This window comes from Histomonas meleagridis (genome assembly GCF_020186115.1).
Source record: "Histomonas meleagridis strain 2922-C6/04-10x chromosome Unknown contig_37, whole genome shotgun sequence".
Taxonomy (NCBI): Eukaryota; Parabasalia; order Tritrichomonadida; family Dientamoebidae; genus Histomonas; species Histomonas meleagridis.
In genome coordinates, this window is record NW_027150880.1 from 74,287 (window position 1) to 210,468 (window position 136,182).

The window sequence follows — 136,182 nt, forward strand, 5'->3', positions numbered from 1 at the left end:
GTTCTGGGATTCCTGAAACCATATCTAATAGCGAGGTACCACCTTCCCAATCTCTTCCAAAACCTTTTCGACCTGTAAAGGATAAAATTGGTTTTGGAAGATAAGAAGATGTATCTAATTCAATAATAGAATTTACACATTTTTCAGCAATTTTGATAAAATCAACATCTCCTGAAAGTTGATAAATTGCAAGTAAGGCTGCAATACCTCTCTCAAATAGGTCTTTTCGGTTGATTGGATTTTTAAACGTTGAGCATTTAAAATTCTTTTTTAAAAAGTCTTTTGCAAATAAGTAATTATGTGATAAATTTAACATAAACATTGGTTCTAGAGATTCAACAATTGACAAGTGAAATCCATAGTTCCTTGAACAGCTATTTGAAAGTGGACGAAATTCATCAAAATCTAAACATTCTGATACATAAGAATTAAACGCTACATTAGCTGCATTTTGAATTTTATCAGCATATGTTTCTTTGTTGACAAAAATTGTTTCTTTTTTTGATTTTTCAGAATCTGAAAAAGAATCCAATGGTAATGGATTTGGTAAGTGAGCAAGTAAAAAAAATTGTGTTAATGTTAGAAAAAATAATATGGTAAATCCCAGTAAATATGATCCTGGTAAAACAAACCTTTGGACAGGGCTGTTTGTCTTCATTTAGCCCTTGACGATCGCTATCGACTTTTTCATAAAAAAACGATATTATTTAATTCAATTTACTCAACACGAACATTTTCTTTTTTTTTCTATATTTAAATTTAATTTAACTGGATCCTGGTTATTTTCACCTTTTTCATAATTCTGTCGGATTGCTTGAATGATATCTTTTGAAACTTCAACAAATAATTTTTCTACAGATTCAAATCGTGTTGCAGTAGTTGAGAAAAATCTAATTTTTTTGTCTTTCGCCCAAGATTCTGCATCATCAATTGAAACTTTAGCTTCCAAATCATTTTTATTTCCGACAAGATATATAAGACACCCTCCATTTATATTTTCGCGAAGGGAAGTATACCATTGATCTAATCCATTAAAACTTTCTGGTTCGTTAAAATCAAAAACAAGAACTGCAGCAGATGCTCCTCTTGAATACATTGGAATTAAGCTTCTATATCTTTCTTGACCAGCTGTGTCCCACAAATGTAGACAAAGAACATATCCATCAATGTTTATGTCTTTTGTTGTATAATATGAACCAATTGTAGGTATGGAATCCTGACCAAAAACATGGCTTACGTATTGTGTGATAATACTTGTTTTGCCTACTTGAGAATCCCCAAGTAAAACAACTTTGGCTTCAGTGGGGATTCTACCAAGCGTGTTATTCGCCATTGAAGCAATTTCCAATAACGGTTTTTTATAAACCATTGAAAAAAGAACTTTTTGTGTTAGAAAAATTTTTCAACGAGAAGCAAAATTAAAAACTTATTGGATTCTATCACAACAATATCTTTTATCAAATATACAACAAGCACGCCAATAACATTTCCCAAAACAATCATGTTCTCCTCAAGATCATTATTTTCATAATGAACTTATTTCTTCTAAATTTCCCTAAAGTTATTTGCATTACCGAAAATGAACATATTCATAATGTTTTATCATTGTAAAAAAATAGTTGTGCTTTTAGCATTAAAAATATGTGCATTTTCAATGGTTTTCTCTGAGTTTTTTCTTTTTTTATATTGAGTTCAATCGAAAAACTTTAAATTTAAAACTTCTTCATTTTCAATGTTAATCATCTTTATTTTTAGTCTCCTCCTACACAAAAGTCAAGCACCAAAGGTAGAGTTACTTGATAAAGAAGAAGTTATAGTTACAAATATCATTCCAGAAGGAATTAAGACGCCTGAAGGATTTGCACATGGATTTATTGGTGCTATTTGCATTAGTTCTATATTTGGAATTGTTGCACTGATAATAGGGCTGGTTTCCACATGTTTCTGTGTGAAACCTCTTGTGCTAACTCACAAGAGAATTGAAGAATTTGATCAGGATGATTTTGATGAGATGTCTGAATAAAATGCCATAATTAAAAATTTAAAATTGCTTCTTTTTAAAATGAACTAATTCTTGTGTACAAAATAAAAAGAATTTTTTTTTACATAAGAATTAAACAAATTATAATGTTTCTGCCCTAAGAAATTAAGTATTCTATTGATAAATTTAAATGGAATATTTTTTATAATGTTAATATGAAGCAGCTTTTAATTTCATATTGCTTAACAATAATTGGAATAAAAAATATCTATTATTGTTCAAACAATATCTTCACGTTCATGAAACTAATACCAACAATTTATATTATGAAAATTAATATTAATTAAAATCATATCAACACCTTCATACTAATTACTTTCAATATTTCACAAGTGGAAACACTTTATTTTACAAGATCTTTTCATGAATAAAAGTTCTACATTGCTGCTTGCTCAACAATTATCAACGCTTTGATTCATCAAACATTTTGTTTCCGTTTTCTACAATTTGTAACTATTTACAAAATACAAAAAAGTATAAATAATCCTTTAATAATTATTATCAAAGAGAAACAACAACAATAACAACACAATGCGCATTTACACATTAGATTCGCTCTTTTCCGTAGTTTCTTCTTCTTCGCAACCTTTGACTGACAAATCATCGCCATCTTCGACATTAACATTTTCAAAATCATTCAACACAAATGATTTCGATGTTAATTTCCCACTGTCAGAAATTATGAACAAAGAATTTAATTTCTTTATGTAACTTATCGAAATTGGCTTATGCCGAGAAATTGATCCCAAATTCTTTAAGTTCAAGTAAAAAACTTCGCACCAAAAAGTAAACCCCTTTGCATCAATAAAGGCCATGTAATCGAATCCTTTCGTTGATGACCAACACGTCCAAATAATAATTTTATCTTTTATTTTACATCTTCGTATTAAGATTCCGTTGATAGTATAAACACTTATATGGTAATTTGATAAGTTATTTATGGTCAAACATACGATGAAACCCCAAGAAGGAGTAATGATAACTTTAAGTGGCTTCATTTCATTTAGACTTATAACTCGAATTGTTTTACCATTTGCTAATGATGTTAATACTAGAGAAGAATCATTTGTACAACAAATATGAATTTTAAATTTTTCAGAAATATAACTATCGATAATTTCTGTTAATGTTTTAAATTTCAACATAGGTTCCATTGTTATAGGTGATATTATATACGTATTAAAATCTTTACATGAATAAGAATACCAATGTTTCGAAACCGAAGTCGATAGGATTATTTGGTCGGCGGCTACCACTTTTTGTATGGAAAGCGTTGGAATATTCAAAATGAATATACTTTTTGAATTGCAAATAACGATTTTATTTTTTGTAAACGACTGAATCATAACGTTCTCCTCCTGTAATATTTCGTTATTTAAAAGTTGATTTTTTGTGATTGTATGAGAGAAATCGGACAAATTTATCATTACTATATTAAACACTCCATTTTTTTCTATTATATAAATTCTAATTTTATTTTTAATGAAATCTATTCTTGAGAAAACTATTGAGAAAATGTTCTCTAACATGATTTGAGGCATTTGGAATAAATTTTCATTATTTTTAGTGAACAAATTCTTTTGCGGATGTTTCACAGTGAAAATCTTTGAGGGAACTTCACCGAACGTATCCAAATAATATGACACTTCAAGGAAATTTGAGTTTGAGAAATTATTTTCCCAAATGTTCTCATATAACATATAAAAATAGACATTTAACGCTTCGATATTATTTTGGTTTATACCCCAAATCAAATCTATCCATTCATTTAAATGATTTGAAACGTAATCACATTCCAAAGCCTTTCTATTTAAGTAAATGAATTCTATTGGTGAATTATGACACCAATTTGGTAATTTTATATTGAATTTCGGGTTTATAAATATTTCCGGCATATAAAAAAACTCGGGAATTAATTCACTATTTTCATTTAATGCTAATTCCCAAGCGTTTTCTAATGAGTTAAAATGTTTATTATTTTCTTCTTTTAAATCTAAGTTATACTCGTAATGTAAAGTAGTGAATGGCTCGAATCTAAATAAATAATTTAATACCATTGAAGGTGATATAGGTCCTGAAGAATATAAATAAAAGTCTTTATCATGAGATTTTTGTTGTAATAATTCGATGATTTGTTCATTTAATGAACCAATTGGAATACTTAATGATCGGAAGATACTTATATTGTTTAAATCTAATTTATCACTTTGATAATCTTGTAATATCCATGGGAATATTGGATATTTATGAATGTCATTAAATGTACGTCCACTAAATAAATTTAATTGCATTAAATATTTGAAATTCGAAATTTTTTGGTTACGCCATTTATCAACTAATGATAATTCTTTAATGTTTTGTGAATATGATAAATATAATTTAATGTTTGGCATTAAGTTATAAATGTTTTGTGCAATAATTTTAGGATCAATTTGTAAGAAATTAATGAAATATGTTTTTCCATTATATGTAAAGATTTCTATTGCTGTATACATGTGTGTACTTGAACGAATAAATATTTTTGTGATTTGTTGAATTGGAATTATTTTCGTTTTCGAATTTTTAGATGTTAATTCAATGAATTTCTTATGTAATACAAATTCATATTTAATACGTTTCGTTACTGTTATTAATTCGATTTCGAAAACATTATTTAAATATTCTTCATTATTACTTGTATTAGAGAATCTACGTAATAATAAATGTGTTTTATTATTAATATTTATTTTAGACTTAAAGTTTCGTTTCATTATATATGGACAATAATTAGAACAATATGTTATATCTCTTTGATATTTGTTATTATTATTGTTTAATGATAATGAATATGATAATTGTTCCCAATTCGATTGATATTTAATGTTTTTGGTATAAATTTCATTGATAATTTTCGTTTTGATTTCTTCAGTATTAATTTCATTGTCTTGTTTACTATTAGTAAACTTCGGCATAATTTCATTTAATAATAAATTCATATAAACACAAATATCATTTTTAATTGTATTTGGAATATCTTTCTTTATTAATAAAATACAATCATTAATACAATTCAAGTCATTAATAGTAAATATATTTATATCTCTTGTTCGTTTATATATTATATGTTCAATTGTAATTAAATAATTTTGTGTAAATTTGAAATTTCCTAAAATCGAATATACTGAAGAAGGATCAAATATCGCAAAATAATATAAATATATAAATGAAAACTTTTTAGGTATACAATCAGGATTTTCTTGTAATAATGTTATACAAAAACTTACAATCGAATAATCTTTCCATTGTAACTTTTTAGATAATTTTATTCCGAATTTTAATTCTTTTGGTTGATAAATGTTCGGATCTTTTAATGTTGTATATAAACGAATTGGTTCAAAACTATTTATATGTTTTTCATTTTTATTTTTATTATTATCGAATAATTTATTCTTTTCCGTTATCGGTCTAAAGAAGATGAAATAAAACGCATGAATTAAATAAATCGAAATTTTTTCTTTATTTAAATCATCCGAATTCTTTAAACTTATAAAAACTTGTAATAAAAAAGAAGCCTTTAATTTATATGATTTAACATTTGCACCATTTTCATTTAATGCATTACATATTATATCAATTATATCGAATATTTCATACCATTTATCACCTGATTGTTTTATAATGAATTTAATCATTTTCGAACTTGCATTAATATTTGCATAAAAACAAAATATTAATGGCCATAAATACCATAACTTAATATTATTAAATGAATGATTTGAGTTTAATAAGAAATTAACAAAATAATTTTGAATTTCAACATTTTTCTTATTCATTACATACCAACATGAAATAGATATTAATATAGGCATATCTGGTAATAGAACAGTAATAATATGTTTAAAGTTTTTCGTTTTTATTATCATTGATGATAATGATAATAATATTATATCAACATGAGTAGAGATTAAATCGGATGAAAATATTCCATGTTTACTATAATTAAAGATGATTTCGATTACATAATGTACAAAGTTTTTCGATGTACTTGTCGAAAAGATTACATGTAAAAATGAAACATCATTTAATGACTTTAATACATCTGGAATTTCACATATAATTGATTTCATGATAATTGATAAATTATTTTTTAATTCTTTATCATGTGATTCAAAAATAGTTGTAAATAATAAATTATAATCATTAATCGAAAAACTTATTTTTGCAATTTTGATCATTATATCATTTAAATAACTTAAACATTCTTCTAAATTTAAATCATTCACTTTCTTACGTACAAAATTATTATCATTTTCATTATTTAAATAATATATTTCAATATAATTTAAAAATTGTTCAAAGTTTCGAACTTGAATAAAATCAGGTGAAAAAGAAGGAAACAAAATTAAGTTCCAATGTTTTAATATATTTAAATGATCTTCTTTCTTACATATTATCCATAAATCTAAATTAGCTAAAATCACATCAAACATTTGAAGTTTTAAATCAATGTTTGTTAATACTTTAAATAATGAATAAAATTGTAAATATAAATCATAAGTTATAAATTCATTTGAATATTTATATAAAATTCCAACAATTGAATAAAAATGTTTTGATGAATAAAAATTCTTTTGAATTTCATCCGAATAAATTAATGTTTTTAATAAAATAGATAATGAAAATGTTATTGAATTCTTCCAACATTTATTATCCTCAAATTTAATCTCATTCATATTAAACAAAGGAATTATTAAATCTAAATTCCATAAATAGTTTAAACAATATGAAAATGATTTATGTGATAAATACGTTTTCAATTTTGTAGAATTTAAAAAAAATAAATAATCATTTCGTGTTTCATTATCTAAAAATAATGGGTTCTTAAACATAATTTCTTGATCTGTAATAATATTATTTTCATCATATGAAAATATTTTACCGAATTCTGCATATGAATTTTTATTAATATTTTGCATCTTAAATTCGATATAAAGATTTTGGATATTATTAAATTGTGTTATATGATTTAATGAACATTGAATTAAATCTTTTTTCGATATAATAAAATCATTATGAAAGATAAATGTTAATAAATACCATCTTTCATTTATTAAATTAATTTTAGTATCATAAAGTTTATCATTAGTTTTTATATAAATCGTTTTATCTTGATTAATAATGAAATCAATTAATACTTTGTTATTATTAATATTTAAGTTAAATAATTGTAAATTATCATTAAATGAATGTAATATCATCCAAAATGAAATAGTTAAATTATGAATCTCATTTTCGATTTTATTCTTTGGCTCTAAAAGATAATTAAAACTACCAACTCGTAAACTTAATGTTCTTATAGCATATTCTTCATATATAATATTATATAAAGTCTCAGAAAAAAGTTCTTCGAATTTACAAAAATATTTTTTATTATTATTTTCAATTGGTAATAACAAAGAAATGAAATTTTTTACTACTATAGGAGATGATATAAAATAAGAAATTTGTTGAATAAATTCTAAAATTGTTTTTATTGTTAATATATTTATGTCATCGTTTAGTTTAAATTCTTGTAATAATTTTATTAAATATAAATCAAAATCTAAATTATGACAAATCATAAAATTATTTTCATTTTTCTCACAAATATTTTTTAAAATATCGAAAAATGTTATGAAATAATTCGTATTAATAAATAACTCAACTAAAATATTTAATAATTTCGGATGTATAATTTGATCATTTGAAAATGTTAATGATATTAATTCATCAAATAAAATTTGTGGATAATTTTTATTGGGAAATATTTTATTTATAATTTTTGTGAAGTTTTTCATTTCATCAGTATTAAACTTAATAATCATTGAAGTAACTTTTAAACATTGTATCCATTCGATTAATAAATTTTGTAATGATTTCGTTAATTGTATTATTTCAGTATTTAATATTGATATAAATAAAATATGAAATTCTTTAATTAATTCATCAGATGAAATAGTTTTCGGATAAATTTCAATAATTAAACTCAAGATTTTAGTACATAAATCATAATAAAAGTCATTAAAATTAGTTTTAATTCGTCTTTGAATTGACATTAATAAGTTTAATAATGACAACAAAATATTATCAATTGATTTCTCATTATTTTCTTTAAAATAATTTATAATATGTTGAAAAATAAACGACTGAACATTTTTCTCAAAGATATATGAAAAAAACAAATGTAAAAATGTTAAATTATTATATAAACTTGAATTAAACTTTGGATTTAATAAAAGTGTATCGATAAATGATAATTGTGCAATTCGAACTATTTCGATTTCTTTTTTATATAGTTCACCATCTTTCGAATGATGAACTATAGTATAGTAAAAAAAATGTCCCGAATTTGTGCAATTAAATTAGTGTTAACAAAGAATAATGCTGGAACCAAATTAATCGAATTAATTAATCGATATAATGTCTCAGCAAATAATAATGGCGTTAAATATATCGATTGAATGATTTTCGTTAATGAATTTTCATCATTAAACGTCGAAAGTATTACAATTTCTCGTAATGAATTCATTGTATCGAAGTTATGTAAATTCTCCATGAATATGGTGATCTTTGGATTAAAGATCCTTGATCTAGTTAATAACATGATTGTATTAGGAACAATTGACTTAAATTTTAAACAAAATGTGACAAAGACTGTATAATATATTGGAAATTTTCGTGGATCATCACAATGTTCTAAATTTATAAACATCTCATTAAGAAAAATCGATGCAAAATATTCATGAGTTTCTAATATTTTCGCTAATAAAGAAATTGTGGTTTCAATCGAAATTTGTGGTTTTGTCACTTTTGCCGATATGTCCGGGAACCGTTTAGGTGTAAAGTTGTCATTAAACGAGTCATAAAATTGATGTATGTCAGACATGTCAAAATTAGTTTGAGTCAATTTAACGGCTTCAATATCAGGAATATCAGGCCATGTATATGATTCATCGAGTTTTTGTTGGCCTGTTAAATCTATTACACCTTTAGCAAGTTGAGATAATAATGAAATAAATGGTTGACATTCAGGTGTAACAAATTTTATGATTTTAAAAAGACACATTAATGAATCTTTATTAAAACTAAGGATAAATGGCTTAAGAATAGTAATGAATTCACTCGAAATAGAGTTAGAAAATAAATCTGGAAAACATTGTGCAAGTTCAATTATGAAATGTAAAATAGTGTCAAATACAGGTGATTTTGAGTTACAATCTTTTGGAGTTACTCGCTTAAATATGGGTATGATTAAATCAAAACAATTTTCTTTTCGAACATCTCTGATGAAATTAATTAAAATTTCTATAAATTCTGTTGTAATAGGGAAGTCTTCATCGTCACGAAAAAGATCTAACATAATTAAAAAAGCATTTGTAGCTTGAGATTTTGGAAATTTAACTGAGACTTGATATAATATATTGAAAATTTTGAGTGAATGTCCAAGGTTCTTCATGTTTTCATTGATACAAATCCATGAAAGAAATGAAAATAAAGCAAAATATTGTGAAATAATATCATCAAATTGAATTTCATCAAGAAGCTTTGGGAAAAATGGAAAATTATAAGAAGACAAATAAAGTATATTCCCAATAGATCTCGTTTCATTAGCTGTATTAAAACTTTTGAATTTTTGAAAATTAAATTTACAATATTGTTCAGTTAGAATTTCATAGATTTCTTTATTTGTGTCTGAAACAAAATCTTGAAGCGCAGTTAAATCAATGTTATTGAGTTCTTGAAGTATGGCTTCAATAGAAGAAAAAATTTTCATTTTGTTTGATCTATATGCGGTTATTTGACACTTTTACTATCAAAATCAATCTTGAATCACTTTGATTTGTCCAAAATGTTAAAATTTTAACATTAAAAGAATTAGAACCTAAGTAATTTTCTTGTAAAAGAAAAAATCAAATAATAATCAGTTGTATGTTTATTCTGATATTATTTAATATGTCATTTAGATCATCTTTAAATTGTTATTATTTTATTATACTTAACTTTAATATTTTCCATATATTATTTTAAATCTTTAAAATGTTATAATAAATATCAAATAAATTAAATAAATATTTTTAGCATTAATATCAATTCCTTCTTGTTCAAGAAGTAATTTAACAATTTCTGTATAACCTTTTTCAGATGCAAACATGAGTGCTGTTTTAAATAATTTAAATAATTTCCAAATATTATTTTGAAATAGAAAATTATCAATATAAATATTATCTTTAGCATTAATATCTATTCCTTCTTGTTTAAGAAGTAATTTAACTATTTCTGTGCGACCATTTAAAGATGCAATCACAAGTGCTGTTCTAAATATTTTATATCATTTTCAAATATTATTTTGGGATATAAAATTATTGAATTAAATTTTAAGTTAAACAATTAAATATCTTTAAGATTAACATCAATTCCTTCTTTTTCAAGAAGTAATTTAACGATATCTGTTTTACCATTTTGAGATGCAATTATGAGTGCTGCTTTAATTAATTTAAATATTTTCCACATATTATTTTTAAATATAAAATATTCAAAATAAAATATATCTTTATGATTAACATCAATTCCCTCTTTTCCAAGAAGTAATTTAACAATTTCTGGATAATTATAATCGGATGCATAAATAAGTGCTGTATCAAATTCTTTAAATAATTTCCAAATATTATTTTGAAATCCAGAATTATTCAAATAAATTTTAAACAAAACAAATAAATATCTTTAGCATTAATATCAATTCCTTTTTGTTTAAGAAGTAATTTAACTATTTCTGTGTGACCTTCTGAAGATGCTAAAATAAGTGCTGTATAAAATATATTAAATAATTTTCAAATATTATTTTGAAATCCAGAATTATTCAAATAAATTTTAAACAAAACAAATAAATATCTTTAGCATTAAAATCAATTCCTTCTTGTTTAAGAAGTAATTTAACTATATCAACATTACCTTTTGAAGATGCCCATATAAGTGCTGTTTGAAATCTTTTAAATAATTTTCAAATATTATTTTGAAATATCAAATTATTTTTAAAAAATTCATTTTTTGTATTAATATCAATTCCTTCTTGCTCAAGAAGTAATTTAACTATTTCTGTATAACCTCCTTCAGATGCAAACATAAGTAATGTTTGAAGAAATTTAAATAAATTCCAAATATTATTTTGAAATATAAAATTATTAAAATAAATTTTAAATTAAGTAGGTAAATATCTTTTGAATTAATATCAATTCCTTCTTTTTCAAGAAGTAATTTAAATATTTCTATATGCTCATTTTCAGATGCTTTAATAAGTGCTGTTCTAAATATTTTTTATAATTTCCAACAATTATATTGAAATATTAAATTATTAAAATAATTTATATCTTTAGCATTAATATCAATTCCTTCTTGTTCAAGAAGTAACTTAACAGTTTCTATATAACCATTTCCAGATGCTATCATAAGTGCTGTCCATAATATTTTAAATAATTTCCAAATATTATTTTAAATCTTTAAAATGTTATAATAAATATCAAATAAAACAAATAAATATCTTTAGCATTAATATCAATTCCTTCATGTTCAAGAAGTAATTTAACTATATCAGTATAACCTTTTTCAGATGCTAAAATAAGTGCTGTCCAAAATATTTTAAGTTATCTCCAAATATTATATTGAAACATTAAATTATTAAAATAAATCCAAAATAGAACAAATAAATATTTTTAGTATTAATATCAATTTTTCCATCTTTTAAAATAAATTCAACAAGTTCTTCATTTCCTTGTTCTAAAGAAAAGAATAAATGTTTTTTTTGAAGTTGATTTCCTTTCAAAAATTGTTGGATGAGAAATATATTTCCATTTATAGCTAATTCATATATAATGGAATCATTAATCCTCAATCCTTTTTCTTGTAAGTAAAATAAAATTTGGTAGTTATGATATTTGACACATTTCCTTCCCAACTTTTCAAATTTTTCAATTTCTATAATTTTATTTTCATAAAGATATTTAAAGATATCATTACGATGGAATTCAATTGCTGCTTCATATGCACCTTCAAATGATGAATAATTTTGTTCACATAAATGAATGATTTCTAGATTTCCATTTGCAACTGCATATTTACCTGTGTTATCTAATTTTGCACCATTCATAAGTAAATATTTAAAACATTTGATTGATCCAAAAAATGCTGCATAATCAATCAATGTAGCATTGTTTTGATTAATAAATGAATATCTTTCATAAAGTGATGGTTCAATTTTTTGATTAAAATCAAAATATGGTTGTGATGATATAACTTGAAGTTTTTCTACTTCATCATTTCGAATTATTTTTGCTATTTCATTCGGATTATGTCCTTCTTTAATTAATTTCTTATGAAGTTCCCAATTGTTTTCTGAAAGTTCTTCAAAATTATCAAAGAATTCATCACCAAATAAACAATTGAAAGTGATACGTCCAGCAATTTTCATAGAAACTTTTTTCTTATATTTTTCAACTTTTCGGATTGAAGTATGATGCGCAAAAAATAATGAATTTTCAATTTTTAACAAAAAAGGACTTACTAAATTTTGCTCAAGCATTTTTTCAAGAAGATAACATGATTCTTGGCTATTGAACCATATAAGAAATCGTATAAATATATCAGTAATTTTAAATACATTTTTATGAATTTTTCCTTCTTCATCTTCTAGTAATTGTATAATATTAAGATAAAATTTAAAGTCCTCCTTGTTTGAAACAAAACGTGCATAAAGAAAATGACAAATAATTAGATTTGATGAGTACATTAAATTTTTATCAAGTATTGAAATTATTTTATGAATATATGATTCAATGTTGTTGGTTGTTGATCCCATAGTTTGATCATTTGCATAAGGTATTTCAAATATAATCTGTTCAAGAGGTAAAATAATTGTATCCATTTTGATAAAATGAGCTGACGGCATATTTGAAAGGAAAACGATTAAAGGGGTCCACCCTGTTTTGAATATGTAAAACATTCAAATGAACAACTTTTACAATTATTTTACAATTAGATTCTAATTGTAGATTTAACTTTTAGTTTTGTACAAAATGTAAAACAATGTCATAAAACCCACCATAACTTTTTATTCTAGTTACTTTTATAATAACACGTTTCCTTACTAATTATCTATTAAATGAGCATGCACAATTAAAAATATTTTAGATAATCGTGATATAATTTAATTTTTTTTAATGGGAAACGACCGTTTAGAGAACGGGAACCGTTTATTATTCTGCTGTTTTATATAAAAAGTGGAATGCTGAAACAAAGGAATTATTCTTATTTCAAGAAGAAAATTAAATCATCTCTTTGGTTGATTATTTATTTCAGCATGGTTTCATTGATTTTTTCTTTATATAGAACCTCACCATTTCCAAATATTTTCATAGAAAAATCGAAATTCTCACGTAAAAAATTTTATAAAGATGTACTCAAGTGTATGAATCAGCCTCCTGATGCTCGTTACATAACAGATGCAAAGTCAAGAAATGAGCAATATCAGATAATTGAAGAATATATCAAAAACAATTATCCCAATGTCAGTGGTACTTGCTATGCATACTATTGCGGTAAGCAACTCGAAGAACTATGGTATGACGAATTTCATAATAAGCCCATTGAAGATTTTGGTATTTTTGTACCCATATTTGTCAAGTACGTCAATCTTTACTTTGGCCTCCCCGATCAATATGGCTCGTTTGTTAATGGATTGTTCAAAATTTTAAATCCAAATTTTTTATACATCACGGTCAGTAGTTATTCCGATGGAATCGAGACTGTTAATAACCTCAAAGTACCAGAAAATGTATTTATAGTGTCTGGCGGTGGCTTAGGCCATGTTCCATTTCATATTTTTTTAAAAGAACAACCAGCACTTAATGTTTCCAAAGAGCCGAAGTACACCACAGTCTTTATGGGCGACAAAGGACGTCATGATGTCCGTAAAAAGATGATAGACATCTGTAAACAAAAGCTCGGAGAAAAGTTTTACACCGGATTTAATGATCGGTGGGTCAAAACATATCAAGACACGAAAGTTATATTAACTCCGCGAGGCTATGGACGAAACTCATTTCGTTTTACCGAAGTGTTACAGATGAGAATGATACCAATTAACATTTATAGCGATATTCCTTGGGTTCCATATTATGATTCGATAAATTGGAGCGAAATCGCTTTCATCATAAAAATAGAACAGCTGAATCAGACATTGGATAAAATAGAAAAAATGAGTTACGAAGAATTGGAAAAAATGAGAAGAAAAATCTTGTTGCTAAGAGATACACATTTCACAGTAAAAGGCGCATTAGGTCAATTGGCTAATTTCATGAAATATGGTTTCGAGGGAACTGATTTAAGATGTGGAACTAGAAAATATAAAAGAACATAACATTATGTTATAAATATAACCAATAATTTTGTTGTTTATATCTTCAAAGTCAAATTAAGTTAATAAATTTTATATTTCAAAAGAATATTTGAAAATTATTTATATCATTTTGTAAAGGAAATATGTTAGCATCTATATATGGTCATAATGATTGGTTCGGAACGAGCTGTTCGAAAATTTAACCCTTTACCAAATTTGTAATGTTGAGTGCAAGATTGCAAATCAAGTGACATAAATAACTTTTTCATTCTATGTTTGGCTATTGAATGCGTATACAAATTTTTGAATGAGATGATTTTAAAAAATAAGAATTTTTTGGTTGCTTTATTTTTTTCGTTAATGCAAAATTGAATGGTAGAAATTGTGTAATACACAAAACAATGTTTTTTCTGTGGCGACCGTTTGGGGTACAATTTTTTCTTTGAAATATCTTTTGAGCAAATTTACCTAATGGGTTAAACAGCATACAACAGAAGTTAAGTGATTTAACACAGAAATTAAATCATCGACAACATTACGTTATCAATTTTTTCTTAACGTTAACATTGCTACAAACACCAAGCACAGAAAATTATGATATGGAATAGTTTCTGACCAGAAGTTGCTGGAGCATTAAAAGGACAATCAAAAATATGTGAAGTAGCTAGTGAATGGATAAAAACGATTACGAGTGATTTCATAAAACGAGGTTAATTATTAACACCATTTTCACTACATATATCATTTGGAATAACATCTAATTCAAGAAATTTTGTAAGTGATACAATTGATGCTATTGAATGTATAATTAACAAATTTGCAGAAAATAATACCCTGAAGACCTCGGCCATTTTTGTATAATGTGCTTCAAGGCTACTGATTCTAATCCTACACGTATTTCGTAGTGCAAAAATAGATTTCCGATGACAGAAATTTGTTGAATCTTCAACTTGGTATATGGTAATACATTAAATTAACTCTAATAAAAAGACAAATTGCCAAATTAAAGGCGAAGGCCATACATAAATGTATATCAATGCTGCATAGAAAGTTACTAAATGTTTCGCACTCAACGAAGAGAAGCTTTTACATGAAGACAATAAGAACTTAAGGCGTTAAAATAATAAAACAGATGAAACGCAAGGTTTTGCTAATATTTATATCGAATTAGATGATCTAAGTGAAAATGTACAATTAATAAGGAAATAACCTCAGAATCTAGAGGAAGGAGGACTCGAATTCGATAAAAGGGCTATCACAAGGGAAATTGATTATCTATCTGATCAGATAGATTAAACATAAGTTTGTGAAATTAATTTCCCCAAAAATAAACAAGTGGAAAATTTGCAATAAAAAATAAAAATAAAAGTTTTTAAACTATAGCTCGCCTTAAGGCTCACAAAAAAATATTTGGGCTTAAAGAAAAGTGACATTTTGGGGTGCCCTAGAGAAGTGATCACTTTTAATGTTATTTTTTGCCAAAATATAAAAATATCTCACGAAACCCTTGTTTTATTTGAACCAAATTATAAGAATCTCATTAATTTCATCTATAGGTCTTTTATATCTATATATTATCTTGTTCATCAAATTTTGTTACAATATGAACCTTGAAAACATGATTTTGTCCCCAAATGAAAACTTTATTTCTCTTATTATTTGAGATATTTATATTTTGTCTATAAAAATTTTATTTTTAGAAAAAATTTGATTATTCTATCAGATAAATTTTTGAAATATTTTTTGATGTGGAGATATAAAGAATATTCAAACTAAAAATTGTGTGTAATCTTTAAACAAATTTAAAAAACCTATGTAAATAAAGCCAAGCCATTCTGATGGTTATAACATAACATGTGTGCCGCTTTCTGATTGGTGTATTTTTTATCGTTGTTGGCAAAATTTTATTCAATTGGCATAAATTAATTAATCGAAAGGTAACACAATTCAAGAATTTAATGAATTTGCAAATAATACTTCAAGTATTATGAAAAAACAATCTCGTTATACACATATGACTGAAAAATACATTTGATAGGAATATTTAATGTTTTAATGTAAATTTTGAAATTATTATCTTTAATTTAGGAAAGCACTTGAGCTTGCAGAAGCTTATGGTAACACCAATGTTATTAATATACTTCTTGAAGGAACAAATATTAATGGTAAAGATATTACTTTATTTCAATCAAAATTTGATTTAGTTATTTGATAAATATTCAAAATATTTGGAATTTTTTTAATATATTTGTACCATTACTTATATGGGCATGCATGGAAAATAAAGTCAAAGTGTTTAAAGCTCTTCTTGAACAAAAAAGAATAGATGTTAATATTAGAAATGTTTTATTATCTATACCAATGTTTGTATAAGTAATTGAATTTTTTATTATTAATCCCAAAGATATTTATTTGTACTATTTAATTTTTATTTCAATAATTTTGTATTTTAAAACAATATTTGGAAATTATTTAGAATATTTAATACAGTACTTATGTATGCATCTGGAAATAATAAAATAAATATAGTTAAATTACTTCTTGAACACGAAGGAATTGATATTAATGCTAAAAATATTTATTTGTTTTATTCGAAATTCATATTAATAATTTTATATTTTAAAATAATATTTGGAAATTATGTAAATTATTTAAAACAGCACTTATGTGTGCATCTGAAAAAGGTTATACAGAAACAGTTAAATTACTTCTTAAACAAGAAGGAATTGATATTAATGCTAAAGATATTTATTTGTTTTATTTAAAATTTATTTTAATAATTTTATATTTCAAAATAATATTCGAAAATGATATAAAATATTTAGAACAGCACTTATTGAAGCATCTTATAATGGTCATACAGAAACAGTTAAATTACTTCTTGAACAAGAAGGAATTGATATTAATGATAAAGATATTTATTTGTTTTGTTTAAAATTTATTTGAATAATTCTGGATTTCAAAATAATATTTGGAAATTATTTAAATCATTTAAAACAGCACTTATGGCAGCATCTAGATGTGGTTACATAGAAATAGTTAAATTACTTCTTGAACAAGAAGGAATTGATATTAATTTTACATCTATTCATTTGTTTTATTTAAAATTTATTTTAATAATTTGATATTTCAAAATAATATATGGAAATTATTTATATTATTTGATTCAGCACTCGCCAATTTGTATTGGGAAGACGCCATGAAAATTTTTAAATTGATTGCTGAGCGCGCAGAAAAAAGGAACACACAAACGGGAATTAAGCGATACAACGAACAGTAACAGGAATAAACGACACATCAACATTTTTATGTATATATCTTAGCATTTAATAAATTACTTCTTTGGAGCAGGTTCTGATGCTGAATCTTCTTCCTTCTTTTTTTTAGATAGGTTTATCAGCTTCGAGTTACGATTCCTTTTGGAAGCTCATGGAATTTACTTGGTTTGATGCTGATGTTTGTATGCTCTGATCGTGCCGGGAAGACTTCACTGTGCTTTAATTGCTTCTGGTGTATTCTTCTTCTGCGCGGAGTACTGCGATTTCATCCATTCATCGCAAAGCCAAGAAGACTTTGGCAACGTGTCTTTGGAAGTGTTGCATTAACTTGTGCTGGCTTGTTAAATGGATGAACTTCATAGCTCCAGATGATGCATTAGATATTTGCTTTTATGATTGTGTAACTTTCTTGTTCGCATAGAGTTCATCAAGATATTGGAAGCAGACTCTCTTCAAATGATAAGATGACCCATTTTACAGGCTGGTGCAAGTTGATAAATTGATAGATCTTGAACACTTTATAATTTCATTTAAGATCTTCATTATTCTCTTTCTATCCTATCCTAATATTAAATAATCACATATTTCGATGAATTTAATGTTTTACCATAAATAATCGCAATTGTTGCATCTGATCCTTTTTAAATTTTTACAATATTTCGTTGGGTCAAATTTCTAGATAGTATGTAAATTACATACAATTTTAAAATAAATTTGGCTATATTAATTTTTTTCTATGCAATCATTGTTGGTTGGTTTCTGTTTTGTTTAATATATATTATTTTTCCCTTGAAGTATGTTCAAATATACATTTCTAGATGCAATAATAAATTCTGGATCAAACATTTAAGATAGCTTCCGAATGTTATTTTGTATTTATTTTTGTCTTTATATTCTAAAGTTTTAACTTCGTTTAGAAAATCCAGATATCAAAATCTTTAATTCTTATAACAAAAGATGAGTACATCATTTCACTAATCATCAAATATAATGTTAATGAGTAATTTTCAAAATCGATTTTGTACTTTATAAAATTTAATGCAAGAGATATATTTTCTTTTTTCAAACCGAAAATTATTTGATTAAGTGATATTAAAGTTTCCAATTCACTGTGAATATTTTGATTTGATTTTATTATTTTAGAAGACATGTTTTGGAAAATACGATCGAACACCATCTCTGTTTGGTTAGAGATAACAATAAAAGTGTAATTTTTGGATAAAATTTATTTGTTTTTGACTTTCCTATGATAAACTTAGCAATTCAAATTGGTTAATATAATGATTAAAATTTCATTCGAAATAAAGGAATAAAAATTTATAAAAAGAATCGACAAACATTTTGTCAAGCCTTTTTCATGATGAATATCTAACAATACTTCATAAAATTTATGACAAATATATTTAATATATTGTGAAGTGCTTCTGACTTGACACTAAAGTTATGTTATCAACTAAATAAAAACAATTATTGTTTTTCTCATTAGAACATTTATAGGCAAATAGTGATTTTTTTTTATGTACAGTAGAATATATGCATATTAAATGGAATACTATTTTATTAACAAAATATATGGTTGTAGATTTTTAAATTCATTTTAATTAAGATTACAATCATTTCATATATAAATGTCATTATTACTTTCTAAGTTAAGCTTATATCCAAAAAGATATTTACGCACAGTTTACTTTTTTAGCCTTAACATATAAATAACATTTTATTGTTTAATAAAAAAAGAAAATACCTTTGGTTGTCTCTGTGATTAATTTCATTGAAATTATTAATTGATTTTATGAATATCATAAAATTATCCAATGAATTATTTGTAAAGTGTGGTTTAAAATGAATGAAAAGAGATCTCTTTCGGAGATAAAAACTGTACAATTTCAAGCAGTTTGAAATTTTTTGGGTATTCATTTTTTCTTTGATTATTCGGTCATTTCACTTTGAGGGCGATGTCAAACAGCGGGAATCTCCAAGAACAAGAAGCCCTTCAACAGTGGGGTGACATTGATGAAAAACCAGTAACTGGGAGTGTTCCTCGAGCTGTTCCTTTAATAAATTTAATTTCTTATCCAAAAGAAGATGAGTACAATTATAAAGTTGCAATCGGAACAGGCCTTTCATCAACGCTATCTATCATGCAAATTTATCAGCTAGATTATTTAATTGAAATTATCGATAAACACATATCTTACATTTATCCGTTAAGATCTACAACTCGTGGCTTAGAGGAAGCCTTAAAAAAGACAAATCCTCCTCAAACCAAAATTAATCCAATTGCAACATCAATGTTAAAAAAGTTAATGAATAATTTTAAAACAATCAAACAACATTGTGATGAAACAATTAGTCAAATTTCAGCAGTATTCCATCAACAAGATTTTTGGTTCAATGGTTATTATAGTGATGTTTTTCTTGATAAATTATTTTATCTTATTTACCGACTAATTTCTCTTGGTAAGCTTTGCCCAACGAGATCAGCTCTTTCTGATGATATTTCAACTCTTCATAAACTTATAAAGCCCGTTGATAATAGTTTAGTTCCAATGGAAACTCGTATGTGGATGAACACGCCAAATGCCATCAAAATGTCACTTCTAGACCAGCTTAGTAATCTTCCTTATTCACTTGTTCTTCATATCTTCAACATATTTATCAGACGAATAACAGAATTACTTAATGAAGAACGTTTTATATATCCAAACATGGAAACAGCGGCCATTATTTCACTTCTTTTTATCATAGACTTTTTCACGAAGATGCAACAAAAAGAAAAATCAGATGCATCTGCCAAAAAGAAAGTCCTTAGAGAAATTCCAAAGACTGTCATACCTCTAATTACTAAGGAGCGTGCTAAGCATCCGGCTCTTGTCTTAGTTTTTGAATTTGGAGTAGATTTTGATCAATTTATTACTGTTGCAACAGACATTACGCAAAAACTTGGTGGTAAGCCACGCTTAAACGTCAACCTATTTTCAACCCTTAATGAGCTTAGCGAATGCTTTACAAGTGTTTCGCAAGTGATTTCGAGAATAACCGCCAACGATACGCCAAGTAAAGAAACCGTCGACCGAATCATAACACTTTTACCAAAGGCATTTCGTTTAATCGGGAACTCTATCCATCTTTTAACCGAATTTGTTATTGATAAACATGACCATGCGCCGCCTGCTCCAACTACAACAGAATCTGAAGAAGAAGGAAATACTAATAACAAAATGCCAATGAGTAAGTACGAATTAGCAATGAGATATGGCTTAAGTGATGACGAACGTGAGAATATAATGCAAATCTTAGCTTTATGTCGTGCATTTCGTGAAATGCTAACAAGTGATTTACCACGATTAAACTCAATTATATCCAATTACATCCAAGAAGAGATCCAAATCTTTGTTAAAAACGAACTCGAATCAGCATTAATCAAGCTCAAGACGAAAATGAAAGATAATACATTAAGTAATGAACTTGAGAAACTTCGAGCCACAATGGGCTATTTCAAAAGCGACGACGAGATGGTACTTAAGATACGTAATAAAGAGACACCACCGTTAGTTACCTATGAAGCACATTCGCCACCACATATATCATTATTACAATTATTACGTAGCCAATTACAAATGATCATTAATCCAGAAAGTTCTATAATGTCGAAAGGCATTTTTTTCTCATCATTAGACAAAGCCACAATTGAGAGCTTTACGAAATTTGTCAAGCAGTCAGAATTTTATTATGATTTATTACAATTAGAGAAAACATTAAATATTGTTAGTGATCAATCCTCATTATTCTTTAAGGAATTCTTCTTAGATATGTATCGAAAGTCATCGGAAATGAAAAGTCATGCCAAAAGTGAAACAGCAGTACATTTTCCTATTACTACATCATTACCATATGTATTAATTGATTATGCGATTACACATCCAGAGAAACAAGAATTAATTGGATCATTATATTATCCATTAAGTATTTATGATGATGCCGCAAGCAAAGCATTACGTTATTTAGATTCACGTTATTTATTTGAAGAAATTCGTGCAGAAAGTGAAATTTGTTTATTAACTATATCCAAAATGATTGTTGACTTTGTCTTTGAGAAATTAAAGAATTTCTTTAATCAACAATTCATTGATCAATATAATAATCAATTATTAAAGAATGGATTTGATAAGATCATCAACACGAATAATAATGATTCATTACGAATTATTCGAATCTTACAACAAAATCAACTTTTCTTATTAGGTAATCATATTGATATTAAGTCTATATATGTATCACGACTTAATGAAATGTTCTTTAATAACATATCGAATAATTTAAAGATTATTACTAATTATGGTATCTTAGGGTTAATGATATTTTCTAAATCGAATTCGATATTAGAAGAAATGCATAAAACATTTGTTAATTATGGATTGCAACTTACACCATTTAATGATATCATTAAGACATGTTTAGCCATTACTAAGCCTGATAGTTTCCGTAGTAAAATTCTCGAATATATAATAACACATATGATACGTAAGTTAATACCACAATTCTTCTTACATTCAAACCCTCATAGATTAGTTCCACCATTAACAGGTGAATCAACAATAAGTAAATTCTTAAAGTCACATAAAATATCAATACCTTCAACACTTAAACAAACAGCATCATTTGTAACTGTTGAACATTTCCGTGAATTATTTAAATATATTGATGACGCTTCAATAGTTATTATCATTCAAGAGATTAAGAATTATATTCGTGAATTATTTAAAGAATTTGTTTCTATTTATAGTGAAACGCATGGAAAAATACGTCGAATTTCAAACGTATCAATTGCAACAAGTTGTCATAAGGCATATGATATGTTCGAAGGCGCATATCGATCATTTATGTATGAGAAACAAATCGATGAATTGTTTGGTGTAATGCGTTCAATAGGTAACGCTATAGCTATATCGGAAATGTTTGATTACGCATTTTGTTTAAGGCGTTCATCATCACAACAAATATCAAGTTATATATATCAAATTAACCCGGGTAACATTGAAGAGCCTTTAAATGATTCATTTTTCTCGACTTTCGATATAAATTTTAGTGAATATAAGAAATATTTTAATGGTATTAATGTAATACCAAACAAATCTGAAATTGCGCCCCCTTTCATGCAAGAAATTATATCAGAAATAGCAAAAATTTGTACTGATAAATGGGAATTATTCGATGAAACTTCGGGAAATTTATTCGATTTCCAGTCGTATCGAGGATTCGCTTCTGTTTGGAGTGTTTTGGAATATGTTTTCATACTAAAAGAAGTGTATAGTAAAGAAAGTAATAACGAAAATGAAGAAGAAAATATTAAGAAAGTAAACAGAGGCGCATTCGCACAGTTCGGAGAAGGCGTTTTGATTTGCGCTGCTGCAATTCTTTGCGTAACAAAACAACAGAACTTGGCAAAGATGTTGTCAATAGGTGGAAGAATTTCACAAATGAGAAAGACTGACTTGGCAATACTGGAGGAGGACGTGATGCCGAAGTTTTTGGCAGTAGAACAATTGGTGGAAGAGGCAATGAGCTACTCGACCTCGTCAATAGCACCAACAGTTGAAGCGATTTATGGAAGAAAATAATAAAAATGAAATTATCGAACAAATTAATTCGTTATAAATTTTGTGACTATTTAACTCGTAAAGAGTTCACAAGATGTGTCGTGCGATCTAATCAGCATTTCGATATGTTATGAAATTTATTACACATTTCGATATGTTATGTGATATAATTATAATTTTGATATGTGGTGTGATCTAATCCACATTTCGTTATGTCATAAGGTCGAATCCGCATTGCGATATCTGAAAAAATATTTTTTCATAATGTATAATCGATTACAATTTGGAAGTTATCAAAGAAAACATTGATGTTCCATTTCGAAAACTCAGTTAATATATCTTAGAGAAACGAGTTACAGAAGAAGAAGAAGCACTTTTTTTATTTGGTGGTTAAAAGTGGCAAAAGATTGGCACTTTTCATAAGAGGGGAATGCAAGAACAAGAAAAACAAGTTTGTATTAATGTAATGGGTAAATTAATGTCGAAACCTCTTGCAAGAAGCTTCGTTGATATTCAATATTTTACTTCTCAATTTCCTCAATTAAACCCGAATTTCGAATTTTTTCCTTCAATTCTAGAAAGAGTTAAAAACGATCAATTTACATCTATTGCTCAATTTTCCTCTTACTTCGAAAAAAATTTAAATTTGGTTATTAATTCCATTGCCATGTCGGAACATGTTGACCATAATTTGATTGCATTGGATGGTGTGGCCAGGTCATTTATATCATATTTCGGGAAGACGCTTAAAAAACAAATGATGAGTGATTTTGAGAGATATAAAGCAAAAATCATTAAATGTAATAATAAAGTAGAAGAAATTAAACAAATCAGACCGCGTGATTACTATGAAGATGAAGCTATATTTTTACAAGTTTCCTCTTTTAATCCAGATCCAATTCCTCAAAAGGTTTTTCCTACATAAATATGATTCCCAAATAATATCAACAGATAAATGTTTCACAAAGCGAATTAACATAGAAAAACAACAACTGAATAAAAGTTATTACTTATTGTAATTTATTTTTCTAATCTTCATTTGCAAATAGGAATTATGTTTGCAATAAAAAATATTTACAATAATACTTTTAATGTTTGAAATAAGAATATTTATATTTACAATTTTTTTCCCTTTCTATTGGTCATGCTGTTTCAGTATAAATTTATGTATACATAATTTTCTCATGTTGAAATTGTTGAATTTGTTAATATAATATATTGATAAAATCTTATTAGAAGCACAAAAAATTTGTTCCATGAATTTCGGGATACTATAGTTTTGCTATTTCGCTACTTTACAACTCTTAAAATATCAGTTTTTTGATGCTGATGAAAACATTCCTGTATATCATAATTTTAAAGATAATTTTATTAAAAAATTTATCATTTTTGCTTAAAATAAAAATTATATCAATTATTCATGCTTTACATTAATTTATTTAATAATTTTAGAGGTATTCCTATTTTATATTTTAATATAAATTAAGACTTTATTATTTGAATGTGGGAGGATAGAATAACCGTTTTAAAACATTTTGAATTAAAAATAATCGTGTTTGAATTTCAGAAGTTTTTTGATTTTTTGAATGCTATTTGATCGTATTTCATCAAACCAATGGATAAAGTGATTTTAAAATACAAAAATTCGAACTTTAAAGTAACAAAAGACACGCTGTTTATAAACTCAAAAAAACTTCAAAATATAAAAAGCACTTATGAATTTGAAGAAGATGATTTAGTATCTAATGAATCTTTTTTAAACTTTCTAGGAGCTTTAACAGGAAACAAATATACAGTAAATTGCAGCAATGTTTACGAGCTCAAGTATCTTGCAAATAAATGGGGATTTAATCGCTTGAAGAATGAAGCTATTTCATTTATAACTCAATGTAATTCCCCAGAACTCGCTTTATCCAAATTTTTTTACAAAACCAAGTTCAATAAAAATACATCTGAAATCATCAGAATTATTTCTTCGAATTTTGATCATTATCTTAAATTCAAGAAGATCGATGACATCAATTTTGAAACCTTCAATAAGATAATTACATGTTCTTCATTCAAATGCTCTGATCAGTTCAGTCTCAAAAATTACATTTTTAACAGATATCAAAAAGACCCAAAATTTTCTACATTTTTTAAATACATAGATCCATCACTTTTCACAGATAGCGAAAAGAAGTCATTAAAATCAGATCCTAGCATTGATATCAAAATCAATCAATCGATCACATTTGGAGAGCAAATCAAAGAACAGCAGAAACAACTTCAACAACTTGAACAAAAGTTACGGGAGTTGTCTGTTTCAAAGGATTCTGATGAATATATCACTTCTCGGTTGGAAAAACTTCGCAAAAAATTCGACGAAAACATCAAACAAAAGGAAAACCAAAAAGAAACAGAACTACCCGTCGAAGGCTTCTTGCTTTCCCTTAACACAATCAAAGAGTCATTGGAGGGAATCGATCTGCGTACACAGGATCTTGAGTATAAGTTTGGTCAAGCGATAAGATTTGCTGAAAGATATAAATAAACTTTTTTGTTAATATTTTTTTATTTCAACTTGTTAACAAAATATTTTACAAAATTATTTACAAGTTCGATAATAAGTAAAACGTATGCAATATCTATCATTGTTCTTGAATAATTGTTACTTTTTTATCTTTAATAGTAAATAATTTTATAGTTTTCTGTATTTATCTATGATTCACAATATGGTTTAAGTGATATTTCATTACTTGTTGAAGGCATAGTCACTATTGAGTCAGTGAAAAACAGTATCCTGACAACTGGAATCATTGCAATTAATAAAAAAATTTTGTGTCATCATTGAATTTATCCAAATAAAGTGATTGTAACTATAAGCAAATTCTCTTGAGTTTAATATATATTTGCAAAAGAATGTTAAATAACATTAATGACTGTTTTAATATGCATCAACGCAAAATGATAAAATTACATTCTATGAGCGTTAAATTCCAAACGACAATAATTTGCGCAAACCCAAAGTTAATATAGAGTTGAAAATGATTTTTCTGACTGCTTTAAAATGCATCGACGCAAAATGAATTCCAAAAATATGTAATTACATTTTATTAGACAACAATTTCATATTTAATTCGACAATATATATGTCACTACCTTACCGAACTTCAGCAGTTGCACTTCACCTCTTTCTCTAATTTGGTATTTTCCACCGTATATCAGTTCATATACCGATCTCGTTATGTGCAACATTCCGTTCACTCCCATCAAAGCCATTTCGGATGCCAGCGCGATCACGTTTCCATTCACTTCGAACAGCGGCTTATCCAAATTCAGCAGACAGCAGACGACAGGTCCACCAGTTGCGATTCCTATCGAGAACTTAAAGTTATCACCGAATTCGTCTTTAATTTTCTTATTAACATCGACGCCGAAGTCGACCAATTCTTTACAATGCGCATCGCTTATGAATTCATCGTTAAATATTCCGGAGATTACATTAAAAGTATTACCGAATCCATCGATTAAGTTTATTGTTGATTTATTACGAGATAATTCATGAAGTATATTATATATTCGATTTAAGTTTTGTTGATTACAATTTTCATCGTTAATAAATAATGTTAACGTTGATATCGTTGGAACAAGAAATGAAACATTTTCATTATTCATTTTCCGTTCAATGAATTTCGTTGGTATTAATTTACTTAATAATTGTTCAAGTTTCATTTGCTCATCTTTAATTTTGTTGTTTAATTCGATCTTTTTACCAATGTCATAAATGATTGCTATGTTTTCGATTTCAGTAATGTTTTGGATTTGAATATTTAAATGATATTGATTTAGATAATATAAATCGGAATTATTTTGTGTTAATTCATTTGGTATATATATATTATCTCCGATTATGTTTTTAGCTTTTTTATTCATTTTTATTATTTTGTTCTTTTTATTATATATTATGATTCCATCAATTAAATTATTTAATGCTTCGATATAAATTTTGGAATTTATCGAAAATTTATTATTTTCCGAATTAGAGAAATCGCCGGACATTATATTCATTATTTCATTTGATTGTATTAAAAGTTTCGGTGGTACATAAAGTAAACATTTTAACATTGATAATATTTGTGAGTTAATTTTATTTAAGAATATTATTACTAATATTAAAAAGATAACACCAAAAATTTCATATAATATAATTTGGATATAATACGAATTTAAATTATTGTCTTTAATTTCTGATATGATATTAGTAAATGAATTAAATACCCTTAAAAAGAAATCATTATATATCGATGTAGTTAATATAATCCATGCGCCACAAAAGTCTTCTGTATTAAAATCGATTTTTTCTAAATTTAAAATCGAACTTTCATAAATTTGTATTATATAATTCATTGTCATTATAAATAATGAACTTGATGTATAACATTGGATTACATTATCAAATGATATAAATGATTCATTTTCACATAAACTTTCTTCATATGTTTCAATTAAATTAAGTCCATAAGTATTAAATGGTTCGGAATAATTAGTACCAAAAAAGAAATCATAATAATAATTTTGTGTTTGTTTAAATAAATTTGGTAAATAATTTGTGTCATCAGTAAATGTATAAAAATGAAATATGTCTTCATATCCATTTTCAATTGATGCTTGTAATAACTCAATATTAAATGAATAAATTAATGATTTAAATGCTAATGAAAACAAATTTAATTGTGTATATGTAATTTGATAACTTTTGAAGGTATTTGACATTAATAAAAATTGACTTATTAAGTTTAATATTGCAATACTTAATACAATGATTACAAATATTGTTAAAATGACAAATATTATATTCGTTTTAGATGTACTTCCACTACGTAATAAAGCTATAGCTTTTTGTTCTTGTTTTTGTTTTAATGTATTATAATCATAAGTTTCTTCTATTTCGACATTTTGTGTAATTTTCTTGTCGTCAAGGTTTTCAATCATTTTAGATATATCTGATTTAGATATATAATTAAAACAATTTAATACATATTTCTCATTCTTTAATACCCATTTAATAATAATAATAATGATAATAATTATAATAATAATAATCAAAACAATTAATGATATCATTATCATCTTAAATTCAAATGTCATTTTGTTTGATCGATTAGTAATATATTGGATGATATCATTTGTTATATTATCCATTAAACTTGATAAATGTATAAAATTATTATTAATCGAATGAAAGATTCCATTTTCTATAACTTCATTCATATCATTTGATTCAACAATTTCGATAAAACGTTTCGAAGTCTCAATTAACATTTTTTGGATACTTGTTTTTATATCATTTCTTTCATTATTTAAAAAATATTTATACGAATCAATTGAATCATCGATATATAAATTTAAAGCTTCATTTATATCTTCAGAAGTATTTTGATATTCCAATAAATAATATAAATTATCAGAATCAATTAATTCTAATGATATATTATTTAATTGTATATTAGTATCACAAGTATTTGATATATAATTATAATTATTACCAAATGTATTACATTGACTTTGAATTATATTTTGTTTCTCTAAATATGTTCGATATGATAAACTAAAACCAATTTGTAAATCAACTTGTTTCTTAGTTAAACTCTTTAAAAATTCGCCTGGATTTGATAATGATTTCTCTGATGATGGATATATAACAAAAATAGATATTAATGGAAATAATGATATAATTATAAACACAATTATTATGAAATAATTTAAACAAACTATTGATGGTACTCTAAGATTTTCAATCGTTTGTTTAAATCGTGTAATAATTTTTCGATCATTTTCTTCTTCTAAATCTTCTTCTAAATTCTGTGAATGTGTTGATGATATAGAACATGTATCTGTTTGAATGGAATTCCCAGAATCAATTTTCCGTATGTTTCGATTCGGTGATACATGTGGTAAATAAGGGAATTGGATGAAAGCTGCAATTTGGATTTCATCATTTGATGTAAACATTCCATTACTTAATTGCTTAGATAAAAGTGTTAACTCTTCTGATAATTGATAATCACAATATATTTCAAGTGCAATTTTCGCACATAATTTTGCAGCATATTGTGAATTAGGATGATATATTCGGAAATATGAATACATTCGATCAATGTTAGCTAAAGGTTCTTGGAATTTACGTAATAAAGGACCTAAATCACTTGTAGATTCTTGTAATATACTTTTCCAAATTGCTTGAAGTCGGATTTTAGCTGTTTGGATATAATGATTACATACTTCAATGCTTTTCTTTAATTCGGGTCGTAATGATGGATCTCTTTTCATTAATATCATTTGGATTTGTTTAACTGTCGATTTATAAAATATCGTTTTAGTTCGATTATCTTTTAATGATTGATATATCCATTGAAGTTGTGGCGTTTCTTCAGGATAAATAGCAACAAAACGTGAAAATAATGATAATACTTTAATATCATTTGGATGTATTTGAATATAATCTTTAAAGATTTGGAAATTTAAACAATATGGATGATTATCTTGAAATCCAATTAAAAAAATTCGTGACAAATCATAAAAACTTTTAATGTTTTCAATCTCTTCATTTTGTAATTGTATCTTTTCTAATTTTTCTAATATTTTACCTTTAGTGAAATTAGCTGTTATTAAATTCACAAAATAAAATAATAAAAAGAAAATTACATCAATGAAATATATATAAACTTCAATTTGCTTATTAATCGCAATAAATATAATTGAGATAATAGTGTTGATTAATGATGTCGTCATTATACCATTAAATAATGCTGTTGCTTTCGTTGTAAGTAATATTCCATTTCGATGTGTAACTAACAAGAAAAATAAATATGTTAATACATTAATACATAAAATTATGATTTTCGGGATTTTAGGTAAATATCCGGATAAATTGGATATTAATAAGTTTAATGAGAATAATGTTATAAGCCAACTTTGAAAGCCAAAATGTAAAAGTGGTATTGATGTTTGATAAAATGAAATTCGATTACTATTCATTAAAAAATGATTAGTAATATTGGAAATTAAGAAAATAATACTAATAACTAATAAGATAATGTTGACAACAGTGCCATTGAATTGTGGATTATTAATAATAATGCCGAGAAAATACCCAACAAATGATCCTAACATTGGATAAAATGTATATTCTACAATACTGGAATAAATGGACCAGAAAGTTACAAAACGTGGTGGCAATGTGCCTTTGTTTCGAAATCGAATGCTTGTAAAAAATTCCATTGGAAATGTTATCAAATTAAAAAAAAGTACAATACAAAAAAAAACTATGGATACAATATATGAACAAGATGCTGGACAGCCTACTGCGAAAACAGATAATATATTCATGATTTTAAATTCATAAGTATCTCTGGGCCATAATGAAGAGTTGGAAATATAGAATGAAGAAAAAAGAATTTGGAAATAACGGTAATATGTCATGAATTTTTGTATGCTAAGGAATTGAGGCATAACAGAATATAAGTAAGCATAAAGATTAATGAAATTATTGATCCATTTCTTGGCTACGGACTCTTTCTTGAACATCTGCTTAATAGCTTTTAGTCTGTTGTTGGATGTAGAATTGGAGGCTGATGTGCTTTCTCCAATTTCTTCTTTCATTTAAAATCTGGGCACCCCACAAATATTCGTTATTTTGTTGACAAAAAAACAATGCTTGCCAACAATTGTACGAATTGAATTTTGGAGTTTTTGAAAGGTCAAACATTTTGGTTATTGATTCTTTATTTCAATTTTCAAAACGCAGTTAATTAACTGTTAGCAACAATTTACAACCATATTTGAATGTAACATTTTTAAAAAGTGGATTTGTGTAAAATGTAAATTTATACGAAATTTGATTTTTTCGACGTGGTTAACCTGTTTTAGGAAATAAAAATCTATGTAGTTTAAATATTACATTTGATAGATGCTAAATTAAATTGTGTTGACTAAACTTTATTTATATAAGTATTATTTTCTGGATTTTATCGATGATTATAACTGAATTTTTGGTTCGTTTAACGTATTACTGTAAAAATCATCGACCGTTTATAATATCAATGCTTACTGTAAAAATAGATTTTCTCATCTGATATTTTATTATTATAATTCTTGTATAACAAGATTTTACAGATATTAAGTTATTTCATTTTAAAATAATATTAGTGTATATTTTATTTAATTCTAAATATAAACAAAAAATTAATTCATATTTGGAGAAGCATGGATAGTCTGTGCAATGAATGCTTTTACATCTTCATTAATCTGTTGAAATCTTGGATCTGACATCATTATTTCCAAAATTCTTTCCTTTGTAATTAATTGATCGAAAGGCATTATATAATCCCTTTCTATTTGATCCTCATCTTCTTCGTTATGGAAAATCATACAAAACAATTGTACAGCTGCATTATATGCATCATTGTTTGGGTATTTTGCAAGGGTTAGTAAACCATTGACAGCCCAAAACGAAAACTTTGGTACATTTGAAGCCGAAATTTTTTCGATTCCTTTGCACCAATTCATAAAAACAGTATCATTCATCATTTTTATTGTTTGTTCTTCATTAACAATCAATGAAGAAGTTAATAATGCAACAGATGCAATTAAAACTCCTGCTTTTATTTTATTTTGTGATAATATTATTATTGATCTTGAAGCTAAACTTGAAAAATTAGCTCCACCACATTGTACAAGACAAGTTAAAATTAAAATAGTCGAAGTAATAACAGAAGGCACATCACAATTATTTAGAACCATATCACATATTTCAATTATTTCATTTTGTGTATTACTCTCAAAGAAGTTATTTCTTCTTATTAAAGAAGTAAAAATTTCTCCGATTGAACCCATATCAAAGAAATGTTTTACTTTGATCAAATATGATTTGATAAAAGGAATCAGAGAAAAAATAATTAAAGGTGGATTATCTAATTGTTCAGATATTGAAGTACAAATATCAATTAATTGTTCGAATGAATTAGATTTATAATATTTCATAATCGAATTCATGCAAAACGTTAAAATTGGTTCACAAATCGATAAAATTATTTCACTATTCTTAGGAAGTTCATCAATAATTCTTGAAACAGAAAGTAACAATGAATTTGATTCACTACAATGTTTGTCATATAAAACGGATTTCTCCCAAAGATTAAAAACATTAGTAATTAATTCATTTGCAATTCCATAAAATTCATTTGATATCGAAATTAAGAGTTCAAGCATTTCACCTATTTTTTTGTTTTGTATTTTTGTTGCTAAATTTATTAAAGAAATATAAACTTGTACTAAAGGTTCAGTTATAGTCATAGACTTTGGATCCATTGAACTTAAAAATAAATCAACTGCTGCAATTTGTACAACAGGAATATCACAATTCTTAATGAAAAACAACGCAATTTGTACACATTCGAAATGTGAATATGTATTCATTACTGATAATAATGATAATAATGATGCAACTATAAAAGGTGGAGGTTGCATATTTAGAAAGTTTTGAACTTCTTGAAAGAAATCAATTGGAATTTTATGATGTGAATATGAACATGTAAGTAAAAAAATTTTGGCCTCGAAATCAATCACATTTGAAATAGTTAAATGTGAAATTAGAAATTGAACAAGTGATGGAACAAATTCATATGGAGTTTTTTTAATGATTTTCGATATGATAAATCGTGGAACATCTTTTGGTGTATCTATATCTAATAGTAAACAAAACGCTATATATTGTTCAGGTATTTCAGAAAATGCTTGAAGATCTTCGGGTTTTAAATAAGTCTTTGGTATTATGATAGATGAAAAAAAGTTATCCGAAAAAATTGTATTGATTTGGATTTTCCTTTCAATACAATTGGAAATGATTTCAAGACATGAATTACATAATGAAAAATTATCAAATTGAAGTAGACAATTCGTAGTTGTTTGTAATAAAAATGGTGAAAATTGTTCAATAAATCCATATGAAAAAGGTTTTTTGTTTGGTGATATAGCACTTAAATTAGAATATTTTAATATCCAAAAGTGAATATTATATAAAATAGATGATTTTTGTTGAAATACATTGTTATTATTAGATGGAAAAGAAAGTGACGTAACAATTAATTTCATAAAATTTGATGAACATGGAATTGTATATGTAATATCAAGTGTTCTATCTAAAATTGTAAAAATATCGGCTGAGTCAGAAAATATTGAATAAAAATTTTCTATTTGAAGTGAATCTTGAGTAATTAATATTTGTAAAATTGTATTTAAAATTGGAATAACAGATATAGCAAAATCAGTTAAATATTGCTTACTCGTATGGATATAATATACCCATAAATCAATTATTTTAGTTGCTGTTAAAATATCGACAGGATTATTATGTTCTTTTAAAATTTCACAACAATACGAAATTTTGTCAGAAAAATTACATACACCTGACATAAAAAAGAATTTTATACATTCTATTAAATGATATCGAATTTCAAGTGGTAATTTAAATACTAGATTAAATAATTGAAATTCTAAATATTGTATTTGTTCTTGAGAAAGCAGCACCTTTTTTAACATTTTCAATTTAACAAACTTATAAATAATTATTGATAATAATTTTGCTAATTCAATATTTTCTGTCGTTGCAAGTGTTTCCCCTAAAAAAACGATATAAGATGGATTTTCAAACTCATTTATTATCTTAGTTGTAGCCTCTTGCCGTAGATTTTCATTTGGTGATAAAATTTGGGAAATAAGCTGAAGGTCCATTTTTTAAACGGCCTCAAAAGCGAATAAAGTCCCTCAAAATCACCGACCAACTTCAACTTTAACGTTCTTTAGAAAGTTGGTTGGAAATCAAACAAAGTTCTCAAATAAGCATAAGAACAAAATGGAACAGTTAGTGAACGTAAATCCACAACTATTTACAGCGCCAGCCGAAGAAATCAAATCTTACATCAATACAAAGCGTTGGTATGAATTAGGTTTAGAACTTTTGAAACTTTTTTCAAATGAAGCAACACTCGGATATAGAATGGGAGTTTTCGAAGAAATAGTCAAAGATTGCTCGCTCTTTTTAGATCCATTCCATTATGCTAATTTAGCCTTACTTGTTTCAGACGAAATTCAAGATTTTTCACATGGAATTGATTTCCTTAATCAAGTTTTAGACAACAAAAGACTTGATCAATACCCTGAGCCAAGGGATTTAATTATTCTTCGAATAATTGAGCTTCATACCAAAAATTCTAATTTTGAAAGTGCACTTCAATTACTTAACGAAGTTGAAAAACGAATCGGTGAATCTACAGCATTAGTTGTTCGCTCATCATTCCACAAAACACAAGCTAATTTAGACAAAGCCCGTGGAGATTTTGATGCTTTTTATGAACATGCATTTTTATATTTATCCACATCCAAATCCACTAATGATCCCATACTTGCCTATGACATGTGTGTAGCAGCTTTATTTTCATCCAACATTTGTTCATTTGGCGAACTTGCATCACATCCTATCTTAAACTCCTTAAAGGGTGGTGAAAACCAATGGCTCTATGACCTTATCATGCTTCTCGATAGAGGAGATTCATCTATTATACCAGAGTTTGAGGAAAAGTTTGCTCCCATAATTAGCCAGACGGAACCGTTTAGTGGCTATTTGACAACTATACAACAAAAACTGGCATTAGCGGTTTTCCTTCAAATTATATTCAAGCAACCGTTTGACTCACGTGTTTTCACTTTCGATGAGATCACTGAAGGATGTCATTTGAGGAAGGATCAGGTAGAGCTACTTGTGATGAAGGCCCTTTCCTCTGAGATAATAAAAGGCGTTATAGATGAGGTCGAAGAAAAGATTACAGTTACATGGTGCAAACCAAAGGCACTTAGTAAAGAAAGATTGGAACACTTGAAGAAGGAAATCGACAAATGGATTAACATTGTTCATAAGCAAAGGTTAGCCCTAGAATCGAGGGCTCAACCTGTAATTGGGTAAACGTCATTTCATCTTATTTTTGTTATTTGCTAAGAAATACATCAGAATCTATGTGCAGAGCGGAATGAACTGTGGAATCAAGTAAAATTATTTTTTCTTTATTTGACAAATTGCATGAAGATATTTATGTCAATTTTTTAACAGCACTGTCAATTCTTATGGATGAAGTAATTATTAGAACAGAAAAAAAAGAAGATTATGAAAAAACTGAAAATGTTACAAGAGAAGCATTTTGGAACGTATATTGCCCAGGATGTACCGAACATTATATGATTCATATAATGAGGGAAAATCCAATGTTTATTCCAGATTTAGATTTTGTTGCTGTTATTAATGACGAAATTGTTGGGAATGTAATGTGTACACAAGGGCATATTATAACTGATCATGGACAAATAAATGTTGTCTCTTTGGGTCCAATTTCAGTTATTCCTTCCTGCCAAAGAAAAGGTATTGGTGGACTTTTAATTAAAAGCGTTCAGAAAGCAGCTACCGCTATGGGGTTTCCAGCCATTCTTTTATGTGGTGATCCAAATTATTATTCACGCCATGGATTTTTGCAAGCAGCAAAATTTGGTATTCGCACGGAGAATGGAAAGTATGCAGCGGCTCTTCATGTGTTGCAGCTGAAAGAAGGATTTTTAAATGAAGCTTCTGGAAGATATATTGAGCCTCAGGTATACCAAATCGACGAAAAGGATGCTGAAGCTTTTGATAAAAACTTCCCAAGAAAAGAAAAGCTAGAAGGAACAGCATCGCAAGGGAGATTTAATGAAATCCAATCAATGACATGGGATTAGGAACCACAAATTATTTAAAGTAAAATATATCTAAAAGAAACTTTTAAATGAATAATAAAAATATTTATTGAGAAAATATATTATCTAAATTATGTGATGTTAAATTATTTTCATGAAAATTATTTTAAGATTAGAATTTTTTGAGTGAATTTTTTTACCAATTGTTCAGAAAACAAATGATTATAGGAACACTCATTCAAAAATGTTTGTTATTAGATTTATATAACAAAAATATAAACTTTTTTACTACTTTTTAAGCTATTAAGAATTTATCTTTTGTTACATCTTCTATCAATTTAATAATTTCAAAATTATTATGATTCATTATAATAAAAATTGTTTTATATATATATATATATATCATCGCCAGTATCAATAAACATCAATAGCTTAAATATTAGCTTAATTTCTAGCAATTAACCACATTTTAATGAACCAAAAATATGTAAAACAAGAAGAATTTTTGAAAAAAAATGAACATCTTGTCTACTCTATGTAGAGTGAATATTTTTAAAATAATATACTTTATATGAAAAACAAGTCAAACATTTATTATACATTAAATATTGAGAATTTGGGATATTTTCCCAAACGTTCCACAGAAACCTTCTTTGCCTTATGATTTTTTGCCGGTGAGCTGCTACTAATAGATGAAGGTGCATTTTTGTTGATGAACAAGCTACCTGAAAGCTTCATCAACTTGCAACAACAAATTATTACCGCCATTGTTGAATTCCAACTTGGTTGAACATTTTCTTTATGTTTCATTAAATCCTTATCAAATTTTAACAAAAGGTTTTTTTGTTGTCTTAAAGAAATTAATCTTAAAAGTACTTTTTTATTTGATGTTGATGAAAGAATTGCTTCTTCCAAAGAAAGTCGAAGTTGATTTGATGAATAAGTTGTACAACTTACATCTAATAACACATTATGTAATTTTCTTCCCCAATTTTCCCATTGATTTAAAGAATAAATTTTTCCTTCTGCTTTTCTTATTTCTTTGTATAAATCTTGTATTTGTTTTGTAGTTTCTTCATAATTATTTTTGTATTTTTTAATAGATTTTTTTAATTGCTTATAATCTAATAACAATTTATTTATTGGCTCAAATATTTCATCTGATTCATCTAATTTTAGAAGTTTTTGAACTTTTAATAAATCAGTAACAGTATTTTCATATATTTCTTGTGTATGTGATTTTTTATTCAGTTCATCAGTTAAATTATTTAAGAATATTTTAATATTTAAAGGAGATAAATCAATATAAGAAAGTTGCATCCTTAAATTCATATTTGCATTATCTATAAACTCATTTATTAATTTAGTTTCTTCTTCATTATTATAATTTATTTTGTCTTGATATTGAGATTCAATTGATTTTAACTTTGTTGCATATTGCATAATAATTGTTTGTTTTTGACCTTCAAATTTATCTTCTTGAGATTTAAGTTTTAATTCTGTTGATTTTTTAGATATATTAAGATTATGAAGCTTTAATGTTAATTCTTCAATTGTTGCTTGCATTGATCTTTTCTCATTTTTGAAGTTTTCATTTTCTTGTTGTGTTATTTCAAATTTAGCTTGCATTTGATGTATTTCACGTTCATATTGTTCACGTAAAGCTTTTGATTTTTCTCTAAGTGATTCGATTGATTTCAAATTAATATTTTCAAGAAGTTCGATTCTATTTTTATGTTCTTTTTTCTCTTTTCTTAAATTTTCTATTATATTTGTTGCTTTTTCAATATTTTTTTCAAGTTCTTGGCATTTATTTTTTGTTGATTGTAATTGAGAAAGCTGATTTTCATAATTCTCTTTATATTGTTGAATAGAAGAATCAAATATTTCCTTTTGTTGCTTTAATTCATTAGTTGTATTTTCAAGTTGTGTTTTTGTATCTTGAATTAAATTTTGTAATTCTTCATTATGTTTATTTTTATCTTCTAAATCATTTGTAAGTTGATTAATTTTTGTATTTAGATCATTTATTGTTTGTTGATAGGCTTGGGCTGAATTTGATATTGCTTCTTCTGTTTTTTCTAATTGATAATTTAATTCATCTGTCATTTTCTCTTTTTCTGTAACAATTTCGTTTAATTGTTTTTGTAAATGTTTTGCTTCTGGATGTTGGATATTATTTTGTTCAATATTTTCCATTAATTTCTTAGCAAAAGATAAAATATTTGTATCATCATTAATATTAAAATATTTTGATAGAATTCGTATTGCTTTATTTTGTTGATGTTGTAAATGTTTAATAATTTTCTTCATTGATTTGATTGTATCAATGTTTTGTTCTTCATCAAGATTTTTTTGCTTTATTTCTCTTATGATATAATCATATTTTGTCCTTAGTTCAATTGCATGATTTTGTAAAATATCATTTATAAATGCTTGTGCAGAAAAAATGTAAAAAAGCTCATAAAAATCTTGTGATTCATTTGATTCCATTCTTTTAAGAAATTCATTTAATTTCTTTTCAAGTTTATTCGCTGACATTAAATCAAATATTTCAGTTGGATCGATTTTTTCGAATTGTTCAAAAGCATTTGAAATTTCATTAATATTTAATTCTGGAATTGTTTCTTCAATATAATTACTGACTCTAATACAATGTTGTATTAATTCATTTTTAGTATCTTTATCCATTTGTATTGTAGTCGCTGTTTCTGGTCTATAAAATATACAACTTTGAAGATCATTACTATGTGCAATTGATTGCAAAAATTTAATTTCTTCGGAATACATTGATAAAATTCGAAGACATTTAGTTTGAATTTCAGATAATTTTTCATTAAGATTTTCTTTTTCTGTAATTAAATCTTTCTTTTCTTGTTCATATTGATTCAATGAATCACATATAAATGTTATTATTTTATTGATTCTTTCTAAAAATGTTATATTTGAATCATTTATAATTTTTTCTATTGATGAACTAAATTTAGAATAAAGATTATTACAAATTTTTACGATTGATATTAATGCAATAGGAATATCAGATTCTGTTGTAATGTTTCCTTGGTTTTTGTTTTGTCTTTTAAGATTTTTGTGACTTTCTAAAAAGTTTGATAATTGACTTTCATACGTTTGAATTACAAGATTTTGTTTGTTAATGATGTTAACTAATTCATTTCTTTGATCCATAAGTTTGGAAGAATCTTCGATTTGAGATTGTAATAAATCACTAAGACTGGTTAGGGAATCATTAAGTGCTTTTCTTGAATCAGATAAATTATTTTGTTGCTTTTTCAAATCGCTTATTTCTTGATGCGCTGTTGTTAGCCTCTTTTCCATGCTTAATAAAGCTTCTTGATTTCTTTGTTTTTCAATTGAAAGTTGATCAATAGAATTTTGTAATGAGCTATTAATTGATTCACTTTTTTGAAGTTGTGCAATTAAATTGTGATTTTTTTTCTTTAGGTTACTTATTTTGACTTTGAGTTTATTATTTTCTTCATTGGGATCAGAAACCTGATTTTTTTTTGCGAATTGCGCTTGTGACAAAACGTCTACTATTTCTAGTACATCCTTTAAAGAATCTGTTGAAACGCCAACAATTTCATTAAATTTTTGAATAAATTTTTCAATTTCTTCAGGACGAGAATCTTTAATTTCATTGTCACTGAATTGTTCCCCATCTGTTTGCATATTAAAATCTGATGATCTCACTTGAGATGTAGAGGAAAAGTCGGATGGAGATTCATCCATTCTTTTTAACGTCTTTTCAGAAAAACGTTTTTTGGCGGTAAACAAGAACGTTTAAATTGCACTTTTTGGATAAAATATAAATGAGATGGGAAGCAATCAAAGTACTCAAAACCAGAAAGGACTTCAAAAATTGAAACAACTTGAGGAAGTTATATTTAATTTAAATTCAAAGAATCTAAATGAATCAATTGTATCATCCTTTACCTATTTCGATCAAGAATATCCATATTCATTCTATCTCATTATTTGTCGACTTTTATATTCATATTTTATTTCTAAAGGTTGTGGTGATATATGTTTAGAATATATTAAAAAGCTTGAAATAAAAGAAAAAGAAATATTTAATAACAATTTCAGAATTGATAATAAAACAAACAATAAAGTAATCCGAATATTTGCAAAATTTCTCTTATCTATTGACACACAAGAATCGAATTATCTTCTTGAAAAAATGATAGAAGAACATTTGATTGATCCAAAAATTTATAAATTGATTTATAAACAAAAAAGGCCATATTTTGCTCATTTAATTTCAATCAAAGAAATTTGGTGGTATAATCAATATAGTAAATTTTATAATAACTTTCATGCAAATTATGAAGAACTTTCAAAGAATAATTGGAAACTTCATAAGCAATTAATTAAAGAAGGACATAATCCAAATGAAATTGCAAAAATCATTCGAAAAGATGAAATCGAAAAACTTCAAGAAATATCATCACAAACAAATTTAGATTTTAATCAAAAAATTAGGCCATCACTTTATGAAAGATGTTCATTTATTAATGAAGAAAATGTTTCATTAATTGATTATGCAGCATTTTTTGGATCAGTTAAATGTTTTAAATATTTACTTATGAATAATGCTAATGTACATAACACAGGTAAATATGCAGTTGCAGGTGGAAATCTTGAAATTATTCATTTGTGTGAACAGAATCATTCATCATTTGAAAATGCATTTAAAACAGCAATTATGTTTCATCGAAATGATATCTTTAAATATCTTTATGACAATAATTTCGATAACTATTATTTGCCTCCATTAGCATGGGAATGTGTTTCATTTGATAACTATAAAATTCTTTCATATATGGAAAGAAAAGAAGGGATGGAATTTGATGAATCTTTCATTAAAGATTCACTAAAAACTGATAATTTGTTCCTTATACAATATCTTCTTGAAAAGAATCCAGTCACATTAAATATTTTCAACCCCAAATTATTTTCTAATTTTTGTAATATTGAACTCTTTAAATATCTTAATAAAAATGGACATATAATATATAAAAATATAAATTAGTTTTATTTAATGTTTTTTATATTGATTGTATATTTTAATATATTAATTGGATTTTATTCAAATTGTTTAAAACATCACTTATGAATGCATCTGATATTGGAAATATTTCATTAGTTAAAATACTTTTAAAACAAAAAGATTTTAATATTAATGCTAAAGATTTTTTTATAATTTCATTTAAAATTTATTTTAACAATTTGATATTAATAAATAATATTTGGAAATATTTTAAATAATAATGGACAGCACTTATGTATGCATCACGATATTCTAACCCAAAAATAGTTAAATTGCTTCTTGAACAAGAAGGAATTGATATTAATGCTAAAAATATTTATTTATTATGGCTAATGTTTATTATAAAATATTTAATGTTTTGAAATAATATTTGGAAATTATTGAAATTATTTGATACAGCACTTATGCTTGCTTCCGAGTATGGATTTATTAAAAGAGCTAAATTACTTTTAGATAAAGGAATTGATATTAATGTTAAAAACCTTTTTTTGTTGAATATAAAACTTATTATAATAACTTGATATTTAAAAATAATAATTGGTAGTTATCTATATCATTTAAAACAGCTCTTAATCTAGCAACTGAAAATGGTCATAAGGAAATAGTTAAATTGCTTCTTGAACAAAAAAGGATAAATACAAACATTCAAGATGTTAGTATAATAAAATCAATGCTTATATCTTTGATTTAATCTTTTAAAATATTATATGGAATTAATTAAAATAATATAATACAGCATTTACATCTGATTCTAATGTAAAGAAAATTGTAAAAGTTACAGGGTTAGCATTTCTTGTATTTGCTATAGTCAAGAATATTAAATGAACTATATATATATTTGTTAGAATCTTGTTGAAAAAAAGTACAAAATTTGTTTTAAATTTAGGATTTAATCATCATCAAACCAAAATCATTGCTCACATACAATTGTTTTGTTATATTTTTGGCTTAACAATTTTTTATATTTTAAAACAGAAAATTTTAATTAATAAAAAACCTTTTTTTTTTTCTTAAAGATTCAAGTAATATCGCATAGTATTTTACTACAAATATAAGAATTGTTAAAATATTTAAAATTAAATAAGAAAAATATATAAATTTCTTATTAAATAAGAAAAATATATAAATTATTTTGATGATAAAATCGATAATTTAATAAACTTCGCATCCTCCCTTTTTGCTCTTTGATTTCTTCTTATGATGCTTTTTTAGTGAAGGAGGAACATTTTCGCTTGCTGACTTCCCTCCGACTTCTCCGCATTCTGAAATGATGATGTTGGCGGTTGTCGCTCCTTTTCCTTCTGTTCCATACTTTTCAATATCTCGAATTACTTCCATACCCTCAACAACACGTCCGAAAACGACATGCTTTCCATCCAAATGTGGCTTTGGTGAATATGTAATGAAAAATTGTGATCGATTTTTGTTTGGTCCAGAATTGGCCATTGAAAGTACTCCTTCTCCATCGTGTTTCAATGTGAAATTTTCATCATCAAAGAATTGAGGTCCATAAATGGATTCACCGCCAGTTCCATTTCCATTAACAAAATCACCTCCTTGTGCAACAAAACCAGGGATAATTCTATGAATTTTACATCCTTTATAGCACAGCCATTTCCCACAATTACCAATGCCTTTTTCTCCAGTGCAAAGACATCTAAAATTTTCAGCTGTCTTCGGCACAACATCCGCCCTTAACTCCATAATAACTTTTCCAACATCTTTCCCATTGACACTGATTTCAAAATAAACTTTCGGATTTTCCTTTGTTTCCATTTTTCAAAAAAGTGACAAAATAACGATATTTCGAAAAAAGAAACAGAACCAAAATGCATCAAAAGCAACAACAATCAGAAATCTCAAAACAAATGGAAAACAATTACAACTCTCAAAAACATAATCTTTGGTTTGGATATAGATAATTTTGCTCAATCATCGAATTTTATTATCAATATATTAATAGTAATAATTTTGATATATATTTGAGATTATTACAAGAAATTGAAAAATATGAAGAAAATAATAAAATCAACACAAAAATAATAAATTTATTTTCTCAATTTCTACTTAAAGAAAACACACAAGAATCATTTTATTTACTTGATCATGTAATTAAGTATAATTTACTTGAATCAAAAATCATTCAAAATATATTTAAACCATTTTTTGTTCATATTAATCAAGATAAATCAGATAAATATGAATCTTTATTTGATCAAGAAAATATTTCTTATGACGAACTTTCAAAGAATGATTTTGAACTTCATAAGCAATCAATTAAAGAAGTACATAATCCAAAAGAAATTGTAAAAATAATTCGAAATGATGAAATAGAAAAACTTCAAGAAATATCATCACAAAATGAATTCGATTTTAATCAAATAATTCCAAAATCACTTTATGAAAGATGCTCATTTATAAATGAAGAAAATGTTACATTAATTGATTATGCAGCATTTTTTTCTTCTGTTAAATGTTTTAAATATTTACTTATGAATGGCTCTAAAGTAAATAATACAGGTAAATATGCAATTGCAGGTGGAAATCTTGAAATTATTCATCTATGTGAACAGAATCATTCATCATTTAAAGATGCATATGAAGCAGCAATTATATTCCATCGAAATAAAATTTTTCAATATCTTTATGAAAATAAAATTAAACATACTTCTCCATCTCTATGAATACTTTTGGTACAACCTTGAAACCTTAGACAAACTATTATCATTACGCAGAATAACATATAATTTTTTAAAAATTTCTCTCGATATCGAATTGGTTGAAAGCATTAATAAATTCGAATTAGATACAGAAAGCACATGAGTAATGAATTGTGACTAAAATTGTTCCACTTTGTATCTATAAAATTTATCAATAGTTTCCAACCATTTACACAATATTTGAATGAACACATAATATTTTAACTTTTTATTTCATTTTCTAAAATAAAATAATTATTCGAGTTTTTGTTTTTTCAAAGCTTTATTTAAAAGTGAAAATTCCCATCACTTCAAACCGTTCATGAAAACATAGAATAAGATGGTTATATATAAATATTTAAACCTATGTGCAGATTGGTTAAGTTCATATGAATCTAAAATATGTTACAATAAGAAACCAATACAACATTCATACACATACAAAGCAGATGGATTTTTCTATTTTTCCAAATTTAAAATGATATGAATTTTTTTTTCATTTAAATATTTTTACTATAAAATCCACAAAAGAGCAAATACGTAAACTTAACATTGTTCATGTGTGAACTAAAATGAAAAAATTAACTCCACGCCAGAAACAAATATTTCCCGTGAACCAGAGAGCTAAAAAAATAATTTAATATGTTGTGCATATTTTTTTTGGTTTTTCATCTTTAGGAGATCTCATCATTCTGATTAAAGTAGAAAACATTACATAGATATTTATGTTTTCCTTAGCAGAAGTTTCAAAGAAGTTTGCCCCAAATTTTTTTGCAAGTATTTTACCTTGAAATTGAGATATTATCCTTTGATCTTCGAGATCACACTTGTTTCCACATATAACAAGTGGTATTTGATTTCCTCTTTCTTTAACAATATCTGTACATAGACGTTCTGCATTTTCGAACGAATAGGGAAAATCTATCGAGTACATTACGATAAAACCATTAGCTTCCGAAAACATCTTTTTCCTGAACTCAAAATAATCATCGCTTCTATCACCAAAATAAAAGAAAAGTTTCGTATTTACATTATCAACCAATAAAGTATGCTCATATATATAATCATCAATTGTAGGATCAAAAACATCATATTTAAGTTTTCTTAGGATTGATCTTGCGCCAGATACACTTTGTCCACGAATGACAACTAGATATTCCTCCATGCTGTGTCAGTCATAACGGTTTTTTAAGTTCTGTTTCTATCGAAAAAAATGGCTTTTTGAATACTTTTGATCGGTAAATGAGCTTTAACAAACACAAATATCTTGGACAAAAATCGGAGTTCAAAAGTAAAACATTGATCTTTGAAATTTAATATTATATATAAAATTTAAACAAATTTGAGGAAATATTTAAAATATCTTGAAATTAATTTGATACTCATATTGGAAAACATCATCTACATAACTACAACACAATGGCTAACCTAATACCCTCGCTTAGTATTGGTATATAAATATATATATATATATAAATATCGCATTATTTAATTTCTTTGGTTTTTTCCTTATTATTACATTCACTTATGAAACATGACGAAAGGCATTTCATATAGTTTTGCTCAAATGCTCAAAAAAATTCAAGAAATTATTCATTTTTTTTTCTGATTATTTAATGCCTTCCATCATCAAAGTTAATGCTAAAATCTCATGAGAAGAATTTGTTACCCAAAAAAATATCTGGAAATTAATTTAATGCTCATTTTGATAAAAATCGACTACATCAATAAACCACAATGAAGAGTGGTATGTATATATTTTTTGTATTCGAATTAAAAAAAAACATATAGAGAAATGAAAAAACCATGTAAAGCTCAGTCAGAAGGGCTCATTAGCTAATCAAATGTAGATAACATTTACTGAATTTTATTATGGGATCAACTTTGATTTTAAGGAGTTTTTCAAAATTAATCAAGATTATAAAAATGGATAATTTTTGAATTTAAAACCCAATGTTTATTATTGATTTATTCTATAAATTAACATCGAAGTCTCTTGTGATTTTCCTGTATTCACATTTATAATTTTGTATACATTACAAAATAAACCATTCAATAAATATCAATTTCATACCATTATTAGATATTATATTATTATAAAAATATTATAAGATACAGCATGAACAAATTCAATCAATATAGAAACATTATCTTAAGTGAAAAAAGCTTAAAGAGCGTTGATGCCTTTTATCAATTATTCTTTTTACTAAATAAATTCAAGTGTGCAAGAAAGACAAAAAATAATATTTGGTAAACGTTTACCTCTTTCTTAACAAAGCTTGTCAATTTCCTTAAACAAGAAGAAATGTCTATGACAGCAGACGAAGTAAACTTTCTTATTAGACGTTATCTTCAAGAGTCAGGCTACCAACACACTGCTTTTATGTTTGGTAGTGAAGCCATGTTAGATCAAACAAATTTTAGTAATATTGATCTCCCACCACAAGCTCTTATCACCATTCTCAAGAAAGGTATGTTATACATGCAACTTGAGAAAGGCATTAATGAACGTGCACGTACCGAAGATTCACCTGAAAACATCATAATTTCAATAATAGATGCAATCAAAAATAAAGAGCCCATACGTCCACCTTCACGTCAAGCGCCCAAATCCCGTCAATCCAGTCAACAATCCCAGCATTCGGCGCCTCAAACACAAACTCTTGAAATCAAGCCCAGCTCCATAATATCACTTCGCGGGCATTATGGCGAAGTATTTTGTGGTTCCTGGAGTCCGGATGGCCAATACTTTGCCTCAGGCTCATCTGATGCCACAGCCATTATCTGGGAGTTTCAAAATAATCATTATCAATCACACACAGTATTAGATCATGCCTCTCAACAAAGCCGTTCAGACAAAGACATCGCTGCGCTTTGCTGGAACTCCACCGGTACGCTTTTAGCCACCGGTTGTTTCGATGGTACATCTCGCATCTGGACCAACCATGGCGAACTTAAGTTTGTTCTTCAGCGCCACACGGACTCCATCTTCACAGTGCAATTCTCACCCAACGACGAGTATCTAGCGACGGGTTCTAGCGATACGAAAGTCATCATATGGCAAGTCAGCAGCGGGGAAATTGTCCAAACGTTTACACATCACACGTCGCGTGTCACTGACATCTCGTGGCTCGACAACAAAACGTTTGCGACTTCCTCGAGCGACTTAAAAATCTGCGTCTGTAACATTGGGAACCAAAAGCCGATTTTCACATTGCAAGGACACACTAACGACATCAATAAAATATGCTGGGACCCTACGAAGCGTTTGTTAGCTTCGTGTTCCGATGATACCACGATACGTATTTGGCGGCCGTATGATCGAATGATGCCAATACTTTTGCAAGGGCATACTGATCATGTATATTCTATCTGTTGGTTACCTAATAATAATAATTTTAATAGTAATAATGGAGGTAATAATAATCGAATTATTGCTTCCGCTTCTTTTGATTTTACAATTAGGATTTGGGATATACAAAACCATTCGTGTGTAATGTGCTTGAATAGACATAAGGCGGCTGTTTATACTTTGTCGTTTTCACCAAATGGTAAATATTTGGTGTCTGGTGGATCTGATAGCAAATTGTGCTTCTGGAGAATGAACGACGGGAATTTGGTCGCTGAATGTACAATGAGCGGTGGTGTCTTCGAGGCGCAATGGAATAATAGTGGAAATTGCGTGGCTGCTTGTCTGTCCGATGCAACCGTGGCGATAATTCCAGATGATGTTATTAAGGAATTGGATAAAAAATAAAATATTTGTATGTTAAGAAATCTAAAAAATGTATTGTTTTGGAAAGGATTGAAATTCATTAAATGTTTATGATGAAATTTTATTGTAATCAGAAGTGTTATAATCGAATACAGGATAATTATAAAGGAAGAACTTTAACATATAATTTTATTTTATGTATTTGTTATTAACTGAATGATTTAAAGATAAGAAAAAGATATTTGTATATGAATCAAAATTTCCTTATATTCATGTTGTTATAAAAACAGTTTATGAACTATTATTTTTATGTTTGTAGAAGATCTTTAACAAATTTCATCATGATCAAATGTATAATATTAGAATCAATAGGATACAATTTTATACCTAAATCGGATCTATTTTCGAATCTTTCTTTCATTCTTTATATAAATCCTTTGAACAAACAATAGTAAAAAATTTTAGAAAATGATTTCATTTTATTGAAAAAAACAATTATATAACAATAACATTTATTCGATTTATTTTTCATTCGGCGTCTATATCAAACTTATGTAAAATGGACAGTAACTTTCTATTGAATTCAGGTGATTCTTTTGGTTTAACTTTTTTCATTTTTTTCATTTCGATTTCGATTTTCTTTTTTTCTTTTTCCTCTTTTTCTTTTTTCCTTTTGCTCACTAATTCCTTTGCGTTTTCCCGTAACTTTGGGTCCGATTGAAACTTAGGATGGAACGTGAACACTTCTTCGTTCGTATTATTTTTAGGTTTTGCGCGTGGTTTGTTTCCGATTTCTTTTAATATTTGTTTACTTCGCTTCGACACGTACGATTTGATGACAAATATTTTCTCTGTTTTAGGAGGAGGTGGTGTTAATGCCTTTGTGTAATTACTTTTTTCTTGGCGCGCAAGAAATTCGTTGTATTCTTGCGAATGAATTTTTTTGGTTTCGTTCGACGAAATCAAATTATCAAATGAGCGATTTTTGTATGCAGGTACACTAGACTCGATATAATGAACAAGTTCATTGTTGTTTCGTGGAGGAGTCGTAGTTAACATTTCTTTTTTGGTATCTGTTGCTGTTTTGGATTTGTGAATTTGTTGATGTGGTTCGTCATTTTTGGTTGTGTCATCTTGATTCGTTGTAACTAAGTTGTCAAATGAATGTTCTTGATATTTTGGAATATTTGTTTCGATAAATTGAACAAGTTCATTACTATTTGATGAAGCAGACGATGATAAAGAATTTTGTTTTTCAAATACCTCAGAACCACCAGATATTTGGAGTTTTGTTTTTGGTTTAGAAGGAGTTTCTTTTTGTTCATTATTTTTATTAGATGGAACTAAATTATCTAATGAATGGTCTTGATATGTTGGAACACTTTCTTCAATAAATTGAGCAAGTTCACTACTATTTGAAGATGAAAACTCTTGATCTTCGTTTAATTCATAATCTCCTGAAATCTGTAGTTTAACTTTTTTCTTTGGAATGTCTGAATATGCCTCTTCTTCTTCGTCGTCAAATGAAAGTGAAATTGCTTCACTAACATCATCCAGACTTTCTTTAGATGACATTATTTTCCGCTAAACGGCGGATTGGCAAAAAAGAAACAGTTCAAAAAATATGACATATTTACTTTTATTCAAATCTAAATTTAGTTCAGATCAAAAATTTCATTTTGAAGGGCTATCTGCAAGCGTTGTTTGGATTGCGGCGACTTGTTTCTCCAATTTCTTTGTTGCAGTCTCCAATGTATTTAATGCCTTGAAGTTACATTCGAGAATTTTTGTAATTGATGACAATGAATTCTTATCAATTGACATGTGGTTAACATTTCTACTCTGATTTGCTCTTTTGGCTTTGTTTTTAAGGTCTTCTATCTTTGATTTCAATCTTGGTTCATCCATCTGTCTTTTTTTGAGTAACTGATTCATCTCTTCTTCAGTTTGGTTTAACTCTGGATATTGGTGGAGAACGTCCTCCATCTCAACAACTTCCATCAAGAGCTGGTTGATAGTATTTGAGTTCTGTCGAAGTTTTTCAAATGATCCTTGTAATTCTGTTGAGTAAAAAGAAGACATTTCTCGAAGTTTTGTTTGGACAAGCTTCATCCTTTCTGTAAGGGCATCACCAATTGCTTTTTGAGTTTCGTATCGATTGTGTAATTCTGTAAACCCATATACTGGATGTGGCGCTAAATGTTCTGGATCAGGAGCTTCACGGCAGATGTTGGTCCAATCTTGCTGCATGATATTTTCTGGACATGTGGGATAATTTTGACCTGCTTTGTTATAGAATATAAAACAAAATTTGTAAGAAGGAGAATCCTTAGTATATGAATTAAGTAATTTCCAGATGCGCTTGAAGAGATCATCGTCTTGAATTACTGATGCATTTTGGGTTTTGGTTTGTGTGCCAGTAAAACTACCCCAACTAGTTTTTTGTTGTGAACCAAACGCTCCTTTGTTTGTACCAAATCCACCTGTATTACTTGTACCAAATCCACCTATATTACTTGTACCAAATCCACCTGTATTACTTGTACCAAATCCACCTGTATTACTTGTACCAAATGCACCTGTACTACTTGTACCAAATCCACCTGTATTACTTGTACCAAACCCACCTGTATTACTTGTACCAAATCCACCTGTATTACTTGTACCAAATCCACCTGTATTACTTGTACCAAATCCACTTGTGCTACCAAACATTGTTTATTGGAGGGCTTCCTGTTTCTTAAGAATTTTTTTCAATGTATACCTGGTCAAATCATCTCGAGTTTTTTTTGAGTTTTGAGTGATGTTCACAAAAAGTTTATTCTGATACAAAAGTTTATTCTGACAAAAAAATTTGAAAGGCAACAGTTATCGTTAACAAACGATGGTGATAAGCGCCAGAAGAAAGGTTCAGGAAAAACATTTCTTCCTTCAAGGGAAGCAAATATTTCCGGGTGGCCATGCAGAAGCAACTGGTAAACGTCCAACAATGGAAGATGCAGCAACAATTATTGGAGAATTTTCTGGACCAAACACTCAATTTTATGGCGTTTTTGATGGACACGGAAGTGCAGAGCCATCACGTTTTGCTGCACAAAAACTCCCCTCATTAATTTCTGATAAGTTATCAAAGAACATCGACATTAAAGAATCCATCGTAAGTTCAATTAAAGAACTCAACGAAACTGCTGTTGAAAAATGGCGAACCAGTGGTACTACAGTTGCTATAGTTATCATCATGAATAATAAATTATATACAGCCAATGTTGGCGACACGAGAATCATCTTAGTTCAAAACGGTATTGCCAAACGACTCTCTCAAGATCATAAAATCTCTGATCCTAATGAACAAAAATCTGTATGTGATCGAGGTGGAGTCATTTTCCAAGATCGAGTGAATGGAATCCTTGCCTTAAGCCGTGCAGTTGGAGATGGCAACATTGCAGACTGTATTTCTTGCGAACCTTTCATTAACGAATCTGATTTTGACGATAACTGTAGTTTGATCATTGCATGTGATGGCGTTTGGGACGTAATGGAGGACCAAGAAGCAGCCGAGATCCTTTGCAGTGCTTCTGATGCAGCAGCGGCGGCTCGAGCAATCAAGGAAAAAGCAATTCAAAAAGGTACACAAGATAATGTAACTGTAATCTGCGTTACTCTCAAGCCAAAAGAATAAAATACCATTATATTGGTTAAGCTTTTATTTACTACAACACCAAAATGAACCTTTTACGAAATAGGTTCAACTAAGTAATTATTATTGAGATGGCGTAGAAGTTTATGTGTTATACCTTCAAAACAATCAGAGCTAAGATGTAATGGACTGATGTTATAGTAGCTGATTTAAATCATCAATTGGTGGAAATTAAATGGTACAAATCTTCTTTTTAGCTTGATAAAGTTGTATATTTGTTGAATGAATATACGATTAATTTGAATGTTTAACATGGCAAAATGCTTTGTTTATTTGTCATTACTATTGCAACTTAAAGGTTGCAATGATTTGGAAGAAATACATTTCCATAAAAATCATTGAAATAAAAAATTATTATTCTTAAAAGAAAACGAATCCCATGAAAACAAAAAGAAATTAAGCAAATGTTTGGAAACCAAATAAGAATTTTATTATCTAAATGAGTAATTCTTTTTTTCCAAAGTTGAAAAAGACAGTTTTTATCACTTCATCTCACAACCGTCACATTGTGCATCGTTCCTGACAATTTTGATTCAATTTCCCATTGTTCAACAACCGTTGACTGCCAACCGACATTATGAAAGCCAGCCTCTTCATTCTGTCACTCGTGATGACATTAACATCCAGTGCAGGCGTCCTGACACCCGAGATCCTTTGGTCAATGGGTCGTCTTGGAGATGTAGCAGTTTCACCCGATAATACAAAAATTGCATATGCTATTAGTAATTATAGCGTCGCAGAGAACAGTGGTCGTAGCTCTATCTACGTTATGAATGCTGATGGTACAGGTAATGTACAAATTACTGATGGAACATATTCAGAAAGCACACCTAGATGGATTAAACAAGGAACTAAGATTGCCTATCTTTCCAGCGAAAGTGGTCAATCACAAGTATGGGAAATGAATCCAGATGGTACAGAACGTAAGCAACTTTCTCATCATGAAGGAGATATTGAAGGATATGCTTTTTCACCAGACGGCACCAAACTTCTTTACATCTCTCAAGTTAAGACAGTTCAAACCACCGTTGATAAATATCCAGATCTTCCTTTATCCAGTGGAAGAATTATCACAGATCTTGCGTATAAGCATTGGGATGAATGGGTTACCACAGCTCCACATCCATTCATTGGTGATTTTGATGGCAACACCGTCACCAATGTTATTGATATAATGGAAGGTGAACCTTATGAAAGTCCAAACAAGCCATGGGGTGGCATTGAAATGCTTGGCTGGAGTCCAGCGTCTGACAAAGTTGCCTATACCAGCCGTAAGAAGACAGGTATGGCCTATGCCTTTTCAACCAATTCCGACATTTACATTTATGACATTGCCACAAAGAAGACCACAGACATCACAACTGACAACAAAGGCTATGACACCAATCCACAATATTCACCCGACGGCAAGTTCATTGCATGGCTCAGCATGGAACGCGACGGTTATGAAGCCGATCAAAACCGCCTCATGATCATGAACATTGAAACCAATGAAAAGCGCTTTGTCAGTAAGTCTTTTGAGTCCAATGTTGATCAATTTGTATGGAGTTCTGATAGCAGCAAGATTTATTTTGTTGGCGTATGGCATGGAGAAAGTCATATTTATATCATTGATCTCAAAGACAATGATAAACTTACCCAATTAACAGATGGGATGTATGATTATATATCCGTATCATTATTTGGTGACAAGTTACTTGCCAAACGTCAATCGATGAGTATGGCAGATGAATTTTATTCAGTAGAAACTACTCGTACCACCGAAGCATCTGCCAAAGTCACACAATTATCATTCATTAACAAACATATCTATGATTCTTTAACCTTTGGTAAAGTCGAAGGCAAATGGATGACGACTACAGACAACAAGCAAATGTTAGTCTGGGTAATATATCCACCAAACTTTGATCCCAAACTTAAATATCCGACATTACTCTTCTGTGAAGGCGGTCCACAAACGCCAGTTAGTCAAGCGTGGAGTTATCGCTGGAATTACCAAATCATGGCCGCCAACAATTACATTGTTGTTGCACCAAATCGCCGCGGATTACCGGGCTTTGGAATGGAATGGTTAGAAGAGATCAGTGGCGATTACGGAGGCCAATGCATGAGAGATTTATTAACAGCAATCGACACAATGGCGAAAGAGTCATATGTCGATTCGGATAAATTAGGTTGCGTTGGCGCAAGCTTCGGTGGTTACTCAGTGTATTGGTTAGCAGGGCATCACGAGAAACGATTCAAGGCATTCATCGCACACGACGGAATATTCAACGTGGAAATGCAATATTTGGAAACTGAAGAGAAATGGTTCGTGAATTGGGACTTAGGAGGTGCGTATTGGGAAAAGAATAATACAATTGCACAAAGATCTTACGAAAACTCGCCGCATAAATTCGTTGATAAATGGGATACGCCAATCCTTTGTATACATGGCGAAAAAGATTACCGAATATTGGCAAACCACGCGATGGCCGCATTCGACGCAGCAATAATTAGAGGAGTTCCAGCAGAGCTACTCATATTCCCTGATGAAAATCATTGGGTGTTGAAGCCACAAAACGGAATGCTTTGGCAAAGAACATTCTTTGAATGGTTGGATAAATGGCTCAAGTAAAAAGATGAAATTTTATATTTTTCGATATAGAAATTTATATAAATTTTAGATGAAGTACGAACAGATTCAAACAAAAATTTAATTGGTTTGTTGTTTGTTTATTTGATCATTTACTTTGATGAAATGCTTATTCAGAGAAATTATTTTTCGTTATATAAGGAAATTTAATGAATTTGTTGTTTGTTTATTTGATCATTTACTTTGATGAAATGCTTATTTAGAGAAATTATTTTTCGTTATATAAGGAAATTTAATGAATTTGTTGTTTGTTTATTTGATCATTTACTTTGATGAAATGCTTATTTAGAGAAATTATTTTTCGTTATATAAGGAAATTTAATGAATTTGTTGTTTGTTTATTTGATCATTTACTTTGATGAAATGCTTATTCAGAGAAATTATTTTTCGTTATATAAGGAAATTTAATGAATTTGTTGTTTGTTTATTTGATCATTTACTTTGATGAAATGCTTATTTAGAGAAATTATTTTTCGTTATATAAGGAAATTTACATTTATATATTGAAATATGTAATTTTAATCGCAATCATAAGTGCTGTACCAAATTTTCAAACAAACAGAATATCGAAACAAAAATAGTTAAAACAAATTTTAAATAGAATAAAATTCATGTAAACCAAAATTCTGCAAACCCAGTGAAACCAGAAAAGTTATACCCCTTTCTAAATCAATGTTTCACTTTGTGGTTTTCATCATGAAGTGTTTCATATCTATTTCAATTCTTGCATGTTTATGTACAAAAATGATAAATATTTTGAATTTTAGAAAAACAGTTTATAAAAATTTTTTATTTATATTTTTCTAGTAAATTTATGATTTCACTATTTCCCTTTTTTAATGCATGTGTAAAAGTTGTTTCATTTAATCATAATAAATTCCAAATTATATTTTATGATTTTAATTATTTAAGAGCAAATAAAAATGAAATATTTTAATATCACATATATTTATATCAAGATTATCTTTTTTTAATAGTAATTTAATAACTTTTATTCTTTCATTTTCAATGGCTTTTATAAGTGCTGTTTTAATAAATATAAATAAATTCCAAATATTATATCGAAATCCAAAATAATTTATATAAATATTATTTGAAAAATATATAAATTTTTAGCATTAATATCAATTCCTTCTTGTTCAAGAAGTAATTTAACTATTTTTGTGTGACCATTTTCAGATGCATTAATAAGTGCTGTATCAAATTCTTTAAATAATTTCCAAATATTATTTTGAAATATAAAATTATTAAAATAAATTTTTAAATAAAACAGATAAATATCTTTAGCATTAATATCAATTCCTTCTTGTTCAAGAAGTAATTTAACTATTTTTGTGTGACCATTTTCAGATGCAAATATAAGTGCTGTTTGAAATAATTTAAATAATTTCCAAATATTATTTTGAAATATAAAATTATTAAAATAAATTTTTAAATAAAACAGATAAATATCTTTAGCATTAATATCAATTCCTTCTTGTTCAAGAAGTAATTTAACTAGTTTTATATGTCCATTTTCAGATGCAAATATAAGTGCTGTTTGAAATAATTTAAATAATTTCCAAATATTATTTTGAAATATAAAATTATTAAAATAAATTTTAAATAAAACAGATAAATATCTTTAGCATTAATATCAATTCCTTCTTGTTCAAGAAGTAATTTAACTATTTTTGTGTGACCATTTTCAGATGCATTAATAAGTGCTGTATCAAATTCTTTAAATAATTTCCAAATATTATTTTGAAATATAAAATTATTAAAATAAATTTTAAATAAAACAGATAAATATCTTTAGCATTAATATCAATTCCTTCTTGTTCAAGAAGTAATTTAACTATTTTTATATGTCCATTTTCAGATGCAAATATAAGTGCTGTTTGAAATAATTTAAATAATTTCCAAATATTATTTTGAAATATAAAATTATTAAAATAAATTTTAAATAAAACAGATAAATATCTTTAGCATTAATATCAATTCCTTCTTGTTCAAGAAGTAATTTAACTATTTTTTTGTGACCATTTTCAGATGCAAATATAAGTGCTGTTTGAAATAATTTAAATAATTTCCAAATATTATTTTGAAATATAAAATTATTAAAATAAATTTTAAATAAAACAGATAAATATCTTTAGCATTAATATCAATTCCTTCTTGTTCAAGAAGTAATTTAACTATTTTTATATGTCCATTTTCAGATGCAAATATAAGTGCTGTTTGAAATAATTTAAATAATTTCCAAATATTATTTTTGAAATATAAAATTATTAAAATAAATTTTTAAATAAAACAGATAAATATCTTTAGCATTAATATCAATTCCTTCTTGTTCAAGAAGTAATTTAACTATTTTTTATATGTCCATTTTCAGATGCAAATATAAGTGCTGTTTGAAATAATTTAAATAATTTCCAAATATTATTTTGAAATATAAAATTATTAAAATAAATTTTAAATAAAACAGATAAATATCTTTAGCATTAATATCAATTCCTTCTTGTTCAAGAAGTAATTTAACTATTTTTGTGTGACCATTTTCAGATGCAAATATAAGTGCTGTTTGAAATAATTTAAATAATTTCCAAATATTATTTTTGAAATATAAAATTATTAAAATAAATTTTTAAATAAAACAGATAAATATCTTTAGCATTAATATCAATTCCTTCTTGTTCAAGAAGTAATTTAACTAGTTTTTATATGTCCATTTTCAGATGCAAATATAAGTGCTGTTTGAAATAATTTAAATAATTTCCAAATATTATTTTGAAATATAAAATTATTAAAATAAATTTTAAATAAAACAGATAAATATCTTTAGCATTAATATCAATTCCTTCTTGTTCAAGAAGTAATTTAACTATTTTTGTGTGACCATTTTCAGATGCATTAATAAGTGCTGTATCAAATTCTTTAAATAATTTCCAAATATTATTTTGAAATATAAAATTATTAAAATAAATTTTAAATAAAACAGATAAATATCTTTAGCATTAATATCAATTCCTTCTTGTTCTAGAAGTAATTTAACTATTTCTGTATAACCTTTTGAAGATGCAAATATAAGTGCTGTTTGAAATAATTTAAATAATTTCCAAATATTATTTTTGAAATATAAAATTATTAAAATAAATTTTAAATAAAACAGATAAATATCTTTAGCATTAATATCAATTCCTTCTTGTTCAAGAAGTAATTTAACTATTTTTATATGTCCATTTTCAGATGCAAATATAAGTGCTGTTTGAAATAATTTAAATAATTTCCAAATATTATTTTGAAATATAAAATTATTAAAATAAATTTTAAATAAAACAGATAAATATCTTTAGCATTAATATCAATTCCTTCTTGTTCAAGAAGTAATTTAACTAGTTTTATATGTCCATTTTCAGATGCAAATATAAGTGCTGTTTGAAATAATTTAAATAATTTCCAAATATTATTTTGAAATATAAAATTATTAAAATAAATTTTAAATAAAACAGATAAATATCTTTAGCATTAATATCTAAAATTATTAAAATAAATTTTAAATAAAACAGATAAATATCTTTAGCATTAATATCAATTCCTTCTTGTTCTAGAAGTAATTTAACTATTTCTGTATAACCTTTTGAAGATGCAAATATAAGTGCTGTTTGAAATAATTTAAATAATTTCCAAATATTATTTTGAAATATAAAATTATTAAAATAAATTTTAAATAAAACAGATAAATATCTTTAGCATTAATATCAATTCCTTCTTGTTCAAGAAGTAATTTAACTATTTTTTATATGTCCATTTTCAGATGCAAATATAAGTGCTGTTTGAAATAATTTAAATAATTTCCAAATATTATTTTGAAATATAAAATTATTAAAATAAATTTTAAATAAAACAGATAAATATCTTTAGCATTAATATCAATTCCTTCTTGTTCAAGAAGTAATTTAACTATTTTTGTGTGACCATTTTCAGATGCAAATATAAGTGCTGTTTGAAATAATTTAAATAATTTCCAAATATTATTTTGAAATATAAAATTATTAAAATAAATTTTAAATAAAACAGATAAATATCTTTAGCATTAATATCAATTCCTTCTTGTTCAAGAAGTAATTTAACTAGTTTTTATATGTCCATTTTCAGATGCAAATATAAGTGCTGTTTGAAATAATTTAAATAATTTCCAAATATTATTTTGAAATATAAAATTATTAAAATAAATTTTAAATAAAACAGATAAATATCTTTAGCATTAATATCAATTCCTTCTTGTTCAAGAAGTAATTTAACTATTTTTTGTGTGACCATTTTCAGATGCATTAATAAGTGCTGTATCAAATTCTTTAAATAATTTCCAAATATTATTTTTGAAATATAAAATTATTAAAATAAATTTTAAATAAAACAGATAAATATCTTTAGCATTAATATCAATTCCTTCTTGTTCAAGAAGTAATTTAACTATTTTTATATGTCCATTTTCAGATGCAAATATAAGTGCTGTTTGAAATAATTTAAATAATTTCCAAATATTATTTTGAAATATAAAATTATTAAAATAAATTTTAAATAAAACAGATAAATATCTTTAGCATTAATATCAATTCCTTCTTGTTCAAGAAGTAATTTAACGATTTCTGTACGACCATTTTCAGATGCATTAATAAGTGCTGTTTGAAATAATTTAAATAATTTCCAAATATTATTTTGAAATATAAAATTATTAAAATAAATTTTAAATAAAACAGATAAATATCTTTAGCATTAATATCAATTCCTTCTTGTTCAAGAAGTAATTTAACTATTTTTATATGTCCATTTTCAGATGCAAATATAAGTGCTGTTTGAAATAATTTAAATAATTTCCAAATATTATTTTTGAAATATAAAATTATTAAAATAAATTTTAAATAAAACAGATAAATATCTTTAGCATTAATATCAATTCCTTCTTGTTCAAGAAGTAATTTAACTATTTTTATATGTCCATTTTCAGATGCAAATATAAGTGCTGTTTGAAATAATTTAAATAATTTCCAAATATTATTTTTGAAATATAAAATTATTAAAATAAATTTTAAATAAAACAGATAAATATCTTTAGCATTAATATCAATTCCTTCTTGTTCAAGAAGTAATTTAACTATTTTTGTGTGACCATTTTCAGATGCAAATATAAGTGCTGTTTGAAATAATTTAAATAATTTCCAAATATTATTTTGAAATATAAAATTATTAAAATAAATTTTAAATAAAACAGATAAATATCTTTAGCATTAATATCAATTCCTTCTTGTTCAAGAAGTAATTTAACGATTTCTGTACGACCATTTTCAGATGCATTAATAAGTGCTGTATCAAATTCTTTAAATAATTTCCAAATATTATTTTGAAATATAAAATTATTAAAATAAATTTTAAATAAAACAGATAAATATCTTTAGCATTAATATCAATTCCTTCTTGTTCAAGAAGTAATTTAACTATTTTTATATGTCCATTTTCAGATGCAAATATAAGTGCTGTTTGAAATAATTTAAATAATTTCCAAATATTATTTTGAAATATAAAATTATTAAAATAAATTTTAAATAAAACAGATAAATATCTTTAGCATTAATATCAATTCCTTCTTGTTCAAGAAGTAATTTAACTATTTTTTTTTGACCATTTTCAGATGCATTAATAAGTGCTGTATCAAATTCTTTAAATAATTTCCAAATATTATTTTGAAATATAAAATTATTAAAATAAATTTTAAATAAAACAGATAAATATCTTTAGCATTAATATCAATTCCTTCTTGTTCAAGAAGTAATTTAACTATTTTTGTGTGACCATTTTCAGATGCATTTCGAAGGGCTGTATCAAATTATTTAAATAATTTCCAAATATTATTTTTGAAATATAAAATTATTAAAATAAATTTTAAATAAAACAGATAAATATCTTTAGTATTAATATCAATTCCTTCTTGTTCAAGAAGTAATTTAACTATTTTTATATGTCCATTTTCAGATGCAAATATAAGTGCTGTTTGAAATAATTTAAATAATTTCCAAATATTATTTTGAAATATAAAATTATTAAAATAAATTTTAAATAAAACAGATAAATATCTTTAGCATTAATATCAATTCTTCTTGTTCAAGAAGTAATTTAACTATTTTTGTGTGACCATTTTCAGATGCAAATATAAGTGCTGTTTGAAATAATTTAAATAATTTCCAAATATTATTTTTGAAATATAAAAATTATTAAAATAAATTTTTAAATAAAACAGATAAATATCTTTAGCATTAATATCAATTCCTTCTTGTTCAAGAAGTAATTTAACTAGTTTTATATGTCCATTTTCAGATGCAAATATAAGTGCTGTTTGAAATAATTTAAATAATTTCCAAATATTATTTTGAAATATAAAATTATTAAAATAAATTTTAAATAAAACAGATAAATATCTTTAGCATTAATATCAATTCCTTCTTGTTCAAGAAGTAATTTAACTATTTTTGTGTGACCATTTTCAGATGCATTAATAAGTGCTGTTCTAAATAATTTAAATAATTTCCAAATATTATTTTGAAATATAAAATTATTATAATAAATTCTAAATAAAACAGATAAATATCTTTAGCATTAATATCAATTCCTTCTTGTTCAAGAAGTAATTTAACTATTTTTGTGTGACCATTTTCAGATGCATTAATAAGTGCTGTATCAAATTCTTTAAATAATTTCCAAATATTATTTTGAAATATAAAATTATTAAAATAAATTTTAAATAAAACAGATAAATATCTTTAGCATTAATATCAATTCCTTCTTGTTCAAGAAGTAATTTAACTATTTTTATATGTCCATTTTCAGATGCAAATATAAGTGCTGTTTGAAATAATTTAAATAATTTCCAAATATTATTTTTGAAATATAAAAATTATTAAAATAAATTTTAAATAAAACAGATAAATATCTTTAGTATTAATATCAATTCCTTCTTGTTCAAGAAGTAATTTAACTATTTTTGTGTGACCATTTTCAGATGCAAATATAAGTGCTGTATGAAATACTTTAAATAATTTCCAAATATTATTTTTGAAATATAAAATTATTAAAATAAATTTTAAATAAAACAGATAAATATCTTTAGTATTAATATCAATTCCTTCTTGTTCAAGAAGTAATTTAACTATTTTTGTGTGACCATTTTCAGATGCATTAATAAGTGCTGTATCAAATTCTTTAAATAATTTCCAAATATTATTTTGAAATATAAAATTATTAAAATAAATTTTAAATAAAACAGATAAATATCTTTAGCATTAATATCAATTCCTTCTTGTTCAAGAAGTAATTTAACTATTTTTATATGTCCATTTTCAGATGCAAATATAAGTGCTGTTTGAAATAATTTAAATAATTTCCAAATATTATTTTGAAATATAAAATTATTAAAATAAATTTTAAATAAAACAGATAAATATCTTTAGTATTAATATCAATTCCTTCTTGTTCAAGAAGTAATTTAACTATTTTTTGTGTGACCATTTTCAGATGCATTAATAAGTGCTGTTCTAAATAATTTAAATAATTTCCAAATATTATTTTGAAATATAAAATTATTATAATAAATTCTAAATAAAACAAATAAATATCTTTAGCATTAATATCAATTCCTTCTTGTTCTAGAAGTAATTTAACTATTTCTGTATAACCTTTTGAAGATGCTACCATAAGTGCTGTGTAAGCATTAATTTTGATTTTATTTTGCTTGAATAAGAACTTATACATTTCTGTAGAACTAAAATTAAAATTATTTATAATTTGTAAATAAAATAATTAAATAAAACGTTAATTAAATTTTTGATACATTAAATTTTTGATATAAAACTATAAATAAATTAATTAAATATCATCATTACTTTTAATCAATATAAATTTATTTTTAAGAATATCTTTAAAAAGTTCTTTATTTCTTGCAATTAAAATTAAACTTAAAACATTTTTAGGGATTTTATCTATATTATTATTTACAAAATATTTAAATAAAAATATATTTCCAGTTTTAATCGAAGTTTTGATAAGTTCCTCAAAATTTTTATTTTCTTTATCAATTAGAAATGAAAGTATTTCAAAATTATAATAAAAAACACATTCAATTAATAAATCAGTATGCATAATATTTTCTGATTTATTTTCATAGATGTATTTAAAAAATATCATTTCGATGAAATATAATTGCTGCTTCATATGCGCCTTCAAATGTTGAATGATTTTGTTCACATAAATGAACGATTTCTTCATTCCCACTTGCACCTGCATATTTACCTGTATTTTCTACATTAGCACCATTCATAAGTAAATATTTAAAACATTGAACTGAAGAAAAAAATGCTGCATAATCAATTAATGTAACATTTTCTTCATTTATAAATGAACAACTTTCATAAAGTGATGGTTCAATTTTTTGATTAAAATCAAAAATTTATTTGTGATGATATTTCTTGAAGTTTTTCTACTTCATCATTTCGAATTGTTTTTGCTATTTCTTTTGGATTATGTACTTCTTTAATTAATTTCTTATGAAGTTCAAAATCATTCTTTGAAAGCTCTTTGTAATTATCTAAAATTGATTGTAGAAAATTAGATTTTATATTTTTAATTTCGCTTTTTCTTTTATAGTGAATAAATAACAACGAGTTTATATATCTAATCTTATTTTCTTCAATTATTTTATTTTCAATTAATCTTTCGAGAATATAATTCGATTCTTGTGTTTTAAAAAAAAAAAAAAAAATCTGTAAAAATATTAATGATATTATCTTCTTTCGTTTCATTATTTGTATCTTTTTTTTTTTTTTTATAATTCTTCTTCTTTCATTTTAAATAATTTTATATATTCAAAAATTAATTGAATATTTTCATTTCCCATTAAAAAATACGAATAAAGTAATTGACAAATTATAAGCTTAAATGAATATGGATATTGATGGATTTTAATAAATAATGTTGATTCAACTGTTTCTGGAATATTATTTTCGTTCATTTTAAAGATATAATTTTCTATTTGTTGTAACATTCCTATTGAATCTATATTTTCTTCTTTGATTTGCGTTTGACTATTTCCCATTTATCTTATAATTGAAACAGGATAAGTGAGAAAATGTTTTTGAAAGACGGCTAGGCCACCCCAAAATTAAACGATAGAAATCTCAGTCTTATCGGATATGTTCAATTGCAATTGAAGCAAATAATGTCATATAATCTACTTGATTAAATTCTATAGCACTAACTAATTAATTTTTTACATCATAATAATAGATTTCTAATATCTTCGTCAATATAAAATCTAATATACATGAATCTAAATTATCATGAAAAAATCATAATATCCAGATGATGTCTTACGAACTGACACTAATAGTATCCTATTTAAAAAAGATTGTAGACGAATGACATTCACAGGACTGAAGACATTTGACTTCTTCACTGGAATTGTCGTGTTCAATGGAATTAACATTCCACCCCCTGTTTCGAAACCTGGTTTAAAACATCAAGTGTAAAACATCAAAATCAAAGATATGAATATTACGCTCTGAATACAATGAAACAAATTGAAACAAAGAAAAAGAAATTAAAATGAATAATTATAAATTAATTAATACATGATTTTTTTTATATAATACTGTTTGAATTTTCTTTAAAAATATTTGACTTCTTTTGTGTTTCATTGTGATAAATGTTTGTATTTTCTCCACTATTACCAATATATCTAAAAAGACATCTTATTAAGGTGCATAAAGTAAAAAACAGGTTCTAATTATTCAATTTGAACGGTAGAAACAGTTCAAACATGGAAATCAAGTTTATCTTCTCATAAATAATTTTTTTTAATATTCATTGTTTCGGTACATGCATATGATCGCAAATCCAAAAACAAAAATAAAAAGATAAACAATATGCAAAAAAATTTAAGTCATTTAATCCAAATGGGAAATAATACAAAATGGTTCACAAGGAAGAGAAGTTCAATTTTGGATAACTTTGCATATCGATAACAAAAATTGTGCATGCAATTATAAGAAAATGCTTTTGGGATGTTGCGTTCGTATAGCTTCCCACTGCAAATGGAAAACGCCCACATTATACGCATCTTTTTTAATAACTCGAACATTTTTAAAATTATCTCAAAGACAATTTGAAAAAAAAAGTATCGTTTTTTTCTTTACAAAATGCACTAAATCGCATTCTGTAGTTGAATGCCATGTAACAAACATATTTAACGATTTCCAGTTGAAACACCCTCGAGAATTTGCTTTCGTATATTTTCTTGTTGCAATTCTTTCTTTCTCTTTTCAACTGTTTCCCTAAACTCGTCGAGGTTCATTACATCTCTAAGGTAATTTGTATTAATTAATTTTGTAACTTCTTGATAAGCACGATTAAAGATATCACTTGTTGGGTTTTCAAGCCTTGCGGTAATATCGTCGACCATAGCAGCTGGTAAGTTGTTTTGATGTTCAGATCCGGGTTTTATATACATATCATAAATTTCTTTTGCTTTAACTCGGATTTGTTCTTGATCCTCCAACTGCCTGAAGCGTAAGATCTCACGTGCAAATGGTGGCGCTTCTGGCGCTCGCTTTAACGTCGCAACTTTAAGCAAATGACCATACGCTTCATCGTCATTCAGAATTTGTTCAATGGTTGACAAAACCGTTTGTTTCGTTCCTTCCTCTGGCGGCTTTTTGAATGAGAGTGAAATCGGGTAAATCACCGATGTGAAGTAACCAGTTGCAAATAAGATAAACATTAAAAGGGCTAAAACAGCATCAACTGTTTCAATTAGGCCATCACCTTCATCTGTGAAGTCAATAGAATAAAGAATAAGATATGGTGTCAATATTATTAACCATGAAATAAAGCAGGAAATGAGCTCACCTTTGACACCATATGGATCTGGAATCTTTCTAATAAGAAATAGACCAATAATAACTATTATAAGACATAAAACTAAAAGAACAATTAAAATGGGAACTGTAACTTCATTGAGATCACATCCATAAGAATTTACGCATGTGTTGAGAACTGTGTATTGTAAAATAACAGCAATTGCCATACATAATGAAATGAAAATTCCTAATATAGCTGCATATGTTCTTTCTTGGAGAAGAGGACCGTCTCTTACTTCGGAGATTTCGTGGTTTTTCCATTTTTCTAATTGAATCATCGTGTAGAAATATCGTATAAATCTGAGGATAAATGGAACAATATAAAGTGGTAAGAAGATAAGAATATAAAACAAATCAAGAAAGCAAGGGAAACATTCGGGTGTAAGTGCTAATTTCCAAATAAAGCATGTTAAACATATCTCTGAACCTATTGCTGAAAGCAATGAAAGAACTGGAGATCGCATTAAAATCATTGTGTCACCTGTGTGCCATCTAAAACAATATAAAATAAGACCTGCAAGCCACATGATAGACCATGCAACCCAAACATAAAAGAAGAACAAAGAAATTGGTGGCATAAGGAAGATGCTTTCCCCAATTGAATTATTTCCTGGAAAGAAGTCCCATTGGTCATCTCCAATGACACTAGGCATTTGAGGCAACCGAAAAGTGCTAATTTGACAAAAGCTGAACCTCATTTACCTTTGGGAAAAATTGTTTAAATCAATTATATCGAGTTAATTCATTGTTTAAAAGAATATATTATATGGTTTAATGATTTTTTTTCATGCATTACTTTATATCAAAATTAATATATCGAAATTGCAAATCAAATCTTTTTCAATAAGTTTAAAAAAAATATTAAATAATCTATAGGATAGCATTAGTGAGAATATTTAATGAGTAAAATTACTTTAAATACTTTAAAAATAATGAACTTGTAATTCATGAATTACAAGCCATTGAAAAGTCAATCTATAAAAGTGACAATTCTTGACAACTTTATATCAGCTACAAATGGATCTGGTGTCTATAACACCAAATATTCTTGATTTTGGGCTAACATCAGAAAATTACAGGCCTGTCTCTGTTAATTTTACCATTAGGAACGAAACAAATGATGATCTCCAAATCAACTTCGGAGATATCTCATCAAGTTCAATGTGGTTTACACTCTTCGACCAAGTAATCGAACAACAACGGAACCTTGGATTTGACATTTTTTATCACTATGAGAAAATCGATAATTTGAAGTTATTTGCTCAAGAAGAACAAATGTTAAGTCTAGTTATGATTCCAGTATGTTGCGCAATATCATTCAATCCATCATTATCGATTCCAATTATGAAATTTAAGGATGATGAGCTTCAAACAGATGAAAAATTTTATTATCCTATCAAAGTTCAATCAACAATATCTGATGTCTCTTTCAAGATTTCGCCTCAATATCTATTTCTTAATGAATGCTGTAACTTTCAACCTCAAACAAAGTCATTTCAAATCAAAAATACATCAGATCGTGAGTTACCAATTGTAATTTATCCTGATGAATCTATTACAGTTGATACTCCAGAGTATCCCAATTATATTTTGCTTAAACCAAAATCTATATCAACATTAACATTACATCATATTCCAACAGAAATTGGTCAATTTGATCATAAGATCATCTTTGAATGTCTTTTAGATCAACTATCTGACCCTAAAGTTATGCATGTTAATTCGTCAGTATCACCAGCAGAAGTTCCAGATGATTTCCCAACGATCACACCTCAAAATGCCGAAATTGATTTCGGAGAAGTTAACGCAGGAATTCCAGTCGAATCTTCATTCACATTAACAAATCACAGTGAAGTCACTTATTCCGTATCGGTTAACGGTGTCCTTGACACTTTTACAGGCTCTTTACCTTCAAGCGAATCACTTTCAAGTGCTATTTTTATACCACATGCTTCAAGTTCACAACTTTTATTTAAAGGAACTGCTTCATCTAAATCTGAATCAAAACTTGATATTACTTTAAGATCTCATTCAGCATTAACAATTTATGCAACTTATGTCCCTTCTTTCCATTTATCAGCAGACTCGACTTCATTTGAACATCGTACGTTTATGATCACTTTGACATTTGCTGATAAGTCAACTTCAAATGTTTTTTATCGTCGTATCAAATGTAAGTCAGCTGTATGTCATCCAACAATTTCTATATCCCCATCACTTATAGAGTTTGGAGATACAATAGTTGGGCAAACTGATAAATCTGCTGAAATTATTATTCGAAATCATTCACCATTACCAACCACGGTTTCAATTTCTACATCTTCCCGATCCCTTACAGTTCCTTCAATACCTGTAGAAATTGATGGCCATTCCACATATAAGTATAAATTCAAATTTTATCCACGTCGAGTTAGTCCTGATTATACAGCGTCCATTAAATTTACCAATAACAATAATATTTCCAATGAAGTTCAATTAAGTATTTCTGCCATTATTGTTGCAAACTCATCTGAATCAATTCATTCAATGAGTTATAACATATTAAGTGATGGACAACATGTATCATCATTTGATTTCCAAAATTGTTCTATTAATTATCCATCATTAAAATCATTTGTTATCAAAAACCGTTTAAACACACCGTTAAAGTTACGGTTTTCAGCGTCAACGGATGAAATCAAGTTTTATCAAGAAGATTCTGTTTATTTATTAAACTCATCATCATTTGGGAATTATTCTAATTCATCAATCGTATCAGTCACTAATCAACCTAATGAACCAACTTCTACCACATTATTAACACCGACACAAACATATTCATTAAAACAATTAGAACAATCTATGCAAATTAACTCGGAATTCTTTATGAACCAATTCATATTATCCCAAAAATATAGTGATCAACAAATCATTGAACATTTTGATACTGCATACCAACAAATTAATAAACTTATTGAAAATGGCTCATTAATAAACTTAGAAAACTTAACAATCGAAATCCCACCACAATTTAAATTCGAGATTACAATATTATTAAAGCCTCGATCAATCAATGGAGAAGAACCAATGTTTTGGAAACATCGAGAAGAGAAAATCTTTGTTCATTTAATTGACCAAAATCAAAATATCGAAGCACGTACGATCCCATTAAAGTTTAATGTTGTCCAATCTAAGTCATTTTTATCCACACGACATTTAAACTTTGGCAATATCTTATGTAATACACGATATCAAAACAAGTTATATATTAGTAATGAATCAGCGTTACCATTTTTATTTGAGTTAGAATCCAAAAACATAAACTTTGATAATCAATCATATTGCATAGCATTTCCAATTAGTACGTATTCAATTCCATGTCATTTCATTCGTAACATTGACGGGAAATTCACCGAGGAAGTGATTATAAAAAACGTATTAAATCCTGAAGAAAAACATACGATTATATTTAAAGGTAAAGCTTCTAGAAGAACAAACTCATTCATAGATCCATTATTATTAGACTTTGGAGATATTGTTGCATGTTCTTCATCAAAACGATTACGATTATTTATTACAAACACATCAAACGAAGAAATTGAATTCACTTTATCACACGTTCAAAAAGAGACGCTGATGTGTAAACCATTGATTACCTATCAATTCAAATATTTGAATAGCCGACGATTGACAGAAAACGTTCAACTCCAAATTGAAAAGTTAGGCTGCAAATTGAGATGTTTACAACGAAAGAACAAAATTGAATATGCGCAAAAGATTCAACGATTAATTGATAATTTATCTAATACAACAATTGATAATACCAGTACACAATTAAAACAAATGGATGCCAAATATATGGATTGTTTTACATTCCGATGTGCACCATTACAAATGGTGTGTATTGAATTACAATTAATTCCATCCATTTTATCAGGTAAACGAATTAGTATTAGTATCCCATTAGAAGGCGCGATATTAATATATGAAAACAAAAGAATTGAAACCCAAAAAATTGTACATTATAAAGCGCATTTAATACCAAACACACAACGATTATTAGATAGTGTTGTACAAAAATCATTAATAGTTGAGCCAACATTTATCGAAATTAATGATATTTTTGTACATGAAAGTGTTCGTACACATATTAAATTAAAGAACATTTCAAACACATTACAAAACTATTGGATAAGTTCCGACGGTAATAATAACAATTGTATTATCTCATCACCTAAAAGTGAAGGCTCCATTAAAACTCAAGAATCATTAGAATTAGCAATTGATATCTTTCCATTAAATCCTGGCAAAATCACCAAAATCATTAACATCACAACACAAACATCAGTTATTAACATAACATTACAAATACATTCCGAGTTCAAACCAGTTTTATCATTTCCTTCGTTACCTGAAAACAGTACAATTGACTTTGGTTATATACCATTAACATCATTACAAGTGATTGAAGAACGTTCTGCGTTTAATATCTTTAATATCTCCAACAACATATTATATTTATCCATTCTAAATGATCATCAAAAAGAAATCATTGTATATGAAAAAGATTCACGTCAACCACAAACTAAAGAATTTATGTTAAATCCACATCAATTAATACGAATGAACGTGTTATTACAACCAGAAATTGATTTAATACATTATCAAAAATATTTAACAACATTAATCAATGGCAAACTTTTAATCAAAGCTTATGAAACTCTTGAAGAAGCTCAACACTCAACAATACAACCAGCAATATTCGAAAAAGAAATCACTGTAAACGCTGCTTTTGGTCGTATTGGAATTTCATGTTCTGAACAAAACATTGACTTAGGTACAGTTTCAAAGAAACTAATGAACGCTAAAGTATTCATTAAAAACCGATCAACTCATATACCAATTGAAATAATTACGACATGTTCACAAGGATTAACTTGTGAACCAACGACGTTTACAATACCTGGAAATAAAGTTAACAAAGAGCCTCAAGAAATCACTTTACATTACCAACCAAATTCAATAGGAATTAATGAGGCCAAATTACAATTGAATATCAGTGGGTACCCAAATTATTCGAAAACGATCAAATTGAATTGTTTTGTGGATCCGTTATATTTAGATACTGATTTACCTAAAGACTCAAAGCAAACAGACTTATTGAATCTGGGACAATTATATGTTATTGATAACAAACCGATACCGATCAAAAGTAAAATCAAATTTACTAATAAAACGACAATTAACGTCTCCTTCGAAATATGCGGGAAACGTTTAAACATATCGGCTGGCAGATTCCAGACATTTCAGTTCACATTTCCCTTACAACCTAATTTTTATGATCCTGAAACACCAAAGTTTTTATATAAAATATATTGCCGAAGTTTAACAACACAACAAATATTGAAGATCATTAATGTTATTGGGGAATTTGTTGAATCATATTTTGAGATTTCGACAGATGTAATTAATTTAGGAAGTTTTGGAAAAATTAATAATTGGCAATATGAGAACACAGAATTAATAATATATAACAAATCGAATATTAATTTAGATGTAACGATTGAAAACAATTCGAATTTATTACAATTACCAGAAACTATTAATAACATATTACCTAATTCGGAATATAAATTAAAGATAATTCCATCGATTAAAGAGCTTGAGAATGTATTAGGTCGACAAAACATTAACATTAAACTCATTAATCAAAATAATCCAAATAATATCAAAGAGTTAAATGTAATGTTCGATGTCATTGATTCGTTATTAAGTTTCGATCGAATTATTAAAGATGATAACAATAATATGTTAATTAAGTTATGTAAATTTAAACAATTGTTACAAGATGATAACAAATTCACTTCTAACGCATGGTTCCAAATCACAAATAAATTGTTGGACGAGTACAGTATCAACATAACAACAGAGTGTTTGATACCAGAAGTGACTGGAGTAGAAATATTCATGAGAAAAACAGAGATCAAAATTGACTCACTCGACTTACAGCCAAATGAAACAGTGGAGGTCAGAATTAAGGTGATGGCCGAAAAGTCTGACGGATGGAGCTCGAGCGTGTTGGCAAGAATACACTTCGTGTCAGATGGAGAAGAAGTGGCAAAGTTGGATGTGACCGTTTAATCAATAAAAGTATAATGTACAATTGTGTGGCACTTTTCGTTTTTCACATCACAAAATGAACAAAAACAAATCACCGGAAAAGGTGCGGAGCGACTTCAGTGTTCCTTAGGATGATTTGTTGGTTATGAAAGCTAATGATTGGAGAAAGAGAACTTGTGGAATTGTTTTGAATCGCTGATTAAAAAAAGTTTGGTCGAATTCGTAACCCAATTTGTGACAAAGTGTAGAATTGTTTATGAGAGGATCATGGAATCATTCGAAAAGTCGACTTTTACAAAAATTTATCAAGTAAATTAATCAAAAAGTCATCGAAAACGTTTATTTTTAATGAAACAGAATTCATATTCTTTTCTCAAATAGTTTATTTTTAACATTTATTAATAGTAAATAAATTATGAAATTTTTGATTAAAGAATTGTAATAATAATATGTTCCTCAAAAAAAATGAGTACACTAATTTAGCACTATTTCAAATAGACAATATAAGCCCTAGAATATAATCACCATGATTGGATTTAAAAAAAGATATTCATTGATATTTTTGAATTTTTCCAACATGTCCTATTTTTAAATATAAAACTTTGTGGGGAAGGTCAAAAATCATTTAACTTCAAATTTTACATTATGAATATTTTCGGTATGAGATTTATCCCTAATAATAAGTTGATCCATATTTTTTTATTGCTGAAGAGTGGACTTTAAGCATATTGGAATTTCGATTTAGCTTTCAATTTTACTTGGAATTTTAATAGGAAGCCGTTTAATCTAAATCGGCTAAAGTAAGCCAATTAAAATCCAAGGAAAATGTCGATGCAATGGCCAGAAACACTAGATGATCTACAATTCTTTGTATCTCGAATGAATACTTTACGCCCAAAGTTTGCTGCTAAAATTCTAGCTATTTTGCATTTTACTAAAGATCATCCAGAATATATTCCAAAAGTCGGTGGAGCATGGATGAATGATGGACGACATTTTATTATTAATTCAAAAATAGTTGGAAATTTTCTTGATTTAAAAGCAAATTCAGTTAATACTAATTTTCGTGATCACGATTTTAAAATCTTCAATAGTGAAACAGATAAAATTCGTAAACAATTTCCTGAACTTGTTGACGTTCAACACTGGAAAATGAGAATGCATACCACTGAAAATTTTTCTTCAGAAACGACACTTCAAGCCGCAAATGATTTACCGTTTGCACAAAGCATTCCTTCTCAGGCAGACTTTTCCGACAAAATCATACCCAAAGAGCTAATGACCACATTTTTAAGACCAGAAATCGATAAGGAAATTATTTATTCATTATATCAGATTTACAATTCGCTAGAACCACAAGATCAACAAGCTAATCTTGATGAGAAATGGTATTCCAATCTTCTCTTACACTTATGTCGTGTTTGGAAATCAACAATCTCCCAAACGCCTGAAACAGATTTCGTTACTGCTGTCAATTGCCTTCTTTCTCTTGACGACAGTCTTATCGAAGAATTCAAGCTCCAACTTGATACCAACCTTACTTTTTTCTTTGAGCAACGAGAAGATTGTTCACAATTATCAGATACCTTTTCCTTTGATTCTTTTGTCAAGTACTTCATTCGTTATGGGTGTACCACTGATCTTCTTCAAACCCTTAAAGAAATAACATATTTTGATCAATCTGGTTTTGAACCATTATACTTTCCATTAACCTCATCTGACATAAAAGCAAAGTTTGTTGGATGGTTTTCTCCATATCATCGGAATGATCATCTCATTCCTAATCCCGGCGATTGGATTTGCAACCCGTCAAATAAAATAAACGTCTTCTCGCTTCACTGCCGACAAGAAGACGATACGATAATTTCAATACACATTTATCACAATCCAACGGAAGACGATCAAAACCGTCGATACTCAGTGAATTTTAAAGATGGTGTTAAAACTAGTCCAACACTTGATATTATGTTTAGAGATATACTATCATTAAGGTACACAAACACAAGACCAAACACACACGCAGAGAACTCGCGTGGGTATGAAAAATATGCCGATGTGATTGTGAATAAAAATAAAGAAAATCAACAGACAGAACAACAACAAAATGAACATGAAGAAGATAAATTCGCATCGGGCTCACAGATAACAGATTCCCAATTTCTTCCGTTTATGCAATTTAGCGGTACACAGAACTCACAAAATGGTTTTGGGCCATTCGATAGTCAGTCAACGTTTTTCTAGTTATGAATTTATTAAAAGTCTTTGAAAATAATTTCTCTATGTAAAAGTTTCGACTTTAGGTATTTATATTAAATAAGTAAATTGTTTTTGATTTTGATTTGATAATATTTTTAGCACATAAATATCATTTCATCAGTTTTATATTGAATCCGTTTAAGAGGCAGTAGTTAATCGAAATGTTCTCGACTGGTCCAAAATGACTATTTAGCTTTTTTTGCCCCGCCTCAGGGAATACGTTTGGATTAGATAAATTTGCTTTACAAAAACTGAGTAAAGACTATTTAATTATTTGGAAATGAATACCTGGGAAATACTTTAATTTCATTTGTCTGATTAAAACCGTTGTCCTGCTATTCAAATTTAGAAATGTTCAATTTCCAAACATTTTGCGTGTTTTACTTAAGTAAACAATTCATTACATTCAAAATTACCCAAAATGTTCGATAGATCTTGTGTGCATAAACATTTTCTTATGAGAAAAATTCAAAAATATTCTACCATCCAAATCAGTTGTATTGATATCCTTGAACATCAATTCCTTTTTGTTCAAGAAGTAATTTAACTATTTCTGTATGACCATAATAAGATGCATACATAAGTGCTGTTATAAATAATTTAAATAATTTCCAAATATTATTTTGAAATATAAAATTATTCAAATAAATTTTAAATAAAACAATTAAATATCTTTATCATTAATATAAATTCTTTCTTGTTCAAGAAGTAATTTAACTATTTCTGTATGACCATATAAAGATGCTAAAATAAGTGCTGTTTCAAATAATATAAATAATTTCCATATATTATTTTGAAATATCAAATTATTAAAATAAATTTTAAATAAAACGAATGAATAGATGTAAAATTAATATCAATTCCTTCTTGTTCAAGAAGTAATTTAACTATTTCTATGTAACCACATCTAGATGCTACCATAAGTGCTGTATCAAATTCTTTAAATAATTTCCAAATATTATTTTGAAATCCAGAATTATTAAAATAAATTTTATATAAAACAAATAAATATTTTTAGCATTAATATCAATTCCTTCTTGTTCAAGAAGTAATTTAACTATTTTTATATGTCCATTTTCAGATGCAAATATAAGTGCTGTTCTAAATAATTTCCAAATATTATTTTGAAATATAAAATTATTAAAATAAATTTTAAATAAAACAGATAAATATCTTTAGCATTAATATCAATTCCTTCTTGTTCAAGAAGTAATTTAACTATTTTTATATGTCCATTTTCAGATGCATTAATAAGTGCTGTTCTAAATAATTTAAATAATTTCCAAATATTATTTTGAAATATAAAATTATTAAAATAAATTTTAAATAAAACAAATAAATATCTTTAGCATTAATATCAATTCCTTCTTGTTCAAGAAGTAATTTAACTATTTCTATATAACCTTTTGAAGATGCTACCATAAGTGCTGTGTTAGCATTAATTCCTATTGCTTTTTGCTTGAATAAGAACTTATACATTTCTGTAGAACTAAAATTAAAATTATTTATAATTTGTAAATAAAATAATTAAATAAAACGTTAATTAAATTTTTGATACATTAAATTTTTGATATAAAACTATAAATAAATTAATTAAATATCATCATTACTTTTAATCAATATAAATTTATTTTTAAGAATATCTTTAAAAAGTTCTTTATTTCTTGCAATTAAAATTAAACTTAAAACATTTTTAGGGATTTTATCTATATTATTATTTACAAAATATTTAAATAAAAATATATTTCCAGTTTTAATCGAAGTTTTGATAAGTTCCTCAAAATTTTTATTTTCTTTATCAATTAGAAATGAAAGTATTTCAAAATTATAATAAAAAACACATTCAATTAATAAATCAGTATGCATAATATTTTCTGATTTATTTTCATAGATGTATTTAAAAATATCATTTCGATGAAATATAATTGCTGCTTCATATGCACCTTCAAATGTTGAATGATTTTGTTCACATAAATGAATGATTTCTTCATTCCCACTTGCAACTGCATATTTACCTGTATTTTCTACATTAGCACCATTCATAAGTAAATATTTAAAACATTGAACTGAAGAAAAAAATGCTGCATAATCAATTAATGTAACATTTTCTTCATTTATAAATGAACAACTTTCATAAAGTGATGGTTCAATTTTTTGATTAAAATCAAAATTTATTTGTGATGATATTTCTTGAAGTTTTTCTACTTCATCATTTCGAATTGTTTTTGCTATTTCTTTTGGATTATGTACTTCTTTAATTAATTTCTTATGAAGTTCAAAATCATTCTTTGAAAGCTCTTTGTAATTATCTAAAATTGATTGTAGAAAATTAGATTTTATATTCTTTAATTTCGCTTTTTCTTTTATAGTGAATAAATAACAACGAGTTTATATATCTAATCTTATTTTCTTCAATTATTTTATTTTCAATTAATCTTTCGAGAATATAATTCGATTCTTGTGTTTTAAAATTAAAAAGAAAATCTGTAAAAATATTAATGATATTATCTTCTTTCGTTTCATTATTTGTATCTTTTTTTTGATTATATAATTCTTCTTCTTTCATTTTAAATAATTTTATATATTCAAAAATTAATTGAATATTTTCATTTCCCATTAAAAAATACGAATAAAGTAATTGACAAATTATAAGCTTAAATGAATATGGATATTGATGGGTTTTAATAAATAATGTTGATTCTTTGAATTTTTCTCCTCAACTTTGTATACAAATGACTTACCTTGAAAGAACCATTATTAACAGCAATAATATTTCTTAGGTTGGCAACCTTATGATTTTACGATTGATTTGATATCCATTGAGCAAACGTTCGTTTTTTAAAATTAACGTACAATTTCCGACCGTTTATTTATTCGGTGTTACCTTTTTTTGAGACATTGGGTGCTTGTGCTTTTGTATTTTTGTATTTTTAGAAATTGTGTGTGTTATTTTGGTTAGATATCGTCCAAATTTGGGTGTGAGATTCCTCATATGGCTCACGATTTGGTCTGTGACCGTTTAATTTCTGACGAATTTTTTAAAATAGCAATCGGGAGAACATGCAAAAACGCGAAACAAATTCAAGTAAAAAAGAAAAAATATTTCCCCAAAACAAAGGACTAGAATTGTTCTCTGAGCTTGAACAAATCATAATGAATCTAACAGAAGAAAATATAAATTTTTCAGCTATCCATACAACAAAATTATTTGATTTTTCTTTACCATATTCATTTAATCTTGTTATAAGTCAATTAATTTATTATGCATTTTTATCACAAAGAAATAAGTGTACTACGTATTTTAAATTTTTTGAAATTATTCAAAAGAAAGAAGAGGAAAAAATTGGTTCTAAATACAATATTATTGAAATATTTCTGAATTATATCATAAAAAATAATTCTCAAGAAGCTCTATATCTAATTGAGCAAATGATTAGACAAAATTTAATTGATGCAAATATTACAAAGATAATTCCTTCAAAATATTTTGCTCATTACAAAACTACAACTGAAAACAAAGAATGGATTAATGATCGATTTTTTTCTACTTTTATAAAAAATTTTGAAGAATTATCAAAGAATGATTGGGAGCTTCATCAGCAATATGTTAAAGAAGGACATAATCCAAATGAAATTGCAAAAATAATTCGAAATGATGAAATAGAAAAACTTCAAGAAATATCATCACAAATAAATTTTGATTTTAATCAAAAAATTGAACCATCACTTTATGAAAGTTGTTCATTTATAAATGAAGAAAATGTTACATTAATTGATTATGCAGCATTTTTTTCTTCAGTTCAATGTTTTAAATATTTACTTATGAATGGTGCTAATGTAGAAAACACAGGTAAATATGCAGTTGCAGGTGGAAATGAAGAAATTATTCATTTATGTGAACAATGTTGTTCATCATTTAAAGGGTCTTATGAAATTGCGATTGAATTTCATCGAAATGATATTTTTCGTTATCTTTATGAAAATAAAATGGATAATTTGTATGAGGTACATGATACAGAACCTCATAGAGATTTTCTGAAATATGAAGATTTAATAAAATTTTGTGTTATAAGTGGAAATTATGAAATCCTATCATTTTTAGAAGGAGAAGGAACAAAAATCAATGAATCTATTATCAATGAATCAGCAAAAATTGGTAATGTATATCTACTCATTCATTTTCTTCATAATAATAAGAAAATACCAAAAAATATTTTAAGTTATACTATTGAATCAGAGAATGTTGAAGTTGTGGAATATATCATTCTTAAACATAGAAAAGAAATCAATTTTAATTCTGTAAATATTTTTTGTAAAATTTCAATGTTTTCATATCATATTTAATAATGAATTATTAAGTTATTTAAAACACCTTTGTTATATGTTGCTGAAAAAGGTTACACTGAAATAGTTAAATTACTTCTTGAACAAGAAGGGATCGATATTAATGCTAAAGACATTTATTGGTTTTATTTAGAATTTATTTTAATAATTTTGGGATATTTCAAAATAATATTTGGAAATTATTTAAATTATTTAGAACAGCACTTATATTAGCATCTGAAAAAGGTCATACAGAAATAGTTAAATTACTTCTTGAACAAGAAGGAATTGATATTAATGCTAAAGGTATTTATTTGTTTTATTTAATATTTATTTTAATAATTTTCTATTTCAAAATAATATTTGGAAATTATTTATATTATTTGAAACAGCACTTATAAATGCATCTAGATATGGTTACATAGAAATAGTTAAATTACTTCTTGAACAAGAAGGGATCGATATTAATGCTAAAGATATTTATTTGTTTTATTTGAAATTTATTTTAATAATTTTGGTATGTTTCAAAATAATATTTGGAAATTACAAAAAATATTTAAAACAGCACTTATTTTAACATCTAGAGATGGTAATTTAAAAGTAGTTAAATTACTTTTGGAACATAAAATAATTGATTTAAATGTTAAAGATGATATTTATTTACTATAATCGATATTATATAATGTAACTTTGGTTTTTAAGCCAAAATTTGAAATTTTACTGTATAATTTGAAACACCATTAATTTGGGCCTCAAAATATGGACATAAAGAAATAGTTAAAATACTTCTCGAAAAAGAAGGAACTAATATTAATGCCAAAAATTTTTATGTATTTTATTTAAGGTTTAAACTAATTAAAATGGATTTCTTAATGATGTTTGGAAAATATTCATATTGTTTCAAACAGCACTTATAAAGGCATCTTCAAGTGGATACACTGAAATAGCCAAATTACTTTTAGGAAAAAAAGGAATTGATGTTAATGTTCAAGACATTGTTTTTATGTTTTGTTTAGAATTTATTTATACAATTTGATATTTTAAGTGTGTATTTGGGTTTTATTTAAAATACTTGAAACACCAATTGTGTTTGCAGCTAAAAATGGTCACACAGAAATAGTTAAATTACTTCTTGAACAAGAAGGAATTGATATTAATGCTAAAGATAAATTTTTGTTAATTTATTTGATAATTATTTTAACGATTTGATATTTTAAAATAATATTTGGAATTTACTTAAAATATTTTGTACAGCACTCATGAAAGCATCGAGAAATGGTTATGCTGAAATAGTTAAATTACTTCTTGAACAAAAAGGTATTAATATTAAAGCTAAAACTATTCACTAAATTTATTTAAAATTCAATTAAATGATATAATATTTCAAAACAATATTTGGAAATTATTGAAATTATTTGAAACAGCACTTGATTTAGCATCTTCAAAAGGTAATCAAAAAATTGTTGCGTTATTTCATGAATTTTTTTAAAAAATTTACTGTCAATAAAAACATTATTGAATAAAATCGTATTTCCATGGCGAAAACGGTCGCAAGAAGGTTTTTTTCCAGAAAAAACGAATCCTAACATCTAACTAAATGTGATTTATAGGTAAATTTTAGTCTAAAATATTATATTATAACAATTAAAATTTATATCAATTCCTTTTTATTGAAGAAGTGATTTAACTATTTCTGTGTGCCATTATAAGATGCTCTAATAAGTGCTGTATTTGTTCATCGTTGGTTATTGGGCTATTTTGATGGATAGCTCTGAATGCCTCCTTTGTTGCGTCTGCCTGAAAGAATCTGTTGAGCATGTACTTGACGTAGTTATCGAAGTCCAGTGTACTTCTTGATGATTTCCTTGCATTCATCTTCGGTAGAAATCTCACCGAGTGATGTAAGGCACGAGTTAAGTTCGTATGGCTCGAGCGTCTTGCTCTTGTCCTTGTCGAAGAAGTAGAATGTTTTAAGGAATTCGTTAAGTTGTTCTTCAGAGATTTCGATACCTTTAGCATCTGCAATTGCTTTGTCTGCTTCTTGGATTAATGTCTTAATATGTGATAATGTGTTGCCGAATAATTGTGAGATAGCTGATGGTGAGTTCTCGACTTCAAATTCGAGTGAATCCTTTTCAAGTTCTTCGTATGATGGAAGGATTTCTTCGACTTTGTCCTTTTGCTTCTGGAAGCGACTAATTAATTAATTCTTTTCTTTAAGCACTTATCTGTATAATTCATTTAAATCAAAAAATAACTCAAAAAGATAATTGATTGCGTTGTTTATGTAAATGCTATGAATACGCAAACTGCTTTTCCGTTCTCTCTCTTTGCGCACAGTGGATAAGCACCGTCTCCATAACCACTGAATGTAATAGCGCCTCCAGGAACCACTCTCATTAGTGGTGCGTCTCTATCTTCAAGTAAAGATGTGTATAAAATGGAAAACTCTTGTTTGATTTTTTGATCTTCCTGATTTGCCATAAAAAATCCATCTCTTACCACATATTTTCCGAACCTATTCAATGCCTCCTTATCTTCAGCCATTACAACGTCATTAGTATTAAAGAAATGTGACTGTGTAATTAGCATTGACATTGCAATATCACTACCAACCAATCCGGACACTTCAAATCCAGGCATATCATCCACAGGCGTTATCTTGTTTCTCTCAATATTCTCATGATTTCCAACAACTTTCTTATATAAGTTTTCATCTGGGATTTCCTTGAGCACTTTTTTGTAATCCTTATGAACTAATATGAGTGAATTCACAACCGAATCTCTGTATTGAATTTTTGCCACCCATTTACCCCCTAAACAATTCAGTACTTTAGGCGACTTTTCTTCAGTGGCCCATAAGTCGCCAGGGTCGATTCCAAATATTGTTTCACCATCAACCACGTCAACCTCATTATAATCCCTTGGAATTTCTTTCTTCCATTTCGTCACGGGGATTTCATCAACATTTTTACGTTTATCTTTATCAATAGCTTCAACAATTCCAAGCCATAAAAGCTCATCTTTTCGAAGACAAGAACCGCTATGATGTGATGAAGATAACCTCAAACTTGATAAGTCTGACATGTTATCTGGCAGATTTATCATTGCTGCATGGATAACATTATTCTCATTAGTGGTGACGAACCTTGTGTTTTGGGACTTATAAAAGATCGGGGCTCCAATTTTGGTTAATATTTCGATCTCATCAACTTCTTTGTAATCCTTTGATTTAAATTCTTTTGGTACTTTTCCAAACCCTTTTACGACTTTATAATTACAATACGGCTTTGCTGGGAGATACATATCGTATTTATTTTCTTCTTTTTTCATATCAAATGCTTCTGGATATTTCGGAATATATTGAACATAATTAAGTTCTAATGGTGGTTTGTATTTATATTGATTACTAAGTTCAAATTGGATGTCATTAACGTTAATAATTTTCCCAAGTTTATAATTATATCCCGAAATAACATGATAATGTTGATGTTGTTCAACAATGGCTTCTTTAAATACAATTGCAATGCGATCATTGCTAATGATTGAGATACAATACACTTCGGATTTAATGGCAATGTTAGTAATTCCATGAAATAGCTCATGCGTATTCGGATTATAAAGCGTAAACTCAAGATCGGCATCGGAGTTATGCGGAAACATCATATTGGATGGCCTGTTAATGGAAAGAAGACCTTTTGTTGGTAATGAAATTGTTGTGAATCCAAAATATTCTGCTGACTCATCAATATGTTGAATAATCAGTTCGTCTGACTTAGGAACGAAAAGGAAAAGATGGTGGTCATTAGTAATATAGTATTTACCATCAAATTGTTGAGGAATAATAATTGGAATATTTTCATTGTCATGATTACGAGAAGAGAATTTGGAATTACAGTATATGCGTTCAGGTGGAATTGGTTTGCCACTGGATGACATGGCTGTGAGATTGATCGGCTTGATTTCGGTTTCGGTTATTAATAAAGTTTGATGTGATTTGGATAAAATGTAATAATTGCCTTCGAAGTTGATGAGGGATAAATCGTAATTACTATCAACGTTCTCTTGAAATGTGGATAATATTGTATCAGTATCACGATATAAAAGAAATGCATTAACTCCGTTACAACGAATCCAAAGAAGGTTTAGGTCTTGAGATAATTGAATTTGCAAATTAGAATATGATTGTTGAAGAAAATCATACTTGGAAAGTAATGGGGACTGTTGAGCATCGAAGAAAGCAACATTTTTGCTTTTGATGAATTGTACGTCTTCACCATTTTCAATGATTTCGCCAAATGGAGTTGCGTATTTCTGCATTTGGAAAAGTGAAGTCAGCAAATACAAATTTAAACGGCTGTGAACTCACTTTTGAACGCAATCAGCTGACCAGATATCAATTCAAAAATTTACCATCAACGATTTGTACAGTTAAACCCTCTCTATATTTATCATTATTTTAGAAATGTATAAAAGCTTTTGGTAATTGTCTGGGTGGATAAGAAAGCAGAACTTAAAATATATGGAATAATTATTATTAATTATTAATTTTTATCAAGATCAAAAACTTTGTTAGCTTGAGTGCTAGGCTACATTGGCCTTTTGAAATTGGTTGATATTTATTCTATTTTGAATTCTATTTTGACAAATATGTGGATTTGTTCCAAATTATGAAATGTCATGTGAAATAGATATTAGACCAATAAATGTCTGTTCTTTTAAGCGGGCCACTAATTAAAAGACATTTACCAGAAAATGAAGATCCTCCAACAGAAACAGATCGCGTTACTACAATAAGTTTAGAAGAGTTTCTTCAAGATAATGGATCTTTTGAATCCGATGAACAAAAAGAACGACGTTCTGAAGTTTTATTCAAGTTAGAAGATTTGGTCAATCAGTTTGTCCGGGAAGTTTACGTGAAAAATTCTAATGATATTTCTGGAGCACAAAATTATTATGGAAAATTAATTGCTTTTGGTTCTTTTCGATATGACGTATCGAGCCCCGAATCAGACATTGATTCTTTGTGTATTGTCCCACAATTTGTCAAAAGAACTGATTTCTTTACAATTTTTTACAGACTTTTATCAACAAATCAACTTGTTAAAAACCTTGTCAAAATCGAAAACGCGTATGTTCCAATCATTACCATGCAATTTCAAGGGATAGATGTTGATATTTCATTTGCACAACTTGCATTACCAAATATTGATCCTGAAATGGACATTAGTCTTCTTGACGATGATAACATTCTTTCTAATGTTGATGCCCAATCTATGCGATCTCTTAATGGTGTTCGTGTTAGTAATATGATTGTTCGTCTTGTTGATGATAAGGCAAATTTTGCACTATTTCTTCGATTTATTCGTATGTGGGCCAAAAAGCGTGGTGTATATGGTAATGTTTATGGGTATTTAGGTGGAGTTAATTGTGCATTATTATGTGCATTTATATGCCAAAGATATCCAACTGCACTTCCATCTAAACTTGTCCTAATGTTCTTTAAGGACTTAATGTCATGGAATTGGCCTGATCCAATCTACATAAATACCCCTGCAATCGGACCTTTGCCATCTTGGGATAACAATCAAGGTTCACCGGGGAAGAACGATAAGATGCCGATCATAACCCCCGCGTATCCTGCGATGAACTCAATGGCCAAAGCTACCAAGTCCACTCGAGATAGGATGGTACACGAATTTAAGAGAGGTTATAAGTATACATTAAAAGTATTCCAAGAAGGTGAAGAATGGAAATGTTTAATTCAGCCCACGCACTTTTTCGTAAACTGCAGAAAATATGTACGAGTTCAAGTTTGGGCTTCAACTGCAGAAGAACTTAATAAATGGGTACAAACGGTAGAGGCGCAGATAAGAAAGCTAACACTAGCATTAGAATCGGTAAGATTCATGAATGCTGTTTATGCATATCCGAAACATTTCGATCGACAAGATGATGAAGGTCATGAATTCTCAAGCAATTTCTTCCTTGGATTGGAATATTGTATTCCAAAGGAAGAAAGTGTGGAAAGAAGAATTGACATATCGGAATATGCACAAAAGTTCATCGATGATATGTATGACTCGCCAAACAGAACACCACAGATGGGGCTGTTCATGCATTTGATTGATAGAATGTTGATGGTTCCATATGTGTTTGAAGATGGAAGACCAGTCAAAAAACACAGAAAACAGAAAACTGCACCTTAAATAAATAATAAATTGTTTCGCTAAATAAATTTCTTTTATTCTTAATTTCATATAAAAATACTTTAAATTAATTGTAAAAATGTTTTGTTCAGTATTTCTTAATTAATTAAAAAGTATATTTAAATTAAAAATTTTATAATAAATTAATTTTTTATAATATTCTATTAATTATATCCCAGTCGGCTTTCTTGTGAGAAAATTAACTTTCATTAAGTATTTGCGATTGGTATTGGATTCAATTCTTTTTTGTTCAATTTGTAAGTGAACTATTTTTATTTACTTTAAAATAGAGAGTTCTTCACTCAAAACTACTTTCATTTTTTCAACCAACATGTAATGGTGTTAAATGTTCGATATCAACTTTTACTTTTTATCCACATTAAATTCCTCAATAAAATATTTCACTTATGAAATAAAACTTTCAACATGTACATGTGTAATCGCTGCTTCATGGAAAAAAAATCAATTTCTTTATTAGATATTTTTATTATATATTTTATGATTAGAATTCATAACATTTTTCACACTTATGACTCATTAAATGGATGTAAAAGAAACCCTCAATGTATAACAACATAGACAATAATCAAAATCAATACTTTCCGGTTTACAACAATTAGTTAAAATCCACTCACATATTTAATATCAATGAAATTTTATAGCAATATGTAGAAATTTTTCACATTTTTTTCCCCTGCGTTTATAAAATATGAATATTTTATTAATTTGGTGATCACCAAAAAAATGTTTATTAAGGAGTTATCCTTTATCACTTAAAATTTAAACCAAAGGGACTCGGGAAACGCATCTGATTAAATCCATTGTTGTTTGGTCCTTTTTCATTAAGTAATTGTTTTATTTCTCTGAGACCTAACTGTTGAGCAATTTCAATATGAAGTGCTGTTTCAAGTGATTAAAACATATTCTAAATTATTAAAACATATTATAAATTATTCAAATGAATATCTTTTGCATTCACATCAATTCCTTCTTTATCTAAAAGTAATTTTACTATTTCTATATTATTATTTCTAACTGCTATATGAAGTGCTGTTTCAAATTATTAAAACATATTCCAAATTATTAAAACATATATCAAATTATTCAAATGAATATTTTTTGCATTAACATCAATTCCTTCATTATCTAAAAGTAATTTTACTATTTCTATATTTCTTGATTTAACTGAATATGGTAAAATTGTATTTGGAATTTGTTGACTTTGTATATCACTTTCTATTATGAATGTATTTCCTTTTGATGCTATTTCTTCAATAATTTCATTATTCATTTTCATTCCTTCTTTTACTAAAAACATTAAGATTTCATAATTATTAAATTCCATACATTTTTTTCCAAGATATATTAAATTTTCTTCACTTAAATTACAATTATCTTGACTTTCGATATTGGAATTCGATTTTTTAAAAGAAAATGATGAAGATGACTTTTGTTTATCATTGGAAATTTTTCCAATTTTATTTTCATAAAGATACGAAAAATTTCATTTTGATGAAATTCTATCGCTGTTTCATATGCGTTTTCAAATGATGAATTGTTTTGTTCGCATAAATGAATAATTTCTAAGTTTCCACCTGCAATTGCATATTTAGGTGTATTTTTGATATTCGAATTATTTAACAACAAATATTTAAAACATTTAATCGAACCAAAAAATGCGCAATAATCAATTAATGAAACATTTTCAGTATTAACAAATGAGCATCTTTCATAAAGTGATGGTTCAATTCTTTGATTAAAATTAAAACCATTTTGTGATGATATTTCTTGAAGTTTTTCTAAATCATCATTTCGAAGCACTTTCGCAATTTCTGATGGATTAACTCCTTCTTTTACATATTGAATATGAAGCTTCAAAGCATCTTTTGATAATTTATGAGGTTCTGCCCATTTGTTCATTAATTCATTCATTTTTTCTTTTGTTTTAAATTGAGAAAAATATAATTTGCTCATGCTGTTTACGGTAGATGGTTCAGGTATTTCTTCTTCGATCATCTTTTCAAGAAGGAAATATGATTCTTGATTTTCTATTCCAAGCAAATATTCACAAAATATTTGCACAAGATTAGCTTCAGTTAAACTTTTGTTTTTTGCTTTTTCTTCTTCTTTTGCTTTTAATGTAAATAAATATTTAACATATATATTTTCATTATTATGTTGAGAAACAAAAGCTGAGTATATAAATCTGGAAATAAGATAGTTAAATGTATAAGGTAGATTATCAACAAATAAATTAATTGTTGCTTGAACAGATGTTTCAAAATTTTTTTCGTTGAGATTGAAGACAATGGATTCTAATGATTTCGATCATTAACAAAATAATGGTCGAAAAGTTTTTGTAAGACGATAAAAATATCAAATACTTTACAGCATGCTGAACAACGTTAAAATATTTTGTTTAATGGCCACTTTTTGAATGCGTATCTATCGGTGAAATGGGGTGCCTTTTTCGCTTTTCAAATGTTCCAATAAGATAAAATTTGTCGTAAACAAGAGCATCCAACCAATATTAAGTTGATGACATGCTTAAACAGATCACAAAATGCTTAGGGCTGGATGAATCAAAATACAGATCTTCTTGAAAAATCAATACAAGAAATAAAAGAAAGTTTTGAAAAAGAATACCAAAGGATAAATGACTCAAGGAAAAATTCAAGATCGTGTTTTTCATCAATTTGGTGATCTATTGAAACAATTTGGAAAAGAAATTGAATAAATATTATTAATTCCACCCGAAAGACAGCAACTGCATGCTTCCCTTTCATCAAAAATTCAAAGGCCTACAAAAATCAATATTTCTAAAACCACAACACCATCTTCAGATTTTAAGAAGATTTCTCTAAAATCATTTCACAAATACAAGCAGGTGGCATAAACACAAATGGAATGACAATGATTGCAGAGAGAGCAATGTTTTATAAAATCATGATCAAGTTTTCTTTAAGCGTTGAAACAAGAATTAAAAATAAATTAAGCGGAACAATAGGCACAATAGCAAAAGGAGAAGTTGTAACACATTTGCATAAGAAACTTGTTTAGATCAGTAATCGATAAAATACGAAATTAATCTAAGGTAAAAATCAGGATCGTTTTTGTGTTATCGGGTATGTTGATTTATGATTTGTTCATTGTTTTTTCTCCTATTGAAAACACTAAATAAATAAGTTCGTTTGTTTCTTTGAAGTATTATTTGTAATCTTCTTGCTGTAAACATCAGAAAAAGTTTGAAGCTTTTCATACAAATCACAAATTAACGTACATTAACGATAACAACCGTATAAAACGATTAAAAAAATTTGAAAAAAAGAAGATAATTATCCTCAAATTTACTAAAAACTTGCTAAAGAATACAGAAAAAAGACAAGCTCTTGAATGAAAAGGAGTTATACATTTTATAAATTTTGTCAATAATTTCAAAATCATTTAAAAGAAAACAACAATTTTTAATAGTTAATGAATAAGTGTTATCCAAGAAATGACTGTGTACAATAGGCCACATGGAAACAACCCAAGTAATTTTCGATCTTCTGAAATATGTGAAGCAATGAATCTTGAAACAGAATGAATTGACCATACTAAGGTCAATGGAACCGTAATAACTTTTATAATGGTCCATGACAAAATTGCAGTGATCAATGAACCGCATGCAATTGGGAATAAGCAATAACCTATTGCACATATTGCTTGGAAAAATGAAACTGTGCTCCCAAGAAGCATGAAATTTATTGAAACAATTGCACCACCAATTGTAAGAATAATGAAAACACCAGTAAATAATAAAGTAGTTTGTCCTACCGGTGCTGTTATGGCGAGAACTGTTGACAGTATCAAGCAAATAAATAATGGACCCCAAAGATCCCAATTTCTTAAAGCGTTTTCAGATGATGCCTTTGGATTCAAAACAACCAATGTTTTACTCTTGATTCCGTTAAGATCTTTCATTAAAGTTTCCCAAACAGTTTCTGTTAAGAGTTCTGAGTCAACATTTTGGTAAACAAGTGGTTCTTGTTCCATTTTTCAATTTTATTTGGCTAAAATAAACCGTTTATGTTCAACACTTTTATTTACATTTTTTTCTGTGATTTACAACTTATCGTTACCAAGCAATTTGTCACTTTTTGAAATACGTTAGTTCAGCATGTCGGGATATACTGGACTACGTCTTGAACCAGTAACAGCGCTTGGTATAAATATCCTTGATAACAAAACAATACACTGGAATGGGTCAAGACAATTTTTTTATCCTGTCGGTATTCACATTCAACAATATCAATTAGAAACTAATCAAACACAATTTTTATTTTCAGAACGATTCGAGCAAAACAGTGCCGAAACAATCAAAATTTGTGATGTATGTATTTTTGGAAATGGTCAATTCATAGCAATATCAGAAGTATTTCGTCCAAAGCATGGAATTCTTTCAATATATGACACTGAAACTCAAATGCTACACACTCGTTTGAGGCATGACAAAGTGAATGAATTCGTTTCTCTTACATTCTCATATGAAGATGGAATGATTGCAGCTATCGGAAAAGGAGAAGAAGAAAATAAAGTTTTTGTTTGGAAGATGGGACGTCAGGTTGGTCTTGCAGCTACATTTCAAGTTTCTAAGGATATTACATCGATTTGTTTTGATCCTCAAAATTCTTTTCGTCTTCTTCTTTTTAGCAAAGAACAAATATTAATTGTTCTCATTGACACACCAGATCGTACACAGACTGTTATTGACACCAATGATATAAGAAATTATAATTGTTATTCATTTGTTCCTTCAATTCGTAACCTTTTACTTGTTTCATCTAATAACACGCTCATAACAATTTTAGGTGAAACTGTTGTTGACATGCAAGAACTCATTTCAACAAATATTGATCAAATCGAATCAGTGAGAAATTTTGTTTTTCTTATCTCAAAAAACGTAATTCACTGTTTTAAAGCATCCCAAAGTTATCCTTACTTAGAGTTTATCGGTCCTTTAAATCTTCAAGCAGATATAATAAATGAATTTTCCCCATCACCAGATGGAGATTTGGCAATTGTTTTATACAATAACTCATTTACGTATTTACTTGATTTTAACATTGCCCAAAAGTACATTCGACAAAGAAATGAAATGAAGAATAAAAATGGAGTATCATTAGATAGCGGCCGTATTTATTCTTTTGATGACTTTTTGGAAATTAAAACTAAGAATGATAATCAATTTCTTGACATATATGAAATCGAACAATACATTGGTTTATTAACTCCATTACCAATGTGTTTTCAAATGGGCCCGATTACAGCAATTGCAAAATGTCCAAGAAAGCCATTAATAGCAACATGTGGGAAAGATTTAACATTAATGATTTGGAATTTAGCTAAAAAAACCGTTCTTTCGACCGTTAGGCTCTCGGAGACCGTTAACAGTTGTAGCTTTCATCCATCAGGAGATTTATTAGCTGTAGGGAAATCGAACAGTTTATCATTATATTCATTATCATTTAATTCTCTTATACTTAATCATAAATGGGAACCATTATCATGTACATGTGTCAGTTTTTCAAATGGAGGTCATCTTTTAGCAGTTGGTTCTGTAATGATAAAAGTAATTTCCACTTATACAAATAAAACGGTAGCATCATTACGAGGCCATAATTTATCCATCAAATCTATTGCATGGGCTAATAATGATTCATTTTTTATCTCTGCAGGATTAGATGGTAATATATTTAAATGGTCTGCGAAATCATGGGAACGTACATGTGAAATAACGCAGCCATATCAATTTATAAATGCTATTTTAACGACACCAAACATACATGAAGAAGAAACGACTTCGAATAATTATAATATTTTAGCATTAACTTCAAACAGTTTAATTTATGATAAAGAAAACTCAAACGGTCGCAGCCCTAACAAAAAGTGCAAATTAACCGCCATGTGTTTACCTGTCAATTTTTCTATCGTTACTGGTGATCAAAGAGGTAATGTTCAAGTAATCCCTTATCCATTATTACCATTTGAAAAAGATAATCCATTTCATATTGGTATTGAAGTCTCAGTTCATACATTACCTGTCAATTATATAATGCATAATAATGGACAAACATTATATTCAACATCAGAAGATTCATCAATTTTTATATTTAATATAATTCAACCACATCAAATGGTATTAACAGCACCAGTATCAATAGCATTATCACGAGAAGAACAAAGTTTTTTAGTGGATAAAGAAATATTCACCGAAAAACAAGAAACGATTTTACATTTACGTGAAATGTTAAATTTACATCGATCACAATTTAAGACATCGAATAATAAATTAAATGAAGAACAAAATAAAGAAATCGAGAAATATAAAAATAAATGGAAAATGACTTTGTCATCATTAAAGAAACAATTGACAGCACTTTCCAATGAGAAAGAAGAACAAGAAAGAAAAGCAACGCAAATAATAATCGAAAGTGAAAATGAACATAATGAAAAGATGAAAAAAGTTAAAGAATTATATGAAAAAAAATTGGCAGAACAAACTCAAGCTTCTGCTGAACTAATGAAAGAGAAAATTAGTATTCAAGCTGATTACGAAGATAAAATACATAAAATGACTGAAGAGTTTAAAGCGAAATTAGTCGAACGGAAAGAATCAGCTAAAAGACAATTAGAAATTCAGGCTTCTGATAATGTAGAAGCTGAAAAGGAATTTAAGCAAGTAGAAAGATTACAAGTCGAAGAAAAAATTACATTGCAACATGAACATGAATTAGAAATGGAAAATTTTAAACAAAAATTCGAACAAGAAATTAATAATTTAAATAACGAAATTGATATCGTACGAACAGACTTAGTCAATCACCAAGATGCTTATGATGGTAACATAGAACAAATTTCGTCAATGAAATCAAATATTGTTAGTATAACTAATGAAAATAAGTTACTTGAACAAAAGAAAAGAGTTTTGACTGAAAAAACAAATCAAATACAAAACGATCTTTTAGGTCGAAATGAACGAGTGACACATCAAACAACAAATTTGCTTGAGCTTAAATCTAAAAATGATGAGTTACAAAAATGGCGTGCAGTTATGGACTTCAGATTATCGGAGCTTAAAACTCAAGTTGAACCAAATTCACAAAATATCGAAAATCTTAGGAAACAAATTTCGGATAATGAAATTCTATTGCGGCAAATGAAACAAATCAATACTAAAGACTCACAACAACTCGAGAAAATGGAGAACAAAATCAACGATTTATATAACAACATCATAAAAACCGAAAATCAAATTCAAAAATTTGAATCGACGATAAATATTTTCAAAAACAAAATTCGTTCTTTATATACTGAAGTTAAACCCGAGAATTGGGTAACAGAAATTGAACAATTTTATAAGAACTTCATTTCTAACATCGAAGTCGAAATTAATGATAATGAGATTGAAATCGATGATGATAATAATATGTTAAAAGAAACTATTGACGAGTTTGATCGACATAAAGATACTCTCTCCAATAAAATCATCAAGTTAAGGGTTAAAGTTGAGGATAACGTCGAAAATTCGGGATTATCATTCTTGAAGCAAATCGACAAAAATGAAGAATTGATAAACGAATTGGCGAAGTTAAGAAAAGAAAACAGAAATCTGAAGTCGAACTTGCACTTGGCGCAGACAGAAATTAATACATTGCTGAGACAATGTTCACATGAATCGAAATCGTTGGAAACTAAGGTGAAGACTTTGTTTAAGTCCTCGAATATAATTCAGCCCGTACCACAAATTCAAAAGAGAACAACAAAAACGGGCGTACCTGTTACTGTGGAACATTTTACATAGATTTGTTTGTATAAAATTTTGTATATTATTTTTTTAATGATAAAATCAAATTGCGAACATAAGAATTCCATTTAATTTTGTGCTATTTGGAATCTCATGTTATGTATGATTTAAATCAAAACAAAAGTTTTTTTGACGATATGATTAAATGAATGAAAAAACATCGTATTTCCATTCAAAAACTATAACGGTCGACAAGAATAAAAGCAACCGTTTAATTTCTTATGAATCGTCTCAAAATATATTCGTAAATATTTCATATATCTCTGTGTGAATCTGACTTTGCTTTGCTTACGCTTTGAAAAAAATAAAATTGAAAACCATCAAAAAAAAAGTCAATTTTTTTTAACTAAAAATCTTATTAAATATATAAAGAAAATATTAGAGAAAAGAAAAAGATGTTATTAATTTCATAACATTTTTATATAATTATCAATAATTTTTTTATTAATAACAAATACATTTCGCAGGAGATTTCTTACTAATTAAATCCGCGATGTTGGTATATGAATTTTTTATTGCAAGGGAAAGAGCTGTGTCAAACTATTAAAATGAATTCCAAATATCATTTTAAATCATCACGTTACTAAAATTAACATTATCTACAACATTAATATCAATATTTTCTTCATCAAGAAGAATTTCTACGATTTGGAAAAATCCATTTTCAGATGCCTTCATAAGTGCTGTTTGAAATATTTTAAGTCAATTCCAAATAAAATTTTGATATCCGAAATAAATAAAAAAAATATCAAAACAAGTAAACAAATATCTTGAGCATTAATATCAATTCCTATTTGATACAGAAGTATTTTAACAACGCCTTTGTTTCCTTTTTCAGATGCTTTTATAAGTGCTGTTTGAAATATTTTACGTCAATTCCAAATAATATTTTGATATCCAAAATAATTAAAAAGAATATCAAAACAAGTAAACAAATATCTTTAGCATTAATATCAATTCCTTTTTCAAGAAGTAACCGAACAACGCCCATATTTCCTTTACTAGATGCACAAATTAGTGCTGTTTTATAAATTTTTATCAAATTCCAAATAATATATTCGAATATAAAATATTTCAAGTTTACAATAATTAAGACAAATTGATATCCCTTACATTTATATCAATATTTTTGTGTTTAAGAAGGAAACCAACAATTTCATATTGGCATGCTTCAGCTGCAAATATAATTGCAGTTTCATATCATTTTAATATATTCCATGCAATAATAAGTAATTCCAAATAATTTATATACACTAAAAATAAGCAAATAATACACTTTTCGCATTTATATCAATACTTTCTTGTGCAAGTAGTAATTTAACTACATCAATATTACCCATTAAAGATGCTTTCATTAATGATGTATAAAATATTTCAAATAAATACAAAATTTAATGACAAAATCAGAAATTATTTAAATAAACATTATAATCAGTAAAGCAAAAATCTTTAGCATTAATATCAATTCCTTCTTGTTCAAGAAGTAATTTAACTATTTCTATATGACCATTTTTAGATGCTATGATAAGTGCCGAATCAAATAATTGAAACAATTACCAAATATTATATAAAAATACCAAATTATTTAAGCAAAAACCAAATAAACTAATTAAATATTTTTAGCATTAATATCAATTCCCTCTTGTTCAAGAAGGAATTTAACTGTTTCTGTTTTGCCATTTTGCGATGCAATAATAAGTGCAGAGTCAAATAATTAAAACAATTACCAAATATTATATCAAAATACCAAATTATTAAAATAAATATTAAATAAACAAATCAAATATTTTTAGCATTGATATCAATTCCTTCTTGTTCAAGAAGTAATTTAACTATTTCTATATAACCATTTTTAGATGCTAAAATAAGTGCTGAATCAAATAATGTAATTAATTACCAAATATTAGTTTAAAGCAGAAAATTATTTAAACAAAAATCAAATAAACAAATCAAATATTTTTAGAACTAATATCAATTCCCTCTTGTTCAAGAAGAAACTTAACTGTTTCTAATTTACCATTTTTAGATGCGGAAATAAGTGCTGAATCAAATAAAATAAACAATTGCCAAATATAATTTTGAAACAGAAAATTATTTGAATAAATTTTATTTTTATCATTAATATCAATTCCTTCTTGTTCAAGAAGTAATTTAACTATTTCTATATGACCATTTTTAGATGCCACAATAAGTGCTGAATCAAATAATATAAATAATTACCAAATATTATATAAAAATACCAAATTATTTAAACAGAAATCAAATCAAACAAACAAATACCTTTAGCATTGATATCAATTCCTTCTTGTCCAAGAAGAAACTTAACTGTTTCTGTTTTACCATTTTTAGATGCGGAAATAAGTGCTGAATCAAATAATTTAAACAATTACCAAATATAATTTTGAAACAGAAAATTATTTGAATAAATTTTATTTTTATCATTAATATCAATTCCTTCTTGTTCAATAAGAAACTTAACTGTTTCTGTTTTACCATTTTTAGATGCTACAATAAGTGCTGAATCAAATAATATAAATTATTACCAAATATTATATAAAAATATCAAATTATTTAAACAGAAATTAAATAAACAAATTAAATATTTTTAGCGTTAATATCAATTCCTTTACTAAGAAGAAATTTAAACATTTCAATATGGTCATATTTTGACGCCAAAATAAGAACTGTATTAAATAACTTCAATAATTTCCATATGAAATATTGAATTATCAATATATTAGAAGAAAAATCAAATAGTATATATAAATATCTTTGGTATTAATATTAATCAATCCTTGAGTTAAAAGATTTTGAATTGTTTTAACATTTCCCTTTTCTAATGCTTTATTAACTTTCTTGAGAAATATTTTGATGAGATTTTATATTTTATTATTAAACCCAAAATTAACAAAATAAATATTTTTCATACTATTTACGTCAATTCCATTTTGTTCAAGAAATAGTTGAAATATTTCTCTTCGATTTTTTTTTGCTGCCCAAATAAGTGCTGTTCTAAATATTTAAAACAATTTTCATATGTTATTTTGAGACTTTAATTTGTTAAAATAAAATTTAAATAGAGCAAATAAATATCTTTAGCATTAATATCAATTCCTTCTTGTTCAAGAAGTAATTTAACTATTTCTATATGACCATTTTCAGATGCTAATATAAGTGCTGTATCAAATAATTTAAATAATTTCCAAATCTTATTTTGAAATATAAAACCATTAAAATAAATTTTAAATAAAACAGATAAATATCTTTAGCATTAATATCAATTCCTTCTTGTTCAAGAAGTAGTTTAACTATTTCTATTTGACCATTTTCAGATGCTAATATAAATGCTGTTTTAAATAATATAAATAATTTTCAAATATTATTTTGAAACCCAAAATTATTAAAATAAATTCTAAATAAAACAAATAAATATCTTTAGCATTAATATCAATTCCTTCTTGTTTAAGAAGTAATTCAACAATTTCTGTGTGACCATTTTCAGATGCCAAAATAAGTGCTGTATCAAATAATTTAAATAATTTCCAAATATTATTTTGAAATATAAAATTATTAAAATAAATTTCAAATAAAACAAACAAATACTTTTAACATTAATATCAATTCCTTTCTGTTCAAGCAATACTTTCGTTATTCCTATTATACCTTCAGAACAAGAAACCATAAGTGGATTTTGTAATATTAAGAATAATTTTTAAATATTATTTAGAAATACTTAATAATGCTTAAAATACATAGGAAATAAATCAAATAAATATTTTTGATATCAATATCAACGTTTTTGTACTTAATGAGTAATTTTAATAGTTCTGACTGATCATTCCACGTTGCCCACCAAAGTAACTTTTCAAATTTTATAAATAAATTCCAAAAATCAACAAAAAATCTTATATTAAACAAATTAACACTTTTAGAATCAATATCAAAATTTTTATGTTTAAGAAGTAATTTAACTATTTTCATGTTACCTTTTTGAGATGCAATCATAATTGCTGTAAGAAATATTTCAAATAGTTTTTAAATAACTTAATAAAATTTTGAATATCAATAACAAATTGCAAATAAAATAATTTGATATTTTGTGCCATTATATCAAGTTCATCTTTTTTAACAAGCAATTTTATAATATCAACATGTTGATTTTCGGCTGCCCATATAAGTACTTTCTCAAATATTTTAAATAATTACCAAATATTTCTTTAAAGCATTAAATCATTATGATAAATTTTATATAAAATAATTATAATATTTCAACATTAGCATCACAATTTTTATGTTCAAGAAGTAATTTAAATATATCAAAATAATTATTTGAAAATGCCTTCATAACTGCTGTTTCATATATTTTGAATAATTATTAAATATTATATTAAAATATATAATCAATAAGATAAACATAAATTTTAAAATGTAAATATCTTTGGAATTTATGTCAATATCTTCAAATTCAAGAAGTAATTTAACTATATCAATATGGCCTTTTTCAGATGCATACATAAGTGCTGTTCTAAATAATTTAAATAAATACTAAATATTATTTTGATATCAAAAATCATTAAAACAAACAAAAAAAATAAACAATAAAACACCATTAGCATAATTAATATTAATATCTTTATGTTTAAGAAGTAATTTAACTACTTCTGTATGACCTTTAATAGATGCAATTATTAATGCTGGATAAAATATTTTAAATAATTTTTATAAAATATGTTTAAATATGATGAGAACATTAAAATAAATATTAAGTAAAACAAATAAATATCAATTGCATTAATATCAATTCCTTCTTGTTCAAGAAGTAATTTAACCATTTCGATATCACCTTTTTCAGATGCTTCCATAAGAAATGTATAAAATAATTTAAATAATTTCCAAATATTATTTTGAATCACGGGTTTATGATATTTTGAAATATCAAGACAAATAAATAAATAATTCTGCAATTTATATCAATTCCTTTTTGTTTAAGAAGTATTTTGAACATTTCTACTTTACCATTTTTGAATGATTCAATAAGTGCTGTTTGAATTATTTTGAATAATTTCCAAATATTATTATGAAATATAAAATTATCAGAAGAAATTTTAAATAAAACAAATAAATACTAAAAGCATCAATATCAATTCCTTCTCGTTCAAGAAGTAATTTAACAATTTCTGCATAACCTTTTCCAGCAGCAATAATAAGTGCTGTTTCAAATAATTTAAGTAATTTCCAAATATTATTTTTAAGTATCAAAATATTGTCATAAATTTTAAATAAAACAAATAAATATCTTTAGCATTAACATCAATTCCTTCTTGTTCAAGTAGTAATTTAACCATTTCTACATTACCTTTTTTAGATGCCATAATTAATGCTGATTGAAATAATTCGAATAATTTCCAAATATTATTTTGAAATAAAATATTAATCAAATAAAACTGAATTAAAACAAATAAATATCTTTAGTATTAACATCAACTCCTTCTTTATTAAGTAATAATTTCATTATTTGTGTGTGGCCATTTTGATATGCTTTCATAAATGCTGTTTCAAATGTTATGAATAAATTCCAAAAATTATTTTAATACATGCAATCATAAGAACAAATACTAAATCAATTAAATAAATATCTTTAGAATTAACATCAATTCCTTCATGTTCAAGTAATAATTCAACTTTTTCTGTATAGCCTTTTATGCATGCCCATATTAGTGCTGTAAAAAATTATTTTAACAATATCCAAATTTTATTTGAAAATATAAAATTATTAAATTAATCTGAAAATGAAATTTTGAGATATCTTTAGCATTTACATCAATTCTTTTTTGATCTAGAAATAATTTAAAGTTTTCTGGAGTCAATCGATTAACAGCCTTTATAATTTTTGGAAAAAATAAATCAAATAATCTCCTAATATGATTTTGAAATATCATCCCCTTTAGACTCGTTTAGGAACTTCATATAAGAAATTTGATCTTTAAATGGAAATATGTTTTCTTTTTTCATTGATTTGGTGGGGAACAAGACTGCAAAAAATTCAATGATACGTCATAAAAATAAACATATCAATTTTCAATCAAACGATCAAGACTCTTTCAAAAATGTTTTATACTCTCAAAAGAGCCCTTATGCAAAAAGTGGCAAATTGCGCTATTTCATGAAATAGCAAAAAATGTGGGATATAGAGATAACACTATATGCAATTTCTATTTCAGGGAGTGAAAAAACATAAACCCAGTTTAAAAACAAATATCATTTTTATTTAATCTTGATTTTTTTTTTCAAAAATTGATTCAGTATAAATTTCATGAAATAGCAAAAAATGTTTCACAAACAAATAGAGGTAATGGAATTCACGTGTAAAACAGAAAAATCAGTTGAAACCTGTGTCAGGATTAATTAAATTTTGTGGTTGCTGATTTTGATGATATAAAAATGGAACACTTTGAGCTTGCATCATGAGTGAATTCATTTGAGTACCCATAACTGGAGGCATTAAAGTTTGACCATAAATTTGAAGTTGTTGGACTGGTTGATCTTTTTTGTTTCCACCTGATATTCTTATTTGAGGTGGAAGCTCTTGGAATTGATTGTTGGCCATCATATTTGGTTCAGGATTATATCCATTAAAGCCATTATTTTGCAAAACAAAAAATCTGTGAAAATTTTTGAGAGCCGCTTCGGCAATTTCGGAATGTATTGGACTTGATTGAGCGAGATCCATTATTTCTTGTCCATATTTTTGTAAGACTTCTATTCCTTTCATTTTTATTAATTGAATAACTCTGTTTGATTTTGGATCAAAAAAAATATGATTTTCTCAATACAAATTCATTCTTTATTAATATTTAATTTCTAATATTCACGAAGGTTGACATTGCCTTTCGTCAAAAAATTTGAGATCTTATAAATGAAGAATGGAAATTGATTATAAATGGATAATTGCTATTTTAGCTTCAAACATTGATCAAATTCATTTTTTTTAACTGTAACAATAATTTCATTTATTTTTTTCACCATTTCGAAATAATTTATAAAATCAAAATTCGTTATTTACAAAACATTAATTATAAAGATGACATTAAACTTGCAGCATTTGAAAAATGCTGATTTGAATTCTGACTAATTTGTTCTTGATGATTTTCTTCTTCTTCGTCATCATTAAATTCTATCTCTAACCCAACAGCTTTGCACAAGAAAACAGTCGCATCCATTATAACTTTCGTTGGTCTGTCGTCGTTGTGTTTCCCAGGCACCAAATGCAGTTCCTTATTTGGCGAATCGATTGCTTCGAATAATCGTTCGCTGTTCGTTTTATCCACGAAATCGTCATCTGTTCCATGTATGAAGAAAACTGGCGTCTGTATCATCTGACATGATTCAATCGGATTGACATCAAATATATCAAATTTGGCTGTTTTGAGAATTGCCTTGCGAGCTTTCTTAATGGCTTTTTTAGCAACCCATTTGGGCACCTTTTCGTTCTCTGCGATTTGTAAAAAGAGATCTTTTAAAGAACAATATGGAGAATCAACAACAGCGGCTGAAATAAATCTGTTCTCTGGTATGGTCATAAGTGTTACAGCTGCACCCATTGAACGACCCCAAAGTAAAATCTTTTGTATTTGGAAATCGGTCCGTAATAAATCAATAACTGAACGAACATCGTTTTTCTCAAAATATCCTAAGGAAACGTATTTACCAGGAGAACACCCGCATCCTGAAAAATCGAAGCAAAAGACATTAATACCAACAGGTACAAATAATGAAACCAAATATCGGCCTTCAAGTTGATTGGATGCATTACCATGAAGATAAATTATACATGTTTTTGGGTTGTATTGTTCGGGTGCTGCATAATATGATCCATATATCAATGTGCCAAATGAATTTGGAAATGCAATTGATATCCGTTCTACATTTCCAAACCCTTGAACTTCAGCTATGTGAGGAATAGAGCTTTCGTCATATTGGGCTCGAGGTGGGCGAATGACAGCGCGTGCTATTTTTTTGGTTATCATTATGTTATTGAGAGAGATTTTTACAACAATACAATCAACAAGTTCTTAACAGAAATTTGAATGATTACAAACGTAAACCTATAAAAAGTGTGATATTCTGGAGAATTGGATTTACAAAAAATTAACGTTCACATTTTCGGTGACAAATAGACGTTTATTTTTTTTTTTTTTTAGATGGTTGAAAAGTGGCTGACAGTCGCAATTACGAACGTATAGGAATGAACTTATCGTGATTTGATTTTTAACTTTTCATATGGTTTTATTTGCATTCCAATAATGATTTAACTATGTTGAATATGCATCAGTTAATTTGTGAACCACTGGTAGAAAAAGTCAAATGACAAAAAAAAAAATGTTACAATTTTATAGAATGGGATTCTGAAAATAAAGGCTAGGATGACTAACTACTAAATGCCAAAAATGTATTTTCTTCATATAGTTTAAATATATTTACTCGTGGATCCTTTTAAATGTAATGAATTTTTTAAGAATTTTATATTTTACTGATTCATTCAGTTAAGTATTTTAGGTATTGTGTATATGTGTTAAGTAACTTTTAGCTTTAATGTTCTTCATTGTTTGGATCTTGTTAGAAATCAAAGAATAAAAAAATAAGTTTTTTGTTAGGAAAACATTTTTAAATTTAAAAAAAAACAATATTAGATAATATTTCATTCCTTGTTTATTTAACAAGATCAATATAATAAATTTGGCTGATAATAGAAAAAATTTCGTTTATTTGCTTAAGAAATACCTAAAAAAGTGATAAAAAATATTTAATTTAACCAAAAGAAGTGCTTTATATTCTTATAAATTTGGTTATTCATACTTTTTCCGATATTAAGAAAAAAATCATATATGGTTCCATATTTAATTAGCTGTTCTTAAAATAGAGCAATGCTACATTAAATTTGATCCTGATTGTGCGAATAAATCAGCCTCTATTTCGTCATTCCGATTTATTTTTGATATTTCATATGGATGATATCCATCTTTAATTAAAGTTGTTGTCACAAGAAGTTCCATTCATTTTGAAAGTTCTTCATAATTTCTTATGAATAAAAGTTATATTATTTGATTTTTATTTAAAATCAGCTTCAAACAGATGTGTAAAAATATAATTTTGTCTTTGTGAGTAAAGACATGGTTTTAATGGAACCAAACGAGAATTAGTCTGAAAATTAAAATCAGAACTTTTTGAATTTGGATTTTTTTCTACATGCAAAGATTGCCTGTGTTGTTGCAAGTGTGTTGCGCTTATAGGTTTTCCACAATCAGGGCAATGTATTATACGAACAGGTGTTTCTGATGGTGCATATCCAAAAAATGGGCTTTCACTCTCTTGGCTTTGTTGTATGTAATTTACATCATTTATGTCATTGATTGCATAGAGATGTCTTGGAACTTGAATCACCTTCTCCCCCATTCAAAGAACACGTTACCACTTGATATTCAAAAAGTGGCCGAAATGAATAAAAGTGACACTGGGCACTTTAACAGGGTTCAAGATTCTTTCTAATTGAAAACATCTCAATTTATAATCATTCACTATTCCTTCATGGGTTGCCTAGGATCAACTTGCAAGGTATGATATTATATTCAAATTTAAAGTCTTTTTATTCTCACTTTTTTAGATTAAATTCCGGATTTTTGCTAAATCCCCAAAGGACTTTTAAGTTTTTTTAAAAAAAATTATCAGTAGCTTATATGAGCACACGATGTATGTAATTATCGAATATATATATGATGAGAAAAAAATTAAAAGCCTAACACAGGAAAGATCGCAATTGAAATATGATGTCTTATGATCAGAAAAAATTAAGGAATATATGATATTTCCTATTTTTTTCATAGTCAAATGATTGAAATTTCCATAATCTATCATAAGTTTTTATCTTTTTCTTTATTTATCAAATCTATGACTAATAACAATGTTTTTTTATGAGAAAAATAATATTACTTTATTCATCAGGTTCAGTATCTAATTTTATTTTCGGAAATGGATTATCTTTGCTAAACACAACTTTCTTTTTGTAGTGATAAATATAAGCCCTTACGAGGCCATTTCCGATCAAGTTTGCCAAAATCAATTCAACCTCTTCAATCGAAGGGTTATCGAAAAACATCGCAAATGCAGCTTGGAATACCTCAATATCTATTATATTATTTGCGTATGCGTGGTGTACAATTTCGACTATTCTTCGCTCGACCAAATTTCTGATTTGTGCAATAATTTCCCAAACGCCAAGTCGAATGAAAACCATCTGATTTTGCTCAAGTGAAGCTTCATACAATGATAGATCGCCGATTTGCATCGCTATGACCAATTCATTGTAAATATTCATTGAATAATTTTCCAATAATTCTTTACTTGGAATTTGCCCAAATAACATGTTCACAGGGATCAAGAAAGAATACACAAGCCTTCTATCCCGTGCGTTAGAGTTGGGAATATGACTAAGCGCTTTTGTGAGATTTGTTTTTGAATTAGTATATCGACCAAAAATTGCATCAACTTTGCCTAGATTGAAGTAAAAACTAGCAACTTCACTCGAAGAAAAAACGTCTTCATTGATTAAATAGAATCCTTTTTTTAATGATTCGAATTGCTGATAAGCAAGATTAAAGTTATTGCGTATAAAATAAAAGTTTATGAGTGTGTTAAACGTGGTTAAGAAAGGAGAATCATTCATTGTTTTTTGTTTAGGCTTTGTATCTCGTACTAATTTTTGGAAGTATTGCACTGGTTCATCTGAAATTTGTCCAAATTTAAAAAGAGACTTAACTATTGATTTAACTATTTTCGTGTAAATTTCGGGATTTGTTGTAATTGGATGATATTTTAATAATTTTTGAAAAGCTTTTGCATATAAAGAAAGGGATTCTGATGCATCTCCAATGGAAGATTTTAGCAAATTCGAAATTACTTTTTGAAATAATCGTTCTGAAATATAAACATGAATTCCTTCTGATAATAATCTTTTACATATTTCTTTATGTGAAAGTAATTGATCAATATCCAACAAATATCCCAAAAAGGAAAAATCTTGCCTATTGATCATTGAATTTAATTCTGTTCCAGCATTTTGTGCAGAGCTGGAAAGAATGCTCCACATTTCAGTTGCATCGAACAAAGGTAGTCAAATAAACGGTCTCCCACTACCATATGATATCATATAAATCAAGTTTTGATAAACGTTTATCAAAATATGAAAAAATGACTTACTTTAAACCATCAACAAAAGCAAATAGCAATGATAGTGATGTACAAGATGATTTTGAAGAAGAAGATTCATATCAAGAATTAGAAAAGTCAATTCAATTGTTTTCGCAAATGGGTGAAGATTGTGACCATGAACAATTAGATCACTGCGTTTGGGAACTATCAAGAAATGCAACTTATTCAGGTGAAGGATTTTTTGGTCATCAATCTTTTTTTAAAAAAGACACTTACAATCATCTATTATTTATTATTCAAAATGATTTTATTCCTATTAGCCCTCGTATAGCATCAATTTGTTGTCTTACGTTAATACTTAAATCCTTAAAAGTTGAAGATTGTGAAGACTTCTCAAAGCAAGATGTTATTTCTAAAATCAGTGAATTATTGTCATTATGTGAAACACCAAGCCACGCTATCAAAATACTTGATTTTTTTTCTCATCTAGCTTCAATCAGTGAAGAATGTCGAAATTCTGTATTAAATTATTTTGAGCTCCAACAAATATTTGAGCATATAGCTGACATATCAGATCTATCGAAATCGTATTCGGTACTTCTTCAAATAATTTCCTCCTACCCTTTAAATGACGATGCCATTCAAAACATCGTAAACTTTTCAATTCACGTTTTTGTGAGCATAAAAGAACCGTTTATTTGGGAACGATTTATTATAATTCTTTTAAATTTCTGTGAACTTGGTTATACAGAATTAGTCTCTAATGATATATTATTGGAACAAATTCCTCGATTATTACGAAAAGGAAATCACAAAATTATAAAGAATGTAATAAGTTTAATATTTTTGTTGGGCGATAAAATTAATTTTTCATATTTCGACTTTAAGCAAATAGTTGAAAAGTTATTAGACGAAAATAAATCTATAGCACGCTATTATGCTAGATTTATTAAATATATTATAAGTATAAATGAGGAGTTAGCGATTTTCTTGATTCGAAACGATCTTTTTACTACATTAAAAAAGTTTTTGATGGAAAGTAGCGCGAAAAATAAAACTGTTGCATTGGACATAATTGTGGAAATTGTTGAGCATTGTGGTGTAAATTTGCTTTCGTTAATTGTGAAATATGGTTTAGTCGAAGAAATGGTTCCGTTGTTTGAGTTGGATATTTATGAGATTAATATGTCGCTGCTAAAGATATTTTCCAGACTTTTTAATGAGTGTAATGATAATGGAATAGTCATCGCATTAAAACAAAAGTTTGATGAAAATGATGGTGTAACATTTTTGGAAAATTTGATGCAAAGCGAAAATGACGAAATTGCTACTGGAGCAGAATTACTGTTAAATACTTATAATGAAATTAATACAGACGAATTTTCTGATGTTGGAACAATTTTGTTTGACTCTGATGATGATATATAAATAAATAAATAAAATATATTATAATTTAATAATATTTCTGTTATATAAAAAAAATATCAATATGAATAAACAATTTATTACAAGAAACATTAATGATTTTCCTTCAAAGCTCATTTTTCTTTGTTTGAATAATTATAAAATAATATAAAATAGAAATACAAATACTTTTTACTTATTTAATCAATGTATGTATGAACAAAACATTCGCATTTATAATATTTTTTATTTTCATTTATGCATGAATATATCTGTTATATAAAAGCATCAATATGAATAAACAATTTATTTAATGAACCATTAATGATTTTCCTTCAAAAGTCTTTTTTGTTTGTTTTAATAATTATAAAATAATATAAAATAGAAATACAAATACTTTTTATTTATTTAATCAATGTATGTATGAACAAAACATTCGCATTTATAATATTTTTTATTTTCATTTCCGATTCTTCTCCAAATATTCGTTCATATATTTTATCGAATTTTCCAATTCGTTAACTTCGATTCCGATCGATTTAATGTTATCCAAATTGCACTTATTTTGCACGTAAATATCATTCGCTAATTGCTCAAAAGCTTTCAGCGCTTTGTCGTCTGTTATATTCTTTGCGTTCGGATTCCCGATTCGCTCCAACTCTTTAATTATCATCGACTTTCGCTCTGATTCGAATTGAAGCGATTTTAACTTTTGTTCAATTTGTTGATTCTTTGTTTCGATTTCTTCATTTTCCGATATGTAATTATCAATTAAGTTACTTAGCTCAATAACTATGGGCGAATCAATGTCTGTTACTGATCTATTTTTTCGTTCAATAATAATTCGTTTTTCTAATTGTTGTATCAATTCAATCTTTTTTTGAGTAGACTTCTTCTTATTAATCTCACTGGCTTGGATTTTACTTTGAAGTTGATTGATTTCGGTCTGTAATTCATTAAGTGTATTCTTTTGTCTTTCAATTTGTTCAAGAATTTTCTTGATCTCAGAGTTGTCACTTTTGCTCATTTCATTGGCTTTATTCAATTTTTCATTGACTTCTAACAAATGCTCTGAAAGTTCATAACTTAACTTGTGATAAATGTCACTTTTTTGGCTTAGTTCACTTTTCTTTTGAGATATTTGCCATTCGATTTCTGATAATTCGCTTTCAAGGCTTCGAAGATTGTTTTCTTGTGCATCAGTGACGGTCTTGGTTTGCTTAATCCAATTATTTAAGCGGTTTCTTTTCCCATTTTGTAGATCTTTAAGATGTTTTAAATCTTCATACTGATAAAGTAAATCTTGGATATATAAACCATGGAAAGAACATGCCTGGATTTGAGGAATAAGAGCTCTGAATTTAGAAACAATCAATTCGGATTTTTCAAGTTGAAATGTTATTTGTTGTTCTGCTGTAGCTGCATTTGCTAGATTCATTGCGACTTCTGTTTCTTCATTTTCAAGTTGCTCTACTTTTTCTAATTCAGCATGTAGTTTTTGTTCTAAAACATGAACTTGGTTATCTTCCGATGATCCAAATAATGAGTTTAAACTTAATGATTTCTGTGCAACAGGGTTAGCCAATTGCGCGTTAAGGATTTTTTCTTCTTTTTCATAAGCTTCTCTTTCTATTTCTAGTTGTTTTTGACTTTCTTGTATTGATTGCTCAAAAATGGGAATTTGTGTTTCATTTGCTTGAAGTTTATCTATTTTGGTCAGTATGTCTTCTTTTTGATTTGTTAGCCTTACCATTTGCTCTTGGAACACTTCGAACTCTTCGTTGGAGATCATTTGCCACTTTTCCATCGTTCATTTTATAAACGAAAGAAGTATTCGTACTAAATGTCATTTCAGACACAATTCCGTCGACAATTTATATCACATTTCATAACAAATTCGTAATTAAAAGTATTTATTTATTTATTAAGAAACTATTTACATTTCAATCAATGTCGTCTTCTTCCATTTGGATTATGTCGATGCGTTCTCTTGTGCCAACTCATTTGTCTTTCGGCGTTTTCATTTCTTCGCATGAAGTAACCTTTCGACTTAAAATTACTTCTTTCTCCTTCTTCACTTTCACTACTGTAATATGATCGATCGCTTTCGTTATCATTTCTCGCTTCGTTTTTGCTTTCGTTTGTTTCGCCCAATATGCTTTTGTCTTCATAAATGTCCGAATCGGAGCTGAATCGGTCATCGTCGGGTGTGATCGCCGGCGGCATTTTGATTTCTTTATTCGATTCATTCTTACGTCGATAATATGTTTCGTCGGTTGAATTACTTTCACTGTCGGATCTTGTTTTCCTTTTGCCGTAATATCGGTCGCTGTATTCGCTTGTTGAATAACTTTCGCTGTCGGAGCTGTAGTCAGCGTCTCTATGATATCTGCTCCTGCCGTATGAAGTCGTTCGATGACGTTTTCCGTGGTCTTCGGCGCGGTCATATTTGGGCCTGATGCTGCGCTTTTCATATCGGTCGCTTGGACGCCTATGATATGATCTGCCGTCGTCTGAATCGTCGTTGCGATCATGTGACGGACGGCGGAAAGTTCTATCGTTGTCATATGGCTGCACGCGATATCTGTCATATGAATTGCGGTAACTTCTGTCATCATCATAAGTATCGTTGCGATCACGCAATTGCTTGCGATAGCTTCGATCATCATCATAAGTATCATTGCGATCATTTGATGGCCTACGACGCGATCTGTTTTCGTATGTTTCATTTCTATTGTGTGATGGCTTGCGGTAACTTCTGTCATCATCATACGTTTCTTCTCTATCATACGATTGTTTGCGGTAACTTCTGTCATCATCATAATCATCATCTCTATCATACGATTGTTTGCGGTAACTTTCGTTTCTATCATATTTTGGTTTAAGGTAACTTCTGTCATCATCATAATCATCATCTCTACCATATGTTGGCTTGCGGTAACTTTCGTTTCTGTCATACAATGGTTTGCGATAGTTTTCGTTTCTTTCATACTTTGGCTTGCGATAACTTCGATCATCTTCGTCATATGACTTTCTGCGGTATGCTTTATCTCTGTCATAATCAGAGCCGGAGTCGGAGTAATAACCATCTGATTCTGAGTTCGTTTTCCTTCGATATCTTCTATCATATGAATTATCTTTTTCCTTATTTTCGTATTCGAATTTTCGTTTCTGTCTTCTTGTGTCCATTTGATCTTTGTCGTACTCAGAAGAACTATCATATTCGTAACCTGTTTTCATTTCGTAATGTTTGTCTTTATTTTTGGATTCGTATTTTTGATTTTGTTCGCTTACATTTGGTTCATCTTCTTTGTGATTGTAATCAAATTCGAATTTATTTATTTCATTTTCTTCTTCATGTTTAACTTCATCTTCGTTATGTTCTGTTTGTATTTCATTTTGTTGAATTATTTCTTTTCTTTCATTAACTTCAATTTGCATTTCGTTTTGTGTTTGAGGTGTTAATGTGTTTTCATTAACTTGTGGCTTAACTTCAATTTGTATTTCGTTTTGCGTTTGTGGTATTAATGTGTTACTCATTTGCAAATTAGTAATTGGCAACTCATTTTGTTGCGCTATCTTCTCGGTTCTATGGTGCGCCCTCTTTGACGATTTATGTCTATGCGATTTCGAATGCGGATTTTCGCTTCCGTTATTTTCTGAATCTGATTTATGCTTTCGTGATTTTTTGTGATGATGTCTATGATGCTTATGACTACTGTGAGGCTTATGATGCTTATGACTACTGTGATGCTTGTGGTGTCTGTGAGAATGCTTTTCTTGACTTCGATACTGATACCAAACTGGCTGATAATTATTATTATGATTTTCATCAGTTGTTGTAGGCGTGGTTTCTATTGGCATGGGAGCTGGCTCTTGTTCTGGTTGTTCGGTTCTCGCAGGTGGAGGCGATGGTATGTTTGGTTGATCGCCTATATCAGAATATGTGGAATAATCTGTGTCAGATGAAGAGTCACTGGATACTTCATCGAGTTTTGATTTAATGGCTGCAGCTTGACGCATCTTTTCTTGAATGGATCTTTTGGATTCTTCCAAAATTCTTGTTGGTATTCCAATTCCATTTGTTTTAGCATCAATAAGCAAATCCCAAAGAGCTGTTACAAATTCAGTAGTATGTTCCTTTAGATCTTCCCGTAAAGAAAGACCAAATTCTTGTGAATTAATTTCTTTCCCTTGAATGAAACCAAGTACAATTTGTGGGAGAAAATCATCATCAGTATATTTTTGAAGCTCCTTAGTAATCCAGGGTTCAAAAGCTTCTGCATTTATATTTTCAAGATTTAATGTTTCTGTTACACTTGGAGGATAATCAATGTGATCATCAATGTGAGCGTTTTTAAAGCGTGGGTCGCGCTGCGCTGTAATTCCGTGATAAAATTTAACTCTTGACAATTTGTTGAAGAAAGAAAGTTTAAAATTTTTTTTTCATACTTTTTTCAAAAGAAAACGGTCCCCACCATGTAAAAATTGACAGGCAGATTACCTCACTTGTCATTGTAAACCATACATTAGAATAAACGGCCATATACTTATAAAAAAAATTGATTTTAGAAGCAGATAGAAATGGTATTAATCATAAATAAAATAGAACAAAGATGTGCTTTTTAGTTTTTATTAAAATATTAAACAACATCAAAGTGTATAACTTTTGGTTTAAATTTTATTTTAAGGATTGAAGAATTGGAGTTCTTATGTTTATCTAGAAAATAGCATTTATATAAACTTGATTAAGTTATCAGCTCAAACTTGATGAATATGGATTTTTTAAATCAGTTAGATGTGTAGAAATTAGAAAGGTGAAAAGAAGGTTTGAAGTTGATGAAGTTATCAGATTTTAGTCATATGTAAAATGGTGATTATTTGGGCATGAAAAAATATAAATATCATTCATTTACATAAATATGGGAAATACAATAATGATGAAAAACTAAAAATTATCCAAAAATGTTTTAGTTCATTACTAATGTTCCATGGGTATCATAGGAAAAAAAGCTTATGGGTTATTAAGAAAAACCAAAGAAAACAAAAATACAAGTAAAAATGATTTGGATATGCACATGTTATAATAAAGAATGAGGTAATTGATGAAAAAAGTGTCTGATCATCACACCACTTTTAATATAAAATATTGAAAAACAACAAGTAAAAATTTAACTTTTAGCAGCATGCTCCCCCATTTATTTCGTTGCTAGGCTTCACAGTTGTTACATTGTTGTCATTGTTCCTTGAATTTATCTTCTTCTCTAAAGCAATTTTTGCAAGATACATAAATGCGTCTTCAATTCCCGAATTCTCTTTGGCAGATGTTTGGAAGTATGCAATTCCGTAGCTGTCTGCTAATTCTTTTGCCTCTTGTGGTGTTACGGCATTTTCAAGATCAGCTTTATTTCCAACCAAAATCATATCTATAGGGTCTGATGAAGCTTCCTTAATTGAGTCAATCCACATTCTTGTTTGATTGAATGTATCTCTTCTAGACAAATCAAAAACGACAAGAATTCCATGAGCTCCACGATAATAAGCTTTAGTAATTGACCTGAATTTTTCTTGTCCTGCTGTATCCCATATCTGGAGTTTTACGTCTTTATCATCAACTTTGATATGTTTTGTTTTAAAATCAACACCTATTGTTGTCATGAATGATTCCTGAAATTTTCCATCAGTATACCTAAGGAGCAGGCAGCTTTTCCCGACAGCACTTTCTCCAATTAAGAGGATTTTAAGCAATTGTTCGCTTGTTGCAGCCATAAAAGTGACCCAAAATTCAGTTTTTGAATTAAAATTAAAATAATTGAAAAAGTGTTGTTTCCATTAACGTTCGCCATAAAATCTCAATGATTTGATCGAAAAAGGATTATAAATCTTGAACAAATAAATGTAAACGATATTGTATTTTATTTTTCAGTGAAATAGATGTATTTGTTATTAACATTCTTGATTTTTATTAAAAGGAAAAGTTAAAAACATAATTTTAATGATTTTTCAACAAAAATTAATTGCTGCCCTTTTTTTTAAAAAAAAATTTTACTTAAAAAAAGTCCGTTTATTTACAACAATATAAAAAATATGTTATTCGTTCGATGAATTTAAAGAAAAAACTTATTTGCTTGAATTAAGAATTTCAATTTCATCTTCAGCAATCTGTATGTTCTTTTTTAAGGCTTCGATTTTCCCTTGTAATGATTGAACATGAGTTCGTAAGGTGATGATTTGTGGTGCATCTGCTGACTTTTCTTCTGTTTTTGGTGTGATTGGTTCATCAAGCATTACAAAGAGGTTACTAAGATCGTTATCTATATTTCTATAGTCTTCAAATAACTCCGATTTTTGACGTATGTATGCTTCCAAATCTTTTATTTCTTTCTGTTTGATATTGATTTGATTTTGCATTTCTTGAGATTGTTGTTTTGCTCTTTCATTCTCTCTTTCAACTACTTCTACCTCTGTTTTTAATTCGTCTACTTTTTTTTCGAGGGCCATTAATCGTTGTAATGCTTGAATTTCAGATGGAGAAGTTTCACGTTCTTTTTGAAGATCATTCAATGCTTTTTCAACAAGAGATCCAAAAATTTGATCCGAGTCTGCAATTTTTTTTAGCATTTCAATAAAAATATTAATTCTTTCTTCACTTCCCATTCTTGAATTCCTTGCTCTTTCACGAAGATTCCTTTCGAGCCATAGCTCTAATTTCACTTGTGGTGCTTTATCCTTTGAATATATATCACGAGAATTTGCATTTGTTTTTAAAGCACTCGAATTCATGTGGACGTTTACATCGAAAAGTGACAATTTCACGAAAAAAACCCTTAAACTCGGCAGGAGGAGTTTTATGGCAAAAAAATAGAGAGGTTGCAGAAGGCTATGTTATATATAAAATGGATAAGAAAATTGAATTTTTTTCAAATTTGGGGGTTTTGACTTCATGATATTTGGACAAATGTTTCTTGAATTCCTAGGTAGCAATATGCTATTAGTGTTTTTTTTTACAAAATTCCTTAAATAATTTTTTATGAAGAATTTTCTTTTTGAAACGAATTTTTAATTTTTCTCAAAATTAGTCAAAAGAATTTCTTAGATATCCGAGAGCCTTAGATATTCTCATAACTGTACTCCACAACATGAACCATATAAATTTTTATTTGTCCAATTTTTTAATCATGGAGCTTTCCTTTGAACCATGTTGGTAAAACGATTAAATTCTTCACAAATGTAAAAATTGTTTTTTTAGGATTCAAATGAACTCAACAAATCGATGCAGACTTTTTTTTTTTGAATCTATATCATAAACATTATCAAAAAGATAAGTAGTGTTCATAATATCAATCAAGAAAACAATAATTTTCTTCAAAATAACGAGCCGAATTAACGATCAAAAATGATTTAATACCCATAAAAATTAAAATTTAAATTTTTAAAAACTCCACGAACAAATTGTGCTTATCCTTCAATATAGAAATATAAATGCTGATTTTTTGATTATTTTGATCTTAAAACTTTCTTCACAATTTTTAAATTTTTGATTCCCAAGCACCCAAAAATCCCCATTTTATGACAACGGTTGTTTATTTTACAACCATTCAATCCATCAAAAGCAAATTTGTGCAAATCGTTCGAAAATTGAGTAAATTGAATTCATGTTTTTGAGTTTATTGTTCGTTGGGAATCTGTCAATTTCTGCCGCTAGAAAGTGAAACCAATATTCAAAAAAAAAAGAGCATTTCGATGGAATTTTGAAACGATATTTTAGGATTCAATTTATCGTTCTGACTTACCAATTATCATTTTTATGTTTTTGGTGAATCATTTTGTTGCCATCGTTTCTTTTATATATTTCATACATGAATTTAGAGCTTCACATACTAATGTCAGTTCAAACATCAATAAAATCTTATATCTACACACCATTAAAAAAGATTATAATAAAATTGGAAAAGAATCACATATTTCAAGATTTCCAACATATGTTGGATGTAGTTCTTATTGTGATTTTTCATTTTGGAAAATGCATTTTTATGATAAATCTTATAATGATTATACTTACTTATGTTTTCATACCAATGACATTAATAAATTCAAGAAGAATATAGCAGCAAATAATTATTCTTCCATTATAACATTCATAATCTTAGCATTAGCTTCAGCAGAAATTTTGTTCGAATCAAAGGAGAAAAAACTCAAAAACTTATTGAATGATTTGAAAATGCCAAATTTATTATTTCACATATTTTTCATAAATTCATTTCAAAGTTTTGAATCAGGCACACTCACAATTAATTCTGATGATGATTTCCTCGAAGATTATAGCCAATTTATGTATTCAACATATCATGTTGTTATCGGAAATGGAGTAACACAAATTCCAGATGCAGAATTCGCAAATTGGAATATAAACACAGCTTATATTGGTGATTCAGTTACGAGAATTGGTGTTATTGCTTTTCAATCATGCAGTTATCTGCATTCAATATACATCGGGAAGAGTGTTACAAAAATTTATGCAGCATCCTTTTCGGGTGTTTCAAATCTAAAATGCATATTTTTTAGTGGTGTGAAAGAGCCAACAATATCGCAATATCGGTGGTTCACAACTGCTTTTGATGATTATTTAGAAATGATAGTAATGGTTCCTTCAAATTATGAAGGAAATAGTTTTGATATTTTTGATGTTACCAAAGGAATAATTCTTGATGAGTGTCGCGATTTGGGATGGGAAATTCCAACTGTTACTCCAACAAATACGTTTACCAAATCAAATGCATTTACCAAGTCAAATACTTTCACTAAATCAAATTCATTTAGTATATCAAATACATTCACTAAATCAAATTCATTTACTAAGTCAAATACATTCACTAAATCAAATTCATTTACCAAGTCAAATACATTCACTAAATCAAGTGCATTTACCAAATCAAATACATTCACTAAATCAAATGCATTTACTAAATCAAATACATTCACTAAATCAAATGCATTTACTAAATCAAATGCATTTACTAAATCAAATACTTTTACCAAGTCAAATACATTCACTAAATCAAGTTCATTCACTAAATCAAGTTCATTCACTAAGTCAAATGCATTCACTAAGTCGAATACTTTTTTTCAGTCAAATGCAATTTCAGATTTCACTTTCACATTTTCATATATTTTAACTCATTCACTACGAATTACAGAAACATTTTCATTCACATTAATCATTTCGAATTCATTTGTAGTTACGATGTACAATTCGAGTTATTTCTATACATTAACCAAATTTTTAAATTACAATTATACAATAATTAAATATTCTCAATACTTAACTATTATTTCCAATTACTTTACTATTTATCAACAAAATTACAAAACAAATAATCAGAAAAATGACACAATAATCATTGTAATTGTTGTAATAATAATTGTTGTAATTATTTTGGTTATAATTTCAATTTTCTTGATAAGGAGAATAAAAATCACAAAACAAATAACATCAGAAGTTATTACCGAAGAAGAAAATAATTCAACAAATGAAATCACAACAATTATGTCAATGGACAATACCGAAATTGATCCATTTGCAAAAGATTTCGCTGAAGATAATCGACTAAATCACTTATAGAATAGAACTGTTATAACTTTACGCAGTTACATATTTATGTGAATACGTTTATACACAAAAAAATTATTCATAAAATGTTTACATATTATTATGCTAAAACTGTTATAACTTTACGCAGTTACATATGAATGTGAATACGTTTATAACCAAAAAAATTATTCATAAAATGTTTACATATTATTATGCTAAAACTGCTGGTATGGCATTAACGTTGCCATCAACTTATTTAATTCCTTATTTCTCTTCGGAGAAATTGCAGCGTCGAACATGCTCGCGAATTCTCCTTTTTCTTTTTCGGAGAATGGAACCGAAGAATAAAATTCAGTTGTTTGTGTCTTCAGACAAAATGTTAAATCGTTTGAATTTTGCATTATAATTTCATTTACGTTTTGCCCACTTTCGAATATGTCGTGCGCAAATATGATATTACTTTCCATTGATGATGACATATATTTTTCATTTGACCTTAAATAACATAAAGCGTTATCATAGATTGCTGTGTTCGCTTCAAGTGATGGCTCTGGATATTGTTGGAATTGTTGATTCATGTTCTCAAATGATGGACGTAACGCTTCTTTAATTTTCTTCTTTTCTTCTTTCGTTAAGTCAGGTGAAGTTAACACATAAAAAGTGACATCGGGCCCTTCAAATTTTAAGAGTAAAGTTTTGATAATTTCATCGTTTGGAATATTTGAATTGCATTTGGGAAAATTACAAATGGCACTTTTTTGCTTGGGATTCATGTAAACGATAGCGCGGTTTTTGACAAATGGAGCAAAAACAAAAAAGGAAGCAAACTCAGGGGAAATGTGTGAGATAAATAACTTGTTTTGAACATGGCAGGAGATGCCCCATATGTTTGGATTTGAGTTTATAATTGTGAATTCGGTAATGGCTGTCATGACTATTGAACGATTCCAATTACCACTGAGAATTTGTGGGAAGGTAAAGTTAATAGGGGTTAAGCAAAAAATTTGATCACATAATTTTTTGCCTTTATCCTTTAAATAGTTTTCGAGTTGTTCACTACATTGGATTCCTGGGCCAAGTGAAAAAAGTGAAATATCGACAATCCTATCAAGAGCTCTTAAAACAGCAGCTCCAGTATAACTTGCTGGCATTCTTAATACGAAAAATAAAAGGTTTTCTCCATTGAACGGTATTGTTCTGATGGCAGCATTTGTCTGTTTGTATGCAATTACATTTACTCCATCACCTTCAAATGTTACTGTCATAAATGTGTAAAGAGAAACAACTGAACTGAGAAAATTTTCTGTGGTTTCATCTGAAATATTCGGAGGATAACGATATTTTACGGAGTCCAATAGGTTGCCTTCTTCTTCTCCTTTCGCACCTTTTTTTGCTGGCTTATGAATGAAAACATAAAAAGAGCAACTTTGGTTTGCCCCGGAAAATAGCATTTTACAAACGATAAGAAATTCCAATGCATTTTGATCGTCACTGAACCACCTTTCCCTAGGGTACCCCAAATGTGTTGAACACTTTTTGCTTGGAATACTTGTGTCACTTTTGGATCAGCCTGCCCCAGAAACATTCAAAACTTTACATTCATTAAATGGGGGTACCAGGACTATGGAGAATACTCGACATGGCTTCCCAACCCTTTAATTTCGAACAACATTCTGGAATACGAATTGCCGTAGATATATATCCTTATTTAAACAGATTACTTCATAGTTCAAATTCATCAAAATGGCTTTTTTATTTAATGAAAAGCATTTTCAAAATATGTCATTTCAATATTAAACTCATCATAGTGTTCCAAGGTAAAAAGCCAGCCGAAAAGATGTACAGTACTTCTCTTGGTACCGAATCAGATTTATTAGATTACACTCGAGTTCGATCTGCTCTACTTCGGTCTAAGCCACAAAACACAGACGTTGTAGAACCAAAGAAAACGAATGAACAAATATCACTTTTACCAATACCAAATCAATTTTCATCAAATTCACCATCGAAAATCATCCAAATCCAAAATCCAGATGACCCATTGCTATTCTCAATGGAGCAACTTCAAAATATGTCTAAAACAAAATTAATTGTCAGTAAAACCCCAAATATTATACATTCAAATGCAACAAATCCTATTTTTTTCCACGAAAATCCAAAGCCGCCGTCCACCAATTCCTCTCCAAACAAGAAGAAGTCCGAAATTAAGTTAGCTCAACCTGTTGAACAAGATTTCGAATATCATTCCAAAATTCTCGAGGGAATCGATGATATCATCAACGAAGACGACATTGATCCTGACGAAGAACCCGGAAGCAGTCATTCCCATATACCAATATCACTTTTACCTGCCGATAATCCTTTTTTACCACCAATTGAAAATTATGTTACCGCAGATCATGTTCGAATGTCAATACATCTCTTTGAATTGCTTAACATTCCTTATGTTATGGCACCAGAAGAAGCATGCGCTGAATGTGTCCGATTAGAAATGGAAAATATTGTCGACGCTGTTGGTAGTGATGATAATAATTCTGTTTTGTTTGGTTCTAAATGGTTAATTCGAGGTCTATTTACAAGTCCTCAATCGATTACGTTAAAATCTTTGGATGATATTGGATTGACTCGGGAAAGATTATTAAATTTGGCCATGATGATTGATGGCGATTATAACTATGACATTAGAAGAAGATTGTTTACTGTTGGCCCTGTTCGTGGTATTGAAATTTTATCCCAATTTCCAAATAAGGAAAAAGGTTTAATTGAATTTAAAGAATGGTGGCTAAGAATAATAAAATACAAAGGACAAGAAGAAGATGATGATAAGAAAAAGCTGGCCAAGAAAAAATGGATTCGAAGGCTCGCAATGCCAACCGATTTTCCCCCTTCAAATTTGATGCAAGCATTCAAAAAGCCGGTCGTTGGCACTGAAAAAGTGGCGACAACAAAGTTGACCGTTAAGAAGGATGAATTGATTAAATATGTAAGTCAAAACTCAATGACATCGCCAAATACAATAGAAGAATATGTTAACGCTTTCATAAAAAGAATTGGAAGCTTTGATGGGAATGCTAAATTGATTGGATTCTCAAAAAATAGTTTGGCGATTCCAGAAAAGTTTGAAGTGTTTTTGGATAAAATCAAAGAATACGACAAAGAAAATAAAACTGTTGATAGCAGTAATGGTCAGGAGTTTTTGGATGATGATGATTCAAGTACATTGTCAACGGAAGAAGAATCCGAAAAAGATTCAATTGAAGAATCACAATAAATAAAATGTATGTATAAGCATTAATGGTCATGTCGAACAATTTTAACTTTTGTTAGATTTGTAGAAAGAATCGAATTGTGAATGTTGTATGAAAACATGAAAAGGAAATTCTTTTGTTTTAAATTTCCAAAAGTGAATTTTTCTTACCAACATATGAATGTGGGCTAACATAGATAAGAAGGGAAGGTTTTAAATATGCTTTTTAATAATGAGTTCAATCGATTCTGAATAATTTCTCATAAAATTCATAAATTAACTTTTATATACAATTGGGGCATTTTTTTGTCACTCGTTCTCTTTTTTTGTGATTCTTTCTAATCGTTTGGAGCACCCTGCACATTTTGTTTGACAAATGACGAACAATGTTACTAATGATGATACTAATGTCTTAAACACAGGAAATAAAAATTTAAATTATTTATCAATCTGCTTGAAATTCCTAAATGAGCTTGAGAAAACTATATTCAGTTTAACATAAGAAAACTTTCAGACGTACTTTACAAAAGTATTGGGATTTTTTGATTCAAATTATCCCTATACATTTAATACGATTAATATATATTATTACCATTATAAGTAATATAGTTTTTAATGCATTTTCATCACGAAAACAAGTATTTGATATTTACATAAATTTTTTAAAAGAACTTCAAATGAAAGAAGAAGAAATTAATCAAAATATCGTTAAATTAATATCAATTTTTATCAAACGTATATCTACAACGAACACACAAGAATCATATTATTTAATAGAACAAATGATTGAACAAAATTTAATTGATAAAAATATCACCAAAAATATTAATTCAAAATATTTTGCACATTATAAACCAAAAGAAGAAAATCAAATCCAAATGACATTTGGATCTAATAGAAATGATCCGATAGAAAAATACTTTTTGGATAATCATTTATAATATGTTTTAATAATTTGGAATATGTTTTAATAATTTAAAATATGTTTTAATAATTTAAAATATGTTTTAATAATTTGAAATATGTTTTAATAATTTAAAATATGTTTTAATAATTTAAAATATGTTTTAATAATTTGAAATATGTTTTAATAATTTAAAATATGTTTTAATAATTTGAAATATGTTTTAATAATTTAAAATATGTTTTAATAATTTGAAACAGCACTTCATATAGCAGTTAGAAATAATAATATAGAAATAGTAAAATTACTTTTAGATAAAGGAATTGATGTTAATGCAAAAACTATTCATTTGAATAATTTGGAATATGTTTTAATAATTTGAAATATGTTTTAATAATTTAAAATATGTTTTAATAATTTGACACAGCACTTCATATAGCAGTTAGAAATAATAATATAGAAATAGTAAAATTACTTTTAGATAAAGGAATTGATGTTAATGCAAAAAACATTCATTTGAATAATTTGGAATATGTTTTAATAATTTGGAATATGTTTTAATAATTTGGAATATGTTTTAATAATTTGACACAGCACTTCATATAGCAGTTAGAAATAATAATATAGAAATAGTAAAATTACTTTTAGATAAAGGAATTGATGTTAATGCAAAAAACATTCATTTGAATAATTTGGAATATGTTTTAATAATTTGGAATATGTTTTAATAATTTGGAATATGTTTTAATAATTTGGAATATGTTTTAATAATTTGGAATATGTTTTAATAATTTGGAATATGTTTCAATAATTTGGAATATGTTTTAATAATTTGACACAGCACTTCATATAGCAGTTAGAAATAATAATATAGAAATAGTAAAATTACTTTTAGATAAAGGAATTGATGTTAATGCAAAATATATTCATTTGAATAATTTGGAATATGTTTTAATAATTTGGAATATGTTTTAATAATTTGGAATATGTTTTAATAATTTGAAACAGCACTTCATATAGCAGTTAGAAATAATAATATAGAAATAGTAAAATTACTTTTAGATAAAGGAATTGATGTTAATGCAAAAAACATTCATTTGAATCATTTATAATATGTTTTAATAATTTGGAATATGTTTTAATAATTTGGAATATGTTTTAATAATTTGAAACAGCACTTCATATAGCAGTTAGAAATAATAATATAGAAATAGTAAAATTACTTTTAGATAAAGGAATTGATGTTAATGCAAAAAACATTCATTTGAATCATTTATAATATGTTTTAATAATTTGGAATATGTTTTAATAATTTGACACAGCACTTCATATAGCAGTTAGAAATAATAATATAGAAATAGTAAAATTACTTTTAGATAAAGGAATTGATGTTAATGCAAAAACTATTCATTTGAATAATTTGGAATATGTTTTAATAATTTGAAATATGTTTTAATAATTTAGAATATGTTTTAATAATTTGAAACAGCACTTGAAATAGCACAACATTTTGGTTACACAGAAATCATAAATTTACTCCTTGAAAAAAGTACAAACGAAAATTCTAATTCAGATTCCTCTTCTACAAATATCAAATCTTCATTTTCAATCAGAAATAGAAATGAAGCATATATTGCTAATAATCAAAATCAACTCAAAGATCGAATGTATGCAGAAAACAATCGAAATAATTGTATCAAAACAAAAGTTGATATAAACACACAAACATATGAAAATCATCGAAATTGCAATATACAACATAACAAATATCACCACAAAGCAAAATATTTTATAATAATCGCTTTGGGTTCAAATGAATCGAAATTTTGATATCTGCAAATGTTCTCAAGGTATTTAATAATAATTTCATTGTTTGCATCATCGTTTAGAAAATGAAACAGTTTAATTTCCATATTACAAAAGTTACACACATAAACAAATGACTTTTTGAAATTGACATGCTTGGAAACACATTAAATAAATATACAATTAGAATTTACCAAAGTAAATATGAATTTTTTTTTGATAATGATTTTATATATTTTTTGTTTAAAGACTACTTTTTTGAGATTATATTCTTAGAAATTATATTATTAAATCACAGAAAAAATAAAACCAAGATAATGAATTTTAAAATATATTTTTTTGAGAAACCAAAAAACCACATGAAATGTTTTGAAAATGTTTGAAAATAATGAACAAAATATATCTTTAATTTGTACATCATAAAAATTTTATTGCAATAAAAACAAAATCAAATGGTTTTAACGCACTAACATAAATAATCACCACACAAACACATAAAAAATTCAATATTATAATTGTTCGTTTTATGAAACAATTAATACGAGTAAGCCGGAGAAATCGACTCTATATGTTAATTTTATAATTATATGCCAAACTGATCAGTTTTGTGAACAATTTTCCTGATTCATGATTTTCATTTCGTGAAAAAGACATAATGGAAACACTATTACTATCACTTCTTGTTTTCAAAAGAGATAAATGTGCTAACGCAATAAAAACCATGGAGAAATAGGTATTTCCCATTGATGAAAATTTTGATTATTTCAAAAAGTTCAAAAAATTAACAGTTATGATTCAAAAATTGAAAAAAATGAGCGTAACAATTGAGAATATTTCGTCAAATCGCAATTTTTAACACAATAAATTGAACGTTAAACAAATCAATTTCGTTGTCTTAAAAGTTCGAGCAACTCTATCTATTTGTATACATATGGATTTGTCACTTTTATTTTGGAATAAATTCTCTTTAAAATTTTTCTCGAAGTCGCTCCATACCTATCAAATATACCAGCACTCCGGGTCATTTGTTTTAGTTTTTGATATATATAATTTGTTCATTTGTTATTTTGGAATTTTTATCTCCCCATTAAGTTTGTTTCAACGTCACTTTCCTGTAAAGTAACAAATGAAATTATATACATTACTTGATTTTAGCTCGATATAGGACGTTAAAAACAATGACAGTAACCTCAAAATATTTTGGGGGGTGCCGAGCGTGGCATTCTTTTTTCCCAATATTTTGACGTATTCAACTTTTTGAATTAATAAAGTTTTGAAAACCAGTGACCGTTTATTGACAATTATTTTGCTAAAGCATGCCTAATGATGATACTGCCAAAAACACAGGGGACAAACAGTTGGGTGATCTGTCAACCTGCTTGAAATTCCTAATTGAGCTTGAGAAAACTATTTTCAGTTTAACAGAAGAAAACTTTCAGATGTACTTTACAAAAGTATTGGAATTATTCGATTCAAATTATCCCTGTACATTTAATATTATTATAAGTAACATCGTTTATAATGCATTTTCATCACAAAAACATGAATTTGATATTTACTTAAATTTTTTAAAAGCACTTCAAACTAAAGAAGAAGAAATTAATCAAAACACAGTTAAACTAATATCAATTTTTATCAAACGTATATCTACATTCAGCACACAAGAATCATATTATTTAATAGAACAAATGATTGAACAAAATTTGGTTGATAAAAATATAACTAAAAACATTAAATCAAAATATTTTGCTCATTATAAAACAGAAAAAGAAAATCATTTTTCATTTGGGTCTAATAGATATGATCCAATAGAAAAATACTTTTTGGATAATTATGAAGAACTTTCAAAGAATGATTGGGAACTTCATAAGAAGTATATTAAAGAAGGAAATAATCCAACTGAAATTGCGAAAATAATTCGAAAAGATAAAATCGAAAAACTTCAAGAAATATCATCACAAAGTAATTTTGATTTTAATCAAACAATTGAGCCATCACTTTATGAAAGATGTTCATTTATTAATCATAAAAATGTTACATTAATTGATTATGCAGCATTTTTTGGATCAGTTAAATGTTTTAAATATTTACTTATGAATGGCTTTAACATAAATAATACAGGTAAATATGCTGTTGCAGGTGGAAATCTTGAAATTATTCATTTATGTGAACAGAATCATTCATCATTTGAAGGTTCATATGAAACAGCAATTAAATTCCATCAAAATGATATCTTTAAATATGTTTATGAGAATAAATTAGAAAAAATACGATCAACACCGAAAATGTCTGAAGATAAAACTAATGATTTAATCAGCTTCTGTATTTTAAATGATAATTATGAAATTTTAGCATTTTTGGAAGAAAAAGGAAATAATATTAATGCGGGTGATATAAATGAATCAGCAAGAAATGGGAATTTATATCTCGCTAAACATTTCCTTCAAAAAAATCAAATTCCAAAAGATATTTTATTATTTGCTTCAGAATCAGGAAATATTGAACTTGTGAAATATGTTTTGGAACAAAAAGGAATTGATGTTAATGCAAAATATATTCATTTGAATAATTTTATATATGTTTTAATAATTTGGAATATGTTTTAATAATTTGGAATATGTTTTAATAATTTATAATATGTTTTAATAATTTTATATATGTTTTAATAATTTGGAATATGTTTTAATAATTTGGAATATGTTTTAATAATTTATAATATGTTTTAATAATTTGAAATATGTTTTAATAATTTGGAATATGTTTTAATAATTTGGAATATGTTTTAATAATTTGACACAGCACTTCATATAGCAGTTAGAAATAATAATATAGAAATAGTAAAATTACTTTTAGATAAAGGAATTGATGTTAATGCAAAAAACATTCATTTGAATCATTTATAATATGTTTTAATAATTTGGAATATGTTTTAATAATTTGGAATATGTTTTAATAATTTGGAATATGTTTTAATAATTTGACACAGCACTTCATATAGCAGTTAGAAATAATAATATAGAAATAGTAAAATTACTTTTAGATAAAGAAGGAATTGATGTTAATGCAAAAACTATTCATTTGAATAATTTGGAATATGTTTTAATAATTTATAATATGTTTTAATAATTTGGAATATGTTTTAATAATTTGACACAGCACTTCATATAGCAGTTAGAAATAATAATATAGAAATAGTAAAATTACTTTTAGATAAAGAAGGAATTGATGTTAATGCAAAAAACATTCATTTGAATAATTTGGAATATGTTTTAATAATTTATAATATGTTTTAATAATTTGGAATATGTTTTAATAATTTGACACAGCACTTCATATAGCAGTTAGAAATAATAATATAGAAATAGTAAAATTACTTTTAGATAAAGAAGGAATTGATGTTAATGCAAAAACTATTCATTTGAATAATTTGGAATATGTTTTAATAATTTGGAATATGTTTTAATAATTTGAAATATGTTTTAATAATTTGACACAGCACTTCATATAGCAGTTAGAAATAATAATATAGAAATAGTAAAATTACTTTTAGATAAAGGAATTGATGTTAATGCAAAAAACATTCATTTGAATCATTTATAATATGTTTTAATAATTTGGAATATGTTTTAATAATTTGAAATATGTTTTAATAATTTGGAATATGTTTTAATAATTTGACACAGCACTTCATATAGCAGTTAGAAATAATAATATAGAAATAGTAAAATTACTTTTAGATAAAGGAATTGATGTTAATGCAAAAAACATTCATTTGAATAATTTGGAATATGTTTTAATAATTTGGAATATGTTTTAATAATTTAGAATATGTTTTAATAATTTAGAATATGTTTTAATAATTTGGAATATGTTTTAATAATTTAGAATATGTTTTAATAATTTGAAATATGTTTTAATAATTTGACACAGCACTTCATATAGCAGTTAGAAATAATAATATAGAAATAGTAAAATTACTTTTAGATAAAGGAATTGATGTTAATGCAAAAAACATTCATTTGAATCATTTATAATATGTTTTAATAATTTGGAATATGTTTTAATAATTTGAAATATGTTTTAATAATTTGACACAGCACTTCATATAGCAGTTAGAAATAATAATATAGAAATAGTAAAATTACTTTTAGATAAAGGAATTGATGTTAATGCAAAAAAACATTCATTTGAATCATTTATAATATGTTTTAATAATTTGGAATATGTTTTAATAATTTGAAATATGTTTTAATAATTTGAAACAGCACTTCATATAGCAGTTAGAAATAATAATATAGAAATAGTAAAATTACTTTTAGATAAAGAAGGAATTGATGTTAATGCAAAAATTATTCATTTGAATAATTTAGAATATGTTTTAATAATTTGGAATATGTTTTAATAATTTGAAATATGTTTTAATAATTTGAAACAGCACTTCATATAGCAGTTAGAAATAATAATATAGAAATAGTAAAATTACTTTTAGATAAAGGAATTGATGTTAATGCAAAATATATTCATTTGAATAATTTGGAATATGTTTTAATAATTTGGAATATGTTTTAATAATTTGGAATATGTTTTAATAATTTGACACAGCACTTCATATAGCAGTTAGAAATAATAATATAGAAATAGTAAAATTACTTTTAGATAAAGGAATTGATGTTAATGCAAAAAACATTCATTTGAATCATTTATAATATGTTTTAATAATTTGGAATATGTTTTAATAATTTGGAATATGTTTTAATAATTTGACACAGCACTTCATATAGCAGTTAGAAATAATAATATAGAAATAGTAAAATTACTTTTAGATAAAGGAATTGATGTTAATGCAAAAACTATTCATTTGAATAATTTGGAATATGTTTTAATAATTTGGAATATGTTTTAATAATTTGGAATATGTTTTAATAATTTGAAATATGTCTTTGCTGTCTTTAGAGACTTTACTTTGTTTTGAAATTTGTAGGCACAACGGCAAAAAGGCACAAATTAATGATATTATTATTAAAGATTGATATATAGAGATTAATTATATAATAGTATTATTATTAAAAGCATATTATTAGAGATTAATTATATAACAGATTTATTATTAAAAGCATATTATTAGAGATTGGTATATACAGATTAATTATATAACAGTATTATTATTAACAATTGATATATGGAGATTAATTATTCACAGATTAATTATTAACAATTGATATATGGAGATTAATTATTCACAGATTAATTATTAACAATTGATATATGGAGATTAATTATTCACAGATTAATTATTAACAATTGATATATGGAGATTAATTATTCACAGATTAATTATTAACAATTGATATATGGAGATTAATTATTCACAGATTAATTATTAACAATTGATATATGGAGATTAATTATTCACAGATTAATTATTAACAATTGATATATGGAGATTAATTATTCACAGATTAATTATTAACAATTGATATATGGAGATTAATTATTCACAGATTTTATTTTAAAAAATCTAAGTGTCTTCATGTCTTTGGATGTCTTCGGTGACATTACCTTGTTTTGAAATTTGTAGGCACAACGGCAAAAAGGCACATAGATTAATTATTATTTTTTAGAGATTTATTCATTAAAACATATTGCTATCTATAGCTATATATATACAGATTTTATTATTATATGCTATTTGCTTCAAAAAACCTCATAGTTTTAATATCTCATCTAAAGACATAAAGACAAAGAAAAATAATAAATTAATTCAATATGTTATTCTCGAATTATTAACAGTTATATATGTAAAGAATATCATTCTAGAGAGATAATTTCTTAGTATTATACTTCAAAAATAGAACTTCTAAATACTCATATTTTAACAGTGCATTATTTCAACAGATATATAATAGTTATAAATTCAAAATAGATATTAATACTTTATTCTCGATATATAGGTTGTTAATAATTGATTATATGAGTAAAAATAAATAACAGCAAATCTATCCCTAGCCCAACTATTGACAAATAATTACATCAAAATATACGTTAAATATTAACATTAACAACTATATTTTAAAACCTATATTTAAAAATTTTTAAATTCCAACATCCAACCTCCAACATCTCTATACCTTAATAAAGTAAAATCTAATCTCTATCATCTAATAACAATTTTTTAACAGTTTTGAATTTAAAATAATAACCATAAAGAATAAAAAATTAAAAAATAATAACCATAAAGTATAAAAATTTTTAAATATAGGTTTTAAAATATAGTTGTTAATGTTAATATTTAACGTATATTTTGATGTAATTATTTGTCAATAGTTGGGCTAGGGATAGATTTGCTGTTATTTATTTTTACTCATATAATCAATTATTAACAACCTATATATCGAGAATAAAGTATTAATATCTATTTTGAATTTATAACTATTATATATCTGTTGAAATAATGCACTGTTAAAATATGAGTATTTAGAAGTTCTATTTTGAAGTATAATACTAAGAAATTATCTCTCTAGAATGATATTCTTTACATATATAACTGTTAATAATTCGAGAATAACATATTGAATTAATTTATTATTTTTCTTTGTCTTTATGTCTTTAGATGAGATATTAAAACTATGAGGTTTTTTGAAGCAAATAGCATATAATAATAAAATCTGTATATATATAGCTATAGATAGCAATATGTTTTAATGAATAAATCTCTAAAAAATAATAATTAATCTATGTGCCTTTTTGCCGTTGTGCCTACAAATTTCAAAACAAGGTAATGTCACCGAAGACATCCAAAGACATGAAGACACTTAGATTTTTTAAAATAAAATCTGTGAATAATTAATCTCCATATATCAATTGTTAATAATTAATCTGTGAATAATTAATCTCCATATATCAATTGTTAATAATTAATCTGTGAATAATTAATCTCCATATATCAATTGTTAATAATTAATCTGTGAATAATTAATCTCCATATATCAATTGTTAATAATTAATCTGTGAATAATTAATCTCCATATATCAATTGTTAATAATTAATCTGTGAATAATTAATCTCCATATATCAATTGTTAATAATTAATCTGTGAATAATTAATCTCCATATATCAATTGTTAATAATTAATCTGTGAATAATTAATCTCCATATATCAATTGTTAATAATAATACTGTTATATAATTAATCTGTATATACCAATCTCTAATAATATGCTTTTAATAATAAATCTGTTATATAATTAATCTCTAATAATATGCTTTTAATAATAATACTATTATATAATTAATCTCTATATATCAATCTTTAATAATAATATCATTAATTTGTGCCTTTTTGCCGTTGTGCCTACAAATTTCAAAACAAAGTAAAGTCTCTAAAGACAGCAAAGACATGAAGACACTTAGATTTTTAAAAATAAATTTAAAATGACATAAATCTCTCAAATAATAGCTGTTGAAATCAATAACTGTTGAGAATATAACTGTAGAGATGTAACTGTAGATATATAAATAACATATATAATTAACTGTTGACAGATTACTGTTTAATAATATATCTTTATATAATATACTTTTTGAATATATACTTTAAAAATCAATACTTTAAAAATCAATACTTTAAAAAAATATACTTTTTGAATATATACTTATAAATATACAATTTTAAAAGCAGAACCATAAAAAAAGACCATATTTTCATGTCAAAAGTATTAATAATTTATAGTAATATATTATTTTTATCTATTATTTTTCTATATATTTTTCAAACACTATGGTTCTTAGGTTCTTAGATGAGATATATAAACTATGAAGTTTTTTAACGCATATATATATTATGTTAGAATATTGCGTGATTGCGTTGTTGCGGGTCAAATTTATAATAATGTCAAGTTCTCAGGAACATCCAGGAACCCAGGAACTTCTAAAAACCCTATAAAAATAACCAAAAACATCATACTTTTTAATAATACACCTTTATACATAATTATTAATAATTTAACCAAAAATAACTAATTGATTTGTTAATAATATCTGAATATTATAACTACTAAAAACAATGATTTGTTATAATAACTGTTTAAATATAACTATTGAAATATAAATAACATATATAATTAACTGTAGAGATATAACTGTAGATATATAAATAACATATATAATTAACTGTTGACAGATTACTGTTTAAATATAACTGCTGACATATAACTGTTGAAATATAAATAACATATATAATTAACTATAGAGATATAACTGTTGAAATCTATAATGCAAAAAGCAGAAGCAGAAAAAACTCATTTTTGGGACCTAACCTTTAAAACCCCCATTTCATCCTGCACATGTGCAAGATACAAAAACCTTATAAAATCAATCTTAAACATCGTATTTCCAAAATAATACACTTTTATACATAATTATTAATAATTTAACCAGAAATAACATATTTGATTTGTTAATAATATCTTTAATAATATAACTTCTCAAAAACAATGATTTGTTATAATAATTGTTGAAATAATAACGTCTAAATATATAAATCTCTCAAATAATAGCTGCTGACATAATAACATCAAAATACATTAATTTATAAATATAACTGTTGACATATAACTGTACATAATAATATCTTAAGCAATAATTTATTAATAATATAACTGTTGAAAATATAACTATAGAGATATAAATAACATATATAATTAACTGTAGACAATATAACTGTTGACAATATAACTATTGACATAATATATCTTTACATAATAACTGTTGACATAATATATCTTGCAATAATAACGTCTAAATACATTAATTTGTAAATATAACTATTTAAATACAAATAACATATATAATTAACTGTTGACATAATATATCTTAATAAATAACATCTAAATACATTAATTTGTAAATATAACATCTGTGTTTTAAATCTAATAAACTAATATGGAGAAAAATACTGACGATAGAACTTCCGACAGAGTTGACGCTAATGCTATTATTTCAATAGATATTGGTGTTAAAAACTTAGCTGTTGTAATCATTACTAATTATAAAACCAGTTTAAAAGATATATCTATAAAATTCAATTTATACAATTTAAATGATTATAATTATAACTGTGACAGTATTATTGTAAATAGATGTCTTGCTATAAGTAATATATTTAAAGAATTAACTGCAAAATATAATATACAACAAGTAGTTATTGAAAGACAAGTTATTCAAAATACTGTTGCTAATAGATTGTTATATTCTATAATTACTGCTGCTTTAAATTATACAGATAATATTATTATATTTAATCCTGTAGATAAATTCATTAAATTAGATATTAAATATACTACTAAAAATAAATCTCATAAAAAACTTAGTATTGATCTTATAAAGAATTTTTTATACAATATTGATAATGAGAGTTTAATTACATTTAATTCATTTGTTAAAAAGGATGATTTAGCAGATGCTTTATTACAAGGTCTTATAGTTATAGCTAAGAATAATAGTCAGTTAATAGAACTTCGAGAAATGGTGATATAAATAATAATACACAGCAAAGCTGTAATCAGCATATAAGCTGACTGTTATTTTTGGTCATAGAGACATTATTATACAAGATATATTATTTTGAAGGTATTGATTTTTAAAGTATTGATTTTTAGATGTATTTTTTAACAGTGATATTTTATTAATTATTTTAGAATTAATTATTTTGAAGATTAATTTTTAGACGTATTATTTTTGGAGGTGGTATGATCCTGTCATCTTATATATCACTCATAACAGTATATCACTCAATAACTCACACATAACAGTATATCACTCAATAACTCACACATAACAGTATATCACTCAAATATATCACTCAATAACTCACTCATAACAGAGTCACTAACAACATATCACATATCAACAGTATTATTATCAACAGTATTATTATCAATGTATATTTTATTAATTATTTTATTATTTTTGCACGTTATTTTTATATTGTTATTTTTTAACAGTATTGATTTTTAGATGTATTATTTTTTGAAAGTATTGATTTTTGATGGTGCTCCCAAAAAGGTGGACCCTATATATGAGCTATTTGGTGTTTGATTTTTGATGGTAGTTGTTTTAAATATATTTTTTGTAAATTCATTATTTTGAAGTTATTATTGACAGAGCTATTATCAATAGTATTATTTTACCATATATAAATACATGACTTATTGTAAAGGGTTTAATATTAATATTTCTAAAGATATAACCAAATCAGAATATTTAATGATTTGTAAAGAACTAACTGTAAAATTAAATGATTATTACAATCTATATCATAAAGATTATCATTTTAAACTAAATGTTATTCCAGAAGCTATTACAGAAGGTGGTTTTCAAATCAAATTTTACACAAAAAATGTTAGAGAAAAAGACTATTACAAATCTATGAGAATAATTAACACTGATGATTTATACAAATATGTAAATAAATATCCTTTTGTAGAAAGAGATTATACTGAAACATGGATTGATAATAATGATATTGTTTATAAGGCTAATAAATACACAAAAACCTTCCTAAAAGCATTTTATAAAGCAAATCGTTGGAATAGAGATGAATTAAAGATATTTCTTGAAATATTTAAAAAACATGGTATTTACTTAGTAAATTTATTCCCGAAAGATAAGATGTTAGATACAATTATTAATAATTATACTCCTTTTAGAATTAATAATGAAGATAAATGTTATATTAAAACTAAATTAAATGATTTTAAATAAAAGGTTTTGATTAAAGATTATATATTTTGAAGATTTATTATTTTGAATATTAATTTTTATTATTTTATTATTTTGAAGATATTATCGACAGTATTATTATAACAGTATTATTATAACAGTATTATTATAACAGTATTATTATAACAGTATTATTATAACAGTATTATTATCAACAGTATTATTTATCAACAGTATTATTATCAACAGTGTATATATTTATTAATTATTTTAGAATTTATTATTTTGAATATTAATTTTTATGAGATTTATTTATAAGATTAATTTATTAACAGTGTATATATTTTATTAATTATTTTAGAATTTATTATTTTTGTTCAATGATTATTTTTTATACATTTTTTTTGAAGGTCCGATCTCCGATATTTTACTCTCTACTCAATTTGTAAATTGTAACCATATGTTGACATGGAATATCGGAGTATTAGATATTGACAGTAAATCTTTTGATGCTTTAATCGGTTACAGGGTTACAAGGTTACAGCCAATCCCTTTTATAAATTGTCGGAAACCCTACTTTCTACTTTTACTTAAGAACTTTTTAAGTACTTTTTCAACATATGTTTATTATAAAACTGATGTGAAATATATATATATTAACGTATTATAATAATGATGTTTTTAAAAAATACACATTTATATATAATTATTAATAATTTAACCAAAAATAATATAACTGTTAAATAATATGTACTTCACAATAATAATCTGGTAATAATATATATCTTTACATTATATTGTCGAAATATGTGTATTTAGAAGTTCTATTTTGAAGTATAATACTAAGAAATTAACTCTCTAGAATGATATATCTTTACATAATAACTGTTAAATAATATATTCTCATAATAATAACTGTTTAAATATAACTACTGAAATATAAATATCATATATAATTAATTGTCAATAATATATCTTCACAATAATAACTTCTAAAAAACAATGATTTGTTGAAATATAACTGTTGAAATATAACTGCTAACATATAACTGTCGAGATATGAGCTTATTTGGTGTTTGATTTTTCAAGTTAATTGTTTTTAAATTTTAAATCATTTTTTTTATATATATAACGTCATAAGGCAGATCTCTCTTTAGACTCATTAATTAGATCATTAGCTTTCAAAATTCCTTGCGTTTGGTGCTTCATTTTTAAAATATATTTTTGTAAATTCATTATTTTGAAGTTATTATTTTGAAGTTATTATTTTTGAAGTTATTATTTTGAAGTTATTATTTTGAGATTGATGTTATAGAGATTGATGTATACAGATATATTATTTAAGAGATATATTATTAAAAGTATTATTATTTTGAGATTTATTTTAAAAAATCCAAGTGTCTTCGTGTCTTTACTGTCTTTAGAGACATCACATTACTATGAAAATTGGTGGCACAACGGCAAAAAGGCACAAATTATTAACAGATTTATTATTAACAGCACTGATATATTAGAGATTTATTTTTCAAAAGTTTATTATTATAAGTATTATATATTAACAGATTGATGTATATATAGAGATTTATTTTTTAAAAGTTTATTATTAACAGTATTATTATTAACAGTATTATTTTTAACAGTATTATTTTTGTTTATAGATTCATTATTAACAGTATTATTATTTAAGAGATATATTATTAAAAGTATTATTATTTTGAGATTTATTTTAAAAAATCAAAGTGTCTTCGTGTCTTTACTGTCTTTAGAGACATCACATTACTATGAAAATTGGTGGCACAACGGCAAAAAGGCACAAATTATTAACAGATTTATTATTATAAATTTTTATTATTAACAGTATTATTTTGTTTATAGGTTTATTATTTTTGAGATTTATTTTTATAGTTTTATTATTATACGTATTATTATTATAAGTATTATTTTTAAAAGTATTATTATTTAGAGATTCATTATTATAAGATTTATTATTATAAGTTTTATTATTATAGATTTATTATTATAAGTATTATTTTTAAAAACATATTGTTGAATGAATTATTATTGAAAACAAAATTAATATACAGTAAAAAATATATAATATATATTGTTTTATATGCATTTTGCTGTCAAAAACCTCATAGTTTTAATATCTCATCTAAAGACATAAAGACAGAGTAAAAATAATGAATTGATTCAATATGTTATTTATTATATTCTATTATTATTTCTGTTATTTCAATCTTCATCATCATTATCATAATAATTTACAGTTTGATGATATATCTCTTTACACTCATCTTTCAGGAAGTAATAATACGGTTTTTTACCATCGCGTCTAAGTTGTTTTCTAATACATTTATCCTTAAGATGTAATGTAAAAGATCTTTCTTTAATTTCTTGTGGTCTAGTAAGTAATGCATCTGAACATAACATACCTTTACATAATTCATCATAATTATTACATATCCATACATCAATAGGGTTTCTACTAGCTTCTATAAGATCTTGTTTAGCTTCTGTTAAAGGTATAATTCTAGGGTTAAATTCACTAATATCTCGTTTTATAAAGAATGTTAATAAATTATTATAAAATTCTGTATTTAAACCGTTATATAAAGTATCCCAATAATTATGATTATTTTTATATTTACCGTTACAAGCTAATACAACATATCTCCTATCACCAGACTCTATTTTAACGGGATAACTGTTATTAGTAATAAATATTAAATTAGAAACGTTTTCAGATGTTCTTCTAGGTTGATTTTTTTCATTAATTCTAATGGTTTTATCAGTAATAATTGATTTCAAAGTATCAAAATTAGCTAATCTATCTTCTCCAACATTCTTTAATTCATTAAGTATTAATAACATTTTACTCTCTACAACACTGTTAAAAGTACCTGTTAATTCACCAATTTGATTAATATTATTTTCGCTATAACCACTTAATAATTCACACAATATATCTGTAAATGTATTCTTACCTATACCTTGTAAACCTTTCAAAACAATAGCTGTTTCAGTCTTTTTCCCAGGATTTTGAATTATAAAAGATATCCAATTTAACAAATAATTATATATTTCTTCATTATTATCAGCAATTACTTCATGAATAAGACTTAAAAAGTTAGATATTACTTCTGTATTTATATTTTCAACAGTATTATATTTAAAACCATTAAATATTGAAAATATATCTTTATCAGTAGGACTATAAAACATAACTCCTTTAACAGATAACCTTGATTGATAAGCTATAAAAGCATCATAAACTGTTATATATTTTCTATCATCTTTCCAAAGTTTTATCATTTTAAGTGACTCTTTCATATTAGTATTTGTCATATAACCAATAACATATTTATTATTTATAGTATCATATGTTTTAATAATAAACATCAAATTATTACTTTCTACAAACCTTATTACTTTAGATAGATCTTCAATAACATCTTTATAAGTTTTATATAAATGTTTTTCAGCTTTATTTCTAATATTTCGCATTGAAAAATTATCATTTAAATCTATATTACTTATTTTAATTTCTTCTTCTGTTATATCGGTTTTTATAAATTTATTATAATATTCTTTGTTATGATATTTTAACATATTAATTAATACATAAGGATTTGTTTTCATATTTATATATCTTTTTCTAGCATTATTATAATTAGATTTAGCATTAGGAGTTAAATTACTGTTTTCAAATATATAGTCATAAGCATCATTTATAACATCATTTGGTAAAGAATTAATAGCTTGAAATAGTGTAAATAAAGTAATTTCTTTAGTAATAGGTTGATTTTCTCCATCATTATGTATCTCTACTTCTTCAAAACCATATATTAAAGTTCTAGCAAATTCAATAGTACACACACACACACAGCAGGCCTCCATTCCTTCGGAATTTCAGCCCGCACTTCGCTTCGCTCGGTGTGTGCTCTCAGCTCGTTCTCACTCGCTTCGAGAATAAAATTAAATTTTGAAGTATATATCCTTACATGATGATGATAAATATTAGGTTTTTAAAAGTTGAATTTTCAAACATATATATCTAACATGATAATGATAAATATTAGGTTTTTAAAAGTTGAATTTTCAAACATATATTTCTTCAATGTCCTTGATGTCTACGGTTGTCTTATGGACGAACACTTCTCTTGAAACTTACCCGCAACACGCAACTACGCAACACGCAATTTTCAAACATATGATGTTGTATAATATATATTGCTACAAATTATTTTAATAATACCCTTTTATAAAAGACATAGTCAGACATAATATTATTAATATATAAATTGTTGAAATATAAATTGTTGAAATATAACTGTTGAAAATATAATATATATATATATTGTCTGTCTATGTCTTTTATAAAGGGTTATTATTATAATAATTGTTAGCAATATATATTAAGCAATATATATATATATTATTGTTGTTATGTTGCGTAATTGCGTAAATTGTCGTGTTGCGGGTAAGTTTTAGATGAAGTTATATGTCTACGGACAGACCGGGACATCCAGGACTTTGAAGAAATACGATAAAAAATAACCAAAAATAACATACTTTTTAATACATATATTTTTACACAACATTTTTTAAAACTTCATTTGCAGAATTACTTTGTCACAAGGACCGGTTTAATTTCAAAAAATTAATTATTTAAGACTTTGCTATGTGCTGATTTTATTTTTAAAAGTTGAATTTTGAAGTATATGTCCTTACATGATAATGATAAATATTAGGTTTTTAAAAGTTAGTATTTTGAAGTCATATATCCTTACATGATAATGATAATTCATATTACTTCAAAAATTATATTTTAAAATGATGTTCCCTGTTCCCGGATGTTCCGGGGGGAACAAACTTCATCTAAAAGTTGAGGGCAAAAGGCAAATCGGCAATAAGCAATCGGCAAAATGCTTTATGCTTATTAAATCAATTTCTATATTTATATATTCTCATATAAGAACTAGGAAGGAACATACTATAAAATACATGAATTATTAGGGGGATGTTTGTATACACATGCCCAAAAATACGCCGTTAATGTTGCCCTGTTGCCAAAATCTGTTGCCCAGTTGCCCTTTGCCCCCTAACTCTTAAGGTAATGTCATGATCCCGGGTACAAGAAAGAACAAGGGAACATTCAATTATCTATGAAATTCAAGGTTAATTTACTGTACTTTTGATACGTTGAATATTAATTAAAAATAAGATTTCTTCAATACAGGTACTCAAAAATAGCACTTTTTACGGTCATGCTATTGAAAATAAGGCTTTTTGAGGCTAATACCGTCAAAAATGAGGCTTTAGACGTTAATTTTTTAAAAATAAATCTGTTAATGTTGCCCTTTCGCCATTTTGCCCTTTAAAGTTCGTCTGAAGTTTGAGAACCGGGAACAAAAAAGAACAAAGGAGAACACATTAAAAATAATATAAATTTACTTTTATTGAAATATTTATTTCGAGAATAATGCTTTTTGTAATTATCTGTTTTGAGATATGTTGAAAAAATAATTTGTTTATAAGTATTGTTTTCATAAGTATTGTTTTCATAAGTATTGTTTTCATAAGTATTGTTTTCATAAGTATTGTTTGTAATTATCTGTTTGTAATTATATGTTGAAAATAAGTATATGAAAATATTCACTTCCTTTATTTTAACATTTCAAGTTTGTTGTTTGAAATATTGTTTTTCAATATCACTTATT

The 136,182-nt window shown here is 26.5% G+C and overlaps 26 protein-coding genes across 26 annotated transcripts; 13 read left to right on the top strand and 13 right to left on the bottom strand.

The window, feature by feature from the left end:
• Positions 1–13,517: 13,517 nt before the first annotated feature.
• GO595_005665 (exostosin family protein) lies at positions 13,518–14,468 on the top strand (the record flags this gene model as incomplete). The annotated part of the gene is made up of 1 exon (XM_067918933.1): positions 13,518–14,468. One exon carries the CDS (start codon positions 13,518–13,520, stop codon positions 14,466–14,468), a length of 951 nt encoding a protein of 316 aa, XP_067774160.1.
• Positions 14,469–19,680: 5,212 nt separating this feature from the next.
• GO595_005666 (Cytoplasmic FMR1-interacting protein) lies at positions 19,681–23,346 on the top strand (the record flags this gene model as incomplete). The annotated part of the gene is made up of 1 exon (XM_067918934.1): positions 19,681–23,346. One exon carries the CDS (start codon positions 19,681–19,683, stop codon positions 23,344–23,346), a length of 3,666 nt encoding a protein of 1,221 aa, XP_067774161.1.
• A 3,205-nt stretch (positions 23,347–26,551) lies between these two features.
• Positions 26,552–26,872, top strand: GO595_005667 (uncharacterized protein; the record flags this gene model as incomplete). Its single annotated transcript, XM_067918935.1, has 1 exon — positions 26,552–26,872. One exon carries the CDS (start codon positions 26,552–26,554, stop codon positions 26,870–26,872), a length of 321 nt encoding a protein of 106 aa, XP_067774162.1.
• Positions 26,873–34,219: 7,347 nt separating this feature from the next.
• Positions 34,220–35,326, top strand: GO595_005668 (PCI domain containing protein; the record flags this gene model as incomplete). Its single annotated transcript, XM_067918936.1, has 1 exon — positions 34,220–35,326. One exon carries the CDS (start codon positions 34,220–34,222, stop codon positions 35,324–35,326), a length of 1,107 nt encoding a protein of 368 aa, XP_067774163.1.
• Positions 35,327–35,484: 158 nt separating this feature from the next.
• GO595_005669 (N-acetyltransferase) lies at positions 35,485–36,126 on the top strand (the record flags this gene model as incomplete). Its single annotated transcript, XM_067918937.1, has 1 exon — positions 35,485–36,126. The coding sequence occupies one exon, from the start codon at positions 35,485–35,487 to the stop codon at positions 36,124–36,126; it is 642 nt and encodes a 213-aa protein (XP_067774164.1).
• A 6,181-nt stretch (positions 36,127–42,307) lies between these two features.
• Positions 42,308–42,931, bottom strand: GO595_005670 (peptidylprolyl isomerase; the record flags this gene model as incomplete). Its single annotated transcript, XM_067918938.1, has 1 exon — positions 42,308–42,931. The coding sequence occupies one exon, from the start codon at positions 42,929–42,931 to the stop codon at positions 42,308–42,310; it is 624 nt and encodes a 207-aa protein (XP_067774165.1).
• A 3,234-nt stretch (positions 42,932–46,165) lies between these two features.
• GO595_005671 (F-box-like/WD repeat-containing protein TBL1X) lies at positions 46,166–47,611 on the top strand (the record flags this gene model as incomplete). The annotated part of the gene is made up of 1 exon (XM_067918939.1): positions 46,166–47,611. One exon carries the CDS (start codon positions 46,166–46,168, stop codon positions 47,609–47,611), a length of 1,446 nt encoding a protein of 481 aa, XP_067774166.1.
• Positions 47,612–48,097: 486 nt separating this feature from the next.
• GO595_005672 (uncharacterized protein) lies at positions 48,098–49,144 on the bottom strand (the record flags this gene model as incomplete). The annotated part of the gene is made up of 1 exon (XM_067918940.1): positions 48,098–49,144. The coding sequence occupies one exon, from the start codon at positions 49,142–49,144 to the stop codon at positions 48,098–48,100; it is 1,047 nt and encodes a 348-aa protein (XP_067774167.1).
• A 99-nt stretch (positions 49,145–49,243) lies between these two features.
• Positions 49,244–50,284, bottom strand: GO595_005673 (Nucleoporin autopeptidase; the record flags this gene model as incomplete). Its single annotated transcript, XM_067918941.1, has 1 exon — positions 49,244–50,284. The coding sequence occupies one exon, from the start codon at positions 50,282–50,284 to the stop codon at positions 49,244–49,246; it is 1,041 nt and encodes a 346-aa protein (XP_067774168.1).
• Positions 50,285–50,453: 169 nt separating this feature from the next.
• On the top strand, positions 50,454–51,248 carry GO595_005674 (protein phosphatase 2C; the record flags this gene model as incomplete). Its single annotated transcript, XM_067918943.1, has 1 exon — positions 50,454–51,248. The coding sequence occupies one exon, from the start codon at positions 50,454–50,456 to the stop codon at positions 51,246–51,248; it is 795 nt and encodes a 264-aa protein (XP_067774169.1).
• Positions 51,249–51,876: 628 nt separating this feature from the next.
• On the top strand, positions 51,877–53,883 carry GO595_005675 (S9 family peptidase; the record flags this gene model as incomplete). Its single annotated transcript, XM_067918944.1, has 1 exon — positions 51,877–53,883. The coding sequence occupies one exon, from the start codon at positions 51,877–51,879 to the stop codon at positions 53,881–53,883; it is 2,007 nt and encodes a 668-aa protein (XP_067774170.1).
• A 10,291-nt stretch (positions 53,884–64,174) lies between these two features.
• Positions 64,175–65,500, bottom strand: GO595_005676 (regulator of G protein; the record flags this gene model as incomplete). The annotated part of the gene is made up of 1 exon (XM_067918945.1): positions 64,175–65,500. The coding sequence occupies one exon, from the start codon at positions 65,498–65,500 to the stop codon at positions 64,175–64,177; it is 1,326 nt and encodes a 441-aa protein (XP_067774171.1).
• A 364-nt stretch (positions 65,501–65,864) lies between these two features.
• On the top strand, positions 65,865–70,967 carry GO595_005677 (uncharacterized protein; the record flags this gene model as incomplete). Its single annotated transcript, XM_067918946.1, has 2 exons — positions 65,865–69,695; positions 70,758–70,967. 2 exons carry the CDS (start codon positions 65,865–65,867, stop codon positions 70,965–70,967), a joined length of 4,041 nt encoding a protein of 1,346 aa, XP_067774172.1.
• A 1,131-nt stretch (positions 70,968–72,098) lies between these two features.
• GO595_005678 (uncharacterized protein) lies at positions 72,099–73,187 on the top strand (the record flags this gene model as incomplete). The annotated part of the gene is made up of 1 exon (XM_067918947.1): positions 72,099–73,187. The coding sequence occupies one exon, from the start codon at positions 72,099–72,101 to the stop codon at positions 73,185–73,187; it is 1,089 nt and encodes a 362-aa protein (XP_067774173.1).
• A 6,169-nt stretch (positions 73,188–79,356) lies between these two features.
• GO595_005679 (putative alpha-actinin) lies at positions 79,357–81,845 on the bottom strand (the record flags this gene model as incomplete). The annotated part of the gene is made up of 2 exons (XM_067918948.1): positions 79,357–79,710; positions 79,830–81,845. 2 exons carry the CDS (start codon positions 81,843–81,845, stop codon positions 79,357–79,359), a joined length of 2,370 nt encoding a protein of 789 aa, XP_067774174.1.
• A 386-nt stretch (positions 81,846–82,231) lies between these two features.
• GO595_005680 (poly(A) polymerase gamma) lies at positions 82,232–83,734 on the top strand (the record flags this gene model as incomplete). The annotated part of the gene is made up of 1 exon (XM_067918949.1): positions 82,232–83,734. The coding sequence occupies one exon, from the start codon at positions 82,232–82,234 to the stop codon at positions 83,732–83,734; it is 1,503 nt and encodes a 500-aa protein (XP_067774175.1).
• A 3,471-nt stretch (positions 83,735–87,205) lies between these two features.
• GO595_005681 (yipf6-like protein) lies at positions 87,206–87,769 on the bottom strand (the record flags this gene model as incomplete). The annotated part of the gene is made up of 1 exon (XM_067918950.1): positions 87,206–87,769. One exon carries the CDS (start codon positions 87,767–87,769, stop codon positions 87,206–87,208), a length of 564 nt encoding a protein of 187 aa, XP_067774176.1.
• A 124-nt stretch (positions 87,770–87,893) lies between these two features.
• Positions 87,894–91,577, top strand: GO595_005682 (cilia- and flagella-associated protein 57; the record flags this gene model as incomplete). The annotated part of the gene is made up of 1 exon (XM_067918951.1): positions 87,894–91,577. The coding sequence occupies one exon, from the start codon at positions 87,894–87,896 to the stop codon at positions 91,575–91,577; it is 3,684 nt and encodes a 1,227-aa protein (XP_067774177.1).
• Positions 91,578–97,959: 6,382 nt separating this feature from the next.
• Positions 97,960–98,310, bottom strand: GO595_005683 (uncharacterized protein; the record flags this gene model as incomplete). Its single annotated transcript, XM_067918952.1, has 1 exon — positions 97,960–98,310. The coding sequence occupies one exon, from the start codon at positions 98,308–98,310 to the stop codon at positions 97,960–97,962; it is 351 nt and encodes a 116-aa protein (XP_067774178.1).
• A 343-nt stretch (positions 98,311–98,653) lies between these two features.
• Positions 98,654–99,607, bottom strand: GO595_005684 (Clan SC, family S9, unassigned serine peptidase; the record flags this gene model as incomplete). The annotated part of the gene is made up of 1 exon (XM_067918954.1): positions 98,654–99,607. One exon carries the CDS (start codon positions 99,605–99,607, stop codon positions 98,654–98,656), a length of 954 nt encoding a protein of 317 aa, XP_067774179.1.
• Positions 99,608–104,649: 5,042 nt separating this feature from the next.
• GO595_005685 (uncharacterized protein) lies at positions 104,650–105,981 on the bottom strand (the record flags this gene model as incomplete). Its single annotated transcript, XM_067918955.1, has 1 exon — positions 104,650–105,981. One exon carries the CDS (start codon positions 105,979–105,981, stop codon positions 104,650–104,652), a length of 1,332 nt encoding a protein of 443 aa, XP_067774180.1.
• A 155-nt stretch (positions 105,982–106,136) lies between these two features.
• On the bottom strand, positions 106,137–108,212 carry GO595_005686 (uncharacterized protein; the record flags this gene model as incomplete). Its single annotated transcript, XM_067918956.1, has 1 exon — positions 106,137–108,212. One exon carries the CDS (start codon positions 108,210–108,212, stop codon positions 106,137–106,139), a length of 2,076 nt encoding a protein of 691 aa, XP_067774181.1.
• A 1,155-nt stretch (positions 108,213–109,367) lies between these two features.
• Positions 109,368–109,958, bottom strand: GO595_005687 (ras-related protein RABE1c-like; the record flags this gene model as incomplete). The annotated part of the gene is made up of 1 exon (XM_067918957.1): positions 109,368–109,958. One exon carries the CDS (start codon positions 109,956–109,958, stop codon positions 109,368–109,370), a length of 591 nt encoding a protein of 196 aa, XP_067774182.1.
• A 351-nt stretch (positions 109,959–110,309) lies between these two features.
• GO595_005688 (uncharacterized protein) lies at positions 110,310–110,972 on the bottom strand (the record flags this gene model as incomplete). The annotated part of the gene is made up of 1 exon (XM_067918958.1): positions 110,310–110,972. The coding sequence occupies one exon, from the start codon at positions 110,970–110,972 to the stop codon at positions 110,310–110,312; it is 663 nt and encodes a 220-aa protein (XP_067774183.1).
• Positions 110,973–113,996: 3,024 nt separating this feature from the next.
• GO595_005689 (uncharacterized protein) lies at positions 113,997–115,232 on the bottom strand (the record flags this gene model as incomplete). The annotated part of the gene is made up of 1 exon (XM_067918959.1): positions 113,997–115,232. The coding sequence occupies one exon, from the start codon at positions 115,230–115,232 to the stop codon at positions 113,997–113,999; it is 1,236 nt and encodes a 411-aa protein (XP_067774184.1).
• Positions 115,233–115,618: 386 nt separating this feature from the next.
• On the top strand, positions 115,619–117,052 carry GO595_005690 (DNA excision repair protein ERCC-5; the record flags this gene model as incomplete). The annotated part of the gene is made up of 1 exon (XM_067918960.1): positions 115,619–117,052. The coding sequence occupies one exon, from the start codon at positions 115,619–115,621 to the stop codon at positions 117,050–117,052; it is 1,434 nt and encodes a 477-aa protein (XP_067774185.1).
• Between the last annotated feature and the right edge of the window lie 19,130 nt (positions 117,053–136,182).